Source organism: Mobula hypostoma, chromosome 8 (genome assembly GCF_963921235.1).
Source record: "Mobula hypostoma chromosome 8, sMobHyp1.1, whole genome shotgun sequence".
Lineage (NCBI taxonomy): Eukaryota > Metazoa > Chordata > Chondrichthyes > Myliobatiformes > Myliobatidae > Mobula > Mobula hypostoma.
In genome coordinates, this window is record NC_086104.1 from 99,458,800 (window position 1) to 99,602,978 (window position 144,179).

The 144,179-nt window shown below is 44.4% G+C and overlaps 2 protein-coding genes across 3 annotated transcripts in view; one reads left to right on the plus strand and one right to left on the minus strand.

Moving 5' to 3' along the window:
- Window positions 1-13,700: 13,700 nt before the first annotated feature.
- On the minus strand, window positions 13,701-64,258 carry ccdc28a (coiled-coil domain containing 28A). 2 transcript variants are annotated; one of them, XM_063055161.1, is made up of 6 exons: window positions 64,031-64,258; window positions 45,103-45,273; window positions 28,725-28,888; window positions 23,624-23,778; window positions 15,547-15,569; window positions 13,701-14,158 (listed from the first exon to the last, which is right to left on the minus strand). In XM_063055161.1, exons 2-6 carry the CDS (start codon window positions 45,252-45,254, stop codon window positions 14,104-14,106), a joined length of 549 nt encoding a protein of 182 aa, XP_062911231.1. In that variant the 5' UTR covers window positions 45,255-45,273; window positions 64,031-64,258; the 3' UTR covers window positions 13,701-14,103. The 2 variants fall into 2 exon arrangements, with proteins under 2 accessions (XP_062911231.1, XP_062911232.1); XM_063055162.1 differs by lacking the exons at window positions 13,701-14,158; window positions 15,547-15,569 and adding an exon at window positions 20,899-20,995.
- A 56,612-nt stretch (window positions 64,259-120,870) lies between these two features.
- Window positions 120,871-144,179, plus strand: part of LOC134350780 (NHS-like protein 1) — a 308,666-nt gene continuing 285,357 nt past the window's right edge. The window contains exon 1 of the mRNA XM_063056461.1: window positions 120,871-121,427. Coding sequence (XP_062912531.1) covers window positions 121,010-121,427 — 418 coding nt within the window. The 5' untranslated portion in view covers window positions 120,871-121,009. The remainder of the gene's footprint in view (window positions 121,428-144,179) is intronic.

Genomic DNA, 144,179 nt, shown 5'->3' on the forward strand with positions numbered 1-144,179 from the left:
TCCCACAGACTATGAGTTCCGGTTTCTTCCAAAAGATGTGTGGGTTAGTAGGCTGATTGGCCATTGTAAACTACCCCTGATACGTAGCTGAATCTGGTGGGAGTTGAATGTTAGACACTTTAGAGAAATTACAATGGAGATTTAGTAAAATACTGGAATCTAGAGCATCAATGTGCAGGAGGAACTCAGCAGATTGAGCAACCTTGGGGGTAGAGCGAGGGAAATGGTCAGAGTTTGGGGTTGAGACCCTGAGTTCCTCCAGCAGTGGTTGTTGCTCCAGGTTCCAGCATCTGTCGTCTCTCGTGTCTCCATAGAACGTGGAAGCATACAGGACAGTACAGTACAGGCCCTACAGCCCACAAAGCTGTGCCAGACGTTTAACCTACTCTAAGATCAATCTAACTCTTCCCTCCCACATTGCCCTCCATTTTTCAATCATTCATGTGCCTAAGAGTTTCATAAATGCCCGAATGTATCTGCCTGTACCACCACCCGTGGCAGGGTGTTCCATACACCCACCACTCTCGGTGTAAAGAATTTACCTCTGACGTCCCCCTTATACTTTCCTACAATCACCTTAAAATCTTGCTCCCTGATAATAGCTATTTCTGCCCTGGGGAACAGTCTTTGGCTATCCACTTGATCAATGCCTCTCATCATCTCTATCAAATACCCTCTCATCCTCATTTGCTCCAAAGAGAAAAGCCTTAACTTGCTCACAATATCCTTATAAAACATGCTCTCTAATCCAGGCAGCGTCCTGCTAAATCTCATCTGCACCCTCTCTAAAGCTTCCACATCCTTCCTATAACGAAAGACCAGAACTGAACAGAATATTTGTGTTGGAGAAGATGGTGGCGCGACACAGCGCGCGCGGCCTCTCCGGTGAATGATATCTGTACTTGTCAAGTAGGTGCTGTGCACAATCCTAATTTGATGGAGACAGCCGTGAGAAGCATGGAGGACCATCTGGAGAAACTTCTGAAATGCCCGCTTCGCTGCTGCTGCTACTGTGCGATTGAGAATCTCTGGAGGGGAAGGCCTTGAATCCTCGGCTTTGACTGTTACTTGGTGGCTGGGGCCGGAGTCGAAGCACTTGGCAGAGATGGTGCTCGGTGCTCGGTGCTGGAGGGCTGGTCGGAGGCTCAAAGTTTTCGGACGGACTCAAGAGACGGTTGTGGTCGGGGGCTTCCAGGGTGCTGCATTGGCAAGTTTGCGGCTCTGGAGGTTCATGGCAGGAAGAGTTTTCTTCCTTCTACCGTCTGCGTGAGATGATGGGAGTTCCGAGACTTTGAGACTTTTTTTTACCGTGCCCGTGGTCTGTTCTTTATCAAATTACGGTATTTGCTCTGTTGTAACTATATGTTATAATTATGTGGTTTTGTCAGTTTTTTAGTCTTGGTCTGTCTAGTGTTTCTGTGATATCACTCTGGAGGAACATTGTATCATTTCTTAATGCATGCATTACTAAATGACAATAAACGAGGACTGCGTGTCCTCATAATCTAATCTAATCTAATTTCAAGTGTGGCCTGACTAGGATTTTAGAGAGCTGCAGCATAACCTTGTGGCTCTTGGACTCAATCCCCCAACTAATGAAGGCCAATATGCCACATGCCAGACACAGCCCTTCAGACCAAGGAGTCCATGGCAACCCTCAGCTCCCCCCTTGATGGATCGACGGATATGGACCCTAAGATCCTTCAGTTCCTCCACACTGCTAAAAATCCTGCCAATAACTCTGTATTTGTGGTACATCTTGGTACCAGTGACATAGGTAGAAAGACCGAGAAGGTCCTGAAAACAGAATACAGGGAGTTAGGAAGGAAGCTGAGAAGCAGGACCTCAAGGCTAGTAATCTCAGGATTGCTGCCTGTGCCACATGATGGTGAAGATAAGAATAGAATAAGGTGGTGAATAAATGCATGGCTAAAGAATTGGAGGCGGGGCAGGGATTCAGATTTCTGGATCACTGGGACCTCTTCTGGGCTAGGTGGGATGAGTACAAAAGGGATGGGTTGCACCTGAATCTGAGGGGGACCAATATCGTTGCGGGCAGGTTTGCTAGAACTATTGGGAGTGGTGTAAACTAATATGGCAAGGGGCTTGGAACTGGAATGACAGAGCTGAGGATGACCCAACAGGTTTACAAGTTTCTGATGGATGTAACATGAATGCAAGGAAGGACAAGCCAATGACTGAGTACAAAGGAGGACAGAGCAAAGAGTTAAATTGTACCACAGAGGCAAAATTCAAAAGGGCAAAGAATGCAGAACTGAGGGTGCCATATTTAAAGGCACTTAGTATTCGGATTAAGGTGGATGAACTCGTGACGCAATTAGAGTTTGGTCAATATGACGTTGTGGACATCACTGAGTTGTGGCTGAAAGAAGGTCATGATTGGAGCTTTATATCCAAGGTAATACTTTTGTAACTAAAGGACAGGCAGGAAGGCGTAGGTGATAGTGTGACTCTGTTGGTAAGGGTTGGAACTACATCTTTAGAAAGAGGTGGCATAGGGTCAGAGAATATCAAATCTTTGTGTGTGGAGTTAAGAAATTGCAAAGGTAAAAAAAATCTTTATGGGAATCATATATAGGCCTCCAGATAGTAGCCAAGATGTGGGATTGAGATTGCAACGGGAGTTGGAAAGGTCATGTAATAGGAGTAATGTAAGGGAATCCTGGTTAACCCCTTCCATACTGGATGCAGCGATTCAGACTGACGGGTTTACTATACACTGTCAGGATAGATCGATAGGGTTTCTCAAAAGCAGAGGTGGAGGTGTATGCCTCATGATCAACTCTTCTTGGTGCACAAATATATCAGTGCTGTCCCAATTCTGCTCACCAGAGCTGGAATATCTAAGAGTAAAGTGTCGTCCTTTTTACCAACCACAGGAGTTCTCTGGGGACATTTTGGTAGCAGTTTACATTCCACCTCAGGCCAATGTCAATCAGGCTTTTGATGATCTGAGCAATGGGATCAACATGCACGAAACAGCGCACCCTAACGCCGTCACCATCGTTTTGGGAGCTTTTAACCAGGCCAGTCTGAAAAACTCACTAAGCAATTACCATCAACAGATCACTTGTAATACCAGAGGAAACAACACACTGGACCATTGCTACACCATCATCAAGAATGCCTACCGTGCTATTCCACACCCTCACTCCGGGAAGTCTGATCACCTGGCTGTACTTCTACTCTCTGAGTATAGGCAGAGACTGAAGACTTCAGCACTAGTAGTGAGGACCAAGAAGGTTTGGACAAGGGAAGCACAGGAGCACCTAGAGGACTGCTTTGAATCGGTGGTCTGGACTGTATTCAGGGATTCATTTTTGAATCTGGATGAGTTTGCTGCAGTTGTTACCAACTTCATTAAAACCAGTGTGGATGAGTGTGTGTCTACAAAGACTGAAGGCTGATTTATACGTGTGCGTCAAACGTACACCATAGCGGTGTACCTACGCTGTACTCTATGCCGTAGCCTAACGCGCACCTCTCCCAAAATGTAATTATGCGTCACGGCAACACAGACCGCAACAAGTGTGATTGGTCCGCTTGGTAGCATCGCATTTCCTCCTACGCTGCAACAGCTTCCCATTGGGCGACTGAAGGGCAGGGAAGGAACTCTGGCTGCAATGCTTTCCATAAAGCTTTACAGACCTCCGAAATTATGGAGGACCCTGTGCTTGACGCCAGTTTGTAGCTAGCTGTTCCAGCCTGTTGACTTCCACCTGAAGCCAAATCTCGAATGGTGATTGCCAGTCTCTGAGTATACTGTGCGTATACTGATGCGAAATAAATGGTTGGAGACGATGAACCAAATCGTCAAATCTACCTGCCGACATCCGAAAATATTTGAAATGCATTTCCTCGTCCATGTCTCTCAGTGGCCGGACAAGCACAGAAAATTCATCCTCCTTCAGTTTCAGTTGCCATTGTTTGAAGTTTGAGTTTCTTTGTGTTTCAACAGGAAGAAACTCAACACAGTGGCATAGAAACCCCACCGCCAACTAGCGTTTTGGAGGTGAATTGCAGAGCGACGCAGACACACCAACACACAAGTATAAATCAGCCTTGAATGTACATTCCCAAATCAAAAGCCATGGATGAACCAGGAGGTACGTCGTCTCCTGAGGGCTAGATCTGTGGCATCCAAGTCTGGCAACGCAGGCCTGTACCAGAAAACCAGGTATAATTTGCGGAGGGCTATTTCAAGGCGAAGAGACAATTTCGAACAAGGTTGAAGGCGATATCAGATGCACTACAACTCTGGCAGGGTCTGCAAGACGTTACTTTCTACAAAGTGAAACCCAATGGTATGAATGGCAGCGATACTTCACTACCAGATGAACTCAACGTCTTCTATACCTGCTTTGAAAGGGAGAACACAACTACAGCTGTGAAGATCCCTGCTGCACCTGATGACCCTGTGATCTCCGTCTCAGAGGCCAATGTTAGACTGTCTTTAAAGAGGGTGAACCCTCGCAAGGCAGAAGGTCCTGATGGAGTACCTGGTAAAGCTCTGAAAACCTGTGCCAACCAACCTCTCACTGCTACGGGCCGAAGTTTCCACTTGCTTCAAAAAGGCAACAATTATACCAGTGCCTAAGAAGAATAATGTGAGCTGCCTTAATGACTATCGGCCGGTAGCACACACATCGACAGTGATGAAATGCTTTGAGGGGTTGGTTATGACTAGACTGAACTCCTGCCCCAGCAAGGATCTGGACCCGCTGTAACTTGGCTATCACCACAATAGGTCATCGGCAGACGCAATCTCAATGGCTCTTCACATGGCTTTAGACCACCTGGACAACACAAACACCTACGTCAGAATGCTGTTCATTGACTATAGCTCAGCATTTAATTCCATCATTCCCACAATCCTGATTGAGAAGTTGCAGAAACTGGACCTCTGTACCTCCTTCTGCAATTGGATCCTCAACTTCCTAACCGGAAGACCACAGTCTATGTGGGTTGGTGGTAACATATCCTCCTCGCTGATGATCAACACTGGCGCACCTCAGGGGATGTGTGCTTAGCCCACTGCTCTACTCTCTATATACACATGACTGTGTGGCTAGGCATAGCTCAAATTCCATCTATAAATTTGCTGACGATACAACCATTGTTGGTAGAATCTCAGGTGGTGATGAGAGGGTGTACAGGAGTGAGATATGACAACTAGCGGAGTGGTGTTGCAGCAACAACCTGGCACTCAACGTCAGTAAGGCGAAAGAGCTGATTGTGGGCTTCAGGAAGGGTAAGACGAAGGAACACATACCAATCCTCATAGAGGGATCAGAAGTGGAGAGAGTGAGCAGCTTCAAGTTCCTGGGTGTCGAGATCTCTGAGGATCTAACCTGGTCCCAACATGTCGATGTAGTTATAAAGAAGGCAAGACAGTGGCTATACTTTCTCAGGAGTTTGAAGAGATTTGGCACATCAACAAATATATTCAAAAACTTCTATAAATGTACCGTGGAGAGCATTCTGACAATCTGCATCACTGTCTGATACGGAGGGACTATTGCACAGGACTGAAAGAAGCTGCAGAAGGTTGTAAATCTCGTCAGCTCCATCTTGGGCACTAGCCTACAAAGTACCCAGGGCATCTATAGGGAGCGGTGTCTCAGAAAGGCAGTGTCCATTATTAAGGACCTCCAGCACCCAGGGCATGCCCTTTTCTCACTGTTACCATCAGGTAGGAGATACAGAAGCCTGAAATTACACACTCAGCGATTCAGGAACAGCTTCTTCCCCTCTGCTATCTGATTCCTAAATGGACATTGAAGCTTTGGACACTACCTCACTTTCTCTGTTTTTGCACATTTTAAAAACTCTATTCAATATATGTAATTGATTTACTTGTTTATTTATTATTGTTTTAGTTTATTTATTATTTTCTCTCTCTCTCTGCAAGATTATGTATTGCATTGAATTGCTGCTGCTAAGTTAACAAATTTCACATCACATGCCGGTGATAATAAACCTGATCCTGATTCTGATTTTCAGAATTGTAATGGGGAAAAATCAGGCCGGTGCCTTTTAGAGCAGCTTGTGCTTGGGCCTACTCAGGAAAAGATTGGAGGAGGATACTGGTGGGGATGACAGCAGAACAAAAGTGGCTGAAGTTCCTGGAAATATTTCACAAGGTGCAGGATAGATATCTCCCACAGAAGAAGTTGTTCTTAAATGTCAAGGGTAGGCAACTGTGGCTGACAAGGGAAGATAAGGACTGCATAAAAGCCAAGGAAAGGGCATTTAAGGCAGCAAAAGTGAGTGGGAAGTTGGACAATTGGGAAGCTTTTAAAATTCAACAAAAGACAACTAAAATTGCTATAAGAGAAAATATGAAATATGAGGGCAAACTAGCCAATGATATAAAGGATACTAAAAGTTTTTTTTTCAGTTATATAGAGTAAAAGGGAAGTGAGAGTTGATATTGGACCACTGGAAAATGATGCTGGTAAGGTAGTAATGGGGGGGGGGGGGACAAATAAATGGCAGGTGAACTCAGTAAGTACTTTGCATCAGTCTTCACTGGAGGACACTAGCAGTGTGCCAGAGGTCCACGAGTGTCAGGGAGCAGCAGTGAGTGTCATTGCTATTACAAAGGACAAAAGTGCTAGGCAAACTCAAAGGTCTTAAAGTGGATAAGTCACCTGGACCAGATGGACTACATCCCAGAGTCCTGAGAGAGGTTGCTGAAGAGATAATGGATGCATTGGGTATGATCTTCCAAGAATCACTTAATTCTGGTATGGTCCTGGAGGACTGGAAAATTGCAAATGTCTGTCCACTCTTTTAAGAAGGGAGGAAGGCAAAAGAAAAGAAATTATAGGTCAGTTGGCCTAACCTTTGTGTTTGGGAAAGTGTTGGAGTCTATTATTAAGTAAGAGGTTTCGGGGTACTTAAAGTCTAATGAGAAAATAAGTCAAAGTCAGCATGTTTTCTGTAAAAGGAAATCTTGCCTGAAAAAATCTGTTAGAGATCTTTGAGGAAATAACAGGCAGGGTGGACAAAGATGAGGCAATGGGTGTCATTTACTTCAAAAGGCAATTGATAAGGTGCCACACATGAGGCTGTTTAACAAGATAAAATCTCATGGCAGCTAGTAGGAATAAAGGGGGGCTTTTCTGGTTGGCTGCCTGTGACTAGTGGTGTTCCTCAGAGGACAGTATTGGGACCGCTATTTTTCACATTGTTTGTCAATAACTTAGATAATGGAAAAGATGGTTCTGTGGCAAAGATAGGAGGAGGGGTAGGTAGCGCTGATGAAGCAATGTGATTGCAGCAGGACTTAAGACAAATTGGAAGAATGGGCAAAAAAGTGGCAGATGGAATACAGTATTGGGAAATATATAACGCATTTTGGTAAAAGGAATAATAGTGCAGACTATTATTTAAATGGGGAGAAGGTTCAAACATCAGAGGTGTAGAGGCCCTGATGAATCCTCGTGCAAGACTCCCAGAAGGTTAATTTACAGTTTGAGTCTGTCGTAAAGAAGGCAAATGCAATGTTGGCATTTATTTCAAGAAGAATAGAATATAACAGCAAGGAGATTATGCTGAGCCTTTATAGACACTAGCCAGGCAGTACTTGGAGTATTGTCAACAGTTTTGGGCCCCATATATCAGAAAGGGTATGTTGTCATTGGAGAGATTCTGGAGGAGGTTCACGAGGATGATTCTGGGAATGAAGGGGTTAACATACAAGGTGCATTTGGCAGCTTTGGGCCTGTATTCACTCGCATTTAGAAGAATGCAGGGGGATCTCATTGAAACCCACTGAATGCTGAAAGGACCAGATAAGTTGGATGTGGAGAGGATGTTTCCTATGGTGGGTGTATCCAGAACTAGAGGGCACAGCCTCAAAATTGAGGGGCAACCCTTTAGAACAGAGGTAAGAAGGAATTTTTTTAGCCAGAGAATTGTGAATCTGTGGAATGGACTGCCACAGACAGCTGTGGGGGCCAAGTCTGTGGGTATATTTAAAGTGAAAATTGATAGTTTCCTGATTGGTCAGGACATCAAAGGTTACGGCAAGAAGACAGGTGTATGGGGTTGAGTGGAATCCGGGATCAGCCATAATGGAATGGTGGAGCAGACTCGATGGGCTGAATGGCCTGATTCTGCTCCTGTGTCTTATAATCTTATTCTGCTTCAAGTTTGAACTTCCAAAGTGATTCACTTCTCACTTTTCTGGGTTGAACTCCATCTGCCACCTCTCAGCCCATCTCGGGGGAGTTTTCTCTTCCCCTCTCAGAGTGCCTCTCCTGTACAAAAGCTTCCAAAAGTATTTCAGCTCCCTTAACAACAAATTGAAGCAGAAAACTGAAGTTCTTAAATGGGGATTTCTCTTGAACCTCTGCTCCAGCACTGTGTGTGCATGCACAACTGTAACCATGGTAACAAGGTAAACATGAAACCCAGTTTGGCTGGTGTCCCTACTGGTGAAATTCCTCAGCAGACTCTTGCACTAAAGTTCCTCTTCATTCCAAGCACTACCAACCTTGCAAACAAATTCAAATATAAAGAAATAAACACTGCAAGTAATTTTCACTCTTTTTGTTTGTGATCCGGATTGCTTTACTCAAGAGAATTCATTCCTGACACTTGAGCACAAAGTTCTACGTTTTGACAGAGAGCTAGGGCTTTTCTATTTGGAGTGGAGGAGGATGAGAGGTGACTTGATGGAGGTATACTAGATAATAAGAGGCAGAGATGGAGAGGACAGCCAGAGACTTTTACCCAGGGCAGAAATGGTGAATACGAAGGGACATAATTTTAAGGTGATCGGATGAAAGTGCAGGGGGGGTGGTGTTAGAGGTAGGTATTTTTGTTTTATATACAGAGTGCGATGGGTGCATGGAACACACTCCCAAGGGTGGCAGCGAAGACAGATACACTAGGGATATTTAAGAAACTCTTAGATAGGCACATGATGACAGGAAATTGGAGGGCTGTGCAGGAGGAAAGGATTAGATTGATCTTGGAGTAGGTGAAAAGGTTGGCACAAACGTTGCGGGCTGAAAGGAATGTGTAGTGCTACACTGTTTTACGTTCGACGCATTGAGATCCAATCAAAAGTTTTTGCTGTGTGTGCCATCCATGGAGATATTTTGCACTACTTGTTTATTTCTTTATATTTCTTATTCAAAGTTTCAAGGTACATATAATATCAGAGTATGTATACGGTACACAACCTGACATTTGTCCTCTTCACAGAAGTCCATGAAACAAAGAACCCCAGAGAATAGAAACATCAAAGCCCCTCTCCCCCTCCCTGTGCACAAGCATCGACTCTTCCCTCCAGCCCCGCCCATGCCAGCAGAAGCACCGACTCCCTCCCCCACCACGCAAGCAGCAGCAGAAACACAGAAGAGCCGATTGATCCAGAGTCCATCAAACTACAGTTCACAAAGCAGCACTTCAGTATCTCATACAGGCTCTCTCTCTCTCTCTCTCCAGCAAACGAGAGAGGTAGACCAGCAACTTGCTACTCTGATGTTGCAATCTTCTGTGTGCACTTCTCTAAGGCCCCGTCTCAAAGACCGACAGGTACTTTCTCTCTCTCAAGAATTGCTTGAGTACAAAGGCCTTCCTCCAATAGCAACCGGCCATTAGCAAACACATTGCCTGCTGTCCTGGTGTCCCAGTCTCCCATGATGCATCAGTCAACAAAATCTGCAAGGAACCGGGTCCACTCCTTGACTTTCGATCTCCTAGTCCCAAGGGTGCATGCCTTCCAGGCCATTCCTCGATAGTGAAGCACTAGAAAGCACAGTTGATCTGAAAACCCACCGCTTGCAAAGAACCGTAGTTTAGATTAGATTATTAGGACACTCAGTCCACGTTTAGTCATTTAGAAATGCATGCATTAAAAAATGATACATCGTTCCTCCAGAATGATATCACAAGAAAAACACAGGACAAACCAAGACTAAAACTTACAAAACCACATAATTATAACGTATAGTTACAACAGTGCAAAGCGATACCATAATTTGATAAAGCAGACCATGGGCACCGTAAAAAAAAAGTCTCAAAGTCCCGATAGCCTCATCAACTCACGCAGGCCGTAGAACGGAGGAACTCTCCCTGCCATGAACCTCCAAACGCCACAAACTTGCCGATGCAGCACCATTGGAAGCACCCGACTGCAGCCAACTCCGAGTCCGTCCGAAAACTTCCAGCCTCCAACCAGCCCCTCCGAACACCATCCTCTGCTGAGTGCTTCGACCCCGCCCCGGCCACCGAGCAACAAGCAAAGCTGAGGACTCGGGGCCTTCTCCTCTGGAGATTCTGGACCACACAGTAGCAGCAGCAGTGAAACAGGCATTTCAGAAGTTTCACCAGATGTTCCTCTGTGCTCTCATGTCCGTCTCCATCAAATCAGGATTGTGCATGGCACCCTACTTGACAAATAAGAGACATCACCGCCGGAGTGGTCGCTGCGAGCTGTGTCACGCCACCATCTTCTCCTCCCAGTTTGACCTGTAAATCAGGGATTCCGACAGAATCACAACCACCTTGTAAAGAAAGACATATGAGAAGAGAAATAAGCTGTTACATGGACGAAATAGAAGAGTTGCTAGGTGTGTAGAACCTGCTCGCACCACGTTTCCTCACTCCTCCCACATCTATTGAAACTTACTAATTAAAAAAAATATATTGTACTTTACTACTGCCACAAAACTACAAATTTCACAACCCACAGTATGTCAGTGATAATAAGGCAGATTCTGAAATGCAGATAAATGGGTTTGCTTAGGCTTTAATGGTCTGCTTAGGCCGAAGGGTCCATTTCTGTGTTGTGTGAATCCATGGCTTGAAAACTCTGAGCTGCAGTCAGTGCAGTACACCGTACACAGTACACAGTTTCTTCCACAACCCCAGCAGGATTAGAGAACACCATTAGCAATACACTGACCACATTGGTTAGAGTACGATCAGGAAAACCTGTTCAAATCTGTACTTTGTGGGAAACCACAGTCTGTTCTGCTGTAAGTGACTCCATAACGTCAGATTCTTAGGCAGCATGGTGGCATAGATTAGTGATCACTTTACAGCGTCAGTGATCACCAATTGGGGTTCGATTCCCGTTGCTGTCTGGAAGGAGCTTGTATGTTTTCCCTGTGACCGTGTGGGTTTCCTCCTACATTCCAAAGATGTACAGTTGGTAAGCTAGTATGTTGGCACCAGAGGATGGTGCCACTTGCTAGCTGCTCCCAGCACCCTCAGACTGTGTTGGTCGATGACATTAAATGTTTTTTTCACTGTATGTTTGTGTGTTTGGGATATAAGTCAGTGGTAGAGCATTTGAATACAGGTCAAGTGGTCTCCAGTTCAAACCTGGGTGCCCCCTTGCTGACCATTATCAGATTCAATGGGCCAAGTGGCCAAATCAGCTCCTGTATCTTTAGGTAAATTAATTACTGTCTGCGGTTGGTTTACGGACTCGAGGTGCTACATGAACACAAGCTGTTGTTTAAGGTCCAACTGGGGTGAAAGAGAATTGGGAAGCCTATCATTGTGCGGAAGGTAAAAGTCAAGAAGAAAAATTTCAGACAAGACAGATTACATTTAATGATTTTATTTTATAATATCATTGGATGAGCACAGGGATAGAGAGTGCGTACCATACATAGTGTGGGTACTGGTACACACACCGTACACAGCGTGGGTACTGGTACACACACCATACATAGCATGGCTACTCTTGTACACACCACACCGTACACAGTATGGGTACTGGCACACGCACCGGACATAGTGTGGGTATTCCTGCACACACACTGTACAGAGTGTGGGTACTGGCACATACACCGTAGAGAGTATGGGTATTCCTGTACACACACCGTGCAGTGTATGGGTACTCCTGTACACACACCGTACACAGCGTGGGTACTGGTAAATACGCCGTACATAGCGTGGGTACTGGTAAATACGTCATACATAGTGTGGGTACTGGTACACATACCATACATAGCTGCATACTTTTATCCAGTAATCACTACCAGCTCTTCCACCCTGGGAGATTAACTGTACAATAGTGATGTAATTTTTAAAAATCAGTCCTCTGGCTTTTGGCTTGAAGGGACAGAACCTCTCACTGGTCTGTCGGAACAAAGGATAAAAAAGCCAAGATACCAGACGACCACTGTCTTCTATTTCATCTGAGCTGGTCTTAATCAGACCACATTCTCCATGCTAAAAACAATTAAAACTGGTACATAATACCAAATGGCCATATCAGTGTAGACATACGCTCTCATTCTGCGTATGTAATGGGTAGACTGGGAGTAATCTGCATTGCACTAATATTGAGTGTAAACACAAGGACATTACCAACCATGTACAATAAAGCTTGGATTATACTATAACAGCCACAGGAAGTCTGCAGCTGGGCCCCCTTCTACCAAACCCCCTCACTACTAAAGTGCTGTGAATAACAGGGCATACTCAGTGGGTTGGGTAAAAAAGATTCAACAACAGTTGGTTCAACAAGCAGCCAACTCGCTCAGAGCACCAGACACCTGTATCACCATTGCCTGGGTGGATCACACAGTCACTGACCCAGGTAGGTGTAGAGTGGAGACAAAACTGAAAGCCTGAGACACGGCTCCGCGCCCCCACCACCCCACCCCGACTTCGGATACTGATCCAGAGGGTTTACCATTATAGGTCCTGATGAAGAATCTCAGGCCAAAACATTATCTGCCAGCTTGTAATCCTCCCCCTCCTCCCACATTCTTACTTTGGTTTCTGCCCCCTTCCTTTCCAGTCCTGATGACAGGTCTTGGCCCACAACATTGACTGTTTATCCCCCTCCACCTATGCTACCTGATCTGCTGAGTTCCTCCAGTATTTTCTGCATCTTGCTTAAGTACCCACTGTTGTCTGGGTTGGTCTCACTTCAAGTAGAGGACAGCAGAATTTGTCACCCCATCTCTCCCAGTGGAATAGCAGCCATTCATGTCATCTACAGTGAACTGAAACTGACTGACAATGTGGTTTAGGGGGCTGATATATCAGCCAAAATCGAATGGTGAAGCAGAATTTAATTGTGCTCCTGTATCTTATTTGGTTAGATAACTGGCCGGCTGATTGTGGTGAAGGTCAGAGAACCATTCTCACCACTGGTAACAGGACCAGAGTGTGTTTCCCTCCCCACCTGCACTCATCCTGCCCTGCCTCTTTCTCGACTCCCTGATTCAGACCACAGCATCTCTCTCAGGGCAAGCACTCTGGGACTATAGGCAACAAAGCACAGAGTAAGCAGGTTATCGAGCACTGAGCCCAGTCTCTGTTCCCATCCTCCTCCAGTCCAAACTGTCAGAAACAGAGCAGTGACCCTGAGGTTGTCACTCTTCACCTGCCAGTAGCTGGGTGCTCAGGCTTGATGGATTGAGGTGGTTCTACTGAAGGGACTGGGGGTAAGGAGATGGGAGGGAGGTAGATGGACAGCATCTGACAGAAACAGGAGCCTGCAGCTTCTCAACCTCACCCCCAGTGAAAGTCCAGAGTCAGGTTTTTCACTGAACACAAAATACCATGGGGTGATTGCACTTTTATTTTCCTTTGTGATTGAGATTGCGTTCTCACAGGGAGTGAGGTTGAGAAGCTGCAGGCTCCTGTTTCTGTCAGATGCTGTCCATCTACCTCCTTCCCATCACCTTTCCCCCAGTCCCTTCCATAAAACAACCTTGGTCCATCAGTTTCCGTCGAGCTCTGACACCCAGTCAAGAGTCAAGCTAGAGGAAGGGAAGCTGTTAGAACCATTTGCTCAGCACCCCGGCAGCAGTGGCCCCTTTCAACAGAAACATGGACAAATAACATTGCCAGGGACACCAGTCAGCCAGGTCACATTCCCCCAAGACCAGCCACTGTGGAGAGCAAAGTGCTGAAGTCCAGCACAGCACCGGTGGTGGTAAATGGTGGGTGCAGCGGACTCTTTTGGGAACTTCCAACAAGAGGCAGCTCAGAGGACAGAGGATATAATAATAGCACACCATGCCACTACTTTATCAAGTACAACTGTCCATTGGTATTTGCGTGGCGCTGATTTTGTGGGCCCCGCTTCCTTCTTCAGGAGGTGGACGCTCTTGGGACGTCTTGATTATCAGCCAGGTTCAATTTCTGACTGGTATATATGGTGGATTAAGGGTGAATAACAAACAGCGTACATGTTTCATACTCCTTCCCTCCCTGCCTTTTTAAAGCTTGTCCTGACCTTGTGGTACCACCCGTTATGTGGACAACAAGGGAATTGGAATGTCCTTCAGCATCTATGTGGTGGGGAGAAGAAACTGATAATGTTTTTGGTAGAAACCCTGATCAGTACTGTGTAGAGCACCCCAGCAATCCCTGGCAAACTCAATTAACCCTAACCTAATCACGGGACAATTTACAATGACCAATTAACCAGCCTGTTTCCATGCTGTATAAGTCTATGACCTTAACTGACCTTTAATTATAGACTTCAAGTTTTAAAGTGCTTAGACACATCTTAAATTCAACAAAGACAGTACAGAAATACACTTCCTTTGTGTTCTTATCCCTGAACACAATCTTGAGCCATTCAGCACATCTACACGGAGTGCTGTTGCAGGAAAGCAGCATCCATCATCAGGGACTCCCACCACCCAGGCCATGCTCTCTTCTTCCTGCTGCCATCAGGAAGAAGATACAGGAGCCTCAAGGCTCACATCACCAGGTTCAGGAACAGTTATTACTGCTCTGCCATCAGGGTCTTAAACCAGAATGGATAACTTCACTTGCCCCATCAATGAACTGTTCCCACAACCTACGGACTCACTTTCAAGGGCTCTTGCTCTCAATAATAATAATGGCTCCGTCTGTCTAGCAGACAACGGATGTGCCCGGTTCTCCAGGGCACAAAACTGGGCGATGAATATAGAGATCCTGGGCTGCCCAGACATCAAGATCCCCCTCTCGGCCTCGCGGATGTGGTCCAAAGGAATGCCAAGCAGTACATTTGGCATCAGCTTGGCTGCAGGAGCTGCCGGGAGGTGATGTGATACGTCATCCAACTGCCTGAGGGGCTCCACTCCGGATTTGTTTAGGGTTTACTCCTTAGCCTTCTCTTCTCCCGAAGATACCCATAAGGCAGTGGGATCTGTAACCCTGGATAGGGGCCCATACCGGGTACTGTCAGCTGGAGCCAGCTGAGCCCAGGACTCATGTAAGGCAGGGTTGTCACGCCCTGTAGTAGTAACACATGGAGCCACTACCCTTGCTCTCATGTTTTTAATATTAATTGTTTATTTATTTATTGTTATGAGTTTATTCTCATTTTGTATTTGCACATTGGTTGCCCGTCCTGTTGGGTGCAGTCTTTCAATGATTCCGATATGTTTCTTGGATTTACTGAGTATGCCCACAAGAAAATGAGTCTCAGGATTGTACAGTATATGGTGGCATATATGTACTTCAATAATAAATCCACTCTGAAATGTGTTTACTACTGTCACCAGAGAGTTCCAAGAATTTTAACCAGATGAAGGATACATCGAAGAGCTCAACTCCTCCAACTGCAAAAGAGAACAAATGCCTGATTACAGAAGATGAATTAAAGAGCTCTTTTGCACAATTCATGATACAATCAATATCTCACTAACAGCTGTAAATCATTTAGTGGCTGGTAAGGGACTCAAATGGCATTTGATGGCTCTGGGCCTATACTCAATGGGAGTTTAGAATCTCATTGAAACCTACTGAATATGGAAAGGGCTAGATAGAGTGGGTGTGGAGACAAATGTTTTCTATATTGGGGATCATAGGACCAGGGGGCACAGCCTCAGAGTGCAAGGATCTTCTCTTAGAACAGAGAAGAGGAAGAATTTCCTTAGCCAGAGGGTGGTGAATCTGTGGAATTCCTTGCCACAGATGGTTATGGAGGGTAAATCATTGGGAATTTTTAAAGAAGAGGTTGATCGGTTCGAGATTAGTAGGAGCATCCAGGTTGCTGTGAGAATTAGAACATTCTGCATGATACAGAATGGTAGCATAGTGGTTAGCATCATGATCGGGGTTCAATTCCCGCCACTGTCTGTAAAGAGTTTGTACATTCTCCCCACGACTGTTTGGGTTTCCTCTGTATGCTGCAGCTCCCTCCCACATCCCAAAGGCACTAGGGTTAAGGTTGGTGAGTTGTGGGCATGCTATGCACGGCCACACTTGTGGGCTGCCCCCAGCACAATCCTCGCTGATTTTATTAGATACAAATGGCGCATTTTGTTGTATGTTTCAATGTACAGGAAACAAATAAAGCTATTTTGTAAATGCAAACACAAGGAAATCTGCAAATGCTGGAAATTCAAGCACACAAAATGCTGGTGGAACGCAGCAGGCCAGACAGCATCCATAGGAAGAAGCACAATCCACGTTTCGGGCCGAGACCCTTCGCCAGGACTGTGCTTCTTCCTATGGATGCTGCAAAGCTATTTTGTAAGTTCTTAACTTCAACTTCAGCTCCTGACTGACCAGTTCAAGGAACTGAGCTGGATGTTCTTAGGACCAGCCAGCAAGCGGAAAATTTCATAGTTAAGTATTTTATTGAGGTGGTCACATTCAGAGTACAGGCTTCAGGTAGTAGATGGTTGACTATCAGGAGAAGCAAGGGGAGTAACCAGTCAGTGCCGGGCTTCCCTGTGGCCCTGGTACTGCTCGGGGAGGCGGGGGCGCAGAATAACCCATCAGGGCACAGCAGCAAGAACCAAGCCTGTGGCACAGAGGCCGGCACTGAGGCTCAGCAGGTGGGGTAAATTCAGGCAGAGCAATAGTGATAGGAGACCTGATAGTTAGGGGCACAGACATCGGAGTTTTTGGCTGTGAAAGAGAAGCCAAGGTGGTGTGTTGCCTCCCAGGTGCTCGGGTTCAGGATATTCCAGAGCGACAGCAGAAGTTTCTCAAGAGGGAGGCTGAGAAGCCAGAGGTTGCAGTGCACATTGGCACCATTGACGTAGGTAGAAAGGGGTAAGAGGTCCTGTGCACTGAGTATAGGGATTTAGGGAAGAGACTGAAGAGCAGGACCTCCAAGGCAGTAATTCCTGGATTACTCCCAGTACAACAAGCTAGGCAGTGATCATAATACTATAGAATTCCTTTTCCAGTTTGAGAAGAAGATAAAGTCAGTATTACAGTGGAGTAAAGGGAAATACAGAGGCAAGAGAGAGATGGCCAAAATTAATTGGTAGGGGAAACAAGCAGGGATGATGGCAGACCAGCAATGGCTGGAGTTTCTGGGGGCAATTTGGAAGGCGCAGGATAGATCCATCCCAAAGATGAAAGAGTATTCTGAAGGGAGGACGAGGCAACTGTGGCTGACAGGGGAAGTCAAAGACAGCACAAAAGCGAAATAAAGGGTATATAATATAGCAAAAAACAACAGGAAGTTGGAGAACTGTGAAGCTTTTGAAAAGCAACATCAGGCAACTAAAAAGCCATAAGGAAAGAAAAGATGAAATAATGCTAAGCTAGCTAATAATATAAAAGAGGATACCAAAAATTTTTTGATATATAAAGTGTAAATGAGAGGTGAGAGTGGTGGAAAGTTATACTGGAGAGATAGTAATGGGAGACAAAGAAATGAAGGATGAACTTAATAAGTATTTTGTGTCAGTTTTCACTATGGAAGAGATTAGCAGTATGCCAGAAATTCAAGAGTGCCAGGGGGCAGAAGAGGGTTTAGTTGCCACTTACTAAGGAGATGATGCTTGGGAAGCTGAATGGTCAGAAGGTGGGTAACTCACCTAGACCAGATGGCCCATGCCCCAGGATTCTGAAAGAGGTAGCTGAAGAGATTGTGGAGCCATTAGTAATTACCTTTCAAGAATCACTGGATTCTGGAGTTGTTCCAGAGAACTGGAAATTACAAGTATTATTCTACTCTTTAAGAATGGAGGGAGGTGGAATAGCAGAGTAAGCCAGTTAGTATACCTTAGTGGTTGAGAGTCCATTATTAAGGATGAGGTTTTGGGGTACTTGGAGGCACATAGTAAAGTTCGCCAAAGTTAACATGGTTTTCTAAAAAGGAAATCTTACTTGACTAATTTGTTGGAATTATTTGAGGAAATAACAAGTAGGATAGACAAAGGAGAGTCAATAGATGTTGTTTACTTGTATATTCAGAAGGTCTCTGACAAGATGTCGCACATAAGGCTGTTTAACAAGAACCCGTGGTATTACAGGAAAGATACTAGCATGGATAGAGCATTGCCTGATTATCAGGAGACAAAGAATGGGGTTGGCTGCTAGTGATAAATGGTGTTCTGCAAGGGTCTGTGTTGGGACTGCTTCTTTTCACGTTAAGGTGAACAATTTGGATGACAGAATTGATGGCTTTGTGGCTTGTAGACAGTACAAAGATAGTTGGAAGGATAGGTAGTATTGAGGAAGCAGAGAGTCTGCAGGACAAATGGAGAAAATGGGCAAAGAAGTGGCAATTGGAATATAGTGTAGTGAAGTGTATGCCATGCACTTTGGCAGAAGAAATGAAGGTGTGGATTGTTTTCTAAACAAGGAGAAAATTCAAAAATCAGAAGTGCAAAGGAACTTGGGAGTCCTTGTGCAGGATGTGATGCTGAGGCTTTATAAGGTATTGGTCAGACTTCTCTTGAAGAATTGAGAACAGTTTTAGGTCCCTTTTCTAAAAAAAGATGTACTCACATTGGAAAGGGTTCAGAGGATGTTCATGAGACTGCTGGGAATTAAAGGGTTAACATACAAGGAGCATTTGATGGCTCTGGGGCTGTACTTGCTGGAGTTTAGAAGAATGGGGGGAGGGATCTCAATGAAACCTATTGAGTATTGAAAGACGTAGACAGAGTGGATGTGGAGAGGATGTTTCCTATAGTAGGGGGGGTCTAGGACCATTGCATATAGGCTCAGAACAGAGAGAACAGAGTTGAAAAGGAACTTCTTTAGGCAGAGGGCAATGAATCTGTGGAATTCATTGCAAGGATCTGCTATGAAGACCCAGTCATTTAATATGTTTAAAACCAAGGTTGATTGGTTTTTGGTAAGTCAAGGCATCAAAGGTTATGGGGAGAAGGCAGGAGAATGGGGTTGAAATGGATAATAAATCAGCCATGATGGATGGGCAGAGCAGATTTGATGGGTCAAAAGGCTTATTTGTGTCTTATGGTCTTAGTATGAGCAAAAATACGAGTCCATTCACTATGCAAGAGTGCCTAGGGTTGACAGAAATAACTAAAATCCCCAACAGGAATGAGACGTATCAGGGCAATAGTCAACACATTACACAGAACTGTGATTAGTCACTATAATCAGTTTAAATGTGAGCAGTGATGCACAGCTGTGATTTATTACCCAGTCTTTGTGCCCTGACCTCAATAAATCATAGTGGGGGTTAAGGCAAACATTAGTGTGCATGACTCTAACTGTTTTCTACAAGTGATGAAGCTTGTTCATTTGGATTTTCAGCACCTGCACAATCTCTTGTGTGTACCACCCAACTCCTTTTCCACTCGGGGTCTGAGGGACAAGGAACCAGTGCATGGCTGATGCAAGGCGCTGCCTACCGGACCTGGACACTAATTTCAAAAAGTTTCAACTAGCCACATGGAAGTAACCGTTGCCATGGACAGTGAATTTTTCAATTCATTGCAGTGGGGTGTATCAAATCAGTGGCTTCTAGCTCATAGTAAACCCAGCATGGAATCACCTGAAGGCAAAGACCAAACAAGGATGTGAAAGTGGCATCACAGGTATCCATGGTAGTGAGGAAGGCCTTCAGTATGCTCAACCTGCAAAATCTCTCGTGTTTTAGTATGCTGGCCATCAGAGGCATAGAACGCTACAGCACAGAAACAGGCCCTTTGGCCCATCTAGTCCATGCCAAATTATTATTCTGCCTAGTCCCATCATTATGCACCCGGACCACAGCCCTCCAAACCACTCCTATCCATGTACCTATCCAAAGTTCTCTTAAATGTTGAAATCAAACCCACATCTACCATTTCCATTGACAGCTCGTTTGACATTCTTACCCCACCCTCAGTGTGAAGAAGCTGCCCCCTCAGGTTTCCTTAAACATTTCACCTTTCACCCTTAACTGATGACTTCTATTTCTAGTCTCACCCAACCTCAGTAGAAAAAGTCTGCTTACATTTACCTTATCCTATCTATATTTTTCATAATTTTGTATATTCTATCAAGTCTCTCCTCATTCTCCTAAACTCTAGGGAATAATGTCCAAAGCTATTTAACCTTTGCCTATAACTCAGGTTCTCAAGTCACAGCAACATCCTTGTAAATTTTCCTCCGTCAGGACACTCAGCATAGAAGTTGGAATACTATTTAACAGCTGTGCAATAACTTGAAGTTTCACCCAGGGAATCTTGTTCAGTATTAGCTACCCTGTTATAAGAACAAATTCTATGAAGTTGCAAACTGCAAGTAAGATTTATGAGAATTGAGGGCCTGAGCTATAGGGTGAAGTCAGCAAGGGCTGTATTTATTGTAGAGACTGAAGGGGAACAATGGTTGGTTGTCCATCGTATCAAACAGTGATAGGAGACCTTCACAGGAGAGTTTTTGAAGTTGAAAAGCCGTTGCATTGGGGCAGTTCCGCTCTCTCGATCTCAGAAGTCCAAGTCCAGTGGTACAGATAGTTGTCGCATCTGGAATCATCCTTGGTTACAGTGAATAACCATGACTTCTTCTGTGCCTTGCCATGCCCCTTGCCCTCCACAAATGTCTTTTTGGCCATTGGATCTCACTGTTGATCTCATCCGCTAAGTCCACCAGACCTGACTCCACATGCAAGAACAGGCATGTTCCTGCCTCCTCAGAGTAAGAGGTCTGCCAGCTCCTTACCTGGTTCAGCCATCCTGTCGAAGCGGACTACCGGGGTGTGGCCGCTGTTGCATGCAAACAGCTACTTGGAGCCACAGGTGAGAGCCGAGTGTCCAGTGGGAACCAAAGATGAGCTGTCCTAGAATGGACATGATAAGCACCTTCACTAGACATGCTACCCCTCCCTGGACACCCCATACACCATAGAGGAACATTAAGGTACAAAGGAATATAGAAAGAATGAATGCACATAGTCTTTTTCACAGGGAAAGGGAATCAAAAACTAGAGACATTGGTTTAAAGTGGAGGGGGTGAGGTTTAACAGGTACCCGATGAGCAATTTCTTCATGCGGAAAGCGATGTCAATGTGGAATCAGATGCCAGAGCAATTGCTTGAATAGGTACAACAACAGTATTAAGACCATGAGCAGAATTAGGCCATTTGGTCCATCGACTCTGCTCCCCTATTCCATCATGGCCAATTTATTATCCCTCTCAACCCCATTCTCCTGCCTTCTCCCCATAACATTTGACACCCTGACTAGTCAAGAACCTATCAACCTTGGCTTTAAGTATATCTAATGACTTGGCATGCACAGCTGTCTGAGGCAATGAATTCCACAGATTCATTACCCTCTGGCTAATGAAATTCCTCCTCATCTCTGTTCTAAATGGATGTCTTTCCATTCTGAGGATGTGCCCTCTGGTACTAGATCTCCCACTATTGGAAACATCCCCTCCACATCCACAGTGTCAGCCTTTAGATATTCAATAGGTTTCAATGAGATCTCTTTCCCCTAATCTTTTGGGCTACAATATGTATAGGCCCAGATCCATGAAATGTTCCTCATATGTTAATTTTTCCATTCCCGGGATCATTTTTGTGAATCTCCTCTGGACTCTCTCTAATGCCAGCACATCTTTTCTTAGATATGGGGCCCAAAAGCACTTTGGACATGTATACATATTAAGAAAAATTTAGAGGGATGTGGTCAAATATGGGAAATTAGGACTAGCTTGGACGAGCTGGGCTGAAAGACCTGCTTCCATGTTGTGTAACTCTGTGAGAGATTGCTGCTTCTCAGAAAGTCATCAGGGTTTTATAACAGCAGAGTTCATTTTCTTTATTTATTTAGAAATATAGCACGGTAACAGGCCCTTCCAGCCCAAAGAACCTGTGCCACCCAATTACACCAATGGGACCCATTACACTACTAACATGGACGCTTTTGAGATGTGGGAGCAAACTGAAGCACCTGGTCGAAAGCCAGGTGGCCACAGAGAGAACATACAAACCCCTTATTGACAGTGGTGGGATTGAACCTGGGTCATTGGTGCTGTAATAGCGTTACGCTAACTGCTACGCACCACTCCCCCCAATGGGCAGCATAGCGAATCAAGTATCTCACAGTTCTGGTCATGGTCTCTGGCAACGGGACCTGGAGAGATCGTTTCTTTTATACCTGCTCCAAGGGAACTGAGGTCAATTGTCCCAATTCCACTGCTATATTGACTGCACTATGAGCACATAGTCCCTGTCCTTCTGGACATTTTACATCGAGTGCTTTAGACCATACGACCATAAGACATAGGAGCAGAATTAGGCCATTCAGCCCACTGAGTCCACTCTGATATTTCATCATGGCTGATCCCAGATCCCATTCAACCCCATACAACTGCCCTCTCCATATCCTTATTACAGGAAGGATGTGGAAGCTTTAGGGAGGGTGCAGAGGAGTTTTACCGGATGCTGCCTGGATTGGAGAACACTAGCTTATGAGGATAGGTTGAGTAAGCCACAGCTTTTCTCTTTGGAGAGAAGGAAGATGAGAAGTGAGTTGATAGAGGTGTGTAAGATGATAGAGTGGACAGCCAGAGACTTTTCCCATGGCAGAAATGGCAAAAGTAAGGAGGCATAACTTTAAGGCAATCGGAGGATAGTATAGAGATATCAGAGGGAGCTTTTTTTACACAGTGAGTGGAACACACTGCCGGGGTTGATGGTAGAGGCAGATACATTAGGGGCATTTAAGAAACTCTTAGATAGGCACATGGATGATAGAAAAATGGAGGGCTGTATAGGAGGGAATCGTTAGATTAAAATCAGTTAAAATCAGTATAAAATCATGGGCTGAAGAGCCTGTACTGAGCTGTAAAGTTCTGGTAATTTTTTGGCACATTAACCTTCAAAAATCAAAATATTGAGTTCCATAGTTGGCATGTTATATTGAAGTTGCATAAGATGTTGCTGAGGTCAAATCTGGAGTATTGTGTGCAGTTCTGATCACCTACCCATGGACTTCAGTCCCTGGAGCGTAGCAGAAGGAGTGGAGATTTGATAGTGGTACACAAAATTATGAGAGGTATAGATAGAGTACATGCAAGCAGGCTTTTTCCATTGAGGTTAGGTGAGAGTAGAACTAGAGGTCATGGGTTAAGGGTGAAATATTTAAGGGGAACATGAGGGGAAACACCTTCACTCAGAGGATGGTGAGAGTGTGGAACCAGCTGCCAGCGGAGGTGATGGATGAAGGTTCGATTTCAACATTGAAGCAGAATTTGGATAGGTACATGGATAGGACGGATATGGAGGGCTACAGTCCTGGTGCAGAACAATGGGACTAGGTAGTTTAATGGCTCAGCATGAATGGATGGGCCAAAGTGCTCTATGATTCTATAATGCTCTACGTACAATACTTCTTAGTCCTTTCCTCCCATCCCTTGGCTACCAAACTCACTGGTGCTGGCCGCTCGCACCGGGACTTACGTTGGTCAGTAGTTTGTCCAGGTTCACATCCACAGCTATGTTCCCATGTTCGTCCCCTGGTTCTTCGAGGTCACTGTAGAGGTCAAAGTGCAGGCGTGCCAACTTCTCTTGCATCTCACGCACGTGTTCCATCTGCTCGATGGAACACTCATTGCCTGTAGTGACAGAGGAAATAAATCTGCATCTCTAAAAAGCAAAGAGGATGATGTAGAAGCTCAGGTGCATTGGCAATGTGTGGGACACTGGGAGACAGGAGGAGTCATTCATTCCTTAAGGAATGAGAATAAGTTGAGCTCAAGAGCCACAAGATAATGTTGCAGCTCTGTAAAACTCTGGTTAAACCACAGTTGAATACTGTGTTCAGTTCTGACTGGCTCATTATTAGGAAGATGTAGAAACTTTGGAGAGGGGTGCAGGGGAAACTTACCAGGATGAGCGCCTGGATTACAGAGCATGTCTTATGAGGATTGGTTGAATGAGCTGGGGCTTTCTCATTGGAGACGTGACTTGATGGAGGTGTACAAGATGATAAGAGGCATAGATCAAGTGAACAGCCAGTGACTTTACCCCAGGCAGAAACAGCTAATACCAGGGGGGCAAGATTTTAAGGTAACTGAAGGAAAGTATAAGGGGGGTGTCAGGGGTAAGTTCTTTACACCAAGAGTGGTGGGTGTGTGGAGCACTCTGCCGGGGTGGTGGTAGGGGTGTCTATGAAACTCTTAGGCACATGGATGATACAAATATGTTGGAGGGGAGGATTAGACTCATCTTGGAGTAGGTTAAAAGGTTAGCAAAAAATTGTGCGTCAAAGGGCCTGTACTGTGTCATAACACACTGTTCTGTAGGACACTGAAGAAATGAATCACGATCCACTTTCACTACCACTCTCCATTTCACAATCCATTCTGCAAGCTGCACAGTAACCACAGATGCTGTAACTATTGCAATCAATAGTCCAGTATCTTTTGCCAAGTTCCACATTGAATTTATCAACTTACAAGAATGTTGCCAGGACTCAAGGGCTGAGTAACTGGAAAAGGTTGGACAGGCTGGGGCTTTATTCATTGGAGCACAATGCTAGCCTGCTCAACTGGGCGGCTGGACAGGCCGGGACTTTGACACTGAGAGGCTGGACAGGCCGGGACACTGAGAGGCTGGACAGGCTGGGACTTTAACACTGAGAGGCTGGACAGGCTGGGACCTTTGACACTGAGAGGCTGGACAGGCTGGGACCTTTGACACTGAGAGACTGGACAGGCTGGGACTTGACACTGAGAGGCTGGACAGGCTGGGACTTGACACTGAGAGGCTGGACAGGCCGGGACTTTGACACTGAGAGGCTGGACAGGCCGGGACTTTGACACTGAGAGGCTGGACAGGCTGGGACTTGAGACTGAGAGGCTGGACAGGCCGGGACCTTTGACCTGAGAGACTGGACAGGCTGGGGCTGGACAGGCTGGGACTTGAGACTGAGAGGCTGGACAGGCTGGGACTATGAAACTGAGAGGCTGGACAGGCTGGGACTTGACACTGAGAGGCTGGACAGGCTGGGACTTGACACTGAGAGGCTGGACAGGCTGGGACTTTGACACTGAGAGGCTGGACAGGCTGGGACTTGACACTGAGAGGCTGGACAGGCCGGGACTTTGACACTGAGAGACTGGACAGGCCGGGACTTTGACACTGAGAGGCTGGACAGGCCGGGACCTTTGACACTGAGAGGCTGGACAGGCCGGGACTTTGACACTGAGAGGCTGGACAGGCTGGGACTTTGACACTGAGAGGCTGGACAGGCCGGGACCTTTGACACTGAGAGGCTGGACAGGCCGGGACTGACACTGAGAGGCTGGACAGGCTGGGACTTGACACTGAGAGGCTGGACAGGCTGGGACCTTTGACACTGAGAGACTGGACAGGTTGGGACTTGAGACTGAGAGGCTGGACAGGCTGGGACTTTGACACTGAGAGGCTGGACAGGCCGGGACTTTGACACTGAGAGGCTGGACAGGCCGGGACTTTGAAACTGAGAGGCTGGACAGGCTGGGACTTGAGACTGAGAGGCTGGACAGGCCGGGACCTTTGACCTGAGAGACTGGACAGGCTGGGGCTGGACAGGCTGGGACTTGAGACTGAGAGGCTGGACAGGCTGGGACCTTTGACACTGAGAGGCTGGACAGGCCGGGACTTTGACACTGAGAGGCTGGACAGGCTGGGACTTGACACTGAGAGGCTGGACAGGCCGGGACCTTTGACCTGAGAGACTGGACAGGCTGGGGCTGGACAGGCTGGGACTTGACACTGAGAGACTGGACAGGCTGGGACCTTTGACACTGAGAGACTGGACAGGTTGGGACTTGAGACTGAGAGGCTGGACAGGCTGGGACTTGACACTGAGAGACTGGACAGGCCGGGACTTTGACACTGAGAGGCTGGACAGGCTGGGACTTTGACACTGAGAGGCTGGACAGGCCGGGACTTTGACACTGAGAGGCTGGACAGGCTGGGACTTGAGACTGAGAGGCTGGACAGGCCGGGACCTTTGACCTGAGAGACTGGACAGGCTGGGGCTGGACAGGCTGGGACTTGAGACTGAGAGGCTGGACAGGCTGGGACTATGAAACTGAGAGGCTGGACAGGCTGGGACTTGACACTGAGAGGCTGGACAGGCTGGGACTTTGACACTGAGAGGCTGGACAGGCTGGGACTTTGACACTGAGAGGCTGGACAGGCTGGGGCTTTGACACTGAGAGACTGGACAGGCTGGGACTTTGACACTGAGAGGCTGGACAGGGCGGGGCTTTGACACTGAGAGACTGGACAGGCCGGGACTTTGACACTGAGAGGCTGGACAGGCTGGGACCTTTGACACTGAGAGACTGGACAGGCCGGGACTTTGACACTGAGAGGCTGGACAGGCTGGGACCTTTGACACTGAGAGACTGGACAGGCCGGGACATTGACACTGAGAGACTGGACAGGCCGGGACTTTGACACTGAGAGGCTGGACAGGCTGGGACCTTTGACACTGAGAGGCTGGACAGGCCGGGACTTTGACACTGAGAGGCTGGACAGGCTGGGACTTGAGACTGAGAGGCTGGACAGGCTGGGACTTCGACACTGAGAGGCTGGACAGGCTGGGACTAGACACTGAGAGGCCGGACAGGCCGGGACCTTTGACACTGAGAGGCTGGACAGGCTGGGACTTGACACTGAGAAACTAGACAGGCTGGGACTTGACACTGAGAGGCTGGACAGGCCGGGACTTTGACACTGAGAGGCTGGACAGGCCGGGACCTTTGACACTGAGAGGCTGGACAGGCCGGGACTTTGACACTGAGAGGCTGGACAGGCTGGGACTTTGACACTGAGAGGCTGGACAGGCTGGGACTTGACACTGAGAGGCTGGACAGGCCGGGACCTTTGACACTGAGAGGCTGGACAGGCCGGGACTGACACTGAGAGGCTGGACAGGCTGGGACTTGACACTGAGAGGCTGGACAGGCTGGGACTGACACTGAGAGGCTGGACAGGCTGGGACTTGACACTGAGAGGCTGGACAGGCCGGGACTTTGACACTGAGAGACTGGACAGGTTGGGACTTGAGACTGAGAGGCTGGACAGGCTGGGACTTGACACTGAGAGACTGGACAGGCCGGGACTTTGACACTGAGAGGCTGGACAGGCCGGGACTTTGACACTGAGAGGCTGGACAGGCTGGGACCTTTGACACTGAGAGGCTGGACAGGCCGGGACCTTTGACACCGAGAGGGTAGACAGACTGGGACTTTGAGTCTGAGAGATGATGTTACAGAGGTCTATAAACTAATGAGGGGCTTAAGTAGGATGAATGCATAATTCTTTTCCTTATGAAGAGGGAATCAATACCTAGAGGGCACAGGTTTAAGGTGAGAGCAGAAAGAGTTAAAAGGGACCTGAGGAGCAACTTCGTCACGCAGAGAGTGCTGTGTATATGGAATGAGCTGCTAGAGAAAGTGATTGAGATGGGTACAATAACAACATTCAAACAATATTTGGTTAAATACATAGACAGGAAAGGCTGGGCCAAATGCAGTGAAATGGGACTAGCTTGGTTAGCACGAACTGGTTGGAATGTAAGGCCTGTTTCCATGCTGTATGACGCTATGACTTTATCTTAGGTGAGCACCTCAGTCAGCATGGACAAGTTGAACTAAAGGGCCTGTTTCCCAGCTGTTTAAGTCTACAATTACCAGTCACAGCATGGTGGAGTTATCATAGTGCCTTAGACTGAGCCAAAGAGTAATGGGAAACCCATGAATGGGAGCTCTGTAAAGGCGGGCATTGTACACACATTATCTTGTAACTTAATTCTATCTTGCGTAGATGAAAACTGGACATTTGCATGGCACCAGAAGCCCAGGGGCCACATAGACTCATTGAGTGTTACAGCACAGATACAGGCCTTCTGACCCACCTAGTCTGTGATGAACTATTAATCTGCATAGTCTCATCCATCTGCACCTGGACTATAGCCCTTCCTATCCCTCACATCCAGGTACATATCAAAATGAAATTGAACCTGCATCCAGCACTCCCGCTAGCAGTTTGTTCCACGCTCTCACCACCCTCCGAGTGAAGAAGTTTCCCCTTAGATGTTTCACTCTTCATCCTTAACCCATGACCTCCAGTTCTAGCCTCAATGGAAAAAGCCTGCTTGCATTTACCTGATCTGTAGCCCTCCTAATTTTGTATACCTCTATCAAATCTCCGCTCATTCTCCTACACGTCAGGGAATAAAGTTCTAACCTATTCAGGTCCTCTAGTCCTGGCAACATATTTGTACATTTTCCCCGTACTCTTTCAATCTTATTTATATCTTTCCTAAGTCAACATTACCATGAAGAGAAGAGTGAGGTGAGGTGTACTACAACACATGACAAACGGGGATGGTGATGTGTGTTGGGTTCAGCTGCACTGAGAAATGCAGATGTTAATTGAAGGAAAGAACAGCAAAGTAACTCAACTCCGTGTGCTTTGTGCCATCAGCTTCAGAGCTGAGGCAATGAGACCCAGGCTGTACTTTGGACAAGAACCTTCTAACCAGACAGAAGAGGCCTTTTACCAAACGCTTGAAGCTTTCCAGAGTGGAAGTCGTTCAGGAGGCTGAGCAGTCCTCTCTCCATCTCTTTCACATCAGACACATCGGTGAGGAAGGAATGCTGGATGGGGGCCGACTGGGTGCTCTTTCCAGCTGAAGTCTGTGGTTTAGGCTTCTCTATAACAACCCTGAGTTACAGAAGAAACAGAAGTCAGAGTCAGGGTGATTTAAAGCAGACAACTAGGGTCTACACAATGTGTTCTTCAGGACACCTGCTCCACACTGTGGGGTCCTGCTGTGTGACCTGACCTTCTCCCTTTGAGACTTGAAAGTGCAATAATTCTGTGTTCAATCTAAAGCTATCAGATACTACACATCGTGAATGCCAAGGAAAATTAATAACCTCTTCAGAAACCAAAACAAATCTTGATTGATTTCTTCATTACTTTATAACATTTTACCCTAGAAAAGAGGCTAATAAATGACAGATGGAAGTTAATGCAGACAAGTGTGAGGTGTTGCACTTTGGGAGGACAAACACACTGAGTAGTAGGGCACTGAAAAGTGTGGTAGAACAAAGGGATATGGGAATACGGATCCATAATTCATTGGAAGTGGCATCACTTTTCTATTCATTTATTGTTATTGCAATTATAAGTTTATTAGTTCTTTGAAAGTGACCTCGAAGGTGGATAAGATCGTAAAGAAAGCTTTTGGCACATTGGCCTTGATCATCAAAATATTGAGTGCAGGAGTTGGGATATTATGTTGAAGTTGTATAAGATGTTGGTGAGGCCAAATTTGGAGTATTACATACAGTTCTACTCACCAACCTACAGGAAAGATATCAGTAAGATTGATAGAGTATGGAGAAGATTTGCATGGATGGTGCCAGGACCTGACGATCTGAGTTATAGAGAAAGGTTGAACAGATTAGGTCTTTATTCCCTGGAGTGCAGTCAAATGAAGGGAGATTTGATCAAGCTATACAAAATTATGGCAACTATAGATAGGAAAAATGCAGTCTTTTTCCACTGAAGTTAGGTGAGACTAGACTAGAGGTCATGGGTTAAGGGTTAAAGGTGAAATATTTAAGTGGAACATGAGGGGAAACTTCTTCACTCAGAGGGTGGTGCGAGTGTGGGAGAGCTGGAAGTGGAAGTGGTGGATGTATGTTTGATTACAACACTTAAGTTTGGATAGATACATGGATGGGAGGGGATGAAACTAGGCAGAATAACTGGCATGGACTAGATGGGCTGAAGGGCCTGTTTCTGTGCTGGTAGTGTGGAGGAGCAGAGGGATCTCGGGGTACATGTCCACAGATCCCTGAAAGTTGCCTCACAGGTGGATAGGGTAGTTAAGAAAGCTTATGGGGTGTTAGCTTTCATAGGTCGAGGGATAGAGTTTAAGAGTCACGATGTAATGATGCAGCTCTATAAAACTCTGGTTAGGCCACACTTGGAGTACTGTGTCCAGTTCTGGTCACCTCACTATAGGAAGGATGTGGAAGCATTGGAAAGGGTACAGAGGAGATTTACCAGGATGCTGCCTGGTTTAGAGAGTATGCATTATGATCAGAGATTAAGGGAGCTAGGGAGGAATAGATAGAGTGGATAGCCAGCGCCTCTTCCCCAGGGCACCACTGCTCAATACAAGAGGACATGGCTTTAAGGTAAGGGGTGGGAAGTTCAAGGGGGATATTAGAGGAAGGTATTTTACTCAGAGAGTGGTTGGTGCGTGGAATGCACTGCCTGAGTCAGTGGTGGAGGCAGATACACTAGTGAAATTTAAGAGACTACTAGACAGGTATATGGAGGAATCTAAGGTGGGGGCTTATATGGGAGGCAGGGTTTGAGGGTCGGCACAACATTGTGGGCCGAAGGGCCTGTACTGTGCTGTACTATTCTATGTTCTATGAATCTATAGACATTTGTAAATGTGACAAAGAGAATACAGAAAAAATAAACACACAAGTATCATTAACTGAAGGAGGAATAAGTGATGAAAAAAATCAATCTAAAATATCAAATAGTCTAACATGTCACTCTCTACTGATGGTGTTGTCTCTCGAAGACTTGACAAAAATCATTTTAAGCCTTATAGCAAATCACAGCAGTGAAGTAAGAATCAAAATTTGCAACAAATATACATGCATATAACTATTTTTGAAATACAAATTCTCGTTTACTGAAGGTGCAGGGGTAATTCTGACAGAACCTGCACACAATAAACTATTGAGGCTACCGATGTCCCCACTTGGTTTCTCTCCACACTGGGATAGTGAGGTAAAGTTAACCGTAGCCCCGTTCTTTACAAAGTTGGACTTGGAACCCGTCTGATCTGTACCGTCTCAATACCACATCAGATTTATTTACTCAGTATGCCACAGTAATGTGATCCTTTGTTTAATGCAATCAAAAGTTCCATAAAACTTGGTAAACATTAATGAATCCTTAATGATATATCTTTTCTTATCAGTTGCAATGTTTAAGTCATGTTGACTAAGACCGAGTAGAAGCTCACCAAGTCATTTCTGCTGGCTTTCGTTCAGCCACTTGGCTGAGTAACAGACAGAGGTATGGAAATAGTTGCTCACCCCTTATTAATTCAAGATTGTTTAATATCACTTCCAGTACACAAATGTAAAGGGGAACAAAATTAATTGTTACTCTGGATCCGACGCAACACAAAAAAATACATAATAAGATAAAGGACACAATAATAAAAAACACAATAAATATAAATATATGATAACTTATATGCATAGATTGATTGTATGTCCATGAAGTGACGCTAGGCACAGCAGTGTCTGTACATAAGGAAAAAGCAGTGTCTGTACATAAGGAAATGATAAAGTAGTGGTGGTGGGGTGGTGAGAGAGTAGAGGTGTTGATCAGCCTTCTGCTTGAGGAAAGTAATTGGTTTTAAGTCTGGTAGTCCCGGTATGGATGCTATGTAGCCTCTTCCCTCATGGAAGTGAGACAAATAGTCCATGAGCAGGTGGGTGGGATCCTTCATGATGGTACTGGCACCTTTCTGTGTATGTGTTCTTGATGGTGGGTAGGCTGGTGCCAGTGATTCGTTGGAGAGCCTTCCTGTCTGCCCCCGTGCAGTTTCCATACCACGCAGTGATGCAGCTGGTTAGGACGCTCTCTACTTCACATCTGTAGAATGATGTGCGTAGTCCAACTCTCCTCCTCAGATTCAGGTTAGTTTATTGTCACATACATAAGGGCAAAATGAAATTCCCTGTTCACACAATAAATGGTATAATGGTAATAATACAACAATAAGTACAACTACAGCTACAAAACAACAGAATGATGCACAGAACATAGAACACTGCAGCACAGCAAGGCCCTTCGAAAATCATTAACCTACTGAGATCAATCTAACTCTTCCTTCCCACATAACCCTCCATTTTACTATCATCCATGTGCCCATCTCAGAGTTTCTTAAACATCCCTAACATATCTGCCTCTACTATATCCCTGGCAGTGTGTTCCATGCAGTCAGTACTCTGTAAAAAAAGCTACCTCTAACATCACCTGCTACACTTTCCTGCAATTACCTTAAAATATTGTCTCTTCGTATTAGCCATATCCACCCTGGGAAAAGGTCTCTGGCTGTCCACTGAATCTATGCCATTTATCATCTTGTTCACCTCTATCAAGTCACCTCTCATCCTCCTTCATGCCAGAGTGAAAAGTCCAAGCTCGCTCGGTTTAGTTTCATAAGACATGCTCCATAATCCAGGCAGCATCCTGGTAAATCTCCTCTGCATCGTGCACACTCGATACGGTAGTGTAATCTGAGGTACTGCAAAAAGAACTGACCATAAACGGGTAGAATTAAGGATTCGAAAATGTGACAGGAAGGTTAAGTGAAAGGGGGATTGGCTCATATCTTACTATTGCTGTCAAAAACAGAAGAAGACTGCAATAGTAGTGATCTCTAAAGTAGAGAATTAATTCACAGATTGATACAGACCAAGGGTGCCAGCGCAGTAAATTGATGCACTAAACACCATGCCACTGTGCCACCCTGCAGTGCCTCCACTCTATAGTGATCCCTCTTGCATGACAAAGCTCCAAGCAAAACCCAATAGTTGAGTTCAAAACTACACAGCAATTTCATTAAAATACTGGCTTATGGTTACACACTGATAACTTGACATCTGACCATACCATTCTAAGCAACAGAAAAGTCTTCCCTCCTGTTTAACTTCAGGTAGCCATTGAGGAATTCTCAACCTTCTGAATTCAGCACTGAATTTAATAACCACTGCTCACATTCAGGCAAAAAGTGCTGGCAAACCTTCTCCCACAGATTTCCCCACGAGGTAAAGGACAGTTGAAGAAGTTTGGTATGGGCCCCTAAATCCTAAGAACTTTCTATAGGGGCACAATTGAGAACATCTTGACTGGCTGCATCACTACCTGGTACGGGAGCTGTATTTCCCTCAATCGCAGGACTTTGTAGAGTGGTGTGGACAGCCCAGCGCGCATCTGTAGATGTGAACTTCCCACTATTCAGGACATTTATTGAATTGAATTCAATTGACTTTATTTCTTACATCCCTCACATACATGAGAAGTAAAAATCTTTATGTTACATCTCCATCTAAATGTGCAATGTGCAATCATAGTAATTTATAATAAATAGAACAGTCAATGTTATATAGAGTACACTCAAATCAGCGTGAGTTCAGCAGTCTGATGGCCTGGTGGAAGAAGCTGTCACGGAGCCGGTTGGTCCTGGCTTTTATGCTGCAATACTGCTTCCCGGGTGGTAGCAGCTGGAAAAGATTGTGGTTGGGATGACTTGAGTCCCCATTGATCCTACAGGCCCTTCTTATACACCTGTCTTTGTAAATGTCCTGAATCATGGGAAGTTCACAACTACAGATGCACTGGGCTGTCCGCACCACTCTCTGCAGAGTCCTGCGATTAAGGGAGGTACAGTTCCCATACCAGGCAGTGACACAGCCAGTCAGGATGCTCTCAATTTTGCCCCTGTAGAAAGTTCTTAGGATTTGGGGGCCCATACCAAACCTCCTCAAGAGTCTGAGGTGAAAGAGACGCTTTTGTGTCTTTTCCACCACACTGCTGGTGTGCACAGATCACGTGAAGTCCTTGGTGATATGGATGCCAAGGAACATGAAACTGTTTACCCTCTCAATCCCAGATCCATTAATGTCAATAGGGGTTAGCCCATCTCCCAAGATAGGTGTGTAAAAAGGGTTCGAAGGAATATTGGGGACCCGAGTCACCCCAACCACAATCTATTCCAGCTGCTACCATCCGGGAAACGATACCGCAGCATAAAAGCCAGGACCAACAGGCTCCAGGATAGCTTCTTCCACCAGGCTATCAGACTAATTAATTCATGCTGACTCAACTGTATTTCTATGTTATACTGACTGTCCTGTTGTACACACTATTTATTATAAATTCCTAAAAATTGCACATTGCAAATTTAGATGGAGACGTAACAAAGATTTTTACTCCTCATGTATATGAAGGATGTAAGTAATAAAGTCAATTCAATTCAAAATCAATTCAAGAAGTGAGGATTTAGAAAGCAAAAATAGCTTAGGGATTTGGAGTGAAAAACAAACTGCTAGAAGAACTCAGTCTATACAGGGAAACAACTGCTATTTCAGTTTGTGACCCATGATCAAGCCTATTTCCTTTCACATATAAATTCCACATACTGTAGTGCAAGTGGTTTCACTAGAAAGCCAAATTATCTCGAAGATCTAATTAATATGAAAAGCTACAAACAAGAGAAAATCTGCAGATGCTGGAAATACAAGCAACACACACAAAATGCTGGAGGAACTCAGCAGGCCAGGCAAGCAGCATCTAGGAAAAGAGTACGATTGTTATTTTGGATCGCAACCCTTCCGCAGGACTAGAGAAAAAAAGCTGAGGAGTAGACTTAAAGGTGGAGAGAGGGAAGCGAGAAACATAAGGTGATAAGGGGGAAAAAGATGAAGTAGAGAGCTGAGAAGTAAATTGGTGAAAGACACAGAAGTCTGGAAGAAAGAAGAGGGGAGAGGAGCACCAGTTGTATAGACATGTCTATCCATGGCCTCCTCCACAGTTATGATGAGGCTACACTTTAAGTTGGAGGAAGGACACCTTATATTCTGTTTGGGTAGCCTCCAACCTGATGGTATGAACAACAATTTCTTAAACTTCCGGTAATGTCCCCCACCTCCTCTCTTCTTCAGCATTTCCCATCCCCTTTTCCCTCTCTCACCTTATCTCCTTGTCTGCTCATCACCTCCCTCTGGTGCTCTTCCCTCATTTTCTTTAATGCGGTCTCCCTGATGACTACACCTGCAGGAAGTGCAGCCAACTCCAGCTCCTGAAAGACCGCATTAAGGAGGTGGAACTGGAGATGTAGGAACTGAGGATCATCTGGGTGGCAGAGCAATTGATAGATACGACTTTTGAGTAGGTGGTTACACCCAGAGTGCAGAATTCGGGAAGTAGATGGGTGAATAAAGAGATAAGGGAGAAAGAAGTCAGTGTAGTGTCCACCTGTGGTCATTCCTCTCAGCAACAAGTATATCCCTTTGGATACTCTGAGGTGGATGACCTACCTGGGCAAGGCAGCAGCAGCCAGACCAATAGCACTGTGGTCGGCTGTGAAGCTCAGAAGGGTAGGGTTGAAGCCAGGCGGAGCTATAGTCATAGGGGATTCGATAGTTAGGAGGACAGATAGGAGATTCTGCAGCAGCAAAAGAGACGCCAGGATAGTGTGTTGCCTCTTGGGTACTAGGGTCCAAGATGTCTTTCAGCGGTTCCAGAATATTCTTGAAGAGGAGGGTGAGTAGCTGGAGGCCATGGTACATGTTGGTACCAATGACATTGGCAGGAGAGGGGTAGAGGTCCTGCACAGTAAGTTTAAGGAGTTAGGAAGGAGGCTGAACAGCAGGACCTCCAAGGTGGTAATCTCTGGATTACTCCTGATGCCACAAGCTAGGGAAGGTCAGAACAGGAAGATAACACAGATGAATGAGTGGCTGAGGAGATGGTGCAGGGGGCAGGGTTTCAAGCTCTTGGATCATTGGCTTTTCTGGGGAAGGGGTGACCTGTAAAAGTGGGACGGGTTGCACCTGAACTGGAGGGGAGGGAGGTTGGCGCACAAGTAGAGACAGCTTGTAGAAAGCTTGTGAAGAAGGATAAGCAGATGATAGAGCAAAGAAGCACTCAGCTTGATGGTTTGTGATGTGTCTATTTTAATACAAGGAGTATCATAAACAAGGTGGATGAACTTAAGAGCATGGATCAATACGTGGAACTTTGACATTGTGGCCATTACAGAGACTTGGACGTCTTAGGAGAAGGAACGGCTACTAAGTGTGTCAGGCTTTAGATGTTTCAAAAAAGGACAGGGAGGGAGGCAAAAAAGGTGGGGGAGTGGCATTGTTAATTAGGGATAGTATCACAGCTGCAGAAAAGGAGGAAGTCATGGAGGGATTGTCCACTGAGTCAGTGTGGGTGGAAGTCAGAAACAGGAAGCGGACAATATCTCTACTGAGTGTTTTTGCTAGACCCTCCCAATAGTAACAGAGACACTGAGGAGCAGATACAGAGGCAGATTCTGGAACGGTGCAATAATAATAGGGTTGTTATGATGGGTGATTTTAACTTTCCTAATATTGACCAGCATCTCCTTACAGCAAGGGTTTAGATGGGGTGGAGTTTGTTATGTGTGTTCAGGAAGGTTTCCTGACACAATATGTAGATAAGCCAACTAGAGGAGAGGCTATACTTGATCTGGTACTGGGAAATGAGCCTGGTCAGGTGTCAGATCTCTCTGTGGGGAAGCATTTTAGAGGTAGTGATCACAACTTTACCTCCTTTATCATAGTGCGGAAGAGGGATAGGAACAGACAATTTGGGAAAACATTTAATTGGGGTAGGGGGAAATATGATGCTGTTAGGCAGGAATTTGGGAACATAAATTGGGAGCAGATGTTCTCAGGGAAACGCACAGCAGAAATGTGGCAAATGTTCAGGGAACATTTGCATGGCGTTCTGCATAGGTATGTTCCATTGAGGCATGGAAAGGATGGTAGGGTAAAAGAACCATGGCATACAAAGGATGTAGAAAATCTAGTTAAGAAGAAAAGCTTACGAAAGGTTTAAGAAACTAGGTACTGTTAGAGCTCTAGAAAATTACAAGGGTGCTAGGAAGCAGCTCAAAAATGAAATTAGGAGAGCTAGAAGGGGCAATGAGAAGGTCTTGGTGAGCAGGTTTAAGGAAAACCTCAAGACTTTTTACAAGTATGTGAAGAGCAAGAAGATGAGCCATGTGAGAATAGGACTAATCAAGAGCAATAGTGGAAACATGTGCATGGAGCAGGAGGAAGTAGCAGAGGTGCTTAATGAGTACTTTCCTTCAGTGTTCACCAATGAAAAGGACCTTGGCAATTGTAGGGATGGTTTACAGCAGACTGAAACACTTGAGCATATAGACATTAAGAAAGAGGATGTGCTGGAGCTTTTGAAAGGTATTAAGTTAGATAAATCGCAGGACCAGACGAGATATACCCTAGGCTACTTCGGGAAGTGAGTGAGGAGATTGCTGAGCCTCTGGGGATGATCTTTGCATCATCAATAGGGATGGGAGAAGTATCAGAGGATCAGAAGGTTACAAAATGTTGTTCCCTTGTTCAAGAAAGGGAATAGAGATAACCCAGGAAATTATAGACCAGTGAGTCTTACTTCAGTGGTGGGCAAGTTGTTGAAGATCCTGAGAGGCAGGATTTATGAGCATTTGGAGAGGCATAATATGATTAGGAATAGTCAGCATGGCTTTGTCAAGGGTAGGTCATGCCTTATGAGCCTTACTGAATTCTTTGAGGATGTAACTAAACACATTGATGAAGGTAAAGCAGTGGATGTAGTGTATATGGATTTCAGTAAGGCATTTGATAAGGTTCCCCATGCAAGGCTCATTCAGAAAGTAAGCAAGCATGGGATCCAAGGAGACCTTGCTTTGTGGATCCAGAATGGGCTTGCCCACAGAAGACAAAGAGTGGTTGTAGATAGTTCATACTCTGCATGGAGGACGGTGCCCAGTGGTGTTCTGCACGGATCTGTTCTGGGACCCCCTCCTCTCTGTGATTTTTATAAATGACCTGGATGAGGAAGTAGGAGTTGTTTGTAAGTTTGCTGATGACACAAAGGTTGGGGGTGTTGTGCACAGTCTGGAGGGTTGTTCGAGGTTACAGTGTGACATCGATAGGATGCAGAACTGGGCTAAGAAGTAGCAGATTGAGTTCAACCCAAATAAGTGTTAAGTGGTTCATTTTGGTAGGTCAAATTTGAAGACAGAATCTAATATTAATAGTAAGACCCTTGGCAGTGTAGAGGATCAGTGAGATCTTGGGATCCGTGTCCACAGGACACTCAAAGCTGCTGCTAAGTGTTGTTAAGAAGGCATATGGTGTGTCAGCCTTCACCAACTGTGGGATTGAGTTCAAGAGCCGTGAGGTAATGCTAAAGCTATACAAGATCTTAGTTAGACCCCACTTGGAGTACTGTGTTCAGTTCTGGTCACTTCACTACAGGAAGGATGTGGATACTATAGAGAGAGTGCAGAGGAGATTTACAAGGATGTTCCCTGGATTGGAGAGCATGCCTTATGAGAACAGGTTGAGTGAACTTGGCCTTTTCTCCTTGGAGTGATGGAGGATGACCTGATAGAGGTGTATAAGACGATGAGTAGCATTGATCATGTGGATAGCCGGTAGCTTTTTCCCAGGGGTTAAATGGCTAACACAAGGGGGCATAGTTTTAAGGTGCTTGGAAGTAGGTACAGGGCGGTTGTCAGAGATAAGTTTTTCACACAGAGAGTGTTGGGTGCGTGGAATGTATTGACGGCGACGGTGGTAGAGGCTGATGCAATAGGGTCTTTTAAAGGACTCTTCAATAGGTAAATGGAGCTTAGAAAAATAAGAGGGCTATGCAGTAGGGAAATTCTAGGCAGTTTCTAGAGTAGGTTTCATGGTCGGTGCAGCATTGTCGGCCAAAGGGCCTGGAATGTGCTGTAGATTGTTCCAAAAAAAGGTTGGCACAACATTGTGGACTGAAGGACCTTTACTGTGCTATACAGTTCTATGTTCACAAGCCCGAGAAATAATTAACACTTCACTTAAGTAAAATGAGTTTCTCATATGTAATCAATGCTTAAAAGGACCTGCTCATCTGATTGCAATAACAAAATGGGAGTGTGCTTTTTTTCATGAAACTAATAATTATTAAATATATTGTGACCTTTTAAGTTTGCCCAAAGCAAAAGGATTAACAGTTCAAACAAATCAAAAACAACGCCTATTCTCTCTGAACCAACACCTTTAGTAAACAGGTTTAATGACATCACCACTGGGCTGATTGGAGCCATTGATTTCAGCTCACTGGCGTTCGGAATAAATCCCTCCCTTCCATATTTAAGTGATCCAATCAGTGTTGGTGCTCACAATTTGACTGCAATAATTGCAATACATCTTTTAAACCGAACTGCGTCTGTCCTCTACCGACAGGCACACACAGATTCCCAACACAAAATACATTTTAAAACTTTACTCTTTATATTTTACACTTTAATACAAGTTTTAAAATCTATTAGAGTTGAAAGATTGAATACATTTAGAATGTAGCTTATATAAATACATTCACTGAATGAGAATGAGAATCAGAATCTGGTTTATTATCCCTGACATGTTGTGAAATTTGTTGTTTGTGGCAGCAGTACCATGCAAAAGAGAGCAGAATCGTGAGGTAGTGTTCACAGGTTCATGAAATCTGATGATTAAGTGTCCTTAATAATGGAGTCACTTTCTTCAGGCATTGCCTTTTGAAGATGTCCTTGATGCTGAGGACGCTACTGCCCATGATGGAGCTGGCTGAGATTATAACCCTCCGCAGCATTTTCAGATCCTGTGCATTCACACTTTCATACCAGACAAAGTAGAAAAGTACAAAGTCAATTTATTATCAAAGTACATATACAAACCTGAGATTCATTTACTTGTGGGCATTCACAGTAAGTATCAGAAACACAACAGAATCATTAAAAAAAAAACTGCCCTCAACAGGACTAACAACCAACATGAAAAAAAACAACAAACTATGCATAAACTATGAATAAAAGAAGATATAATAATGGGGAGGGAGAGGGGAAGGGGGAAGGGGGAAGGGGAGGGAGGGGGAAGGAGGAGGGAGGGGGAAGGAGGAGGGAGGGGGAAGGAGGAGGGAGGGGGAAGAGGAGGAGTTGATGACAAATATCAAGAACATGAGATGACGAGTCCTTAAAAGTGAGTTCATAGGTGTGGGAATAGTTACGTAAGTGATGGGACAAGAGAATTTGAGTGAAGTTATCCCCTTTGGTTCAAGAGCCTGATGGTCAAGGGGTAATAACTGTTCCTGAACTTAGTGATGTTGGTCCTGAGGCTCCTGTACCTTTTTCTTGATGGCAGCAGCAAGAAGGAAACATGGCTTGAATGGTAGGGGTCCCTGATAATGGACGCTGCTTTTCTGTGACAACTCTCTAACCTTTAGGAAATCCTGCAAGAAGATTCCCAAGTCCCTTTGCACTTCAAGTTTTTGTATTTTTTCTCCATTTAGAAAATAGTCTACCTCTTCAATGCAAATGCATGACCATACACTGTATTCCAACTGCCACTTCTTTGCCCATTCTCCTAATCTATCTAAATCCTTCCAGAGCCTATTTCCTCAAAACCATCTGCCCGTTCACCTATCTTCATATCTTCTGCAAACTTTGCAACAAAGCCATCAATTCCATCATCCAAATCATTGACATACAAGGTAAAAAGAATCAGTCCCAACACAGAACCCTGAGGAACACCACTGGTCACTGGCAGCCAGCCAGAAGAGGCTCCCTTTAGTCCCAATCTTTGCTTCCTGCCTTTCAGCCACTGCTTTATCCATCGTGGAATCTTTCCTGTCATGGATTCGTAGCTAATGTCAAACAGACTCTAGATGGACTGAACGATATAAATCAACAGGCATGAAACAGCACATCCTGATTCCTTCCCATCACTTTGCCCAATTTTAACCAGGCCAGCTTGATAAAGTCACTAAATAATTATTAGCAACAAATCACCTGTAGTACCAGAGGAAATAACTGGACCACTGTTACACCAAGTTCAAGAGCGCTTACCGTGCTACCCCAAGCCCACTGGTAAGTCTGATCACCTGGCTGTACTTCTACTCCCTGAATATAGGAAGAGACTGAAGACTGCAGCACCAGTAGCGAGGACCAAGAAGGTATGGAACAGGAAGGCACAGGAGCTCTTAAAGGACTGCTTAGAATCACTGGACTGGACTGTGTTCGGGGAGTCATCTTCGAGTCTGGATGAGTATGCCACAGTTGTTACCGACTTCATTAAAACCTGTGTGGATGAGGGTGTGCCTACGGAAACTTACTGTACATTCCCACACTAAAAGCCGTGGATGAACCAGGAGTTTCATCATCTGCTGAGGGCTAGATCTGTGGCATTAAAGTCTGGCAATCCAGTTTGCATAAGAAAACCAGCTATGCCTTGCAGAGGCTTATTTAAAAAGCCAAGAAACAACTCTAGGAGAACTTGCAGGCCATATCAGATGCACATCAACTCCGGCAGGGTTTGTAGGCTATTACAGTACTTCCTACAAAGCGACACCCAGATGAATGAATGGCAGCAATGCTTCACTACCAGATGAGCTCAATGCCTTTTATGCTTACTTTGTATGGAGAATATAAGTACAGCTGTAGTTGATAAACAGTATCTTGACATAGGTATTTACGTTGTCCAGGTGATCCAAGGCTGCATGGAGCCATTGAGATCGTGGTACAGCTATGAGGATCCCTGCAGCATCCGATGACCCTGTGATCTCTGTCTCAGAGGCTGACAGCAGGCTTTCTTTCAAGAGGGTGAATCCTCTCAAGGCAGCAGGGCCCGATGGAGTACCTGGTACATCTCTGAAAACCTGTGCCAACCAACTGGTGGGAGTATCCAAAGACATTTTCAATCATTCACTGCTACATTCGGAAGTTCCCACCTGCTTCAAAAGGACAACAATTATATCAGTGTCCAAGAAGAGCAGTGTGAGCTGTCTCAGCGACTACCATCCAGTAGCACTCATATCTACGGTGATGTAGTGCTTTGAGAGGTCGGTCATGGCTAGAATCTACACCCATCTCAGGAAGGATCTGGACCCACTACATTTTGCCTATTGCCACATTAGGTCTACGGCAGCCACGATCTCAATGGCTCCATGCAGCCTTGGATCACCTGGACAACGTAAATACCTATGTCAAGATACTGTTTATCAACTACAGCTCAGCATTTAACACCATCATTCCAACAATAGTGATCAAAAAACTACAGAACCTGGGTCTCTGTACCTCCCCCTGCAACTGGATCCTCAACTACCTAACCGGAAGACGACAATCTGTGTGGATTTGAAATAACATCTCCACCTCACTGACAATTAACAATGGCACTGCGTAGGGATGTGTGCTTAAACCACTGCTCAACTCTTTCTCATAACTGTGTGGCTAGGCATAGCTCAAACAGCATCTACAAGTTTGCTGATGATACAACCAGTGTTGGCAGAATTTCAGGTGGCGTCGAAAGGGCATACAGAAGCAAGATATACCAATTAGTTGATCAGCGTCGCAGCAATAGCCTTGCCCTCAACATCAGCAAGACCAAAGAGCTGATTGTGAACTTCAAGAAGCATAGACGAAGGATCACAAACCAATACACATAGAAGGATCAGAAGTGGGGAGAGTGAGAAATTTTAGGTTCCTGGGTGTCAGTATCTCTGACGACCTAACCTGGACACAACATATTGATGCAGCTATAAAAAAGGAAAGACAGCTGCTATATTTCATTAGGAGTTTGAGGAGATTTAGCTTGTCAACTAAAACACTTGAAAACTTTTACAAGTACACCGTGGAGAGCATTCTGACTGGCTGCACCAGCATCTGTTATTGGGGGGGTGGTTACAGCTCGAGATCGAAATAAGTTGCAGAAAATTGTAAAATTAGTCAGCTCTGTCATGGATACAAGCCTCCACAGTATCCAAAACATCTTCAAGTGGTAGTGCCTCAGTGGTGTCCATCATTAAGGATCCCCACCACCCAGGACATGCCCTCTTCACAGTGTTACTGTTGGGGAGGAGGTACAAAAGCCTGAAGGCACACAGTCAATGATTCAGGAACAGCTTGTTCCCCTCAGCGATTTGACATTGAACCCATGACCATATCTCACTACTTCTCATTTCTGATATTTTTGCATGACTTATTTTAACTTCACTTTAATAGACATACATACACAATACAACTCAGATCTTTTTTTCTGTATTTATCAAGTATTAAAGTTAACAAATTTCATGACATTTGCCAGTGATATTCAATCTGATTCTAATCCTGAAGTGATAACCATCTCCTTTGTCTTGTTGACATTAAGGAAGAGGTTATTTGCCTGGCACCAGGCCTTGAGCTCTAGCAGCCTATGCCAGAAATTAGAGAGGATCGGGGACAGGAGAATGAGTTTGCGAAGCTGAAAATCTAAAGGTAGATAAGTCACCTGGGCCAGATGGGTTACGGAAGAGGAAGCTGAAGAGATCATGGAGGCATTAGTAATGATCTTTCAAGAATCAATAGATTCTGGCATGGTTTCGGAGGACTGGAAATTGCAAATGTCACTCCACTCTAAGAAGGGAGGAGTTAGAAGAAAGGAAATTATCAGCCAGTTGGCCTAACTTCAGTGATTGAATAGATGTTGGAATCCATTAAGGGGTACTTTGAGACACATGATAAAGTAGGCCAGAGTCAGCATTGTTTCCTTAAGGAGAAATCTTGCCTGACAAATCTGTTGGAATTATTTGAGGAAATAACAGGCAGCATAGATAAAGGAGAATAAGTGGATTTTCATAAGGCTTTTGACAAGGTGAGGCACATGAGACTGATTAACAAGGTAAGAGGCCATGGTATTACAGGAAAGATACTAGCATGAATAGAAGATTGTCTGGTAGACGCAAAGAGTCGTCAGAATATTCTGGTTGGCTGCAGGTAACTAGTGGTGTTCCGCACAGGTGGTACTAGGACCACTTCTTTTCACATCATATATCAATGATCTGGATGACGGAATTGATGGCTTTACGCCAAGTTTGCAGAAAATACGTAGATAGATGGAGGGGCAGGCAGTGTTGAGGAAGCTGAAATACTGCAGGAGGACTTAGACAGATTGGGAGAAGAGGCAAAGAAGTGGCAGATGAAATATAGAGTAGTGCACTTTGGTAGGAGGAATAAAGATTATAGACTATATTCTAAATGGGGAGAAAATTCAAAAATCAGAGCTGTTTAGAGTCCTTGTGCAGGATTTCCTAAAAGTTAATTCGCTGGATAAGTAGATGACAGATGCAATGTTGGCATTCATTTTGAGTGGACTAGAATATAATACTGAGGCTGTATAAGACATTGGTCAGATCGCAGTGGAGTATTGTGAGGAGCTTTGGGCTTCTTATCTAAGAAAAGATGTGTTGGCATTGAAGAGGGTTCAGAGGAGGTTCATGAGAATGGGGGGGGGGGAATCTCATTGAAACCTATTGAATATTGAATGGCCTGGATAGAGTGGATGTGGAGAGGATGTTTCCCATTGTGGATGAATCTAGGACCAGAGGGCAAGCTTTAGAATAGAAGGATGTCCTTTGAGAACAGAAATGAAGAGGGATTTCTGCAGCCAGAGGGCAGTGCATCAATGGAATTTATTGTCACAGAGGGCTGAGAAAGCAAAGTCATTGAGTACATTTAAAACAGAGGTTGATGGGTTCTTGATTATTCAGGGTGTCAATAATTACATGGAGAATGCAGGAGAATAGGGTTGAGGATAATAAATCCTTCTGAAATGGCAGAGCAGACTAGGTGGGTCAAATGATCTAATTCTTCTTATGAATTTATGTGCCGGGAGAAGTCTGCATGTGTCAACATGCATCCAGTGCATGTCCCCAACACACTAACCCTAACTCATACATCCTTTTTTAGAACGTGGGAGGAAATCGCAACTCCCAGAGAAAACCCACGTGGTCACGGGAAGGAGGTACAAAACATTATATAGACAGCAGTGCAAATTGAACTCCGATCATACAGTTGGTGCTGTAAAGAGTTATGCTAACCTCTAGGCTATTGTGCTGTCCCGAACTCCTCCAGGGAGGGCAGCCTGCTGTCCTTACATGCCTGTTGTGTGCAGAACTCAATCCACATCACAGTGACTGACTCAACTGCCTCAGAAGTGACTCAGAAAGCCCAAGGGATGTGGGCTCAGATGTCCGCATCACAACAAGGAGTACCAAAAGAGGTATTATACCTTTTCAGCTTCTGTCTTGGAGCAGTCGCCTGTCCGCCTGCGTTTAAAGCCAGAGTTTTACTGGGTACCAAGTTTTTCTTGCTGCCCGCTGAAGGAGCTTGCTGGTTTGTGGAGGTCTTGGGACTTCGGCGTTTCAGTTTCTTTTCCTCCATTCTGTTGACTTTTCAGCATCTGCCAATAGGAATACAATTGAAACGAATGTTAGAAGACTTAAAAATATCCAGAGAAGCATCAGCTGATACCCATATGGTATCTTCAATTCATAAATATTCCAGAAAAAAAATGGGGTTGAAATCCTTTAAATTTCTTTCCTTGGAAGCAAGGTGATCCTGAACTATACACAAAATTGAGGTCAACCTTCGTAAAGTCATCAGGAATGCCAAGAGACAATAGCAAAGTTCAAACTAAATTTAATATCAAAGTACACATACATCACCAGATACTACCCTCAGATTCATTTTCTTCAGGCATTCACAGTAAAACAATAGAATCAATGAAAAACTACACACAAAGACCCACAAACCAATGTGCAAAAGAAGACAAACTACAAATACAAAAAATAAATAAGTAAATAAATAATATTGAGAACATGAGTTTGCATTCCTTGAAATTGAATCCATAGATTGTGGAATTTCAGTTCAGTGTTGGGGTGAGTGAAGTTATCCCTTCTGGTTCAAGAGCCTGATGGTTGAAGGGTAATACCTGTTCCTGAACCTGGAGGTGTGGGACCCAAGGCTGCTGTACCTTCTTCTCGATGGCAGCAGTGAGAAGAGAGACTGTCCTGGATGACAGGTACTACTTTCATCTGGCAGCGCTCCATATAGAAGTGCTCAATGGTTGGGAGAGTTTTACCTGTCATGAACTGGGCTGTATCCACTACCACTTTAGGCTTTTCCATTCTGGGACATTGGTATTTCTGTACCAGGCCATGACGCAACCAGTCAGCATTCTCTGTACTATGTACCTGTCAAAGTTTGTCAAAGTTTTAAATGACATACAGAATCTGCACAAACTTCTAAGAAACTACAGGTGCTGCTCCTTGAACTGCAGTGTGAATTTTTTTTCCCAGCTAGAGTGGACATGGTCTTCACTGCACAACAATGCCAAGAGAAATGCAGGGTGCAGAACCTTCCACTATACGTGGACTTTCTCAACCTCACTACAGCCTCTGACACCAAAGGCTGAGAGGAATGATTGAGCACCTTCCTCAAATTCAACAACCTGGTCAAATTCATCCATATATTACCATTGCTTCATGATGGCATGCAAACCACTATCCTAACTAATAGATCCACAACAGAACCAATCTCAATAAAGCCTGTGGCACATAAACCAAAATATTACCATAAATAAGTTAATAAAATACAATGCAAAATGTATATCGTGCACTGCACAGGCAAACAGTAAACATTTCGGTGTCCTAGTGACAAGACTTCGGTGGTGACAGGGTGTTCATTAGTCTCACAGCCTGAGGGAAGAAGCTGTTACCCAGTCTGACAGTCCTAGTCCTTAAGCTCCTTTACCACCTTCCTGACGGTAGTGGGTTAAAGACATGGTGGGATGGGCGGTATGGATCCTCAACAATGCTTGTACATAAGAGCATAAGATATAGAAGCAGAATTAGGCCATTAGGTCCTTCATTTACAATGCTCCCAGTAAATGTCACAAATAGTGGGGAAAGGGACCCCATTGGTCCTCTTGGTAGCTTTTTACTGTCTTCTGTTTTGTGTTGTGGTCCGAGGCCATGCAGCTTCCGTACCACACGATGCAGCCAAACAGGACACTCTCAATGATGCTCCTGTAGAAAGCTGTTGGAATGGGGGTGGGGAGCCTGGCACGGCTTAATTTCCTCAGAAAGTGTAGATACTGCTGTGCCTTTTTGACTAACGAGGAGGTGTTGTAGGTCTAGGTTAGATCATCCATTATGTACACACCAAGGCTCTTCACTTTCTCCACAGCAGAGCCATTGATGTGCAAAGTACAGAATCATCTGTTTTGTTTTGTCCATGTTGAGACTCAGGTTGTTGTTCTCACACCATCTGACAAGCCTCTCTTTATGCTGACTCATCATTGTTGCTGATGAGGCCAACCACTGTTGTATCATCAGTGAACTTAAAGATGCAGTTTGAGCTGAATCTGGCAATGCAGTTGTGAGTCAGTAGCGTGAACAGCAGCGGGCTGAGCTCAGCCCCGAGGACACCAGTGCTCAGTGTGATGGAGCTGCAAACTCAGACTGACTGGGGTCCTTCTGTCAAGAAGTTCAAGATTCAGTTTCAGACAGGGGTGTTAATTCCAACGAGGACAGTTTACCCACCAGCCTCTGAGGGATGATCATGTTAAATGCCAAGCTGAAGTAGATGACCAACATCCTGGCATAAGGCATTGTTTACTACATGGGACAGGACAGAGTGGATGGCCAAGGCTATCGCATTGTCAGTGGACAGCTTTAAGCAGTTGGCAAACTGGAAAAGGTCCAATGTAGCTGGAACGTAAGATTTTATACAATCAAATGGCTTCATGACTGTTGAAATCGGTGCCACTGGGTGGTAATCATTTAGACCAGTTACCGTCGTTCTCTTGGGCATCAGAGTGACGGAGGCTGCCTTAAAGCCTGCAGATGTCCTCAGAAGGCAATGTCCATCATGAAGGACACCCACTAGCCAGAAAATGCCCTCTCCTCATTGCTACCATCAGAGAGAAGATACAGCAGCCTAAAGACACATGCTTATCGTTTTAGGAGCAGCTTCTACCCTTCCGCCATCACATTTCTGAACAGATAACAAACCCATGAACACTACCTCACTATTTCTTTCATTATGTAGAAAATACTACATATTTCGCATTATAATTTATAGCACTTTTATGTTTTGCATAGTACTGTTGCCACTGGCTCTATAACACCACCTTCTGAAAATAAAGGCTATTGATCACCTGATATACACAAGGGAACGAAAAATCAAAAAATGTTCTTGCTACAGTCAGTGGCAAGCATCAGATATACTGGTAGATTTAACATGAGGATGAAAGCTAGTAATCGTTCTAGTAGCTATGTGAATATTAGCTACCACATTCACCAATGTTACGACTGTGGTTCTGGCACAAATTAATAATTCAAATTAACTTCACTGCAATAGTATCAGCTTTGCATGTCTAAGCCTATGAAACAAAAACAGACATCTGACTGCAATGCCCTACGAAGGATTGTGAGGACTACTGAGAGGATCATCGGCATCTCTCTTCCACCCATTGGAGGTATTTATCAGGAATGCTGCACACGCAGGGGCAGTGGCATTGTCAGTGATCCCTCCCATCCACCCAACCATCAACCAGAAGATACCACAGTATTAGGACAGGAACTACCAGGATGAGAAACAGCTTCCTCCTCCAGGCTGTAAGACTACGGAACTCCCTGCCCCCACCCAGATCTCATCACATATGATGCACCAGTAGCATTATACTGTTTACTTTTTAAACTTGTGTCATATATGTACTTTATTATTTATTAATTTATTTGTGCTAATATTACTTTATATGTTATGTGTGTGAGTTATATCTAATGTGTTATGCATCTTGGTCTGGAGGAATGTTGCTTCGCTTGGTGGCGTACATGTGTATGCTCAAATGACAATAAACTTGAACTTGAAAGATTAAATTAATTATATAAATTCACTGTGTGTTAATTGGTCAATGGGTGTAATTGTGCTGCACCATGCTGTATTTCTAAATCAAATAAATGAACAATTTGGAGTCAGTCTGTGAGATTACAAGATTGTTCTGTGATGTTCTAATAAACTTTGGTTTCTTGAAGCAACTAATCAAGTGAACAATCTGTGTTCCAAACCGCCAGACATTCTTTGTTAATGTGATAGCAAGTTCAGAATCAGATGTCAGGAACCACACTAAAAATTCCACCCCAGGATGACTCAGGATCCTGCACTGATTGACGCAAGAACAAGTATTCACTTGCTTTTAATTGTCTACAGTGAAGTTCCAGAGCAATTACATGTAAAGACGCACCAATGGTTTGATGAAACTAAACAACACTTCAACAATTTTACTGCTTCATAAGTTATAGGAGTAGAATTAGACCACTCACCCATCGAGTATACTTCACTAGTAATATAGCAAACGTTTAAAACACTGTATACGCAATCAGCAACTGGAAACATTCATAAATAATACAAAGAGATGCAGACTCCATTGACACTTTTACACAACAGCTCAAAACCTATTTATTTAAATTTGCTTTTAACTAACATTAATTTGTCCTTTATTTTGATGTGTGCACTTTATCCCATTGCAAAGCACTTTGAACTACAGTTTTTGTATGAAAAGTGCTCTGCAAATAATAGTAATTATCACTATAATCAAAGGAAGTTAAATAGGCAACCGAGAAAGATTGGGAGATGTGGGTTGTGTGAGGTGAAGTAAATGGGGGAAGAAGATATTATGGAGCATAAACGCTGACAAAGTTCAAATTGATCAAATGGCTTGTTTCTATGTAAAAGGGTTAATCAGCACTCATTTAATGACCAATTAAATCATAAGTGTTATGGGAGAATATAACTTGGCAGTCACTGCCTTTCTCTTGACTTGCAATCTTCTCACAGCCAACTTTGGCAAAGGATCAAAAGTTATTTTCTTCATCTTATGCCAAAGTTACTCTGTGATTAGACAGTAGGAAAAGCTATTCCTGATAAACCTTCACTAATACTCAACATCTATATAACAGAGCACTTCTACCTTGTGGGTGAAAGGCCTGTACTGTGCTGTTCTATGTTCTATCAAATGGAGGGAATGGTTAGAGTAGATTAAAAGGTCGGCACAACATTGTGGGCCAAAGGGCCTGTACAGTGCTGTAATGTTCTGTGCTCTACTTGCCGTACACTGTCGGTCACCACTGTAGTGTAGTGGTTAGCTTGAAGCACTGTCCACAAGGAATTTGTACATTTTCCCCGTGACTGCATCGTTTTCTCTGGGTGCTCCGGTTCCCTCCCACAGTCCAAAGACATACCAGTTAGTAGGTTAATTGGTTGTTGTAAATTGTCCTGTGGTCAGGCTACGATTACTGGGCAGTGCACCTATCCCACACTGTATCTCTAAATAAATAATTAACTACCCTCTGACAATAAACCTGAAACTTAGCCATAACTTCATATTAATCATTTCTTCTCAGTGTTTCATGAAGAGAGGAAACTGGTAAAGTGATGTGCCTACAACACTGTAAATCTGAGAAAATTAGAGAACATGTACTTTTATGTCAGATTACAGATTTTGTACTTAACATATTGAACAGTCCCCTAGTACAGTAATCATACTGGCTCTTGGTCTTGCCGCATTCTTGTTCCTCTGCCCTGGAACATCTAATAATTAAGTGCCAACCATTCAGCTTACCAAGAGAGTTCCCCTACATGACCCTGACTGCAGCTTACATGCTGCCAAAAGCCGATGTTATACAGGTGCTTGAGATACAAAATGAAACCAAGTGACATAGTTAACAAGGCTTTGCTCCCAGATGAGCTCAATGCCTTTTATGCTCACTTTGATCATCAAAGTATTTAGGCACCTTCACAAACTCCCATAGCCCCCGATGACCCTGTGATTTCAGTCTCTGAGGCCGATGTAAGAGCATCCTTCGGGAGGATGAACCTATGGAAAGCATCCGGCCCAGAAAGGGTATCTGGCCAAATACTAAAGACCTGTGCTGATCAACTGGCTAGGTATTCACTTCTCACTTCAGCAGTCTGAGGTACTCATCTGCTTCAAGCTGCCTTCAACTATACTGGTGCCGAAGAAGACATGTGGTAACCTGCCTCAGTGAATATCATCCAGTAGCACTTACATCAACTGTGATGAAGTGCTTTGAGAGGCTGGTGATGAAACATATCAATTCCTGTCTGAGAACCGGCTTGATCTGCTCTAATTTGCCTACCATCACAACAGGATGACAGCAGATGCCATCTCATTGGCTCTTCATTCAAACCTGGAACATCTGAACAGCGAAGATGCATATGTACATTAAGATCATCTTTATTCATTACAGCTCGGCATTCAATACTATCATCCCGTCAAATCTAATCAGTCAGCTTCAAGACTTTGAACATAGAACACTACAGCACAATATAGGCCCTTCAGCCCACAATATTGTGCCAACCCTTAAACCCTGCCTCCCATATAACCCCCCCAACCTTAAATTCCTCCATATACCTGTCTAGTAGTCTCTTAAATGTCTCAATGTCTGATTGTGTAAGTGGATTCCTCAATTTCCTTACTTGCAGACGCATCAGTTCGGATTGGCAACAACATCTCCTCAACAATCTCCATCAGCACAGGTGCACCACAAGGTTGTGTGCTTAACCCCCTGCTCTACTCACTTTATACTTATGATTGAGAGGCTAAGCAAAGCTCCAATACTGTATTTAAGTTAGCTGACAACACCATTGACTGTTGAATCAAAGGGAGTGATGAATCAGCAAAGAGGAGGAAGATCAAAAATCTGGCTAAGTGGTGCCACAATAACAACAATCTCTCATTGAATGTCAGCAAGACCAAGGAGATGATTATTGAATTCAGGAGAAGAAAACCAGAGGTCCATGATCCAGTCCAGGAAATCAGAGTTGAAGAGGTCAACATCTTTAAATTCCTCAGTGTTGTCATTTCTGAAGATCTGTCCTGCATCCAGCATGCAAGTGTCATTATGAAGAAAGCACAGCAGCACCTCTACTTCCTTAGGAGTTTGCAAACATTCCGCTTGACATAGAATTTCCAGAGAAAACAACCCAAGTTTATCCAACCTCTCATGGCCTCTAATCCAGGCAGCATCCTGGTAAGCCTCTTCTGCACCTTCTCCAAAGCCTTAACATTCTTCCTCTAGTGCTGCGACCAGAACTATATGCAACTCCAGATGTAGCCTAACCAGAGTTCTATAAAGTTGCATATAACCTCTTGACTTTTGAACTCAATGCCTCGATAAATAGAACAAACATTCCATAAGCCTTCTTAACCACCCTCTCGACCTATGTAGTCAATTTCAAGGAGCTATGAACTTGCACCCCAAGATCTCTCTGCTCAGCAGCACTGTTAATGTCCATCATTAAGGACCCCCATCATCCAGAACATGCCCTCTTCTCATTGCTACCATCAGAAAAGAGGTACTGAAGGCACACACTCAACAATGCAGGAACAACTTCTTCCCTACTGCCATCCAAATTGTGAATGGACATTGAACCGATGAACACTACATCACTACTTTTTTTAAAAATTTCCTTTTTTGCACTACTTATTTAATTTAACATATAAAAAACTGTAATTCACAGTTTTCTTTTTCTCTCTATTATTATGTATTGCTTTGCCTTGCTGCCACAAAGTTAATAAATTTCGCGACATATGCTGGTGACATTAAACCCAATTCTGATTCTGTTAACTATAAAAAAAACAAAGACTGACAAACAACAGACAAATTGCGCAAATCAAAATAATATTATAAGAACAAGTTGTCGAGTCTACATATACATATATATTCCAACAAGCAATAAATATCAATTAAGAGGCCAAAGCTGGTTTTTGCTCTACAGGAGATATAATCTAGATCTGTCATTGTTATTGCCTGACAAGGAAAGATCAAATCTTTTAAACACAAATCTGGCTCTTCCCTACCCCATGGAAAATCAGTCACCGGGTAACAGAATAGCATAGCAGGCAATGACACTGTCTTACAGCGACAATTACTGGGTTCAACCCTGACTTAGGTACTGTCTGTTGTAGTTTATATGTTCTTGTGGATGAGAGTTCTTTAATGACTGATGCCACCTTAAAAAATGTGGCATCCTTAATAGGACTCCCATCACCCAGAATATGCCCTCTTCTCATTGCTACCGTCGAGGTGGAGATCCAGGAGTCTGAAGACACACACTCAACATTTTAGGAACAGTTTCTTCCCCTCTGTCATCAGATTTCTGAATAGGCAATGAACCCATGTACACTACCTCACTATTTTTTTTTGCTTTCTTTTTCACTATTTTTTTCCACATATATTTCTTATCGTAATTTATAGATTTTTAATTATGTATTGCAAGGTACTACTGGTGCAAAACAACGTATTTCATGACATATACTAGTGATATTAAACCTGATTCTAATGGGTTTCCTGCAGGGAATGCAGGGCCTTCCCACATCACAAACACATCTGGCTGTTATCTACATACTACTAAAACCCTCATGCTCTGTCTGTCTACTTGTACCTCCAATTAGCGCAAACAGTGCATTACAGCAGCACTTTTTTTTGGCTAATTCAAATTAAAATGCGCTAACTTACAGAATGCAGGCAAAGTTCAGGGTTATATATTGGTATAAAATTGCTCATTCACCAATAACCAACAGGCTGGCTTTCACCCGAGACCCAATCGGCCATCATGGAAATCGGGACGCGACAGCCCGACGCATGCACACGGCCAGCCTCAGCAGCGACACCTACCGGAGTAAAAGGGCAGGGCAGCTCTATTTCATGGGGTCACATTCTGCTAATTATCACCATCAGCATGTGCAGGATTGGGAAAGATCTAACTGCCACCCATCGATAAGAGATCATTAAATCTTATTGTAATGACGTACTCCGAGACACCCATAAAACCCTTTGCTGCAGTCAAAGGACAGTGGTGACAATATCACATCCATTTAGGAGAGTGCCAACCACATCATCAAGAATAATCAGCATCCTTTGGTGTTAGTGCTTCGTATCTTCTATCCACCATTAGGGTAAAAAAAATAGTCAGCATAATTATGCCGCGTGGAAAGGGAACAGGGACATTATGGTCAAGAGATGACACCAAATGTCATCGGGAAGCGGCAAGGAGAGGGAGAGAACAAGAATCGGATGAGGCCAGGGCCACACGACTCCAGGATCAAAGAATCAGGACAAAAAAAGATGAGAGAAGAAGAGACAGAGGAGGAGAGGCATGCGTGTTTCCAGGATCAGAGACAAACAATAAACAGCGGAAGAGATGAAGAGACGGGGAATGAATGGGTTGCACGTCTCCAGAATGACAACGAGAGGCACAAGAGCAACACTTACAACACGCTGGAGGAACTCAGCAGGTTGGGCAGCATCCATGGAAATGATCAGTCAACGTTTCGGGTCGGAACCCTTCATCAGGACTGAAGAGGAAGGAGGCAGAAGCCCTATAAAGGAGGTGGGGGGAGGGTGGGAAGGAGAAGGCTGGTAGGTTCCAGGTGAAAAACCAGTAAGGGGAAAGATAAAGGGGTGGGGGAGGGGAAGCAAAGGGAGGGGAAAGGCAGGAAAGGTGAAGAAGGAATAGGGGAAAGCACAATGGGTAGTAGAAGGAGGCGGAACCATGAGGGAGGTGATAGGCAGCTGGGGGAGGGGGCAGAGTGAAACAGAGATGGGGGGAAGGGAGTGGGAGGGAATTACCAGAAGTTGAAGAAATCAATGTTCATGCCCAAGGGCTAGAGACTACCCAGACGGTATATGAGGTGTTGCTCCTCCAACCTGAGTTTAGCCTCATCATGGCAGTAGAGGAGGCCACGTACGGACACATCTGAATGGGAATGTGAAGCGGAGTTGAAATGGGTGGCAACCAGGAGCTCCTGTCTGTTGTGGTGGATGGAACAGAGGTGCTCAACAAAGCGGCCCCCCAATCTGTGTCGGGTTTCACTGATGTAGAGGAGTCCGCACCAGGAGCACTGGATGCAATAGGTGACCCCAACAGACTCACAAGTGAAGTGTTGCCTCACCTGGAAGGACTGTTTGAGGCCCTGAATGGTGGCAAGAGAGGAGCTGTAGGGACAGGTGTAGCACTTACGCTTACAGGGATAAGTGCCGGGTGGGAGACCCGTGGGGAGGGACTTGTGGATCATGGAGTCACGGAGGGACTGATCCCTGCGGAAAGCAGAGGGGGTGGAGAGGGCAAGATGTGCTTAGTGGTGGGGTCCTGTTGAAGGTGGCGGAAGTTGCGGAGGATAATGTGCTGGATCTGGAGGCTGGTGCGGTGGTAGGTGAGGACAAGGGGAACTCTGTCCCTGTTGTGGGTGACGGGAGGATGGCATGAGGGCCAAAGTGTGGGAAATGGGGGAGATGTAGGTGAGGGCATCATTGATGACGGCAGAAGGGAAACCATGATCCTTAAAGAAAGAGGACATTTGAGATGTCCTGGATGGTAGATAAGCCAGAAATGATGCCATCAAAAGTGTCCTTCGTTAAACAAGGAGGAGCTATATTTGCTTTGCTATGTGTCGTTCTTCTTTAATAAACTGAGGTTTACTACTTTAGTTTCCAAAGCAAAGCGATACCAATAGCATTCAGAAAAATTTAATGTTCATTCTGGTCACATCAGACTGCACTACCCTTCTCTCAAAGGGTGTCCCAAGGGTCTAGTACTAATTAGCTACTATAAATAACCCCTAGGTTGGGTGACTGGTGAGATACTCTGAAGAAACTTATTGGGCATGTGAGAGAAACAACAAATTTCACATCATATGAGGCAGTGATAATAAATCTGATTTTGAATGCGTTACAGGATATGCATGGGGATGGGGAGATAAAGATTTTTAAAGATTAGATTAACTTTATTTGTCCCATATACAGTACATCAAAATATCCTGTGAAATACGTCACTTGCATCAAATCAAATCAGCAGGGATTGTATGGGAGTCAGGCCGCATTGCAACAGTGGTGTGCCTGAACACACAACACGTCCAATCTTCAAGTGGATGGTGTCGTCATGCTTCTAAAGCCAACAGGGTATGCCCAAAGCCCACTAACTCTAACCATACGTCTTTGGAATGTGGGTAGGATTGACCTGACGGGCAGTAAACAGACTCCTTCAAGACTCTTTTTTAAAGTTCTTCATTGACAGAGATGACACTCATTGAAAAAACTTGGTTAGAACAGAGTAGCAGGAATAAAAGTGGGGATTCAAGGCTGCAAAAGGAAAATTTGAAACACATCAAGTACACTCAGTGGCCAGTTTATGCAGTACCTCTAGTAACCCAATAAAGAGGCCACTGAGTTAATGTTCATGGTCTATTGCTGCTGTAGCCCATCCACTTCGAGATACGACGGAGTTGTGTGCTCAGAGAATCTCTTCTGCACACCATTGTTATAATATGTGGTTATTTAAGTTACTGTCGCCTTCTACCTGATGACACCAGTGAGAAAAGAGCATGGCCTGGGCGGTGAGGATCATTGATGATGGATGCTGCTTTTCTACGGCATCGTTTCATATAGATGTACTCAATGATTGGGAGGGTTTTACCTGTGATATATTGGGCTGAATCCACTACCTTTTGTAGGATTTTCCGCTCAAAGGCATTAATGTTCCCATATCAGGCCGTAATGCAGCCAGTCAGCAAACTTTTCACCATACATCTCTAGACCTTTGCCAAGGCTTTCAATGACATGCCGAATCTCCACAAACTCCTCGAGTAGAGGCTCTGTCGTGCTCTCTTTGCAATAATATTTACAGTATATGATGGGTCCAGGACAGGCCCTCTGAGATAGTTACACCCAGGAATTTAAAGTTACTGACACTCTCCACCTCTGATCCTCAGATGATTACTGGCTCATGGACCTCTGGCTTCCCTCTCCTGAAGTCTACAATCAGTTCCCTGGTCTTATTGACATTGACTGGGAGGATGCTGTTATAACACCATTCAGCCAAGTTTTCAATCTCCCTCCTGTGTGCTGAGTCATCACCCCCTTTGATACAGCTCACAATGGTTGTGTCGTCAGCAAACTTGTATATGGTGTTGGAGCTCTACTTAGCCACATGGTCATAGGTGTAAAGCGAGTAGAGCAGGGGGCTAAGCACACAGCCCTGTGGTGCTCCTGTGCTGATGGAGATTGTAGAGATGTTTTTGCCAATCTGAACTGACTGGGGTCTACAACTGAGGAAATCCAGGATTCAATTGCACAAGGGGGCCCCAGGTCTTGAGTTAACTGATTAGTTTTGAGGGAATGATGGTGTTAAATGCCGACCTGTAATTGATAGAGCATCCTGATGTATGCATCTTTGCTGTCCGGAAGTTCCAGGGTTGTGTGAAGAGCCAATGAGATAGCATCTGCTGTGGACCTGTTGCTTCAGTAAGTGATTGCAGCAGATCTGTCGCCATTCACACAGCAGCAAACAATACATTAACCACTAAGCTACTGTGCCTCTCTTATAAATTGCCACCATTTGATTGAACATTTTCCTACTGTAGTTAAGATTTTAGGATGTGTTTAGTTCAGGTCTCTTACACTCTAAAACAGATTTTTGCACCAGAAAAAAAAATACTAATTAATCTATACAATGGCAATTATTTAAACCTTCTACAATGTCAGTACTCCATCCAAGCAGCTTGAGATATTTATTGATTACTTATTCTTACTATTTTCCCTTTTGTGTTTGCTCAGTTTCTTGTCTTTTGCATACTGGTTGTTTGTCCACCCTATTGGGTGCAGTCTTTCATTGATTCTATTATTGTTCTTGGATTAACGGAGTACACCTGCAAGAAAACAAATGTCAGGCTTGTACATAAGATAAGATATAGGAGCAGAATTAGGCCATTTGGCCCATCGAGTCTGCTCTGCCATTTCATCATGGCTGATCCAATTTTCCCCTCAGCCCCGATCTCCTGTCTTTGCCCATATTCTTTCATGCCCTGACCAAACTAGAATCTATCAACCTCTGCCTTAAATATACATAAAAACTTGGCCTCTATAGCTGCCTATGGTAAAGAATTCCACGGATTCAGCACTCTCTGGCTAAAGAAATTCCTCATCTCTATTATAAAAGGACACACCCATTCTATCAAGGCCTTTCACTATTTGGCAGGTTTCAATGAGGTCACCCCTCATTCTTCTGAATCCCTGTGAATACAGGCCCAGAACCATCAAACGCTCTTCATATGAGAAGCCATTCAATTCTGGCATTATGTTCATGAACCTCCTTTGAACCCTCTCTAGTTTCAGCACATCCTTTCTAAGAGGCCCAAAACTGCTCAGAATACTCTGTGAGGACTCACCAGTGCTTTATAAAGTTTCAACATCATATCCTTACTTTTATTCTAGTCCTCTTGAAATGGATGCTAACATTGCATTTGCCCTCCTCACTGCAGGTTCAACCTGCAAATTAACCTTTAGGGACCTTTAGGGAATCCTGCACAAGGACTTCCAAGTCCCTTTGCACCACAGTTTTTTTGTATTTTCTCTCCATTGAGAAAATAATCAACCTTTTCATTCCTTCTACCAAAGTGCATGACCATATGCTTCCCGACACTATTCCATCTGCCACTTCTTTGACCATCTCCTAATCTAAGTCCTTCTGTAGCCTCTCTACTTCAAAACTATCTGCCCCTCCACCTATCTTCATATTGTCTGCAAACTTTGTAACAAGGCCATCAATCCCATCATCCAAAACATTGACAAATAACATTAAAAGAATTGGTCCCAACACAGACCCCTGTGGAACACCAGTCAGCACTGGCACCAGCCAGAAAAGGCTCCCTTTATTCCCACTCTGCATCCTGCCAATCAACCAATGCTAGATCTGTGCTAGCATCTTTCCTGTAATAGCACGGGATCATAGCCTGTTAAGCAGCCTCATGTGTGGCACCTTGCCAAAGGCCTTTTGAAAATCCAGTACACAAAATCCAGATTCTCCTTTGTCTATGCTGCTTGTTATTCCTTCAAAGAATTCCAACAGATTTGTCAGGCAAGATTTTCCCCTGAGGAAACCATGCCGACTACAGCCTATTTTATCATGTGCCTCCAAATACTCTGGTACTGACTGGTACTCTGGTAATCGACTCCAAGATTTTCCCAATCACTGAGGCCAGACTAACTGGCCTGTAGTTTCCTTTCTTCTGTCTCTCTCCCTCCTTGAAGGGTAGACTGACATTTGCAATTTTCCAGTCTTGTGGAACCATTTCAGGATCTGGTGATTCTTGAAAGATTATATATGTCCTTTGATAATAAAATTACTTTGGACTTTGAAAACCGCTTTTAAGAGCACTGATATTACGTACTGCTATTCTATTGGCAGTTAAGTCAAGTAGGTGGAGAAGAAGCAGTCTATATTCACACTCTCGATGGCACTAGTGAGAGAGTTGGAGGAAGCCAGGAACTGGAAGATGGAAAGAGTGGACTCACCATCCAGGACATGCCCTTTTCTCATTCAGGGAGGAGATACAAGAGCCTAAAGACACACTCTCATCCTTTTAGGAAGAGATTCTTCCCCTCTTCCATCAAATTTCTGAACAGTTAATGAACACAAGAGCACTACCTCACTGTTCCTCTTTTGCATTCTGTATTTTAATGTATAGTGACTTTTTATGGCTTGCTGGCACAAACCAACAAATTTCATGACATGGCAATAATAATAAAACTGATTCTAGACACAAGATATTCCACAGGTGCTGGAAATCTTGAATCTCACACACACACACACACACACACAAAGTGCTGGAGGAATTCAACAAGTCAGGCAACATTCATAGAGAGGATTAAACAAAAGATATTTCACATCGAGATCCCTCATCAGGACTGGAAAGGAAGGGGGAAACAGACAGCATATGGGAGTGGGGAGGGGAAGGAGTACAAACTGACAGGTGAGAGGTGAGACCAGGTGAGGGGGAGGGGAGGTGGAAGGATCGGGGAGAAGTGGATGAAGTAAGAAGCTGAGAGGTGACAGCTGGAACAGGTGAAGAGCTGAAGAAGGAATCTGATAGGAGAGGAGAGTGGACCAGGGAAGAAAGGGAAGGAGGAGGCAGAGGTGATGGGCAGGTGACCCACCTGCTCTATTTTTTTAAAGTTCTTTAGTAATGTAAAATACTTGGATATCTTGAGATAGTGAGAATTTTTTTTTTGAGTGCAGGTTTCTTCTGCAAAGGCAGAGGACTGAAAAGCAGCGGCCACATTCTTCATCCATCTAACTAAACAGATTTCCTGGACTATGGAGCAAAGCAACAAATTCACTGGTCTGGTCATTCTTAATTACTGTGGGACTACAATAGTGCAAGTCAGACTTGTATTGAAACAGTCTTTCCTAAAGGTTATGAAGTCAAAGTACATATAATATAGTTACAGTTGGATTCAGGCTTTATAAACATGGGGGGTAGGGGGAAGAGATCAATAGTGTTACAAATTCAGCAAGCTCTCAAGACAATATGAAGAAACAATCTGCGGGTGCTGGAAATTTAAAAAAATCAAAGCAGAGCGAGCTTTTAAGATCAACAACCAATGCAAAGAAAAAGGCCGGATTCTCAATAGGAGCACCATTATAAACCATATCAAAAGTCTCTCCAGCATTTATTTTGACTATAATTCCTCCCACTCTATTTGCCAGGGTTCCAAAGGTTTTTTATGCCAATGAGCCTTGTCATTAACTGAGGGGCCTGTGAAGCCCAGATTGGGAACCTCTGCTCGCCTCCAATTCTGTTCTCCCTAGAAATATTGTATCAGTTCTGAGGAGGTTTTCCTTTATCCTTAACTGTGACTTCCCCCGGCAAATGCAGTTAGCAGGGCTCTTAACCACATCTTTTTGATTTCCTGCATTTCTGCTCTCAACCCTTCTCCTCCCACCCACAGTAAGGACAGGGTTTCCCTTCCTGTCACCTTCCAGCCCACCACTCTCTACATTCAATATAATTTCCACTACCTTCAACATGACGCCATCGTCAGGGATCTACTCCTAGCCCTTTCATCAGAAAGGGTGAAGTTTTGGTTCATCTCTGTCATCAAGCACCTTCTTAATGTGTTCATTATTGAGCAGAAAAACATTTCAGGTCAATTATCTTTTACCAGAGGAGGTGGTGGAATCAGGTACACCATAGAGGCATTTAGATGGGCTTTTACACAGAAACATAGAAAACCTACAGCACAATACAGACCCTTTGGCCACAGAGTTGTGCCGAACATGTCCCTACCTTAGAAATTACCAGGCTTACCCATAGCCCTCTATTTTACTAAGCTCCATGTACCTATCTAAAAGTCTCTTAAAAGACCCTATCGTATCCACCTCCACCACCGTTGCCGGCAGCCCATTCCACGCACTCACCACTCTGAGTTAAAACCTTACCCCTGACATCTCCTCTGTACCTGCTCCCCAGCACCTTAAACCTGTGTCCTCTTGTGGCAACCATTTCAGCCCTGGGAAAAAGTTTCTGACTATCCACATGATCAATGCCTCTCATCATCTTATACACCTCTATCAAGTCACCTCTCATCCTCCATCACTCCAAGGAGAAAAGGCCAAGTTCACTCAATCTATTCTCATAAGACATGCTCCTCAATCCAGGCAATGTTCTTGTAAATATCCTCTGCACCCTTTCTATGGCTTCCACATCCTTCCCGTAGTCAGGCAACCAGAACTGAGCACAGTACTCCAAGTGGGGTCTGACCAGGGTCCTATATAGCTGCAACATTACTTCTCGGCTCCTAAATTCAATTCCACGATTGATGAAGGCCAATACACCATACGCCTTCTTAACCACAGAGTCAACCTGCGCAGCTGCTTTGAGCATCCTATGGACTTGGACCCCAAGATCCCTCTGATCCTCCACACTGCCAAAGAGTCTTACCATTAATACTATATTCTGCCATCATATTTGGCCTACCAAAATGAACCATTTCATACTTATCTGGGTTGAACGCCATCTGCCACTTCTCAGCCCAGTTTTGCATCCTATCAATGTCCCACTGTAACCTCTGACAGCCCTCCACACTATCCACGACACCTCCAACCTTTGTGTCATCAACAAATTTACTAACCCATCCCTCCACTTCCTCATCCAGGTCATTTAAAACAATCATGAAGAGAAGGGGTCCCAGAACAGATCCCTGAGGCACTCCACTGGTGACCGACCTCCATGCAAAATATGACAAGTCTACAACCACTCTTTGCCTTCTGTGGGCAAGCCAGTTCTGGATCCACAAAGCAGTGTCCCCTTGGATCCCATGCCTCCATACTTTCTCAATAAACCTTGCATGGGGTACCTTATCAAATGCCTTGCTGAAATCCATATACACTACAACTACTGCTCTTCCTTCATCAATGCGTTCAGTCACATCCTCAAAAAATTCAGTCAGGCTTGTACGGCATGACCTGCCCTTGACAAAGCCATGCTGACTGCTCCTAATCATATTATACCTCACCAAACATTCATAAATCCTGCCTCTCAGGATCTTCTCCATCAATTTACCAAACACTGAGGTACAACTCACTGGTCTATAATTTCCTGGGCTATCTCTACTCCCTTTGTTGAATAAAGGAACAACATCCACAACCCTCCAATCCTCCAGAACCTCTCCCATCCCCATTGATGATGCAAGGATCATCACCATAGGCTCAGCAATCTCCTCCCTCGTCTCCCACAGTAGCCTGGGGTACATCTCATCCGGTCCCGGCGACTTATCCAACTTGGTGCTTTCCAAAAGCTACAGCACATCCTCTTTCTTAATATCTACATGCTCAAGCTTTTCAGTCTGCTGCAAGTCATCACTACAATCACTAAGATCCTTTTCCATAGTGAATACTGAAGTATTCATTAAGTACCTCTGCTAGTTCCTCCGGTTCCATACACACTTTCCCACTATCACACTTGATTAGTCCTATTCTTTCACCTCTTATCCTCCTGCTCTTCACATACTTGTAGAATGCCTTGGTGTTTTCTTTAATCTTGCCCGCCAAGGCCTTCTCATGACCCCTTCTGGCTCTCCTAATTTCCTTCTTAAGCTCCTTCCTATTAGCCTTATAATCTTCTAGATCTCTAACATTACCTAGCTCTCTGAACCTTTTGTATGTTTTTCTTTTCTTCTTGACTAGATTTATTACAGCCTTTGTACACCACGGTTCCTGTACCCTACCATAACTTCCCTGTCTCATTGGAATGTACCTATGCGGAACTCCACACAAATATCCCCTGAATATATGCCACATTTCTTCCGTACTTTTCCCTGAGAACATCTGTTTCCAATTTAAGCCTCCAATTTCCTGCCTGATAGCCTCATAATTCCCCTTACTCCAATTAAACTAACTTGTCTGTTCCTATCTCTCTCCAATGCTATTGTAAGGGAGACAGAATTATGATCACTATCTCCAAAATGCTCTCCCACTGACAGACCTGACACCTGACCAGGTTCATTTCCCAATACCAATAAGACTTTTAAATAGCAAAGGCAATAAACAGAAATATATACAGCCAGAAATATGTGGAACATCATCCTTATTATTGCCATAACCCTTTCACCAAAGACATTAAGTACAAGAACTTATGCACACCCTCAATCCAAGCAGTGGAACCCAGTATATTGGAGTTGTTGCTCTGACACATAGAAAATGTCAACTGGCCATGACAGTTTTCATCACCAGCCTTTGGTAAGCTGCCTTCTGCATTACTTCTGACTGGTTGTATCAGCATCTGGTCTGGTGGCTCCAATGCACAGGATCACAAGAGGCCGCAAACTCACCCAGCTCCATCATGGCACAACCCTCCCCACATTTGAGGACTTCTTCAGGAAATGGTGCCTCAAGGAGGATCACCATCTGATCAAGGCAGCATCCTTCACCATCTGGGTCATGCCCTCTTCTAGTTAATGCCATCGAGGAGGAGGAACAGGAGCCCCAAAACACACATTCAATGTTTCAGGAACAGTTTCTTCCCTTCGGCAATCAGATTTCTAAATGGTCCATGAACACTCTTTCTATTTGCACTATTTATTCTTTGTAACTTATTGTAATTTTATGGTTTACACCGTACTGTTGCCGTAACACAACAAATTTCACGTTATATGTCAGCAATAATAAACCTGATTCTGAACCTAAGTAAAAGTGTTTTGACGGTCAATAGGATGCAGAGGAACGGTGATTTGTTTAGTTTCTTTTCTTCCTCGCTCCCCCAATTAAATGCCATGCAAGCAGAGCTCCGTCCTTACCAGGGGACACGTCCTGTCTATATCAGCAGAGGAGGCAGAGCCATGGGACAGCAGACGCCGGAGGTCGTCGCGTCCGGTAAACTAAACGACGGGAAGGGGCGAAGTGAAGGAGCCTGAGCTTGGATATCACGGGTCAGCCAGAGGACGCGCGTTAGCAATAATCGGACGAGCCGAACTCGAACACCCCGGCGCCCGATCCCTGGATCACTCGACCAGGCCGCCCGTTGCCATGGCGCTGACGGTCCACGTCTACCGGAAGTGTGTCCTCTTGCCGGCATGCTGGGAGTTGCAGTTCCAGGTCTCCTCAGCGTCGATGCCGATCAGCCTTAGAAGAACTATAACTCCCAGAGAGCACCCTGAACACTTATGGAACGTACGGTAATAGCGCGTTTGAATGATATTTTGGAAAAGAGAGGTCATATAGCGTTTTATCTGAGTGGATTTCGGAAGGGTAGAATGACATTGAATTCAGTTTTATGTCTGGAAGCAAATATTAGGAAAGCACAGCAACATTCAAGGTGTGTGCGCGCGCACACATCTTTTGCATCGAGCGCGTAAAGAAATTTAAACTGCGCCCGAAATGTCACCCTGTACCTGGTTGGCATGTTGAATATATCTCACAATCGTACACAATCACATTTCGTTTTCCGGCCTCTGATGCAGACAGTGTAGACAACGTGCGATGATTTGTCTGCAGATCTTAGAACTGGCTTCTTTATGCTGTTTTTATTGAATAAGTTCCAAAGAAACAACGGGCGTGAAGCGCAAAAGAACTGTTAGTTCATTTAAAGCTCATTGAAACAGTAGAAACTGCTACACTGAAAGCTCATGAGGTCAGGAGTGTGCAGCTACGAGACATATTTATGTACGATAGAGAAACTGGTGTTACCTGCATGTATTGTCGCAATGCAAATGTTGCTGGAGGATTTGCAAGTGGGAAGAAGTGGAGTGATATTTGAAAACTTGACTTTGTAAAGCCTCATTTAGCAAGGAAATCACATATTGGACATGCAGAAGCTTGGCGAGAAAATCCTTCACTACCCACTATAGGCCTATTACGTACATTTTGTGAGAGTGCGGATGAACTTGAAGAGATCAAAGTTATTATTGACAGTATTTTGCTAGCTGTTAAAATGAATACCTCTATACATCCAGTTCAATAAACATATGGAAAAGTATGTTCAAACCCTGGACAGCTGGAGAAGCAAAAATTATGCATTTGAATTTCTTGTTGCTATCAACAGTATTGTTCAAGAAGACGTGTGTGAGGAAATAGCATCAGCAGATTTTCACACTTTAACAGTGGATGAGTCCAGATGTATATCTGTCAACAAATGTCTTGTGTACTTCAAATTCAGACCTAAAACCTGTATTGGGTATAAAATCTTTCAGTGGAGTAGTTCTACTGAAGGCATGTGATGCTTCTTCCATCAATATTAGCAGTCAAGGAGTTTAATGAAAAGAACAAACTGGATTTCCATAAAATGGTCAACTTCACATCTGACGTTGGGCAAAGTCAATGGTGTCACAGTGCGACTGAGGCAGGATATCCACACGTAGTTCAACAACACTGTAGCAGACCGTGAAGATTTAGGAAATTACAAGGCATGGGAAAATATGCGACATCGAAACTTTGATGAGAACAATCAATACCATGTTTTCCCAATCTTCACCCAAAAGATGCACGTTTAAAGAAATTGCAGAAGTCTCAGGAAATGAAGCTGTTGCTTTCAGACCACTGAGTGAAGTGAGTTCGCCACCTAGACAACTTTGCACTGCAAGCAATCATAAACACTTATAAGGCATTGATTGCATATTTTAAGGAGGATAAGTTTAATGACCCTATGGCATAATATTGCCACAAGAAGTTGATAAACCGTGGATTTAAGATCATTTTAGAGGTGTTGAATGATGTCTTTGCAGAACTGGCTGCATTATGCAAGACTCTGCAAGGGAGTGGCTTAACACCAATCCACTTCATTTTGCATGAGACAAAATTAACAAGATAAGAAAGCAGTATCTAGGGACAGTGTGTCTTGGAGTGAGAAAATTAAAGTTTTGCTCAGCGAAAGTCGTGACAAAAAACGTGACAGTAGATACAAATTCTATGTTGACTCTCTGCGTTCATTAAGAAGAGAGGTTTCCTGAGGATTATATACAAGAATGGGTAGCTTTTGATTTTTCCCTGCTTGTAGATTGTGACTTCAATTTTGGCAAAGACCAAATGTGGAAAATATTCTGATTTTCTTGCTGAAAATTTTGTCATAGTTAAGCAGTACAATGACTTCAAATTTGCTGTACAAGAAAAAATTAAATACAAACTGATTACCAACTTCTCTGAAATGGTGACATTTACACTTCAAAATGAAAAGTTTTGTAATCTTGCAAAGTTGATGGACATTGGCAGTACCTTTCTTAAATCTTGCGCTGCCTGTGAAAGAGGTTTTAGCCTATTGAGTCAAATCAAAAACAAGCTGAGAAATGGTTTAAGTGAGTATCATTTGGATCTGCTGCTGAGAATTTAAAGCTAATCTGTTGGAAGTGTTAAGGCTGATTTATAATAGTGCATACGGGCTACGCCATAGGCCTGATTTATACTTTTGAGTAGCCCTATGCCGCAGCAAGCATGCGTAGTTGTGTCTGCGTCGCTCTGCAGTTCACCGCCAAAACGCTGGTTGGCGGTGGGGCATCGATGCCACTGTTGAGTTTCTTCGTGAGAGACATGGATGAGGAAATGCATTTCAAATATTTTCGGATGTCGGCAGGTAGATTTGACGATTTGGTTCATCGTCTCCAACCATTTATTTCGCATCAGTGTACAGACATGGTAGAGAAAAGCAACCGGAAATGCGATGCTACCAAGCGGACCAATCACAGTTGTTGCGGTCTGCGTCGCCGCGACGCATGAGTTACATTTTTGGGGAGGTGCATGTCACCCTACGGTGTAGGGTATGCTGTATGTACGTCGTACATTTGATGCAGAAGTATAAATTGGGCTTTAATGCCCGAAGAACAAAGGCATATTCTTTTTTTGTTAAAACTACTGTACTTCCAATGTCTCTGTTTAATGCACGAGGGCCACCACCTTTTCATCCCACAATTCCCCCTTTTTCCTCCAGTGCTCACACACATAACAGAAAGTGCGAATGCGTACTAAACATTTACATAGTCCAAATGAACAGAACTCAACAATCTCCCATCCTTTTTTTTGTATATCAAAAAAAATTAAAAATTGTAAAGACAATTTAAATGTGAGTTAGGATATGAGAAGTAGTCCTAACCCTTGATGTTAATACAATTCTTAATGCACCAAAAGCCTTCGCAGGTTTCCTTTACCAGCACAAGAGCTGGTGCTCCCTTCTTTGTGGGATGGTCAGCTAGTTGTTCCTTTGTAGTTGACCCACAGCACACGTTGAATTTTCTGTGCTTGGACAAGTTCCTTGATGCTGCTCATCTCTAGGTGAAGCCTTTTCTGTGTAATGTCTGTAAAGAAGCCTCTTCTTGGTGGATTTGATGGCATCAACCAAAGAGTAGTTGTCTGACACAAGTTATATGCAGACTGTTCTTCTTTGGATGGTAAATAGAATGTGGCTGGTAAAACAGCATTGTCAATACTTTCAGACCTTTGAAGGGTTTCTCCTGCCAGCGTACTATGTACAACTCTCCAGATCTTTTTTGATTGCTAACAGGGAGGTGAAAATCTTCCCTCTTCTCCCATCAGTACAATAAAATGTCCCTCTTGATTACCTCCTTTGGGGAGATTTCCAAGTGAGGCATCCCTGAAGACAATGAGTCTCAGTGATCTATCTTTTCCAAGCTGTTGAAACTGCAAGTTTACTTTTTTTGGATTGAATTCTGCACACTATCTTGTTTGCCTTATGCAAAGTTTGCAATGTGGCATTTTCTGTGCTGGATGCGAAGTTGCAGACATCCAACATGATGTCAGGTCTGCCCGGCCTTGCCACCCATAGAATCTGACCTATCTTTGACTGAAGTTACTCAGCTTCAGCTTCACTGAGGGGTTCATCCCATTGAGGATTCCTTATGGATTGTCTGAAGATTCCTGATGTAGCTTTCCTGGTGTAGTTGCATTGTTCCGTTAACGGCAAGGATGTCTATCCCCACATAACAGAATCTGTCATCCTCCTTGCGCCCAACTTGAAAGGCTGACCTTAGCTGAGGGATGACTGTTGTGGCAAGTTTTGTGAGCCTCCCCATATGAAGTCATCTACATGAGAGGCAAGTATGCCAATCACATGATATCCTGAATATTGCCCGTAAAAAACAGGCAATCATTTGTGACATTTTCCACCTGGCCTTGTCCTTTTTATACTGGTATAGTGCTACATCTGCTATACCATACACACATCTTTTGAGTTTCCACAGTGTTCCTTCCCTTCTGGCTTCAGGCGGGGGTTTAATGTAAATCTCACGTGAGAGCTCCATTCCCTGTAAGAGTGCGGATTTTATGCCCATGCAATGGGGTTGCCAATGTTTTTGACACACCACTGAGAGAAGTAGTGGGAGAGAATCTGATGCACATGTTGGTGAGTCTTTTCGGAATCCTTTTATGTTCAGTTCCTCAAAACCTCTAACCACAGGTGTGCTTTTGGTGTAATTCCTGTCTGGGTTTCTTTCAGGGTGCACACATATTTTGTGGACACTATCTTTTGCCCAATGCCTCTAGCTTCCTCAAATACTCCATTATTTCTCCAACTTCTGATTTCATCCTGTTTTGCAGACTCAAATGACACCTCTTTGACACCTCTGGGACATCTTCATCTTGACATTTCTCAGGTGGTCCCCCTTGATCCATATTTGATACAATATGAAGTCTGTCTACGCGTGACATGCCAACGACCGTGACTGGACCATACATTCAAGTTGTACCAATTTTTGTTTCTCCCTGCCCACTTGTCCTAAGACTACAGCTTTGTATGGGAAACTGGTGACTTTGTCTACAAATCTCACAGCTTATCCTGTTTTAAGACTGAAACTTCCATGTTGTCTTTGCACTTGTGATAATTTCTGTTCAAACATGTCTGTTGTCGCCGGCTGCACTCCCTTCCGCACTGTCTGTGCCACTATCGAGCAGGTCTGTTGTCCCCAGCTGCACTCCCTTCCGCACTGTTCCATTATGGAGCAGGTCTGTTGTCCCCAGCTGCACTCCCTTCCGCACTGTCTGTGCCACTATCGAGCAGGTCTGTTGTCCCCAGCTGCACTCCCTTCCGCACTGTCTGTGCCACTATGGAGCAGGTCTGTTGTCCCCGGCTGCACTCCCTTCTGCACTGCCTGTGTCACTATCGAGCAGCTCTGTTGTCCCCAGCTGCACTCCCTTCCGCACTGCCTGTGCCACTATCGAGCAGGTCTGTTGTCCCCAGCTGCACTCCCTTCCGCACTGTCTGTGCCACTATCGAGCAGGTCTGTTGTCCCCAGCTGCACTCCCTTCCGCACTGTCTGTGCCACTATCGAGCAGGTCTGTTGTCCCCAGCTGCACTCCCTTCCGCACTGCCTGTGCCACTATCGAGCAGGTCTGTTGCCCCCAGCTGCACTCCCTTCCACACTGCCTGTGTCACTATCGAGCAGGTCTGTTGTCCCCAGCTGCACTCCCTTCCGCACTGTCTGTGCCACTATCGAGCAGGTCTGTTGTCCCCAGCTGCACTCCCTTCCGCACTGCCTGTGTCACTATCGAGCAGGTCTGTTGTCCCCAGCTGCACTCCCTTCCGCACTGCCTGTGTCACTATCGAGCAGGTCTGTTGCCCCCAGCTGCACTCCCTTCCGCACTGTCTGTGCCACTATCGAGCAGGTCTGTTGTCCCCAGCTGCACTCCCTTCCGCACTGTCTGTGCTATGGTGACACCATCAGGTAAGTGCTTTTCAGTTTTTGTGTCATTCTCCACGGAGTTCTGCTGGTCTTCAGCTTGTGCTTTACGTAGTCTGGAATGATGCGCTCTCACATATGTACCTCCACATCTCACAAATACCACAACTCCATCCTGACCAATGACAACTCCAGGACCTTTCCGTTCTGTACAGTCTGCTCTTTTGTAATACACTTTCTCCCTTCTCTCATGTTTCTCATCTGTAGGATGGAGCTGTTCCTTAAGTGCTCTTCAAATTCTCTCTGAACACTGCTTCAGTGAAAGCCTCCCTTAATGCATGCAGTGCTGAAATATGTTTCCCAACCCATTCACTCCATGTAATTTCCTCTAGAGCAGGTGTGCTGTTAACAGTACAGAGGAAAGGTTAGGATTCTGGCTGAACACCAATTGATACGGGCTATACTTTATACTTTATTGTCGCCAAACAATTGATACTAGAGCATACAATCATCACAGCGATATTTGATTCTGCTCTTCGTGCTCCCTGGAGTACAAATCGATAGTAAATATTAAAAATTTAAATTATGAATCATAAATAGAAAATAGAAAAGGGAAAGTAAGGTAGTGCAAAAAAACCGAGAGGCAGGTCCGGTTATTTGGAGGGTACGGCCCAGATCCGGGTCAGGATCTGTTCAGCAGTCTTGTCACAGTTGGAAAGAAGCTGTTCCCAAATCTGGCCGTATGAGTCCTCAAGCTCCTGAGCCTTCTCCCGGAGGGAAGAGGGACGAAAAGTGTGTTGGCTGGGTAGGTCGTGTCCTTGATTATCCTGGCAGAACTGCTCCATCAGCGTGCGGCGTAAAGTGAGTCCAAGAACGGAAGATTGGTTTGTGTGATGTGCTGGGCTGTGTTCACGATCTTCTGCAGCTTCTTCCGGTCTTGGACAGGACAACTTCCATACCAGGTTGTGATGCACCCCAGATATGTATAGCCATGTACATTGTGTGTGGTGTTCTTTGCCATAAGGGCCCAGTCCAGGGCTGTGTTCCAATCACAGCCCTTGTCTTTCTTTACCTTCAGCATTACTTCAGTAACTGTTTGAAGCTCCAGAAGTCCATTACTCCAAGGATTGTATGTCACTGGCATCTTCGTTTCAATCTTAAAGCTCTCCGCCATATCTCTGAATTCATTGTTATTAAATTCACCACCATTATAAGACCATAAGACAAAGGAGCAGAAGTCAGCCATTCAGCCCATCGAGTCTGCTCTGCCATTTTATCATGAGCTGACCCATTCTCCCATTTAGTCCCACTCCCCCCGCCTTCTCACCATAACCTTTGATGCCCTAGCTACTCAGATACCTATCAATCTGTGCCTTAAATACACCCAATGACTTGGCCTCCACTGCCACCCGTGGCAACAAATTCCATAGATTCACCACTAATTATCACTGAATATTTTTCAAGGTGGGCCGTGCACTCTAATCCAGGAATGGATGAAGTTTTTCACTCTCTCTCTGAGGGTCTGTGTCTACAATGCTACCAGCACTGAAACGTGTGAACTCATCAATGATGTGGAGATACCACACTCCTTGCTCCAGTTCATGTAGGTCGATGGCTACTGTTTCATTGTATTCACTTGCTAGTGGCAGACCAACCATAGGCTTGGGTTTGGGCTTTCCAATCTTTTGGCACAACTCAAACTCAGTTATCTACTTTAGAATGGGAAAAAATGATCTGCATCTTTGTTTCCTGATCTGAGCAGTTTCTGAAGTCTTATCAATTGAAGCGTGTCCAAACTGCTTGTGAAGTTTGAGCAACACTTTGCAATTCTCATCTATGGTCATGTTTTGTGTGACAGTATTTCATTCTCATATTGGTTCTCAGTAACGTCTTTATCTAGAATATACACACAGTAATCTCCAGTGCTGGTGAGCTCAAGAGATACTGGCTGTTGACAATTAGTTGCTTCATTATTCTCGATATCCACGACTGCTCCTGCTTTTTTTTAGGGAAGTTTTACTCAAGAGTAATGGGATGTTCACTGGTGCCACCACCATTTCAATGTAACACTTTGTCTACAGTATTTTTGAGGGAATTTTCACTTTTTTGGTGGAATGTACAATCTTTCCATCTTTTCAAAGGTTTCAAAGGTACATTTAATGTCAGAGAAATGTATATAATGTACATCCTGAAATGCTTTTACTTTGCAACCATCCACAAAAAACAGAGGAGCGCCCCAAAGAATGAATGACAGTTAAATGTTAGTATCCCAAAGTACCCCTCCAGCTCCCCTCCCTCCCGCATGTAAGCGGCAGCAAGCAATGGACCCCCTCCCCCCACCAGCAAAAAAAAGCATCGGCACCCACCACTGAGCACTCAAGCGTGAGCAAAGCAACAGCAAAAACAGAGACTTGCAGTACTCCAAAGACTGCTCATTCACTCAGTATTCAACATACCAGAGGCGCGTGCGCGTGTGCTCGCTCGCTCCCTCTCTCTCTCAATAAGGGAGAAAGAGATGTCTCCGTTTCACAGCAAGGGGGGAGACATAACAAACAATTCACTGGTTTATGATGTTGAAAGTCTGTTGCGTTGCTTTTTCCGAGCTCTGTGCCCAAAGATCTCGGGTCTCTGGGCACACAGCCTTAGATCTTCCATCTCCCATGACACACCGATCTCCTGCCCGGACACTGACCTTCGATTTGCCCGTATCCAGAATCACGAGATCTCAGCCCTCTGAAGGCGAGCTGAGGTCTTAGGCCGTGCCCTTGGCGTGCCAAATAACAGCCAGTCATGAAACCCTGAGAGCGGGTCCCATTCCCCCAAAGAACTGACGTTGGCATGTAACTCCAGGTCAGGGTCTTCAAAAGAACCCTGAAAGGGAAAATAGAGATATTAAAGTTGGAAATAGAGCTGTTTCCAAAGATGCAAGCAGAGGAGTCGCCGTTAGGCACCATTGATTCTCCTGAGCTCCTCCAGTTGAATGCTTTATAACTAGGTATGTCTTGTGTTCACCAGTTTCTGCACTATATTCTAGTTTAGCTCACTTACATAGCTTTCAAGCCATTTTTCTTCACACACTGTGTGTGTGCATGTTGTTTCAATAACAGCAGATCCTAGAGATTCTATCATCAAAATCTCAGCCTCGGATGTCTTTGCATTAGTAAGTGATTCATTCGCAATCAATTGATATGGCAGTCTCTACATCTTCAGATTTGTTATCTTCTTCAGTTAGTCTAACTTGTTCAGTTCTGTGTGGACAGTTTCTTGCCCAGTGGGAGGATGCTGATGCTTTTTCACTGGTGGGGGAGGGGGGTTGTTGCTTTGCTGCTGTTTCTGAGTGGGAGGGGGGAGCTGGGGGGGTGCTTTGGAGTTCTAACGTTTAACTGTCTTTCATTCTTTGGGGCACTTTGTTTTTGTGGATGTTCGCGAAGCAAAAGGAATTTCAGGATGTATATTGTATACATTTCTCTGACATTAAATGCACCTATTGAAACCTATTGATATCGCACATTTCGGTCTCCTACTGTACTTGTTTATTGGATTAGTGCCAGGTAATGGTACCATTGTCTGGTCACTCTGGGATCCATGCTTGCTATACTCTTGTCCCCGCTCAGTGAAATATGCTGTTTCCTGACTCAAACTAATTCCGACTGTTGGCTTGGCAGCCTTTTCTCCAAAAACCCTCTTCAGTATTGATTTTGTAGGTGCAAATGTAAGTCTGTACATGCAGTTAAAGCTAGCTGTCTGTCTTTTATGTCTAGACACGCAGTATCCAACAATTTACAAGCTAATACAGTGTCATGAAGTTCCATTTTGTATTTATGCGTGTGACTACTTTTGTTCAAAATCAGTAATATAATCAGTCATATTTTTAGAATTGTGTCTGTACATTTTGTCCAAGTCTGAATAAGCCTCATAAATCCAATCCTTTTTTTCTTTCAAAAAAACAAAAAAAAAGTGTGTTTATTAGTGTATTCATACCGTCATCTTTGTTCAAGATTTTTGCACATACTGGTCTTTACAAATTAGAGGGAACATTGAAGCATAGATAAATAAAGAAGTTGTAATAGCAATATTTTTGATATTGAAAAGACATATGTTATGGAAGAAAGGACCTTTGATTAAATTATGGAAATTAGCAGTGAGGGGAATTGTGTAATTTTTGTTCTGAGTTTTTTTTATTTGGACAGCCTATGCCAGTAAGGGTGGACAAGGTATATTTGGATTTTTATGGGACGAGAATAGGACCCCACAAGGCAGTATTTGTAGCCCTTTATTATTTAATATTATGATTAATGATATTTTCTCTGTGATAGGTACTGGGGTGGGTAAATCACTTTTTTGCAGATGATGGAGCTTTATGGATCAGAGGTAGAAATTTCAATTTTACTGTATCTAGGATGCATTTAGCGATTAACAAGATCAAACAGTGGGCAAATAGATGGGATTTTAAGCTTTCAGTAGCTGAAACTCATGTTATGTGTTTTACAAAGTGGATCAATAGACCTGCACTTGATTTGAAATTATATGGTCAAACTCTTGAAGAAGTGTCAGTGGTAAGATTTCTATTCATGTGGATGAATAATAAGCTGACATGGAAGCATTGTATCAGTAAAATAAATGACAAATGTAAAGGAGCATCAAATATTCTCAGGTGCCAATGTGGGTATTCTTGGAGTGCTACACAAAAATCTTTGTGACCATTTATGTTTGTTTAATTAGATCTGTTCTTGATTATGGCTGTGTGGCTTATGGATCAGCTTCATCTTCAAATTTAAAATGTCAGGTTGTGATAGAAGCACTGGCTTCAAAACTGCATTGAGGTGCAGTAAGGTCATCTCCTGTTTCGGCTTTACTGATTAAAATGGGATAATTACCCTTACAGTTGCGGAGGTTGAAGTTGATGTTAAGGTACTGGATTAATTTGAAGGGGCAAGGAAATGATCATCTTGTTAAAGGTGTGTTGGAGATCTGTTGGGGACATCACAAGAAGAGTGTTTTTGCTTTTGGGTGGCTGGGTTCTTATCATGCCAGGGATATGGGTTTGTTAGATTGTGCAATATGTCCCACTGTAGCTTTCTCGGTAACTCCACCTTGGTTTTTTTTCCACTGACAGTAGTTGATTTTAGGTTACAGGATTTAATAGTCTAAAGGTTTTGTTATGGTTGAGAATCTCTTGGTTCATCAATATATTAAGGAAAATTATTATGATATGTTAACCATTTCCTCAGATGGATCAGAAGATAATTTATTAACTGGGAATATTGGTGTGGCTGTTTTTCTGCCTGAATTATAGGTGACAATAAAGAAATGTCTTACTAACCATTTATTAGTGCATACAGCAGAATTGACTGCCATCATTTTAGGCTGACAGTGGGTGGAGGAAATTTGTCCATGTAAATTTGTAATTTGTTCAGATTCCTTTTCAGTTTTGATGAGTCTTAAGACAGGTCATTCTATCAGGGGGGGTTCAGATTTACTTTTGGAAGCTCCATCAAACACTATTTCATATACAAGGTATTGGTTTACAGTACATGTCTGCTTCTAGTGGGTTGATTCTTTAGCTGAAAATGCTGTTAAAGTTCAACGGTGGATATAGACCTCCCAGTTAGCAAATCAGAAGCTAAGAGGTTGGTAGGGTTAAGAGTTAGGGTGTTATGGCAAGACTTGTGGGATAATGGACATGAGGGGAGACCCCTTTACAGAATGCATAAAACTGTTGGATTGATAGGAGAAGGGGTAAAACAGGAAGGGAAGGAATTATTTTGACACAACTTAAAATTGGGCTGACTATGCTTAATTATTCCTTATATCTTGTTGGAAAACATCACTCTGAGCTGTGTAGGTTTTGTCGTCATTATGAAACATTTGAACATATTATTACAGAGTGAAGCATATAAGGCGAATAAACTTTTGAGCTTCAAGCTGGATACGGGTATCGATTATAACACTTTGATGACAAACTCTGCCAGCTTCTTCAGGGATGATGCCTGGGCATGTCTAGTCCGGTGGTATTTATACCCCTGTATTCCTTCGCTCCTAATTGGTTAGTCCTCATCCAATCAGGTATCCGCTCTCCCACCTTGTTTACAATTGAATTCCAGTTCTTACTGGGAGTGAGATCTTTGTCTTTGTTAAAACTCTTTTCCTCTAGTTTTATCTCAGTAGCTTCCTTCACCAGCTGGTCCCAAATGCCACTGGGGCAGCACAATTGTTTTGTGCCATCAAAGTCAATCCTATGACCACTGCAAATGCAATGTTCTGCTACCGCGATTTCTCTGGGTAACCCAAGTGGATACTCTCACTGTGCTCCTTGATCCGCGTTTTCACTGTGTGTCCCGTCTGGCCAATATACACTTTTCTGCATTTACAGGGAATCTGGTAAGCATCAGCTGACCTAAGACCCAGGTCATCTTTGACCTGCATAAGCTTGAGCTTCCTTACAGGTTTGTGGATGGTATTAATCCAGTATTTCTACAGGATCCCGGTGATCCCTCCAGAAACCGTGGAAATTTAGGGGAGACAGGCAGTAGTGCAGGGTTCCTCCTAATTGTTAGGTTTCCTGGTTTTTCTGTCAGCTCTTTTAAGGGCCCAGTTGATTTCCTTCACCTTGTAGGCATTCTGTAGGAACATTGTGCGTAATCAAGCAACATACATCAAAGTTGCTGGTGAACGCAGCAGGCCAAGCAGCATCTATAGGAAGAGGCGCAGTCGACGTTTCAGGCCGAGACCCTTCGTCAGGATCTTGAAGGGTCTCGGCCTGAAACGTCGACTGCACCTCTTCCTATAGATGCTGCTTGGCCTGCTGCGTTCACCAGCAACTTTGATGTATGTTGCTTGAATTTCCAGCATCTGCAGAATTCCTGTTTTTTGTGCGTAATCATCTTATTTCCTCGGGGAGACTCTCCAGGTCTGAAATAGTTTTTGCACAGTTAATCAAAGTAGAAAGAACTACTTTACATTGGGAGGCATAATGGTGGCTGTTATTCTTGAGCTATAAGTCCATGTTAGTGAGTTTCAGATAAGTGCCATGCCAGAGGCTACCATCCAGCTTCCGTTGTATTAGCATGTCCAGGAATAGGAGGCAAAATTCTTCTCCATCTACATCATAAATTGAATGTTAGGATGTATACTGTTCAGATGGTCATGGAATTGTTGGAGTGCCTAGAGTCCATGAAGCCACACTATGAAGGTGACATTGACGTATCTGAAGTAGCATTTGGGGCGTAAGGGCAACAAACTCAGAGCCTTCTCTTCAAAGTCCTCCATGTAGCAATTAGCAAAGCCGGCGACAAAGGCGATCCCATGGCCACTCCATCCATTTGTTCATAGTAGTTCCCCTGACAGAGAAAGTACATCGGTATAAGAATGTGTTCAAAAAGATCAATGGTACCCTTATTAAACCCTGACCACAGATGGACCAAGCTGTCCTTAATAGGAACTCTTGTGAATGGGGACACCGTGTCAAAATGGACCATTATGTCCTTCAGGGTGGTTATCGTTTATATGAATTTGTGATATGATGCTCTCAGCCCCCAACAAAGGGAGACAGCATGGTCATTAAATGCTTAGTGAGGTACTAAGTTGGAGGATCTATACAACTGATGATAGGTTTCGGTGGGGGGCAGGGGGAACCTTCCTTGTGTATCTTAGGGAGCCCGTAAAGTCTTGGTGGTACTGGTGCCAGAGGCAGAAGTGTCTTGCACATGTCTGCTGGAAGTCTGGATTTCTTCAGTAAAGTGGAGATCATCCTGATAATCAAATCCATGGGATCCCACTGTAGAACTCTGTAGGCAGGATCAACCAGACTCTGTTGGACTTTCCTGTGGTATTCCTCGGAGGACATCAGGACCATTGCATTTCCTTTGTCTGCTGGTAAAATCATGATGGCTGCGTTTCGCCGTAGAGTCTGGAGGGCCAGTCGCTCTCCTTTTTTAATGTTTGGTTTTGGCAAAACAGCTCTTCTTAGGGCCACACAGACCTTTATCCTCTATCTTGCCTCCTCCGCAGAATCTGGTGGTAGCTTTCAGATTGCTTGCTCTACTCTGCCACTGTAGTCCCGATAAGGTATAGCTCTGGGGACTGGCGTGAAGTTTAGCCCCTTGTCAAGGACCAATCTAGTCGCCTTGTCGATGATTTGCCCAGTTTGATTGATGACAGTCCTTTCTGGTCCACTGGTGGGATGGCTACTCTTTGTTTAGATAGTTTGTTGTATTTCCTGGCCTGCCTTGTCATGTTCTTTCGTGAAACTAGTTCACCTTGGGCAGCGGTGGACCTGTCAATGTACTCTCAATCTTTAGGAATCAAGAGGCCTGACAATTCCAGGTGAAGAGACAGTAGCATATAAGGTTGAAAGAAATCAAATGCAGGCTTCATTACAATCTTTGGGGTTGATAGTTTTCACTTAAAAACTTTATAAGTTAAGGGAGTGACTTTAATTCACAGTATTGTCTTTCATTACTTAAAATCTATAGGGCCTTTTGGGGTAATTTAGTTTTCATTTGAAAGGGTAGTAGTTCATTTGAAAGAGTAGTAGGGTTTATTTCACAACTCTCTACACTACACTCCAGTCCAGTTGGTGGTGGTAATGCACCTCTAAATTGGACTGCCAGTCACCATTAAACTTCAAGAGGAAAAAGAGCAGTCCAAGAACTTAGTCATCAAAGCAAACAGATAGGCAACTCCCTGCAGCAACTAATTTACTTCCAACAGATGCGACCTTCCATCATTTTATGTTATTATTATAGACTAACTGAGAGATAAATGGGCCGATGAAATTCATTGTCATTTCTCTTCAGGAATGCCCACCTCAAAGAAACTCTTCACCTTCATCAAGATGCCAACTCTAAATACATCTCCTCCCCTCTTCATCATTCTGAAAGGTCAGTTCCCTCTTTAGCTCTATGTTCCATCCTTTGGTTGTAGAGTCATAGAGTTTTAGAGCACTACAGCACAGAAACAGACCCTTCAGCCCATCTAGTCTTGCTGAATTGTTATATTCCCTACTCTCATCAACCTGTGCTGGATCGTAGACTTCCATGCCCCTCCCATCCATGAACCTGTCCAAACTTCTCAAATGTTGAAATCAAACCTGCATTCACCACTTCCAATGTACTTTGTTCCATGTTCACACTACTGAAATAGTTGCTCCTCATGTTCCCCTTAAGTATTTCACCCCTAACACATGACCTCTAATTCTAGTCTCACCAAACCTCAGTGAAAAAACTTGCTCGCATTTACCTTATCAATCCCCCTTATAATTTTATATACAGTACCTCTATCAATTCTCTGCTCATCTCCTACGTTCCAGGGAATAAAGTTCTAACCTTTTCAAACTTATAACTCAGATGCTCAACATCCTTGTAAATGTTCCCTGCATTCTTTTAACCTTACTGATATATTTTCTGCAGGTAGGTGATGAGAACTGGACACAATATTCTAGATTACACCTCACCAACACCTTACACAACTTCAGCGTAATATCCCATCTGCTGTACTTAATACTACCTTACCAGCGCAAACATAAGGAAATCTGCAGATGCTGGAAATTCAAGCAACACACACAAAATGTTGGTGGAACGCAACAGGCCAGGCAGCATCTATAGGAAGAGGTACAGTCGACGTTTCAGGCTGAGAACGTTGACTGTACCTCTTCCTATAGATGCTGCCTGGCCTGCTGCATTCCACCAACATTTTGTGTGTGTTTCCTGTATTCAATACTTTGATTTATGAAGGCCAATGTACTGAACGCTTCCTTTACAACCCTTATCTACCTGTGATGCCACTTTCATGGAATTATGGAGCTATATCCCCAGATCCCTCACTTCCATTCCCCCCCCCCCACCTCAGTGCCCTACCATTCATTGAGTATGACTATGACTATTGTGCAGGTCCTACCAACAACCACCAACAATGGTAGCATAACAGCTAACATGAAGCTATTAAGTGTCAGTGAACCAGCTTCAGTTCTGCCACTGTCTGTAAAGCATTTGTACGTTTTCCCTGTGACTGCGTGGGTTTCCTTCAGGTTCTCCAGTTTCCTCCCACATTCCAAAGTCATACCGGTTAGTAGATTGATTGGTCACATGGGTGTAGTTGGGCAGCGCGGCTCAATAGGCCAGAAGGGCCTGTTACTGTGCTGTACCTCTAAATAAAATATAAAACAATCTCCCTCCTCTCAGAGCACTCTCCCTTTTTACCACCTCCTTCCCCAGTCCCTCCAGGTGAAGCCCCAATACACTTGAAATGCTTCCAATGTGGTGTATTTCATTTACTGCTTACACCGGTCCACTCTACGCTAGAGAAACCAAATGCAGTTGGTGGCGTAGCAGTTAGCTTTACATTGCCTTTCCACCACCGTCTGTAAGGTGTCTTTACGTTCTCCATCTGACCGCGTGTTTCCTCCCATCTTCCAAAGATGTCAGCAAAACCAAAGTGCTGATTATTGGACTGCAGGAGGAGGAAGCTAGAGGCCCACGAGCCAGTCCTCATGAGAGAAATGAAGGTGGAAAGGGTCAGTAACTTTAAATTCCTGGTCATTCCTCTCCTGTTGGTAGTACCTTCCTGTGCACCAACTTCATGATGGTGGTGTAGGGTAATGTAATTGGTGGAAATGCACATAATTCACAATCACTGACATTGAGTTGATTTCACTTTATGAGGCTGGTCTGACGTGATGATGTAGTTACGTAAGGTACTGTCATCACACTTTGTGTTCAGTGTTTGTACAATAAAGGAGTTTTTACAGTTTTTCTTAAACGTAAAATGCCTCATGTCCTTTTATTTCTGAAAACTTACATTGATGACCCTGATGCTCTAGGACGATTCTAGAGTTATTGAACACATCAGCCAATTCAGTTGTTTTGAAACTCCCAGAGTTTGGGGGGCAAAATGCCATTGTTTGGTTTGTATAAGCTAAGACCCAATTTGTGCTGTGAGAAATCTCTGCTGACACGATGACATGAAATTCTACTATCATGGTAATGTCACTCAGCAACTCCATGGCTGTGAGAGTGGTGAGTCTACTCGAACACTCGCCTGAACACGATAAATACTGATAACTGAAAACTCACATTTCACAGATTCTTAGACTATCGGAGTCTGAGCGCGCCAAACAGTTGCTGTTCTTGCCTGGCCTCAGTGATGCTAAGCTATCGGAGCGAATGGATCACATGCCATCTCTCCTGGGAAATCATTCATCCTTGTTTTATTTTTAAAGAACTCTTCATGCAGCAAATGCCTGATCAAGTTCACATAGCCCTCACTAATACACCTATGAAGGACCATAGGAACTTGCTAAAGTGGCTGTTAGTCTACACTCAGCCAGGCAGCGGTGCATCATTCCTCCTCCTTTCCCTGCCTCAGTAAGCCTGGTCAGCAAGGCTCCCAACATAAGGATGTCTGCAAAACAGACAAATCCAGGTCTGTGCTTTTACCTTGTTCGCTTTGGTACAAATGCTAGGAAGTGCCAGCTGCCTTCCAGCTTCAACAGTGCCAGCACATCGGGACATCAGAGGTCTGTGAACACCGTGGGTTCCAGCTGCCAAGGTCACCTACTGTTCATTACGGACACCATTTCAGAGTGACGCTTCCTGTGTGACACGGGCGCTCAAGTGAGTGTGCTGCCACCATCGCCTATTGATGAGAAGGCAAAGAGTGACGAAACCTCACTGGAAGCTGCCAATGGCAATAGGATCCAGACTTATGGGACGCAACAGGTGATGCTCTGCTTTAGTGGGTGATATTGTACATGGGACTTTGACCTGGCTAAAGTGACTAGACCTCTGCTGGGTGCAGATTTCTGGCGTGCCCAAGGACTATTCATTGATCTGAGGAAGCGCTGGCTCGTGGATGTCAAGGACTCTGGGTCATTACCCTGCTCCCCCAGTAAGTTCCCTACAACAACTCTACCAAGTGTATGCATCTCTGCATGTGGGTTTACTTGACTGCTGGGCAAATTCCCAGACCTCACCAAGCCCACATTCTCCATTACAGTCATAAAACATGGGTCAAGCACTACACTTCCACAATTGGCCCACCAGTTTATGCCTGAACAGGTGGACTAGACCCAGAAAGGCTGTCAACCACGAGGGCTGAGTTTCCCAACATGGAAAGACTTGGCATTATACACTAGTTGAATAGCCCTTGGGCTTCACCCCTCCATATGGCCCCTTAGTCCAATGTTGGTTGCTGACCATGTGACAATTACTGACACCTTAAAGAGGTCACCAACCCCAATTGTAATCTGGTCCCACACATCGAAGACTTCAGAATCAGAATCAGAATCTGGTTTATTATCACCAGCATGTGATGTGAAATTTGTTACCTTAGCAGCAGCAGTTCAATACAATACATAATCTAGCAGAGAGAGAGAAAAAAAATAAAACATGATAATAAATAAACAAGTAAATCCATTACATATATTGAATAGATTCTGAAAAATGTGCAAAAACAAAAATACTGTACATTAAAAAGAGTCAGGTAGTGCCCAAAGCTTCAATGTCCATTTAGGAATCAGATGACAGAGGAGAAGAAGCTGTTCCTGAATTGCTCAGTGTGTGCCTTCAGGTTTCTGTATCTCCTACCTGATGGTAACAGTGAGAAAAGGGCATGTCCTGGGTGGTGGAGATCTTTAATAATGAATGCTGCCTTTCTGAGACATTGCCCCCTAAAAATGTCCTGGGTACTTTGTAGGCTAGTGCCCAAGATGGAGCTGACTAGATTTACTTTCGTGCCTGTGCAGTAGCACCCCCTGCCCCCACACATACCAGACAGTGATGCAGCCTGTCAGAATGCTCCCCACAGTACAACTATAGAAGTTTTTGAGTATATTTGTTGACATGCCGAATCACTTCAAACTCCTAATAAAGTATAGCTGCTGTCTTGCCTTCTTTATGACTACATCAATATGTTGGGACCAAGTTAGATCCTCAGAGATCTTGACACCGAGGAACTTGAAGCTGCTCACTCTCTCCACTTCTGATCCCTCTATGAGGATTGGTATGTGTTCCTTCGTCTTACCCTTCCTGAAATCCACAATCAGCTCTTTCGTTTTACTGACGTTGAGTGCCAGGTTGTTGCTGCAGCACCATTCCACTAGTTGGCATATCTCACTCCTGTAAGTCCTCTCGTCACCACCTGAGATTCTACCAACAATGGTTGTATCGTCAGCAAATTTGTAGATGGTATTTGAGCTATGCCTAGCCACATAGTCATGTGTATACAGAGAGTAGAGCAGTGGGCTAAGTGCACACCCCTGAGGTGCGCCAGTGTTGATTGTCAGCAAGGAGGATGTGTTATCACCAATCCGCACAGACTGTGAACTTCTGGTTAGGAAGTCAAGGATCCAATTGCAGAGCGAGGTACGGAGGCCCAGTTTCTGCAATTTCGCAATCAGAATTGTGGGAATGATGGTATTAAATGCTGAGCTATAGTCGATGTACAGCATCCTGATGTTGGTGTCATGTTTAGCTGGAAAGTTAACTTTTTCCAAAGTTGATCTAGTTAGGTGCTACCATCAGGTGCCTGTGTGCTTGGAGGGCATTCCCTAGATGTGGTAACCCCATTTAGCCTCTTTGAGTTTCTGCGCATGCCATTTGGACTGAAAAATGCAGCACGAGCTTTCCAACGGCTGATGGACTCTGTACTAAGTGACATAGATTTTCCTTTTGTTTACCTGGATGACATACTTGTCACCAGTGCATCCAAATCCAAACACCTATCTCATCTCTGCACACTTTTTGAGCGCTTAAGCCAACACGGATCAATTAACCCTGCTAAATACCAGTTTGAGTTGTCAACCATTGAGTTTCTCAGCCATTGCATCGCTGCAGAAAGTGTGAAACCCCTCCCATCAAAAGTAGCCGCTATTATGGATTTCCCACTGCCCTGCGCTACAAAAAAAAACTACAAGAGTTTTTAGGTATGGTCAATTTCTATCACCGTTTCATTCCGCGAGCTGCTGAACTTATGCTTCCTCTGTGTAATGCACTTAAAGACAACACCCCTAATCACGTGCTTGACTGGTCAGTTGACGTGACCACAGCATTTCATGATACCAAATGAGCCCTTCTGGCTCACCACTCCCCAATGTACCCATAGCCAATACTACTGATGCTTCAGACTGTTCTTCGTAGAGGTTGTTAAGAACACCAAATTTCTTGGTGTTCACGTGGCGGAGAATCTCACCTGGTCCCTCAACACCAGCTCCATAGCAAAGAAAGCCCAGCAGCGTCTCTACTTTCTGCAAAGGCTGAGAATAGTCCATCTCCCACCCCCATCCTCACCACATTCTACAGAGGTTGTATTGAGAGCATCCTGAGTAGCTGCATCACTGCCTGGTTCGGAAATTGCACCATCTTGGATCGCAATACCCTGCAGCGGATAGTGAGGTCAGCTGAGAAGATCATTGGGGTCTCTCTTCCCGCCATCACAGACATTTACACCACACGCCGCATCCGCAAAGCAAACAGCATTATGAAGGACCCCATGCACACCTCATACAAACTCTTCTCCCTCCCACTGTCTGGCAAAAGGCACCAAAGCATTCGGGCTCTCACGACCAGACTATGTAACAGTTTCTTCCCCCAAGCCGTCAAGCTCCTCAATACCCAGAGCCTGGACTGACACCAACCTACTGCCCTCTACTGTGCCTATTGTCTTGTTTATTATTTATTGTAATGCCTGCACTGTTTTGTGCACTTTATGCTGTCCTGGGTAGGTCTGCAGTCTAGTGTAGTTTTTGTGTTGTTTTACGTAGTTCAGTGTAGTTTTTGTGTTGTTTCATGTAGCACCATGGTCCTGAAAAATGTCTCGTTTTTACTGTGTACTGTACCTGCAGTTATGGTCGAAATGACAATAAAAAGTGACGACTTGATTTACTCTAATTCACCTTTTTTTTATTATTATGTATTGCACTGTACTGCTGCCACAAAGACAACAAATTTCATGACTTATGCTAGTGATATTAAACCTGACTCTGATAGCAGTGCCTCCTCGACAGTGGGGAGGCTCCTGCCCGTGGTGGAGCAGGCTGAATCTGAACCCCCTGTGGTGTTTTTTGACCCTCTGCATTGGAATCTCCATAGCAGGCAATGATGTAAGCAATTAGAATGTTCTCCAGGGTACATCTGTAAAGTCTTTATTCTGTTGGTACACCTCTACAACTCTACATTCTGTTATTGTTTTACTTTCTTCTATCTCCGTGCACTGTGTAATGATCCAATTCGTATGAACAATATACGAGAAAAGCTGTATCTCAGTATGTTTGACAATAGTAAAGCAATACCAGTAAACCAAAATGCTGGAATAGAGAGTCGTCATTTCGGGCCGAGACTGTTCTTCAGGACACCATCAAGGGTCTCAGCCCGAAACATCGACTGTTCATTCCTCTCCATAGATGCTGCCTGACCTGTTGAGTTCTTCCAGCATTTTGTGTGCGTTACTCTGGATTTCCAGCATCTGTAGAATGTCTTGTGTTTACCAATAAACCAATGCCTGTATCTGATTTTGAGTCACTGACCTAAAATGTTAATTCTGCTTTCCTCGTCCTCACGAGAGGAGAGAGACTAACTTGCTGAGTGTTTCTGGCAATTTCTATTTTCATTAAAGAGGATTTTTAAAATCAATTTGTTGGTTAACTGGGAGCTAACACAGACGATGCATTAATGGAGTTTAATTTCTGTAAGTTACTAATTCCCTGAATGGTGCGGCATTGAGCTGATTATAAAATATCAGGTTTAATCCTTATTTTGACAAGCGATTTCCCAGTCGATTTGGGAAATCACTTGTCATCTCTGTGTTTGTAATGAGAAGTGGGTGATCCAGCTTGCTGTGGAAAGAGAGCATGTCAGATGAGAGTGTGAATGGGGCAACGGAAAGTTTCCACGTGGTCAGATGTGCATCACCTCTGCTCAGTACAGTGGACAGTAGTCAACAGAAGGAGCCTGGCAAATGGGCTAAAGGAGCTCAATATGGATTCAGCAGTGAACTCATTAGAAGTTTTGAGGAAAGTGTTAATAGTGGAACTAGGTCAAGCTCAAATTCGCCGAAATAGGCAAAAGTCCATGTACTTTCTTACAGCAGTGTCACAGGAACATGGCATCATCTGAGCAGCATTTACAAGAAAAACATCATTTTTACACCCTCTTCTTATTGCTACCATCAGGGAGGAGGTACAGAAGCCTGAAAGCACGTGCTCAATTATTCAGCAACAGCTTCCACCCCTCTGCCATGAACACTATCTCACTACTTTTTTTTGCACTACTTACTGAATTTAACTATTATACATATAATGCTGGATCCAGGACAACTCCTCCGTAATAATAACATAAGGAAATTAAAGTAGCTAACCCTCTTCACCTCTGATCCTCCGATGAGGACTGGCTTAGTGCTTCCTCCTCCTGAAGTCAATTATCAGCTCCTTGATCTTGCTGACATTGAGTGAGAGGTTGTTATTGTGGCACCACCCACCCAGATTTTCAATCTCCCTCCTATATGCTGAATCTGTAGTTGATAAAGAGCATTTTGATGTATGCATCTCTTCCCTTCAGACGTTCCAGGGTTCAGTGACGAACCAATGAGATGGAAACAGCTGCGAGCCTGTTGCTTCAGTAGACAGATTGGAGCTGATCTAAGTCACTTCTCTGGCAGGAGTTAATACGTTTCATCACCAATCTCTCAAAACACTTCATCACTGTGGATGTAAGTGTTAGTGAATTACCACTTTCTTCTTAGGCACTGGTTTAATTGAAGTCTGTTTGAAGCAGGTCGTTAAAGATCTCAGTGAACACTCCAGCCACTCGATCAGCACAGGTCTTTAGCACTTGGCCAGGTTCCCGTCTGATGCTTTTTGTGGGTTCTCCATCCTGAAGCCTGCTCGCACGTCAGCTTCAGAGACTGGAATCACGCTACCATCAGGGGGTTATGATAGTCCATGATTGTTCCTCTGTGTTTTGAAGTTCAAAGTGAGCAAAGAAGGCATTGTGCTCATCTGGAAGCAAGGCCCTGCTGTCACCTATGTCACTTGATTTGGCTTTATAAGAGGTGGTAGTATTCAAACCCTGCCACAACTGTGGAGCATCTTTCATTGATTCAAGTTTAGTCTGGAATTGCCATAAGATGGCTTTCCAGAGATCATACCTGGACCTGTTGTAACTTTCTTGGTCACCAGAGTTGAATGCCTCTGACTGACTTCTGGTTGGGGAAGATTCTGAATAATTTTGTGTGGACACACTAGTCTAGAGCTGTTTTTATAATGAATAACCATGGTCTATTCATTCAGATTCACAGATGAGTCCTTGAAAACAGCCCAGTCCAACAAAAGTAGAAACAATTAAGAACAATTTTTTCTCATGAAAAGTAATTAATTTTAGGAATTAAATGTTAATTTGGTGAAGGCAAGGAACATAACCAGTCTAATTTGGGATAGAGAAATAGGAAAGTAAGCTTATTTCTAGTTTGAAAGGAAACCAAGTGTTCTGAATGTCTATCTTATCCATATTGATCACCATATTGCCCTGATGACTTTTCCTCTGTCCCTGTCCACAAGTGACCAATTTATGTCCAGGAATTAACTGCTGTTTGTACAATAGCAGGTTAATTTTCAATGTTAATATATTCACTCCCAGTGTAGTGGGGAAGAAGGGTTTGTTCCCATAAATTATTTCAGAGTAAAGTCATTGCCAGACATCCTGCTTTTTATATTTTAATATGTTTCCTAGTTCCCTTTAGATTCTGTTATGGCACTTGTGGCAACAGTCTCAGTGTTGTGCCTAGGCCGGGAAGCCCTACACTTCTCAGGGCATTCTTCATAGGTCTTCAGGGAGCAGTGTCTCTGAAAGGCAGTTTCCAGTATTCAAGACCCCCAACACCCAGGGCATTCCCTTTTCTCACTGTTACCATCAGGAAGGAGGTACTGAGCCTGAAGGCTTCAAGAACAGCTTCTTCCCTTCTGCCATCCGATTCCTAAATGGACATTGATCCTGTGAACACTACATCACTATTTTAATGTATATTATTTCTGTTTTTGCTCGATTTTTAATCTATTCGTTGTACATATACTATAATTGATTTACTTATTCATTAATTTTTTTTATATATTATATATTGCATTCAACTGCTGCTGCTAAGTTAACAAATTTCATGGCACATGCCGGTGATAATAAACTTGATTTTGATTCTGATCATAGATCAGCTGCCCTGGCCTATTAATACGACTTGTCCAGATAGATCTGCAGACAGCATTGTTTCTCTTCCTAACAACCTAAAGTCATTGGATTCAAATCAGAGCCAGTCAGGTTTAATATTTTGTTTGGAGACACAGCACGTTAACAGGCCCTCCTCCCAATGACCCCGCACGGCCCAGTTACACCCAGGTGACAAATTAGCCTACTGATCTGACTATCCTGGTGGCGTAAGTATGGAAAGAGCTGCCGGTGGAAGTGGTGGGTTCAGGTTCGATTTCAACATTTAAGAGAAACTTGGATACGTACATGGATTGGAGGGGTATGGTCCGGGTGCAGGTCAACGGGACTAGGCAAAATAATAGCTCAGCACGGATGAGATAGGCCAAAGGGACGATCTTATGCTATAGTGTTCGATGATTCCCTGACTCTGTAAAGTCAAAGAAACACTCTATCTGATGAGTCTCTGGAGCACTTTGAACACAGAAAGCTGGTGCTATAATGTGTTGCACTGACTGTTATGCTACCATGGAGGAGCAACACCTCATATACCATCTGGGTAGTCTCCAGCCCCTTGGTATGAACATTGAATTCTCCAACTTCCAGTAATTCCTTTCCCCTCCCTTCCCCCAACCCAGTTTCACTCCGCCACCTCCCCCAGCTGCCTATCACCTCCCTCATGGTTCCGCCTCCTTCTACTACCCATTGTGTTTTCCCCTATTCTTTCACCTTTCCTGCCTATCCCCTCCCTTCCTCCCTTCCCCCACCCCTTAATCTTTCCCCTTACTGGTTTTTCACCTGGAACCTACCAGCCTTCTCCTTCCCACCCTCCCCCGACCTTCTTTATAGGGCCTCTGCCCCTTCTCCCTACAGTCCTGACAAAGGGTTCCGGCCCGAAACATTGACTGATTGTTTCCACTGATGCTGCCCAACCTGCTGAGTTCCTCCAGCGTGTTGTGCGTGATGATACCATGCTACCTCCTAATTACTGCCGAAACAAGGGATTGAACCAGAGACTTCCAGGTTTTCAAACTAACTCTCTACCAACTGAGCTATTGCTGTCTCAATAGCATTTTGCTGACCACTACACTCCCATGATGTGTACTTAGAACGCGAAATATAGAACAAAGAAGATTTCAGCACGGTATAGGCCCTTTGGCCCACGATGTTGGGCTGACCTCCAAGATCAATCTAACCCTTCTCTTCCACAAAGCCCTCCAAAGGTTCTGAACTTAAAGAGGGGTAACTTTGAAGGTATGAGACGTGAATTAGCTAAGATAGACTGGCAAATGACACTTAAGGGATTGACGGTGGATATGCAATGGCTAGCATTTAAAGGTTGCATGGATGAACTACAACAATTGTTCATCCCAGTTTGGCAAAAGAATAAATCAAGGAAGATAGTGCACCCGTGGCTGACAAGAGAAATTAGGGATAGTATCAATTCCAAAGAAGTAGCATACAAATTAGCCAGAGAAAGTGGCTCACCTGAGGACTGGGAGAAATTCAGAGTTCAGCAGAGGAGGACAAAGGGCTTAATTAGGAAGGGGAAAAAAGATTATGAGAGAAAACTGGCAGAGAACATAAAAACGGACTGTAAAAGCTTTTATAGATATGTAAAAAGGAAAAGACTGATAAAGACAAATGTAGGTCCCCTGCAGACAGAAACAGGTGAATTGATTATGGGGAGCAAGGACATGGCAGACCAATTGAATAATTACTTTGGTTCTGTCTTCACTAAGGAGGACATAAATAATCTTCCAGAAATAGTAAGGGACAGAGGGTCCAGTGAGATGGAGGAACTGAGTGAAATACATGTTAGTAGGGAAGTGGTGTTAGGTAAATTGAAGGGATTGAAGGCAGATAAATCCCCAGGGCCAGATGGTCTGCATCCCAGAGTGCTTAAGGAAGTAGCCCAAGAAATAGTGGATGCATTAGTGATAATTTTTCAAAACTCGTTAGATTCTGGACTAGTTCCTGAGGATTGGAGGGTGGCTAATGTAACCCCACTTTTTAAAAAAGGAGGGAGAGAGAAACCGGGGAATTATAGGCCGGTTAGCCTAACGTCGGTGGTGGGGAAACTGCTGGAGTCAGTTATCAAGGATGTGATAACAGCACATTTGGAAAACGGTGAAATGATCGGACAAAGTCAGCATGGATTTGTGAAAGGAAAATCATGTCTGACGAATCTCATAGAATTTTTTGAGGATGTAACTAGTAGAATGGATAGGGGAGAGCCAGTGGATGTGGTATATTTGGATTTTCAAAAGGCTTTTGACAAGGTCCCACACAGGAGATTAGTGTGCAAACTTAAAGCACATGGTATTGGGGGTAAGGTATTGGTGTGGGTGGAGAATTGGTTAGCAGACAGGAAGCAAAGAGTGGGAATAAACGGGACCTTTTCAGAATGGCAGGCGGTGACTAGTGGGGTACCGCAAGGCTCAGTGCTGGGACCCCAGTTGTTTACAATATATATTAATGACTTGGATGAGGGAATTAAATGCAGCATCTCCAAGTTTGCGGATGACACGAAGCTGGGTGGCAGTGTTAGCAGTGAGGAGGATGCTAAGAGGATGCAGGGTGACTTGGATAGGTTGGGTGAGTGGGCAAACTCATGGCAGATGCAATTTAATGTGGATAAATGTGAAGTTATCCACTTTGGTGGCAAAAATAGGAAAACAGATTATTATCTGAATGGTGGCCGATTTGGAAAAGGGGAGGTGCAACGGGACCTGGGTGTCATTATACACCAGTCATTGAAAGTGGGCATGCAGGTACAGCAGGCGGTGAAAAAGGCGAATGGTATGCTGGCATTTATAGCGAGAGGATTCGAGTACAGGAGCAGGGAGATACTACTGCAGTTGTACAAGGCCTTGGTGAGACCACACCTGGAGTATTGTGTGCAGTTTTGGTCCCCTAATCTGAGGAAAGACATCTTTGCCATAGAGGGAGTACAAAGAAGGTTCACCAGATTGATTCCTGGGATGGCAGGTCTTTCATATGAAGAAAGACTGGATGAACTGGGCTTGTACTCGTTGGAATTTAGAAGATTGAGGGGGGATCTGATTGAAACGTATAAGATCCTAAAGGGATTGGACAGGCTAGATGCGGGAAGATTGTTCCCGATGTTGGGGAGGTCTAGAACGAGGGGTCACAGTTTGAGGATAGAGGGGAAGCCTTTTAGGACCGAGGTTAGGAAAAACTTCTTCACACAGAGAGTGGTGAATCTGTGGAATTCTCTGCCACAGCAAACTGTTGAGGCCAGTTCATTAGCTATGTTTAAAAGGAAGTTAGATATGGCCCTTGTGGCTACAGGGGTCAGGGGGTATGGAGGGAAGGCTGGGTTCTGAGTTGGATGATCAGCCATGATCATAATAAATGGCGGTGCAGGCTCGAAGGGCCGAATGGCCTACTCCTGCACCTATTTTCTATGTTTCTATGTTTCTATTTTCCTTGGACAATATTTTGAAAGTTATTGTTTCGCAGCAGAGTACAGTTAAAGAAACAAAATTTTAAGTCAAGTCCAGTCACTTTTTAATTGTCATTTCGACTATAACTGCTGGTACAGTACACAGTAAAAATAACTATAAATTAGAAAATAAATAAACTATGTAAGAAAAAGGAATAGTAAGGTAGTATTCATGGATTCATGGACCATTCAGAAATCTGATGGTGGAGCAGAAAAAGCTGCTCCTGAACCATTGAGTGTGAATCTTCAGGTTCCTATATCTCTCCCCAACGGTAGTAAACAGAAAAACTGGTTAACTAGCTAGTTCCAACAGCTGCTTTTCAAAAAGTCATATTAATTTGGTAATTTATTGTTAGCCAATGAACAGAGTACTCAGCAGAGTGGGAAATTTTCAGCACTACACAGTGATTCAGAAACCTTTTGTGTGTTACATAGAAACATAGAAACATAGAAAATAGGTGCAGGAGTAGGCCATTCGGACCTTCGAGCCTGCACGGCCATTTATTATGATCATGGCTGATCATCCAACTCAGAACCCCGGCCCAGCCTTCCCTCCATACCCCCTGACCCCCGTAGCCACAAGGGCCATATCTAACTCCCTCTTAAATATAGCCAATGAACTGGCCTCAACAGTTTCCTGTGGCAGAGAATTCCACAGATTCACCACTCTCTGTGTGAAGAAGTTTTTCCTAATCTCGGTCCTAAAAGGCTTCCCCTCTATCCTCAAACTGTGACCCCTCGTTCTGGACTTCCCCAACATCGGGAACAATCTTCCTGTATCTAGCCTGTCCAATCCCTTTTGGATCTTATACGTTTCAATCAGATCCCCCCTCAATCTTCTAAATTCCAACGAGTACAAGCCCAATTCATCCAGTCTTTCTTCATATGAAAGTCCCGCCATCCCAGGAATCAATCTGGTGAACCTTCTTTGTACTCCCTCTATGGCAAAGATATCTTTCCTCAGATTAGGGGACCAAAACTGCACACAATACTCCAGGTGTGGTCTCACCAAGGCCTTGTACAACTGCAGTAGTACGTCCCTGCTCCTGTACTCGAATCCTCTCGCTATAAATGCCAGCATACCATTCGCCTTTTTCACCGCCTGCTGTACCTGCACGCCCACTTTCAATGACTGGTGTATAATGACACCCAGGTCTCGTTGCACCTCCCCTTTTCCTAATCGGCCACCATTCAGATAATAATCTGTTTTCCTATTTTTGCCACCAAAGTGGATAATTTCACATTTATCCACATTAAATTGCATCTGCCATGAATTTGCCCACTCACCCAACCTATCCAAGTCACCCTGCATCCTCTTAGCATCCTCCTCACTGCTAACACTGCCACTCAGCTTCGTGTCATCCGCAAACTTGGAGATGCTGCATTTAATTCCCTCATCCAAGTCATTAATATTATATTGTAAACAACTGGGGTCCCAGCACTGAGCCTTGCGGTACCCCACTAGTCACCGCCTGCCATTCTGAAAAGGTCCCGTTTATTCCCACTCTTTGCTTCCTGTCTGCTAACCAATTCTCCACCCACACCAATACCTTACCCCCAATACCGTGTGCTTTAAGTTTGCACACTAATCTCCCGTGTGGGACCTTGTCAAAAGCCTTTTGAAAATTCAAATATACCACATCCACTGGTTCTCCCCTATCCACTTTACTAGTTACATCCTCAAAAAATTCTATGAGATTCGTCAGACATGATTTTCCTTTCACAAATCCATGCTGACTTTGTCCGATCATTTCACCGCTTTCCAAATGTGCTGTTATTACATCCTTGATAATTGACTCCAGCAGTTTCCCCACCACCGACGTTAGGCTAACCGGTCTATAATTCCCCGGTTTCTCTCTCCCTCCTTTTTTAAAAAGTGGGGTTACATTAGCCACCCGCCAATCCTCAGGAACTAGTCCAGAATCTAACGAGTTTTGAAAAATTATCACTAATGCATCCACTATTTCTTGGGCTACTTCTTTAAGCACTCTAGGATGCAGACCATCTGGCCCTGGGGATTTATCTGCCTTCAATCCCTTCAATTTACCTAACACCACTTCCCTACTAACATGTATTTCGCTCAGTTCCTCCATCCCACTGGACCCTCTGTCCCTTACTATTTCTGGAAGATTATTTATGTCCTCCTTAGTGAAGACAGAACCAAAGTAACTATTCAATTGGTCTGCCATGTCCTTGCTCCCCATAATCAACTCACCTGTTTCTGTCTGCAGGGGACCTACATTTGTCTTTACCAGTCTTTTCCTTTTTACATATCTATAAAAGCTTTTACAGTCCGTTTTTATGTTCCCTGCCAGTTTTCTCTCATAATCTTTTTTCCCCTTCCTAATTAAGCCCTTTGTCCTCCTCTGCTGAACTCTGAATTTCTCCCAGTCCTCAGGTGAGCCACTTTCTCTGGCTAATTTGTATGCTTCTTCTTTGGAATTGATACTATCCCTAATTTCCCTTGTCAGCCACGGGTGCACTACCTTCCTTGATTTATTCTTTTGCCAAACTGGGATGAACAATTGTTGTAGTTCATCCATGCAACCTTTAAATGCTTGCCATTGCATATCCACTGTCAATCCTTTAAGTGTCATTTGCCAGTCTATCTTAGCTAATTCACGTCTCATACCTTCAAAGTTACCCCTCTTTAAGTTCAGAACCTTTGTTTCTGAATTAACTATGTCACTCTCCATCTTAATGAAGAATTCCACCATATTATGGTCACTCTTACCCAAGGGGCCTCTCATGACAAGATCGCTAATTAACCCTTCCTCATTGCTCAAAACCCAGTCCAGAATAGCCTGCTCTCTAGTTGGTTCCTCGACATGTTGGTTCAAAAAACCATCCCACATACATTCCAAGAAATCCTCTTCCTCAGCACCTTTACCAATTTGGTTCACCCAGTCTACATGTAGGTTGAAGTCACCCATTATAACTGCTGTTCCTTTATTGCACACATTTCTAATTTCCTGTTTAATACCATCTCCAACCTCACTACTACTGTTAGGTGGCCTGTACACAACTCCCACCAGCGTCTTCTGCCCCTTGGTGTTACGCAGCTCTACCCATATTGATTCCACATCTTCCCGGCTTATGTCCTTCGTTTCTATTGCGTTAATCTCTTCTTTAACCAGCAACGCCACCCCACCTCCCCTTCCTTCATGTCTATCCCTCCTGAATATTGAATATCCCTGAACGTTGAGCTCCCATCCCTGGTCACCCTAGAGCCATGTCTCTGTGATCCCAACTATATCATAATCATTAATAACAATCTGCACTTTCAATTCATCCACCTTATTACGAATGCTCCTTGCATTGACACATAAAGCCTTCAGGCGCTCTTTTACAACTCTCTTAGCCCTTATACAATTATGTTGAAAAGTGGCCCTTTTTAATGCTTGCCCTGGATTTGTCGGCCTGCCACTTTTACTTTTCTCCTTTGTGTTGGCCTTCATTAGTCAGGAGATTGAGTTCAAGAGCCATGAGGTAATGTTGCAGCTCTATAAAACTCTGGTTAGACCGCACTGGAGTATCATGTTCATTTCTGGTCACCTCATAACAGGAAAGCTGTGGAAGCTTTAGAGAGGGTGCAGAGGAGATTTACCAGGATGCTGCCTGGATAAGAGAGCATGTCCTATGAGGAGCAGTTTCCAGCATTCCCTAATCATGGGGGGACAGGTCAGAGGTAAATACTTACACAGGGAGTAGTGAGTGCATGGAGGGGTGGTGGTGGAGACAGACACATTCGGGACATTTGAAAAAACTCTTACATAGGCACATGGATGATAGAAAAATGGAGGACTATGTGGGAGGGAAGAGTTAGATTGATCTTAGAATAGGTTAAAATGTCAGAACAACATCATGGACCAAAGGCTGTGATGTTCTATGTTGATCTGGATGGCTTTGTGGCCAAGTTTGTGGACAATACAAACATAGGTGGTAGTGTAGTGTTGAGACAGCAGGGTGTCTGCAGAAGGATTTACACAGATGGGAGAATGGGCAAAGAAGTGACAGATGGAATACAGTGTAGGAATGTGTATGGTCATAGGTGCAAAGGGACTTGGGAGTCCTCGTGCAGGATTCCCTGAAGGTTAACTTGCAGGTTGAGTCAGTGGTAAGGAAGGCAAATGCAATGTTAGCATTAATTTTGAGAGGACTAGAATACAAAAGCAAGAGTGTAATGCTGAGGCTTTATAAGGCACTGGTCAGACCGCAATTGGAGTATTGGGAACAGTTCTGGACCCCCTATTTAAGAAAAGATGAACTGGCATTGGAGAGGGGTTCATTCGAGGTTTACGAGAATTATTCTGGGAATGAAAGGGTTAACATGCGAAGAGCATTTGATGACTCTGGGCCTGCACTTACCAGAGTTTAGAAGAACGGGTTGGCCGGGGGGAAATCTTATTGAAATCTATCGAATATTGAAAGCCCTGGATGTGGAGAGGATGTTTGCTCTAGTGGGTGAGTCTTGGACCACCAGAGGGCACAGCCTCAGAACAGAGGGACTTCTATTTAGAACAGAGATGAAGAAAAAATTCTTTCGTCAGAGGGTGGTGAATCTGTGGAATTCATTACCACATTCAGCTGTGGAGGCAAAGTCATTGGGTATATTTAAAGCAGAGGTTGATAGGTTCTTGATAAGTCAGGGTGTCAAAGGTTACAGGAGAAGGCAGAAGAATGGGGTTGAGAGGGATAATAAATCAGCCATGATGGAATGGCAGAGCAGACTCTAATGGCCTATTCCTGCTGCTATGTCTTATGGTCTATGTAAGTGATTTTAAACATTCCCATGTTTTGCTCTCCAGCGTTTGCAGATGAACCTGCCCTTCTGTGCTTCTGTAATAACAGATTAGCCTTTGTAAAACCCTTGCATGACTCACGGCTTCCTGAAACAAGTATATCCTTGTCTGCAAGCTCCAGGAGCAGTTGTTCACCTACAACCATCGGGCTACTGTCTTCACCTGCCTCAACACTGAACTGACTACACAGCCTATAGACTCACTTTCAGGATCTCTGCCTTTATTATACGGTATTTGGTTTCTTCATGAATTCTGTTGTATTTGTTTTCCTGTGGTTGCCTCAAGAAAATGAATCTCATGATTGCTTATATTATAGACACATTGATAATAAATTTACTTTCAGCTTTGTCAGTTCCATGAGAATTCTGGACACATGAATACCAGATAAACAAAAGTATATAAAATCGTGGCTACTCGAAAATTTACAAGGATGTCGCTAGGATTTGAGGACCTGATGAATGGAGAAAGGTTGAATAGGTTAGAGCTTTATTCCCTGGAGTGTAGAAGATTGAGGGGGGATTTGACAGAGGCATACAAAATTATGAGGAGTATGGACAGGGTAAATGCAAGCAGGCTTTTTCCACTGAGGTTGGATGAGACTACAGCTATATAGTGCCTATAAAAAGTATTCACACCCCTTGGAAGTTTTTATGTTGCATTGTTTTACAACGTAGAATCACAAGATCAACAGAAAAAGACTCTTTTGTGTCAAAGTGAAAACAGATTAATTAATTACAAATATATAACACAAATAATTGGTTACATAAGTATTCACACCCCTTTAATATGACAATATGACACACCAAATCATCACTAGTGCAGCCAGTTGGTTTTAGAAGTCACATAATTAGTTAAATGGAGATCTGTTTGTTGGAGACCTGTGTGCAGTCAAGGTGTTTCAATTGTCTGAAGTACAAATACGCCTATAAAAATATCTGGAAGGTCCAAATGCTGGTGAGTCAGTATCCCAGCAAAATCTACACCATGAAAACAAAAGAACACTCCAAGCAACTCGGTGAAAAGGTTATTGAAAAGCACAAGTCAGGAGATGGATAAAAGAAAATTTCCAAGTCACTGAATATCCCTTGGAGTACAGTTAAGTCAATCATCAGGAAATGGAAAGATTACGGCACAGCTGTAAATCTGCCTAGAGCAGGCCGTCCTCAAAAACTGAGTGACCACGCAAGAAGGGGACTAGTGAGGGAGGCCACCAAGAGACCTCTGACAACTCTGGAGAAGTTAGAAGCTTCAGTGGCTGAGATGGGAAAAACTGTGCATACAACAACTGTTGCACACCAGATGCTTCACCAGTTGCAGCTTTATGGGAGAGTGGCAAAGAGAAAGCCACTGTTGAAAAAAACACACATGAAATCTCAGCTAGAGTTTGCCAGAAGGCATGTGGGAGACTCTGAAGTCAACTGGAAGAAGATTCTATAGTCTGATGAAACCAAAATTGAGCTTCTTGGGTATCAGACTAAACGCTATGCGCATCATAAAAAACACACCATCCCTACCGTGAAACCAGCATCATGCTGTGGGGATGTTTCACTGCAGCAAGCCCTGGAAGGCTTGTGAAGGTAGAGGGTAAAATTAATGCAGCAAAATACAGGAAAATCCTGGAGGAAAACCTGATGCAGTCTGCAGGAGGACTGTGACTTGGGAGAAGATTTGTTTTCCAGCAAGACAATGACCCCAAGAATAAAGCCAAAACTACACAGGAATGGCTTAAAAACAACAAAGTTAATGTCTTGGAGTGGCCAAGTCAGAGTCCAGTCCTCAATCCAATTGAGAATTTGTGGCTGGACTTGAAAAGGGCTGTTCACTCAGGATCCCCATGCAATCTGACAGAGGTTGAGCAGTTTTGTAAAGAAGAATGGGGAAAAATTGCAGTGTCCAGAAATGCAAAGCTGATAGAGACCTATCCACACAGACTCAAGGCTGTAATTGCTGCCAAAGGTGCATCTACTAAATACTGACTTGAAGGGGGTGAATACTTACACAATTAAATAGTTTGTGTTTTATACTTGTAATTAATGTAGATCACTTTGTAGAGATCTGTTTTCACTTTGACATGAAAGAGTCTTTTTCTGTTGATCAGTGTCAAAAAAGCCAAATTAAATCCACTGTGATTCAAAGTTGTAAAACAATAAAACATGAAAACTTCTGGGGGGGGAGGGTGAACACTTTTTATAGGCACTGTAGAGACACTCGCGTGCGCGTGCACACACACGCACACACAATTTAAATTAAATAAATTATATATAATTTATACATAATTAAATAAGTAGTGAAACAAAAAATGGAAAATACTGAGTTAGAGTTCATGGGTTCATTGTCCATTCAGAAATCTGATGGCAGAGGGGAAGAAGCTGTTCCTGCAACAATGAGTGTGTGTCTTCTGGCTCTTGTACCTCCTTCCTGATGGTAACAATGAGATGAGGGATAGTTTGGATGATGGACGTCCATAATGACGACTGATGCCTTTTGAAGATGTCCTGGATGCTGGGGATGTTAGTGCCCTATGACAGAGCTGGCTGAGTTTACAACTTTCTGCAGCCTTTTCCGATCCTGTGCAGTGGGCTCTCCATACCAGACGGTGATGCATTCCATTAGAATGGTCTCCACGGTACATCAGTAAAATCCGTGAGCATGTTGAATTAAATTGACTTTATTTCTTACATCTTTCACATACACGAGGAGTAAAAATCTTTACGTTGTGCCTCCGTCTAAATGGGCAATGTGCAAATTATAGTAATTTGTACTGAATAGTATGTACAACAAGACAGTCAATATAGCATAGATATACAATTGTATCAGCGTGAATTAATTAGTCTGATGGCCTGGTGGAAGAAGCTGTTCCGGAACCTGTTGTTCCTGGCTTTTATGCTGCGGTACTGTTTTCTGGATGGGAGCAGCTGGAACAGTTTGTGGTTGGGGTGACTTGGGTCCCCAATGATCCTTTGGGCCCTGTTTACACACCTTTCTCTGTAAATGTCCTGAATAGTGGGAAGTTCACATCTACAGATGTGCTGGGCTGTCCGCACCACTCTCTGCAGAGTCCTGTGATTGAGGGAGGTACAGTTCCCATACCAAGCAGTGATGCAGCCAGTCAGGATGCTCTCAATTGTGCCCCTGTAGAGCGTTCTTAGGATTTGGGGACTCATACTAAACTTCTTCAACCATCTGAGGTGAAAGAGGCGCTGTTGTGCTTTTTCACCACACAACCAGTATGTACAGACCACGTGAGATCCTTGGTGATGTTTATGCTGAAGAACTTAAAACTGTTCACCCTCTCAACCCCAGATCCATTGATGTCAATAGGGGTTAGCTTGTCTCCATACCTCCTGTAGTCCACAACCAGCACCTTTGTTTTTGCGACATTGAGGGAGAGGTTGTTTTCTTGACACCACTGCGTCAGGGTGATGACTTCTTCCCTGTAGTCTGCCTCGTTATTACTTGAGATAAGGACAATCAATGTAGTATCATCAGCAAATGTAATCAGCAGATTGGAGCTGTGGGTGGCGACACAGTCATGGGTATACAGAGAGTAAAGGAGGGGGCTTACGACACAGCCCTGAGGGGCACCTGTGTTGAGGATCAGAGGGGTGGAGGTGAGGGAGCCCATTCTTACCACCTGCCAGCGATCTGACAGGAAGTCCAGGATCCAGCTGCACAAGGCAGGGTGAAGGCCGAGGTCTCTGAGCTTCTTGTCAAGCCTGGAAGTTATGGTGCTGAATGCTGAACTGTAGTCCAAGAACAGCATACTCACATAAGCATCCTTTTTCTCCAGGTGTGTAAGGACAGTGTGAAGAGCTGTAGCTATTGTGTCGTCTGTCGATCGGTTGTGTCGATAGGCAAATTGTAGGGGGTCCAGTTTGGGTGGCAACATGCTGCAGATGTAATCCTTGACCAGCCTCTCAAAGCATTTGCTTATTATTGAGGTGAGTGTGACAGGATGCCAGTCGTTCAGACATGTTACCTTAGTCTTTTTAGATACAGGGACAATGGTGGATGTTTTCAGGCAGGAGGGCAGTCTACACTAGGAAAGGGAGAGATTACAAATATCTGTAAACACATCTGCCAGTTGTGCTGCACACATCCTGAGTACGCATTCTGGGATGCCATCCGGTCCTGCAGCCTTGCGACTGTGGACTTGTTGGAAACGCCAGCGTACTTCAGCCTCAGAGATGACCAAGGTGCAGGTCACTTTGGCGGCTCTCCTCAGGGGCTCAGTGTTGGCGACATTGAACTGAGCGTAAGAAAGATTTAGCTCATCTGAGAGAGAGGCGCGATGTTGGCAGCACCACTGCACTTAGCTTTGAAGTCTGTGATGGTATGCTGACCTTGCCATAAGCTGCATGTGTTGTTGGTGGAGAGTTCTGTCTGGATCTTGTCCCTGTAGTGATGAAATATTAATTCTCCTCAAGCTCCTAATGAAATATAGCTGCTGTTGTGCCTTCTTTGAAAATGCATCAATATGTTGGGCCCAAGTTAGACCTTCAGAGACGTTGACACCCAGGAACTTGAAACTGCTCACTCTTTCCACTGCCGATCCTTTGATGAGGACTGGTGTGTGTTCCCTTGACTTTCCCTTCCTGAAGTCCACAATCAGTTCCTTGGTCTTAATGATGTTGAGTGCAAGGTTGTTGTTGCAACGCCACTGAACCAACTGAGCTGTCTCACTCCTGTACACCCCCTCACCACCAGCTGAAATTCTGCCAACAGTAGTTGTGTCATCGGAAAACTTACAGATGCCATTTGACCTGTGCCTAGCTACACAATCATGGGTGTAGACAGAGTATAGCAATGGGCAAATCACCTACCCTTGAGGTGGTAGTCAGTGAGGAGGTTAAGGGTGAAAGGTCAAATGTTTAAGGGAACCTGAAGGGGAACTTCTTCACTCAGAGAGTGGTGAGAGTGTGGTATGAGAAGCTTGGAGATACTTGGATGGGAGGGGTATGGTCCAGGTACAGGTTGATTGGACTAGGCAGAATAATAGTTTGGCCAAAGAGAATAGATGGGCCGAAGTGTGTGATGTATAGTAATGCTTTTGATCAGTAATTCCCACGCATCTAGCTCAAAGTTCAAAGTAAATTTATTATCAAAGTATGCATACCCTATACAACCTTCAGATTCATTTTCTTGAGACACCTGCAGGAAAACAAAGAAATATATTAGAATCCATGAAAGACATCAACCGTCCATTTCCCTCCATAGATGTCGCTTGACCCGTTGGATTCCTCCAGTATTTTGTGTGCAATGCTTCAGATTTTGAGCATCTATAGAAGCTCTTGTCTTCATTCCAGTATCCCAGACATATATTTCTGAGAAGCCATAGGTTATCTTTCACAGAATTGCTTGAGTTCTGGGAACTTGCTGGGTGGAAGCTGGATGAGGTATATCCTATATTATAACAGTAACTGAAGAAAGGTCAGCGAGCCCCTGCTGGGCAAAGGAAACACTTCAGACGTAACATCAAAATCAGCCTGAAGAAATTCAACATCACATCTAAAAACTGGGGAGACTTTGCACTCAATAGATGCACTGGGAGGAAATCTGTTCAAGAGGGAGCTGCGCTACACGAGAGCGACCTCCCCTGTGCCACAGAGAACAAGTGAAAGGAGAGTCTGAACAACCAACAGACCCAATCACTGAGCACAGTCACCACTTTAGTCACGCCCACACTGCACCGGAATAGGTGGATCCCAGACTGGCCTCTGCAGCCACTTGAGGACCCACCAATAGACAACCCCTTAGGACAACATCATACTCGACTCGAGTGATCTTACTATATAAAAGTAAATGACTCCTTTGACTGTACACATATCTGCCATCTCACCTTGAAACTGTAAATAGAGTGAATCATGAGGTGCTGTAGTATCATATTGATGTGACACTGTCATTACAGGATAAACCAGCTTTGGAGAAAAAAAACTAAATACCCCGATCCTTTGATTCCCCGAATGTCTGAAGTTCATCTTGTCTTTGAACTCTCCTCGATTACATCAATTCATTGACGATGGTAATGAACCTCAATCACAGAAGTGGAAAAAACTGTGATAAAGTAGATGAAGTGTATCATCTTCATGGTGGCACCCGTACAAAATCAATTCAATTAAAAATTAAGCCTGACTTAATAAAATGTAATGAAGCAGATGCAGGCACAGATTTTTTTGTTTAGCTGACCCAATTAAACTGCAGCTCTCCCAGGGTAGCACAGTTAATCATGACACTCATTTCTTTTCACTGCCTTATTATTAGTACAAGAATTTATTAGTCACCACTAATGCTAAAGTTTCTGCATTCGTTACGTTATTTACTGTGCTTTAACTTGCAGGACCTGTTTTTCATCAGAAGAGTCATGTTTTTTCTGTTGGCTAATCCACTGTCAGACAATGCATCAGCTGTGTTTTTGGAAGCCTGAGTGCATTCATGAAATGTTTCTATTTGTGATGCTCCACTTTGTCATAAGTGAGTGAGTCCCTGCATTTAAACTCTTAATTGCTTCTTTTGTCAACTTCATGTTTTGTTTTACCACGGTATCTCCTAAGGTGCACCAAACGTTATCCCATCGCAAACTCTTCTGACAACGTCCGGAATCAGAATCACATTTATTATAAACACAGAGATTCTGCAGATGCTGGAAATCCAGAGGAACACACACAAAATGCCTTCCTCCTACAGTCCAAAGGTAGGTTAATTGGTCATTGTAAATTGTCCCGTGATTAGGCTAGGGTTAGATAGGTGGGTACTGGGCGGCTCGGCTCGTTGGGCTGGAAGGGCCTGTTACCTACAGTATCTCTAACTAAGTAAATAAATAAAATGCTGGAGGATCTCAGCAGGTCAGGCGGCATCTAAGGAGAGGAATAAATAGTCGACATTTCAGGCCGAGACCCTTCGTCGGGTCAGGGAAAGAAAGGGGGAAGGAGCCAGCATAAGAAGGTAGGGTGGGGGGGGGCGCGGGGAAGTGTACAAGCTGGCAGTTGAGGGGGGAAAGTGGGATGAAGTAAAGAGCTGGGAGATGACAGGTGGAAAAGGTAAAGGGGTGAAGAAGAAGAAGAAGAGGGGACAACGGACCATGGAATAAAGGGAAGAAGGAGGGAACCGGAGAGAGGTGATGCCTGGTGAGGAGAAGAGAAGGGGTGAGAGGATAACCAGAATGGGGAATGTAAAAGGCGAATGAGGGAGGGAGGAAAGATTGCTGTAAGTTGGACTCTTGTCAGTCTTCATTTGTGTTTTGTTTTTCATAAATTCTATTACATTTCTTCATTTTCCTGTAGCTGCCAGCGAGAAAATAAATCTCAGGTTAGTATATGGTAACATGTACATACTTTGATAATAAAGTTACTTTAACTTTGACTTGGAAATCTGTTTTTACGCTTTTCTGTAGTGAAGTGGCAAGCTCGGCTATTTCAGTCTCTTATTTCTGGTTACTGTCTTGTCCATTCATTAACTCGAATCACACCACTGACTCATTTTATCGCACAGTTTTCTCATCTAATCCCCCCTGGATGTCTTGCTGCACTCTGAGAGTTCTTAGACCCTGTGTTTTCCACTGCAGACTTGTGTTCCTTCCTGTTTCTCCATATCTCACTGTTTGCCCTGAATCCTGGAATTTTCTTCTAAATTCTATCTTACTCCAACTGCCAGCCCACCTATCGGCCTGTGGCTCATCCTTCCCCTTCACCTCTTTGTACCGGCTCTCTCCCCTTTTCACTTCCATACCCGAAGCAGGGTCTCAATCCGAAACATCAACCATTTAACCAGGTATTTTCTCACTCCTCTCCCCCTCTTCCTTCCTCTCTTACCCCTTCTCTTCTCCTCCCTCTGGCATCACTCCTTCTTTGATTTATCCCATGGTCCACTCTGCTTTCCTGTCAGATTCCTTCTTCTTCAGACCTTTTTTCTTACCTATTACCTCCCAGCTTCTCACTTCATACCCTCTCCCAATCACCCCCCTTCCCCCTCACCTGGTCTCACCTATCAACTGCCAGCTTGTACTCCTTCCCCTCCCCGTACTTTCTTATTCTGGCTTCTTCCCCCTTCCTTTCCAGTCCTGATGAAGGGTTTCAGCCTGAGACGTTGACTGTTTATTCCTCTTCCTAGATGCTGCCTGACCTGCTGAGTTCCTTCAGCACTGTGTGTGTGTGTGTGTGTGTGTGTGTGTGTGTGTTGCTCTGGATTTCCAGCACCTGCAGAATCTCTCCATGTTCATAAAAGTTCAAAGTAAATTCAAAGAACATATATGTCACCATATGCTTCTCTGAGATTCATTTTCTTGTGAGCATTCACAGTAGAACAAAGAAGCACAATAGAATCAATGAAAAACTTCACACAAAGACTGACAAACAACCAATGAGCAGAAGCAGAGAAACTGTGCAAATACAAACAAAACAAATAATAATGATAAATAAAGAGTTTGTACATTCTTCCTATGGCCACATGTGTTTCCTCCCACAGTCCAAAGACATACTGGTTGGTAGGTTAATTGGTCATTGTACATTGTCCTGCAATTAGGCTAAGATTAAATTGGGGAATTGCTAGGCAGTGCAGCTAAAAAGGGCTGGAAGTGCTCTATGTCAATCAATCAATCAATCAATCAATGAAACAATAAAAAATAGATAGTTAGAGAGATAGATAGATAAATAAATCTGAGAACATGAGTTGTAGCATTCACAGGTTGTGGGATCAGTTCAGTGTTGAGGTGTGCTGGTTCAGGAGCCGGATGGTCGTACAGTACCAACTGTTCCTGAACTTGGTGGTGTGGGACCGATGGTAGCAACAAGAAGCTGAGCCTGGATGGTGGGGTCCTTGATGATGGATGCTGCTTTCTTTTGACAGTGCTCCTTACAGATGTGCTCAATGATGTGGAGGGCTTTTCCTGCGATAGACTGGGCTGTGTACTCAACTTTTTGTAGGGTTTTCCGTTCTTGGGCATTGGTGTTTCCATAGCAGAGAACACAAGAGCCCAGTGTGTCCAAGATGCAAGAGTAATGCATCTTATTCTGATCCCAGCCCAGAGTGCTTGGAGTTAAGCTGGTGATTCATATTAGCAGATCACAGAGAAGCTAAAAAAGGTATCATTTAGCTGTAGAATCCAAACTGTTGCAATAGTGTCATATTTTCACTTTTAGTATGAAGGCACATGGTTGGGGTAGAGGATTGGAACCTCAGTGTCATGCCCACTGCTCGGTTGCCAACACTCTGACCCAAGTTCCGGTCCAGAAATCTGAGCCCAGAATATAGACCATCATTTCATTCCAGTACTGTCTTTGGGATGAGTCTTTAGTCAGAGAAACCCACCGTCTCTTTCAGGTGGACTTCAGTGATCCCATGGAAGCATTTTCAATAAAAATAGAAATTCTTTCTGGGGTCCTACAACATTTAACACTAAACACTATAGACAGCATCCCGTTTGAGTGCTTTACAGACTGGTATGGCAACTGCTCTGCCCAAGATTGCAAGAAATTGCAGAGATTTGTGAACTCGGGCCAATCCATTACAGAACACCAACCTCCCCTCATGGGCTCCAACCATCAGGGAAGCAGAGAGACAATACCAGTCCAAATCAAGTCTCAGACCAGCCATCAGCTGTGACAGGACACATGTGGTATAGAGAGTTACAAAACAAAGGCAGGCAGCATCAGCGACCACAGAGCATTCCCTTGCCTCGACCTGAACACATTCTATGGATGTTTTGAACAGAAGGGAACAGGTATGTTCCCACCCACCAGGAGAGTGTCCCGTGCACTTGAATACACATTCACAATTGCAGATATAAAATCAGTCTTCTGGACAGTAAAGCCATGGAAAGCATTTGGCCTGGATGGTGTTCCTGGTCATGGGCAGATCAGCTGGCTGGAATATTTGCCGACCTTTAGCCTCTCCACACTTCAATCTGAGGTTCCCACCTGCTTTAAGAAGACCACTTTCGTCCCAGTACCAAAGAAAAACAAGGTAATTTGCCTTATTGATTACCACCCAGTGTCTCTGACATCCATTGTCATGAAGTGCTTCAAGAGGCTGGTCATGGCATGCATCAGCTCCAGCCTCCCAGAAAATCTAGACACACTGCAGTCTGTTTTCCTCCAAAACAAGTCCACAGCAGATGCTGTCTCCCTGGCTCTACCTTCATCACTGGAGCTTTTGAGAGTAAAGGCCCACGTTAGACTATTGTTTGTTGACTGCAGGTCCATCTTCAATACTATACTTTCAAACTTGACAAGGTTCCACATGGTAGGCTTATTCAGAAAGTCAGAAGGCATGGGATCCAGGGAAGTTTGGCCAGGTGGATTCAGAATTGGCTTGTCTGCAGAAAGCAAAGGGTCGTGGTGGAGGGAGTACATTCAGATTGGAGGGTTGTGACTAGTGGTGTCCCACAAGGATCGGTTCTGGGACCTCTACTTTTCATGATTTTTATTAACAACCTGAATGTGGGGGTAGAAGGGTGGGTTGGCAAGTTTGCAGATGACACAAAGGTTGCTGGTGTTGTGGATAGTGTAGAGGATTGTTGAAGATTGCAGAGAGACATTGATAGGATGCAGAAGTGGGCTGAGAAGTGGCAGATGGAGTTCAACCCGGAGAAGTGTGAAGTGGTACACTTTGGAAGGACAAACTCCAAGGCAGAGTACAAAGTAAATACTTTATACTTTATACTTTATTGTCACTAAACAATTGTTACTAGAACGTACAATCATCATAGCGATATTTGATCCTGCGCTTCCCACTCCCTGGATTACAACTCGATAATAAATATTAAAAATTTAAATTATAAATCATAAATAGAAAATAGGAAAATGGAAAGTAAGGTAGTGCAAAAAAACCGAGATGCAGGTCTGGATATTTGGAGGATACAGCCCAGATCCAGTTCAGGATCCATTCAGCAGTCTTACCACAGTTGGAAAGAAGCTGCTCCTAAATCTGGCCATACGAGTCTTCAAGCTCCTGAGCCTTCTCCTGGAGGGAAGAGGGATGAAAATTGTTTTGGCTGGGTGGATCGTGTCCTTGATTATCCTGACAGCACTGCTCCGACAGTGTGCGGTGTAAAGTGAGTCCAAGGACGGAAGATTGGTTCATGTGATGTACTTCGCCGTGTTCACGATCTTCTATAGGAAGGATGTGGAAGCATTGGAAAGGGTACAGAGGAGATTTACCAGGATGCTGCCTGGTTTAGAGAGTATAGATTATGATCAGAAATTAAGGGAGCTAGGGCATTACTCTTTGGAGAGAAGGAGGATGAGAGGAGACATGATAGAGGTATACAGGATAATAAGAGGAATAGATAGAGTGGATAGCTAGCACCTCTTCCCCAGGGCACCACTGCTCAATACAAGAGGACATGGCTTTAAGGTAAGGGTTGGGAATTTCAAGGGGGATATTAGAGGAAGGCTTTTTACTCAGAGAGTGGTTGGTGCGTGGAATGCACTGCCTGAGTCAGTGGTGGAGGCAGATAGACTAGTGAAATTTAAGAGACTACTAGATAGGTATATGGAGGAATTTAAGGTGGGGGGGTTATGTGGGAGGTGGGGATTAAGGGTCAGCACAACGTTGTGGGCCAAAGGGCCTGTACTGTGCTGTACTATTCTATGTTCTATGTTCAAACAAACTCATCTTCAAACTCCTGAAATGAGAAAATTTGCAGATGCTGCAAGTCCAAGCAACACACACAAAATGCTGGAGGAACTCAGCAGGCCAGGCAGCATCTATGCAAAACCACACTGCCCTCACCCACATCTCCTCCATTTGACACACATCTGCCCTCACCCCATCCTCCTGCTATCCCACCAGGGACAGGGTTTCTCTTGTCCTCACCTACCTCCCCTGTGGACTCTGCATCCTGTACATAATTCTCTGTAACTTCCGCCACCTCCGATGGGACCCAACCACCAAGCACAACTTCCCCTCCCCCGCCCACTTTCCATTTTCTGCAGGAATCACTCCCTACGTGATTCTTTTGTCCATTCATCCCTCTCCACTGATCTCACTCCTGGCACATATCCTTGCAAGCGGAACAAGTACCACACCTCCTCCCTCACTACCATTCAGAGCCCCAAACAGGTGAGGCAACATTTCACCTGTGAGTCTGTTGGGGTCATATATTGTGTCCGGTGCTTCCGGTGTGGCCTCCTGTCTCCTAAACGTAGATTGGGAGACTGCTTCGCCAAGCACCTAAGCTCCATCGGCCAGAAAAAGTGGGATCTCCTCGTGGCCACTCATTTCAATTCTACTTCCCATTCCAACAGGTCAGTCCATGGCCTCCTGTTCTGTCACAATGAGGACACACTCAGGTTGGAGGAGCAATACCTTATATTCTGTCTGGGTAGCCTCCAGCCTGATGTCATGAACATCGATTTCTCAAACTTCCAGTAATTGCCCCCCTCCCCCTTCACCATTCTCCATTCCTATTTCCCTCTCTCACCTTACCTCCATACCTGACCATCACCTCCTTCCAGTGCTCCTCCCCCTTCCCTTCCTTCTATGGTCTTTTTGCCCACTCCTGTCCGATTCCTTCTTCTCCAATGCTTTATCTCTTTCACCAATCAGCTTCCAAGCTCTTTACTTCACCCATCCCCCTCTCCCGGTGTCACCTTTCACCTACCACCTTTTGTACTGCTTTCCTTCCTCCTCCTACCTTCTTGCCCTAACCTCTCATCTTTTTTTCATCGAGAAGATGGGTCTCAGTCCAAAATATGGACTGTTTACTCTCTTCCATAGATGCTACATTGCCTGCTGAGTCCCTCCAGCATTTGCTGTCTGTTGCTCCTAATCTGCTAAACCTGATACTCAACACTTCTCTTTGCAACTGAATCCTTGAATTCCTGACCAACAGACCACAGACAGTAAGAATAGGCAGCAACACCCCGCCACAATTATTCTGAACATTCTTCAAGTTCCTTAGAGTGAACATCACCAATAACCTCTCCTGGCCCAATCAGATAGATGACCCAGCCAAGAAATCTTACTAGAGCTTTGACTTCCACGGGAAGCTAAAGAAATTAGGCACTTTAACCCTCACCTGTTCATATCAATACACTATACGAAACTTCCTATTTGGATACATGATGGTGTGGTATGACAACTGCTCTGCCTGTGACCGCAAGAAAATTCAGAGAGTTGTGGACACAAGCTCAGCACATCATGGAAACCAAACTCTTCTCTATGGACTCTGTCTACACTTCTCACTGCCCACCAAAGCAGCCAGCATAATCAAAGACCTTACTCATCCCAGACATCCTCTCTTCTCCCTACCTGCTTCAGATTAGGCAGAAGTTATAAAAGATTGAAAACATGTAGCATCAGAGTCAAGGACAGCTTCTACCTTGTTGTTAGAAGAATATGGAACAGTTCGCTAGAATGATGTTAAGATAGATGTTTGACTTCATAATCTTCCTTGTTAAGCCTTGCACCTTACGGTTTGCTTGGACTGCACTTTCTCTGTAACTGTAACACTTTATTCTACATGATTCCCCTTGTACTATCTCGATGCACTGATGTAAAGATTTGTCTGTATGAACAGCATGCGCTGGACCTCAGACAGTAATAACAAACTACTTTCCTCTGCCTCGGGAAAGCAAAGACTCCTCCCACCCTCACCATCCTCCTTTCTCCCTCCTCCATTGGGAAGATACAGAAGCTTGAGAAAAAGCACCGCCACGCTCAGGAACAACTTCTATCCCACTGCAATCATTTCAAGGCAAGTATCCAAGTGTCTACATGTCACCGTATACTAACTCGAGGTTCATTTTCTTGCAGGTATTTAACAGAAAAATAAAGAACTACCATTGAACTTATGAAAAACTATACAAAAGTAAGGACTGACAAACAACCAGTGTGTAAAAGAAGACAAATTGTGCAAAAAAAAACTAATACTGCAAACATGAGTTGAAGAGTCCTTGAAATTGAGTCTGCTGGTTGTGGAATGAGTTCAGAGTTGAGGTGAGTGAATTTATCCAAGCTGGTTCAAGAGCTTGATGGCTGTAGGGTAATAACTGTTCCTGAGCCTGGTGGTGTGGGATCTAAGACTCCTGTACATCCTGCCCGACAGAAGTAGTGGGAAGAGAGCATGGACTGGATAAGAGTCTTGAACAGACCTCTTGTGCAATAAAGATAAATTCCTGATCTCTCAATCTATCTCATCATGGCTCTTGCACCTTATTGCCTTTCTGTGCTGCACTTTCTCTGGAACTGTAACACTGCATTCCACTCTTATTATTTACGTTTGTTTGGATGGCGTGCAAAACAAAGTTTGTGTCAATAACAAACCAATCACCAATATTTAAGTAACTCTGATCATATGCACTTAATTGACTATAAAGTGATTTAAATAGTGAAAAGTGCCATATAAATGCAGATTCTTTCTTTGTTTAATCCGCTTTACTTGACTGAATATTTTAAGAGCAGCATCTTCCCCTCTGCCATCAGATTTCTCAATGGTCCACCTACATTTTTCCTGTCTTTTTGCGCTATATATTTAATCTTCAAATATATTTCATATTGTAACTCAGCGTTTCAGGAACAGCTTCTTCCCCTCCTCCATCAGATTTCTGAACAGTGAACCCATGAACACCACCTCACTTTCTGTGCTATTTATTTTGTTCAGTATTCCTTATAGTAACTTAGCTTAATTTTTTATGTATTCTTCTGTGCCACTGCCATAAAACAACAAACTTCATGATATATGTCAGCGATAGTAAACCTGATTCTGACCTGACAGAAAGGAAACTATGCTGTTAAACCGAACCAAAATCTCTGAGGAGACATTAGGCAGAAGCTAATTCTGCTGATAAATGTGGACATTTGAGAATCCCATTAATCAGAGGAGTATTCAGTTCTTTGAGCAGACGTGCCAACAATTTGAGACGTTAACTGGTTGTTAGTCTTATTGTTTGTGAGGCCAGGGTTTGAAGAAGGCAGCTGTATTTGCCCGTGGTTAACAAGTGACTGGACTTAAGGGAACAATATTATATGTTTGAGATGCAATGAGGTTTTCTGTAAATGCTGGTCTTTTTACAAAAAAAAACATCTTTGCATTGCCAGACCAAAATGAGTGTGCTTGCCAGAATCTGACCAACTGTGGAATAGAACTGTGTTGAGGTAATTGCTCAAAATCAAAATGAACATTTTGTTTTCAAATTTCTGCTACTTAGAGAAAGGTAGACCAACTTACTGTCAGACTCCCATTGACATCTTCTGCAAATTGGTTGGTATATCGTGTAGAGTGCCAGGGAAGTATTCTTGCACAGTGAGCACCCACATTTTGCCTGCCAATCCACTGTTTGGATCCACAGTCAGTGGCCCCTTTATTAGGTACGCCTGTACATCTGCTCGTTAATACAAATATCTCATCAGCCAATCAAGTAGCTGCAACTCGACGCATAAAAGCATGCAGACACGGTGACGAAGTTCAGATCAAACATCAGAATGGGGAGGAAATGTGATCTAAACAACTCTGACTGTGGAATGATTGTTGGTGCCAGACGGGGTGGTTTGAGTATCTCAGAAACTGCTGATCTCCTGGCATTTTCACGCACAACAAAATTTACAAAGAATGGTGTGAAAAGCAAAAAAACGTTCAGTGAGCAGCTGTTCTGTGGGGGGAAAAATGCCTTGTCAATGAGAGAGGTCAAAGGAGAATGGCCAGAGTGGTTCACGCTGACAGGAAGGTGCCAGTAACTCAAATAACCATGTTACAACACTGGAGTGCAGAAGAGCACCTCTGAACGCACAACATGTTAAACCTTGAAGTGGATGGGCTACAGCAGCAGAAAACCACAATGTGTTCCACTCCTGTACCTAAAAAGTGGCCACTGAGTGCAGATTTTGTTGTAAGAATTGGATGAAGGCAAAATTGTTGACCCATTTACTTAAACACAAGAGATTCGATAGATGATGGAAATCCAGAATAACACACATAAAATGCTGGAGGAACTCTACAGTCAGGCAACATCTACGGAAAGGAATAGAGTCAGCGTTCCAAGCCGAGACCCTTCATTAGGACCCACTTACTTGTCCCATACAGAGATCAATAAATCATTCTGTCATGGAAATGACAAGTTCAAGGTAAATTTAACTTCAAAGTACATTTATGTCACTGTATACTACCTTGAGATTCAATTTCTGGTGGGCATTTACAGGAAAATAAAGAAATACAGAAGAATTTATGAAAAGCTAGAAATAGCAAAGACTGACAAACATCCAATGTGCAAAGAAGATAATAATATTTAAAGTAAATGAATAATACTGAGTTGTCCAGATTGAGTGTATAGGCTGAGGAGTCAGTTCAACGTTGAGGAGAAGACCTAGAAAGGAGCTGGGACAGACAGGATACACCCAACAATCGTGGAGGAAGTGTGTGAGGAAATAGGCGAAGGTTCGATAGGAACATTAAGTGACATCTGCACAAAGTAGAATGTAACTCTGATACCTGAAACAAAGCAATGTTGAGGGATGAACTTGGACTTTATGAAGTTCCGCCTCTGGATTTCCTGCATCTGCAGGATCATTTGCTTCTCCACTGCGAAGCCTCTTCGAGGGAAGCCTACCCAGAAGAAGTTTAAACCTTCTCTTTGATGGGAGTTCAGTGAGACCATCTCTCACTGTGGTCCTTGCTGCCCTCTGACTCTTTGACTGTGTACTCTCCCAGTCTTGCCACAGATCACCATCTTATTCTGGCTTCATCCCCTTTCCTTTCTAGACCTGAAGAAGGGTCTAGGCATGAAATGTCGACTGTCTATTCATTTCCATTGATACTGCCTGGGCTGCTGAGTTCCTTCAGCATCTTGTGTAACACCCTTTGGAAATTATGAACCTCGTCACCTTGCACCTAGAATGGAGAATCCTCCTTTTTGTGTAAAGTAGGCAATCAATATGGCTTCAGAAAAACAGCTTTGAGTTGCTAATTTATAAAACTCTGAAGGCAGAATCTGAAGTATTGCATTCAATTCTGGTCGCCCCATTATAGGAAGGATGTGAGGAATTTGGAGAGGGTGCAGAAGAGTTTTACCAGGATGCCGCTTGGATTAGAGTGTATATGTTATAAATATTGGACAGACTTGGGTTGTTTTCTCTGGAGCAGTGGAGACTGAGGAGAGACCTTATTTGTTGTGTTCTGCGTTGTTCTGCTAGGAATGGTGGGCATGATATGGTGGCACCGGAATGTGTGGCGACACTTGTAGGCTGCCCCAGCACACCCATCTGTTTCGATGTACACGCAACAAATAAACTTGAATCTTGAATCTTTGAGTTTATAAAATTATGTGAGGCATAGATAGAGAACTGGCATCTTTTTGCCCAGGGTCGAAATGTCTAATTGCTGAGACAATGCATTTAAGGGTAGGAGGGGAGGTTCAAAGGAGATGTGCAGGGTAGGTTATTTTACCACGTTTGCACCTGGACTGCACTGAGCTACTTCCTTGCTTGCAAATTCAGAATCTGGTTTATTATCACTGACATGTTGTTAAATTTGTTGTCTTGTGGCAGCAGTACAGTGCAATACACAATAAAAAATCACTAAGTTACAATTCCCAGTCAGTTCGGATTGGCAGCACCATCTCCAGCAGTGCAGGTTCGCCACAAGGCTGTGTGCTTAGTCCTCTATTCTACTCACTTTACACTTCCGACTGTGAGGCTAAGTACAGCTCCAATGTCATATTTAAGTTGCTGACAACACCACTGTTGCTGGCTGAATCAAAGTGGTGATGAATCAGGCATACAGGAGGGAGATTGAAAAAATGGCTGAGTGATGTCATAACAACAACCTCTTACTCAATGTCAGCAAGACCAAGGAGCTGATGATTGACTTCAGGAGGAGGAAACCAGAGGTCCATGAGCCAATCCTCATCAGAGGATCAAAGATGGAGAAGGTCAGCAACTTTAAATTCCTCAGAGTTATAATTTCAGAGCATCACGTAAGTGCAATTACGAAGAAATCACGGCGACTCAGCATGTCATCTAAAACTTTGATAAGCTTCTCTAGAGGTGTGGTGGAGAGTATATTGACTTCGTATCACAGCCTAGTATGGAAACACCAATGTTCTTGAACAGAAAATCTTATAAACCCTATACAACCCAGTCCATCACAGGTAAAGCCCTCCCCACCACACAGCTACATGAAACATTGTCACAGGAGAGCAGCATCCATCATCAGGGACCCCCACCACCCAGGTCATGCCTCTTCTCGCTGCTGCCATCAGGAAGAAGGTACCGGAGCCTCAGGACTCACACCACCAGGTTCAGGAACAGTTATTACCCCTCAACCTTCAGGCTCTTGGACTAAAGGGGATAACTTCACTCACCTTCACTCGTTCCATCATCGAAATGTTCCCAAAACCAATGAACTCACTTTCAAGGACTCTTCATTTCACGTTCTTGATATTTACCTACCTCCCTTCCTCCTTCCTTTTGCAAACTGGTTGAACGCCTAAGCTGGTGCGGTCTTTCATTAATTCTATTATGCTTATTATTCGTCTGTGGATTTATTGAGTATGCCTGCAAGAAAATGAATCTCAGGGTTGTTTATGACAACATATATGTACTTTGATAATAAATTTACCTTGAACTTTGGTAGAACCAGATATGATAGAGCTGTTCAGAGACTTACCTAAGATTCTGTTAGATAAGCATGTGGATGTGAAGAGAATGGAGGCATGTCAATCGAGTTTCCAAGCCCGGAAAGGGGCTCTTTGCTCAACCAGTCCATACCAGCCAATATTCCCTATCTTTTCAGTCCTGATGAAGGGTCCTGGCCCAAAATGTTGACGGAGTTCCTACAGCATTTTGTGTGCATTTCCCATTTATCCACTTTTGATCCATGTCACTCTAAACCTTTCATATCCATGCATCGTCCAAGTATTTAAAAAATGTTATCAAAGTTCCTGCCGCAACTATATCCTCTGGCAACTCATTCAACGTCAAAATCAAAGTAAATTTATCATCAAAGTCCTCCTCATCTTTGTTCTAAAGGTAGGAATTTCTTTAGCCAGAGGGCGGTGAATCTGTGGAATTCATTGCCACAGACAGCTGTGGGTTGAAGGGTTCTTGATGATGGATGCTGCTTTCTGAGGGCAACACTCCCATGTCATTGTGCTCAGTGGTGGGGAGGCTTTGCTTGTGATGCACTAAATTGCATCCATCACTTTCAATGGTTCAGATGAATATCAGAGAATGTATACAGTATACAACCTGAGGCTACGTCCACACTATGCCGGATAATTTTGAAAACAAAGCTTTTTCTCTTCGTTTAACCTTCCGTCCACACTGAAACGGCGTTTTCAGTCCCCAAAAACGGAGATTTTCAGGAACGGTCTCCAGAGTGAATAAATCTGAAAACGCCTAATATCCGTTGCAGTGTGTACGGGGTAACCGGAGCTTTTTAAAACCGCTGTCATGACGTGCCGGAACAGATGGCAGCAGTGCAGCATTTCATTGTTTTCTTCTTATTATTCCTCTTCTTCTTCTTCTTATTATTATTATTACTATTACTTTATTGTCACCAAACAATTGACACTAGAGCGTACAATCATCACAGCGATACCTGATTCTACACTTCGCAGAACCTAACAATTTCAGAATAGATGGCAACAAGACTGAAGCCAGAAGAGTTTGAAATGTACTCACCAAATACTTTGACCCATAGCTTACTGAATAAATAAGTATAGTCACTTTGCCCTGTTTTCTGTCCTTGCTTGTATGAAGGTGGTTTACCTATTTATGCAAGTACTTCTCTGACAATAGATGTGTAACAGCCTCATGTAACATTGTAACAAGATAACACTGATGCAGACAAGTTTTATACATTTAACAAGGTGCTTTATTAATACAACAGAGTTAGTCAGTTTTTCAATGTTCGTCGTCAGCCGGGTCATACTGTCCATGAACTCCCTGTTGGTTGCCTCCATACGCTCCAGTATTTGCTTTTTTTAGTTTTAAGTCCTCCTGCGCGAGAGCCAACAGCAATTCCTTTTAAGTTTTTCTACTCTGTAAATGGACAAACGTGCACTAAATATACCGTTTCCTCTTCACTTGTTTTCTGTGTGTCCTGTGCGTGCCCAGTAGAGGAGATTCACCCAAATATCTGTGTTAGTATGGACAGACATATTTTGAAAAACGCTTAGTGTGTACGCCTGCTGTTTTTACTTGAAACCGGTGTTTTCAAAATTATCTGGCGTAGTGTGGACGTAGCCTGAAATTCTTACTCTTTGCAGACATCCACAAAACAGAGAGAAAAAAAACCTGAAGAGTGAGTAATAGTAAAACATTAGAACCCCAGAGAGCCCCTTCCCTTACACACACACAAGCAGCAGAGCATCATCCTTCCCCCAGCATCTCCAGCAGAAGCATCAGTCCCCACCACCCACCCATGCAACCAATAGGTCAGCACCCAGAAAACCAACTGTCCATCCCAACACTTCAACATTTCAGACAGCTCCTCTTTCTCACTGATGAGGGAGAGAGAGCTATCGCTTCTGCCACAGCCCACTGTTAGCATTGCCTGTTCGAGTTCCCCAACTCAACGACCAACTCACCAGTGAATGAGAGTGATGGCTTGAGTGCAGGAGCCTCTGACAGCTGCGCCTGCTGCCTCGATGTTTCGATCATCCTGTGGTCTATTCAGTTCCTGGGCAATGGGGTTTCAGAGATTGTTCTCTGGATGAAAAAGTTGCCGCTTAAGTTCCTGCTAAATCTCTGCTCTCTCATTCCAACCCTGAAGAGAGGGACCATGTGCAAGCAGAAGGAATTTGTTTAATTAGACATCATTCCCTTTATCTTTTCAGCACAAAATTGAGGCCAACGGGCCTGTTCCTGGGCTGCACCTTTCTAGTTCCAACAATATGTTGTAATTATTTACTAATGCTCCATCTTTCTTTATAAAGGCAACTAAACTGATCTTTGCAATGGAGATGCTTACATGTAACTTTAGGAGGTATTTTGCTGAAGTTTCCCATGTGAGTCCTTTACAAATGATCACGTGTCGGTAATTTAATTGGCTGACCTCAAAATACAAAGCAGCTAGAATTAACTTCTCGTCAGTCAGGGAATTTCATCTGGGGCACCTTGTCAGGAGATTAAATAGATCATACACTATCCAAGGTGTGAATTTGAAGGACTCAAAGTTTTTTTCTCACTCACTCCATCCTTTTGTTGAAACAGATATGGAAATGGAACTAATACAAGGGATTGGAGGGGCTAACGCAGATGACACCAATGTGTCCATGAATGTTTGTGAAATAGGCTTGTTCTAAACATACGGTACATGGTGGTTAGCACAATGTTATTGCAGCTGAGGGCATTGGATTTCAGAGTTCAATTCTGGCGCTGTCTGTAAGGAGTTTTTACATCCTCTCCGTGACTGCGTGGGTTTCCTCCGGGTGCTCTGGTTTCCTCCCACAGTCCAAAGACATACCGGTTATTAGGTTAATCGGTCACTGTAAATTGTCCCGTGCTTAGGCTGGGGTTAAATTGGGGATGGCTCGTTGGGCAGGAAGGGTCTGTTCCATGCTGTATCTCCAAATAAAATAAATAAATAATACTTTATGTTAATCATTTCTGTTGAACACCGGCTTAGTAAACACATGAGATTCTTCAGATGCTAGAGCTCAAACAACTCCGCTATGGATGGTCCCAAGACCGGCTGTGAAAGGAAGAGGGTTGGGCATGGGTTTAGAAACCCCATCCTGTAAAAACCCAGAACTACAAAAACACCAACAGAAGTTCTAAAGACCTCATCGCTGGGAGAGGAAGGATACACCACGAAGATGGGCTACAGCTGGAGACAACATGAAAGACTGGCCTAGGACAGAGGACTCAGGGAACAGTCAGGGAACCACAGGCCAGTCAGCCTGACATCAGTAGTGAGGAATCTCGGGGAACAGTCAGGGAACTACAGGCCAGTCAGCCTGACCATCAGTAGTGAGGAATGGTACTGGAGGGATTTCTGAGGTACAGGATCTTCCATAATTTGGATAGGCAGAGTCTGATTAGGAGCAATCATCATGGCTTTGTGTGCAGCAAGTCATGCTTGACAAATGCTTTTTCAGAAGGTGGATAAGGGTAGGGCAGTGAATGTTGTCTATTTGAATTCTATTTACAAATGAATCTCAGGGCTGTACATGTACTGTCTGTACATTGATGGTAAATTTACTTTGAGCTTTGACCTTTGAAATTGGACCTCGGATAGGCTTTCCATAAAGTCCTGGAGAGTTGGCCTGGAAGCATTTGATCCTATGGAATCCGGGGAGAGTTGGTAAAGTGGATTCAAAATTGGCTCAGAGGTAGAAACCAAAGGGTGAGGTTTGAAGGTAATTTCTCGGAATGGAAGTTAGTAACTAGTGGTGTGCCACAGTGGTCAATATTTGAGACCCTTGTTATTCCTTATTTATATGAATGATTCAGAAAATCGCCCTAATGCAAATACACAAGGCTTTCTCACTGCCCCAGTAAAGCAGCCGGCATAATCAAAGACCCTGCCCATCCTGGACTGCACTCTCTCTGTAACTGCAACACTTCATTCTTCATGCTGTTATTATTTTCCCTGCTGACATCTCAATTTACTGACACAAGGAAATTTTCTGTGTGGATAGCAAACAATACAGTGTTTCACTGTATCTTGGAGTTCAATTCAATAATGACACATGTGCCAAGGTGCAGTGAGAAGCTTTTGTTTGCATGCCATCCCAGATAGACCCATGCCATCCAGACAGACTCATGCCATCCCAGACAGACCCATGCCATCCAGACAGACTCATGCCATCCCAGATAGACTCATGCCATCCCAGACAGACCCATGCCATCCCAGACAGATTCATGCCATCCCCGACAGACCCATGCCATCCCAGACAGACTCATGCCATCCAGACAGACTCATGCCATCCAGACAGACTCATGCCATCCCAGATAGACTCATGCCATCCCAGACAGACCCATGCCATCCCAGACAGATTCATGCCATCCCCGACAGACCCATGCCATCCCAGACAGACTCATGCCATCCAGACAGACTCATGCCATCCAGACAGACCCATGCCATCCCAGACAGACCCATGCCATCCCAGACAGATTCATGCTATCCCCGACAGACCCATGCCATCCCAGACAGACTCATGCCAACACAGACAGATCATGCCGTCACAGACAGGCCATGCCTTCCCAGACAGACCCATGCCATCCCTGACAGATCATGCCATCTTAGACATATCCATGCTATGGAGAATGTAGTGTCGAATTGCTGTGACAGAGAAAGTGCAGTGCAGGTAGGCAAGTAAAGGGCAAGGGTCATGCTGATATGCAAGACAAGTTTTTCACCGTATCTCAGAACGGGTGACAATAACAAACCAATTTACTAATTTACAAATTCCAAATCATGATATATATTTTTCTCCCCTGCTATAGGAAAGATGTCATTAAGATGGTGCAGCAAAGATTCAGAAGGATATTAATGTGATTGGAGGAATTGAGTTATCAGGAAATTCCCAGTCTGAATTTTTCTCCTGCAGTGATGGAGACTGGGGGGTGTGGGTCTGGTGGATGGTACAGTGCAGGGCAGTCTGAAGCTGGAGGACAGGAGCTTAAGGTGAGGGGAAAGCTTTCAGAATGCTGAGTGGGTATATGGAATTGACTGCCAGAGGAAGCTGTAGACATAGAACATTACAGGCCCTTCATCCCACAATGTCATGCTGACCTTTTAACCCACTCAAAGATCAATCTAACCCTTCTCCTCACAAAGCCCTCCATTTTTCTGTCATCGATATGCCCATCCAGAAGCCTCTCAAATGTATCTGCCTTTACCACCACCCCAGCAACACGTCCTATTCACTTACCAAAAAACTACCCCTGACAGCCCCCTCCCCATACTTTCCTCCAAAGACCTCAAAATTATGCCCTCCGGTACTAGCTATTACCGCCCTTGGAAAAGTCTCTGGGCTGTCCACTCAATCTGTGGGTACGATCACAACATTTGAAGAACATTTAGACAAGTACCTGGATAGAAGATGGACGAGTGAGGATGGAGGCCTTGTCTGCATGCTCTATCATTCTGACATAGAGATGGTTTGGATAGATATCGGACAAACACTGGACCATCTCAGGTGGACCCCTGTGGACAAGTTGGGCAGAAGGGACTTTTTACATTCTATATAACTCCATGACATTTAGACAGGAACACCTTTTGGATGGATTTGGGCAACCCTAGACTAACAGGACTAGCTCGGATAGGCACTTCGTCTAGTGTAGATGAGCCATGCCAAAAGGTCTTTTCCATAAGACCATAAGATTATAAGACATAGGAGCAGAATCAGGTCAATTGGCCCATCGAGTCTGTATAAGTCTGTGATTCTGTAATGTTATAAAAGTTGCCTATTCCGGATCTGGCTCCCGGTTTTATCAACGACAGTCCATTCCTTGCTTCCAGGTTGCAGTCACTCCTGCTTTTATGGGTAACTCTCTACTCTACATTTGAATTCATGTTCCTGGTTCAGTGAAACTCCCTCTCCCTCCCTTTCTGTGTTGCTGGTAGGGGTTGTGTGCAGTTTACTCTCGGTCCTCGTGTGTCTGTGTGGCTTTCATTTCTGCTCAGCAGTGAATATGTCGGAGAAGACTGTGGATTGTATCCAAATGGAAAGTTGGAATGGCCTGATTTATTTTTAAAAAGATACAAATTTTCTTTTTGTTAACTCACTGCAGCAAGTGAGAGGGGAGATAAGTTTTCAAGAGGATGCCTTTTTACAAGAGAGTGGTGGAGCCCCGGTTGGTGTCCAGGCTGAGGACCAAAGACTCTGGCAGAGTTTGTGAACCTGGCGGAGGGGAGGAAGAGGGGGACGAGCAGGACGGAGGTGGGCTGCAGAAGAGGATAAAGAGGCGGAGTAGCCGGAGGAAGCTCCCGGGTTCCCTGCAGCCCAGCCGCAACAGCAGGAGGCGACCCTTCCTCTTCCAGACCTTGCAGGACGTGTCCGGCTACACTCTGGTCTCCCTGCTCCGGCAGCTGGCCGATCTCAGCCGCCTGGCGAGCGGCATCTTCCAGGAGCTGGAGTCGGAGGCGAGTTCGCTGTGCGCCCGCTGCAGCCTCCTCTACACCCGGTCGCAGAGCCTGCAACAACGCTCCCTCCGCCTCGACGCCAAGAAGGTCGCCGTCCGTAAGTAATCGTACAAAAATGCATTTAAACACGAGGGTTATGGTGCTGCTGTTGAACAGTTGAGATGTCAAAAAAGTTCCTACATTCCTGGCCAACGTCTTATGAAAGTTTGCGGCTTAATATAGTTCATGTTTTAAGTTAAATCAGCTATCTGTTACTTTATTGCATATTTATGTAATTTCGTGGATCTACTGAGTTTGATTTATTTAAACCCAAACACGCAATCTACGAAACATTTGTAGGATAATTTTCGCGATATTTATTTGGAAATTTGCTTGGGATCAATTCCCCTTGGGAGTACGATTTGAGCTGCGCGTTTGTCTTTTAAATCGAACCTGGGAGAGTGCAGGGTGTCATCAGACAGTTTGTGCCGGAGACTTGGACGAGATAGACGTTGCAATTTTAATGTGGCTTGTTGGAGGCGGTACGGGTACAACCTGTGTCTTCAACGGTGCGAAACTTGTTTTTAACTAATAGGAGGGTGCACTTTATAAAGGATTTCTTGTTAAAGGAGAGAATTGTAATTTAATGTTTGTTTTTTCCTTTCTGGTCTACATTTATTGTAGTAGGTCTATATTTATGCTACTAAATAATATATAATTTTAGATGTTTTGTACCCACGTTCAAGAGGGAATTTGCATTGTCTTTCCCTTACGTGTTTTGTTTTGTAAATGTTTAACCCTTTTTGTCATTGTGCTTGGTATGATGAAAATGTGCTGGAATAGCATCAATCTAACTATAGGTCTTGTCTTATTATTGTCACATGCAGTGAGAAACAGTGAAAAGCTTTTGTTCTGCGGGCCATCCAGATAACTCACTGTGTACACATTTACACGGAGGTATTAAACAGAATGCATTGTTGGACGGATGAATGCAGAATGTATTGTGATCAGTTCTGGTCACCTCGTTATAGGAAGGATGTGGAAGCTTTAGGGAGGGTGCAGAGGAGATTTGCCAGGATGCAGCCTGGATTAGAGAGCATGTCTTATGAGGACAGGTTGAGTGAGCGAGGGCTTTTCCCTTCAGAGCAAAGGGGGATGAGAAGTGACTTGATAGATGATGATTTAGTTTGTTTATTTCCTTGTTTATAGAGAGATACAATGCGGCATAGGCCTTTCGAGCCATGCTGATCAGCAATCACTGATTTAACCCTAGCCTAATCACAGGACAATTTACAATGAGCTACTAACCTGTGGGTCTGTGGACTGTGGGACGAAACCAGAGCACCTGCAGGAAACCCAACAGGCATTGATTGGAGCAACACACATAAAAGTTGCTGGTGAACGCAGCAGGCCAGGCAGCATCTCTAGGAAGAGGTGCAGTCGACGTTTCAGGCTGAGACCCTTCGTCAGTTAACGGCCTGAAACGTCGACTGCACCTCTTCCTAGAGATGCTGCCTGGCCTGCAACTTTTATGTGTGTTGCTTGAATTTCCAGCATCTGCAGATTTCCTGTTGTAGGCATTGATTGGGTAGCCAGCGGCTTTTTCCCAGGATGGAAATGGGGAATACAGTACTAGGGGACATGATTTTAAGGTGATTGAAGAAATGTTTGGGGGGGTGGGGGAATGTCAGATTTTTTTACGTGGAGGGTGGGGCATCAGTAATGCACTGCACATCAGGGATATTTCACAGGCCCTTAGAAAGACAAATGGATGATAGAAAATGGATTACTATGTAGGGGGAAGGGTTCAATTGATCTTGGATTAGGTTGAAAGGCTAGCACAACCTTGTGGGCCAAAGGGTCTGTACTGTACTGCACCATTTACCTAGAGTATCTGCCTGTGATGAAACAAATAAATGCAAATTCTAGATATCTGAGATTTAGCTCTGCTTGTGCAGTTCAGATGACTGCCTTCATTAGTCAGGGCACTGAGTAGGAAATAGTATTACTGCAACGGTTAGGCTGCACTTTGAGGACTGTATGCATTTCTGCTCTCTCCATTGCAGGAAGGATGTGGAGGCTTTGGAAAGGGTTCATGAGAGGTTCATCAGGATGCTGCCTAGATTAGAGGCTATGAGTGGATAGGCAAACCTGGGTTGTGTTGGAGACTGAGGGGAGACCTGCAGGCTTTATAAAATTAGAGATACCGCCATAGGATAGATATTCGAATCTTTTTCCAGAGATTTCACCTATTAGGGAACACTTAAGGAGAGAGAGGGAAAGCTTGAAGAAATGTGCTGGGTAAATTTTATTGGTTGCCTTGAATGGGCTGCTGGGGTGATGGTGAAGCAGAGATGGGAGTGACGTCAGACAGAGATGTGAATACGGAGGAGACGCAGGGACGGGAGTGACGTCAGACGGACAAGAATACGGAGGAGACGCAGGGACGGGAGTGACGTCAGACAGAGACGTGAATACAGAGGCGACGCAGGGACGGGAGTGATGTCAGACGGACATGAATACAGAGGAGATGCAGGGATGGGAGTGACATCAGACGGATGTGAATGCAGAGGAGACGCAGGGACGGGATTGACGTCAGACAGACGTGAATACAGAGGAGACACAGGGACGGGAGTGACGTCAGACAGACACGTGAATACGGAGGAGACGCAGGGACGGGAGTGACGTCAGACGGACACGAATACGGAGGAGACGCAGGGCTGGGAGTGACGTCAGACAGACACGTGAATACGGAGGAGACGCAGGGGCGGGAGTGACGTCAGACAGACGTGAATACAGAGGAGATGCAGGGACGGGAGTGACGTCAGACAGACACGTGAGTACGGAGGCGACGCAGGGATGGGAGTGACATCAGACAGATACGTGAGTACAGAGACGAAGCAGGGACGGGAGTGACGTCAGACAGACACGTGAATACGGAGGAGACGCAGGGACAGGAGTGACGTCAGACAGACACGTGAATACAGAGGAGACGCAGGGACAGGAGTGACGTCAGACAGACACGTGAATACGGAGGAGATGCAGGGACCGGAGTGACATCAGACAGACACGTGAATACAGAGGAGACGCAGGGACAGGAGTGACGTCAGACAGACACGTGAATACGGAGGAGACGCAGGGACAGGAGTGACATCAGACAGACACGTGAATACGGAGGAGACGCAAGGATGGGAGTGACATCAGACGGACACGAATACGGAGGAGACGCACGGATGGGAGTGACATCAGACGGACACGAATACGGAGGAGACACAGGGACAGGAGTGATGTCAGACAGACACATGGATACAGAGGAATGTGGATCATGGGCAGGCAGAAAAGTTTTAGTTTAATTTGGCATCGTGTTCCTGACATTGTGGGCTGAGGGCCTGCTCCCATACTGTACTATTTTGTAGAAATGAGAGACAAAAGTCTTGGGGCTTTGAAGGCAACTGTGCATTGCCTAAAGGTGATATGACACTTGGTTAGTTTAAATTGTTGGGGTGTACATCTGATGAATAAATGTACAGTGAGGTGAAACCAGCAGAGTTCGTGCTGGGGACAGTCTGTAAGTGTTGCCACACATTCCACCGGCAACGTAGCATGCCCACAATGATCAGCAGAGCAATACACAGCCAACATACAGCAAACTCCTTCCTACCCCACCCCCGTCAAAACCCACTGACGCTCGTCTTTGGTACCCCTAGTGACTGCGTACCTTTGTCCTCTGTGGCTGCTGACTGACTTCCATGTTCAGGAATCGCTGCCCTTCGACTGCACGGCACTCCCACCTCACACCTCAGCTGACCTCTAACCCTGCCCCATCTCCGTCCCTAAACACTAACCTCTCCCCTCCTCCAAAACCATCCCGACAAGCTGGAAAAACAGATCTCGGTCACAGTGACGATGGAAACGGCAGCTCAGCGCTCTCGACAGCAAAACTCTGTGTGAGGATACAGTACTGATGTTTACACTTCTGTCCCGAGGGGTGGTATGGTTGTGATGTGAGGTGTCAAGGAATATTTCCCAAACAATATAAGACCTTAAGGGCACGAGGGGAGGGGGGAGACATATCTCATCTTAGGGCAATGTTTGAATGCTATGGAGAGAGTGGGTGTTGTGAATAGAGGTGAAGAGAAGAATTGTTTTGGTATATGTGTTTACGGAAGATTTGGAAAATTCCAAGAGCACCTGTCACCACAATCCCCCACTTGGGAATGTTGTGTTGTGCAGAGAGGATTTGAGCCCTGAATTCTAAACCTTGGTTGATCAGGACTGCAGTATCTGATCATAAACTCAAGGGATCCTGCAGATGCTGGAAATCCAGAGTAACACACACAAAATCAAAGTTTGAAATATATTTATTATCAAAGTATGCATACTATACTGCTTTAAGATTCGTCTCCTTCAAGGCAGCCACAAAACAAAGAAACCCATAGAACCCAGTGAAAAGGAAGACCGCGAAAGACACCCAATGTGCAGAAAAAAACAAATCTTGCAAACAATAAAAGTAAGCAAAATAACACAATAGCACTAAGAACTGAAGTTCATGAAAGTGAGTCCACAACCACGAAGCCAGTCACAGCTGATCCAGGAGCCCGTTAGTTGCAGGCCGCAGCCTCACTTCAGAGCAGAGACGAGTAAACCTCGTGGAGCTGCGCGCTGAACTGCCTGTCCTCACCTCTGGCCCTAACACTCTGATCTTTTCAATCTGGCCTGGCACTTCAATTGTCCAAACCTCGTGTCTTTCCTCATCATCGTGGCCCCACCACCTCAATTTGGCCTGTACCTGGCCTTTCCAATTCAGCTTGGCCCTTAAATTGATCAGTCCTTGGCTCTTTCCTCACTCTTGGGGCCCAGGTCCAGGCCCTGCCACCTTGGCTCTGCCTTGCCTCAGGTCTGCCACTTGGATCCAGTTCAATCTACTCCCACAGTGGCCAAACATTGGCTCGTTCCTCACTCTGGGACTTGGGTCCAGGTACCACTGCCTTGTTTCGGCCTGTACACACCATTTCACAATCGTCCTGCAAATTCGGGACGTCATTCATTTCACACCGTAAGAATGCCAGGTCATACAGGCGGTTCAACAGTTCAACTCTGAAAGGGAAGTTACAGGCTATTGATTACAGTGGTCGTTTACCAGAAAATGTGTGATTAATTCAGTAAATTTTTTGTTTTGTTTACTACCAGCAAGTTGATGTTATGCTTCACCAATGCCATCTTAACCTGAAAGCACAATCTTAACCCAAAATGCTGGAGGATGATGAACGGACAGGACTGATGGAGATTTTCGGCCTAAAACGTAGACTCCTTATTCCTTTCCATAGATGCTACCTGACCTGCTGACTTCCTCCACCATTTTTGTTGTTTTTCCTTTCTGCGGCTTGTGGCAAATTGGACGGGAACCTTGTCGTTTCTTCAGCATTTTTGTCTGTTTTTTACAAGGCCGAGGGCCTGTGTCTGTGCTGTATTGCTGTGTGATTATGGTAAGTATCAAAGAGCTAGGCAAGAGTTGGCTCACGGGGGTGTAATGGTTAGCGCCAGGGTTCGATTCCCACCACTATCTGTAAGGAGTTTGTACATTCTCACTGTTAATGTGTGTGTTTAGTCCAGGGTGCTCTGCTTTCCTTATATTCCAAAGTTGTACGGTTAGCGTTTGTGAGCTGTGCCATTGTTGTGTTGGCACTGGAAGCTGATCTGTCCAGCACAATCCTCGCTGATTTGCTTTGACGTAAACTACGCATTTCACTATCTTTTGGTGTGCAAGTAAAGCAAACCTTTTTCATTGTGAAATTTGTTTTTAATCAACGTGGAGGAAGTACCTCAATAGTAAATGGAAAAACAATTGCAGAACTCCCTGGGTGCAGTAAGAATTTTACCAGCTATAGGGAGGGAGGTGTTTAACACCGAGGGATGTCTGCCCTACCCAAATACTAATGTTTTAGGCCAGGAATGTTATTTCCTGATGTTTGCCGCGCTGTAGGATGCTGGATTCTAGAATTTCCTTTTACAATTGTTCTGTGAAATGAGAGCCAATGTGAAATGGTTTCCTGGGAATAGAAACAACAAAAAATGTGTGTTAGAATCCGGCTGCATAGAAAGAAACCATCTTTCCCATGTGCCTGACTCTGCTCTTTTAAAGAGCTATCTGATTACTCCCTCCCCACCTTCACTAGCATCTACAAGAGCTGCTGCCTCATCCATCCTCAAAGATTATTTATTCATTTATTAATTGAGATGCAATATGGCCCTTCGAGCCACTCCGCCCAGTGATCCCCTGATTTAGTCCTAGCATATTCAACCACAGAACAATTTACAGTGACCAATTAGCCTACCAACTGAAATCCCCACCGCCTGGGCCGTGCCAGTATCTGCAGCTCCCGTAGGGCAGGAGGTACAGAAGCTCGAAGTCCCACATCACCAGCTTCAGGAACAACCACTTCCCTTAAAGCCTTTCTTCAACCGGCCAGCACACATCACCACCACGACCACTTTGCACTAAAGTAGACATTTTTCTTATTCTAAGTACCTTATTTCTGATTAATAAGTAAGACATTAATTTTCCTGTGAATGCTGCCTACCTGGTGCTCTGTGCCTATGATACTGCTACAAGAAGGCTTTTCACTGTACCTGTGCTCGTGTACTTGTGCATCTGACAATAAACTTGGCCAAAACTTAATTGATTCAATTAGTTTTGAGCATTCCTTGCTTGTAAGAGGTGAAGACAAATACTACTTGAAAACCTCTGTTTTAACTATAGTAACATGAGGGGTGTGGGCAGGGGGAGAGTTACTGATTGATTCAGGTTAAATTAATTTCTCATGTATGTACACCAGTGAAAGGTGTCTTTTGAGTTAACACTAACACAATTTAAAGATGTGCATGGGAACAGCCGTACAAGTGTTGCCACACATTCTGGCGCCTACATAGCACGTCCACAGAACGCCACAGCAATAACAAGACAAATCGCTTCCCCTCCCTCCCACCCACTCACACACACAGCCAGGTCTCCAGCCCCAGGACCACCCATTGGCCTTCATTCCACAGAATCACTGGCTTATTTAGGGTCTCGGCCCGAAACGTCGATTGTACCTCTTACTAGAGATGCTGCCTGGCCTGCTGCGTTCACCAGCAACTTTGATGTGTGTTGCTTGAAATTCCAGCATCTGCAGATTTCCTCGTGTTTGGCTTATGTAAGCCTCAGATTCAGCAAGCACACGTTCGTCTAGGGGAAGACGGCCTCTGACCCAGCCGAACTGAGAAATCTCGTTTGTGTGGGTGCTGCGTGATGTGTTGCCCGGTTACAAATCTGCACCGCAAAATATCAGACAGTACACCGTATGCAATTAAACAAGTGAACTTTATAAATCTTAATCTGACTATAGAGTTAGTAAAGAAAGTAAAAAGAAAAAGGGCCCATTTTAATGAAACAGCCGAATGTGCACGTTGGAGCTCACGGTTCTGTCCATTCGTTCCCCATCGACCTCCTGTGGTCCTCTGGGTGACCTCCTCTGGTCCTCCGAGCGTCGCTGACCGTCAGGCTCTCGCTCCAAGTCCACTCTGTCCGGCGGTCTACCAACTCTCTCCACTTGCGTCTCCTCTCTTCATCTCTCACCAACAAAAGACCGCGAAATCCCTTCTCTCAGACCCAAAAGAACAACATCCCTCTCATTGGATGGCCCACATGCCAAAGTCCCGTTATCTCTAGTTATAACCCAAACATTGCTGCTACAGAGAAACCATTACATTAGGTGTGAAACATTACAGCACGTTACACATATGTTGTGCAATGTGTTGTTTGCAGCTGCAGTAAAAGCCATACATAATAAAATCTAAGTTACAGTGAGAAATGCTGTGGATTCTGGTTAAATGGGACACATCGAGACCAGTACGTTTCGGGTCAGGACCCTTCGTCGACTGTACCTCTTCCTATAGATGCTGCCTGGCCTGCTGCATTCACCCGCATTTTTTGTGTGTGTTGCTTGAATTTCCAGCATCTGCAGATTTCCTGGTTTATGCTGCGGTACCGTTTCCCAGGTGGTAGCAGCTGGAACAGTTTGTGGTTGGGGTGACTCAGGTCCCCAATGATCCTTCAGGCCCTTTTTACACACCTGTCTTTGTAAGTGTCCTGAATAGTGGGAAGTTCACATCTCCAGATGTGCTGGGCTGTCTGCACCACTCTCTGCAGAGTCTTGTGATTGAGGGAGGTACAGTTCCCATTACCAGGCAGTGATGCAGCCAGTCAGGATGCTCTCAATTGTGCCCCTGTAGAAAAGATATTTTTAAAAAAATGGCAAGCTGTTGGTTAACTGAGTAACAAATTAGAACCCTACCGATGCTGCTGGTGGTTGTCTGTTGTGTCTGATTATGACAGGAAAGCTGTACAGGGAGTGCTTCTAAACTGGAAAAGCCGTTGCACTAGGGAAGTCTCACTCTTTTGACCTCAGAAGACCGGGTCCATTGGGACGAGTAGACGTCACAACCGTGATCTTCCTTGGTTGCAGTGGATGACCATGACTACTTCTGTGCCTTGCCATGTCCTTCGCTCTCCCTGGAGTGTTCCAGAACTGCCTTCCTGGCCACTGGATCTCATCCACCCAGTCCGCCAGAGCTGACTTCACATGCCAGGATAGGCATGTCCCTACTTCACCAGGGGTCTGAGGCCCACCAGCCATCCTCACCTGGTTCAGCCCGCCTGTCGAAGCAGTGTACTGAGGTGTGGCTGCTGTCACATGCAAACAGCTACTTGGAGCCACGGGTGAGACTAGTGGGGACCAAAGGTAACATTCAAGATGATAGTGGATACCATCAGATTCTTTGTAGTTCCCGTCTTGTTGAAGTAGTGAAATTGTTTCATTTTCACTCCAGGCTGTTTCTGGCATCTCCAAACCTGAATGCTTGAACCCGTGGTGAGAAAAACAGTTCTGAATTGTCTTGCTGCTTATTTCTCGCCAACTATCAGTGACAAAAATCGCTGTGTTTTGAACACAAATACATGCAACTGGCACCTCTTTAAAAACTATTTGCCCTAAAAGTGTACAGTGTCTGGGGCCAAGCAACGTGCACACATTGATACTCATTAGAAAATGTTCGGCAACAGTTTTCTGTCCCAGTGAAGTGCATATTGTCGTAAATATATGAAGGGAATCTCACCTATTTTCTCCATTAGTTTTTGTTGTCCTAAATAAATGGCTGCTCTGATTAACAGATAGCCCAATTAACCAGAATCCACTGTATATTAAAAAAATTAAATAGTGCCAAAAAAAATTGCGAGATAGTGTACTTGGGTTCATTATCCATTCAGAAATGTGACGGCGGAGGGGAAGAAGCTGGTTCTGATACATTGAGTGTGTGTCTTCAGGCCCTTGTACCACAGTGACGAGAAGGCCCGGACTCTCAGGTTCGAGTCGGGCTCCATCGCGCTGAAAGGCTCCTTGTGTCCAGATCGTGCAGGGGTGCAGCAGTGATCCAGGGTCGGTGTGCTGCCCTAGAGATGTTGCGAATTCTCCTGTTTCCTCACGGCCGTTGCAAGAATACCTTTGTGTAGGTGGGTGGTCGGAGAGTAGGGGAGAGTTGCTGGGCACGTGTGAGAGAACGACAGCTTGGCACTACAGCACCAGCACTCAGAAGGCCAAGTTCGACTCCCGCTGCTGTCTGTAAGGAGTTTGTATGCTGTCCCTGTGACTGTGTGGGTTTCCTCCCACACTCCAAAGATGTACAGGTTAAGGTTAATGTCATGAGTGTGCTATATTGGTGCCAGAAGCATGGGGACACTTGCAGGCTCCCCCACCACATCCTCCTTCTGTTGGTTGATGAAACAAACAACGCAGTTCACTGGATGTTTTGATGTGCATGTGGCAGATAAAGCTCACCTTTTAAAAAAACTTTCTTTGAATAGAGAAGTGAGAAAAATGACTTATTTTATTCATTCAAGGATGTGGGCGTCACAGGCTGAGGCAGCGTTTAATTGCCGGTCTCCTAGTTGCCCTTGAGAAGGTGGTGATGGGCTGTCCCTGAGGTGTGGATGTATCCACAGTGCTGTTAGGGAAACAACAGGAATTCTGCAGATGCTGGAAATTCAAGCAACACACATCAAAGTTGCTGGTGAACGCAGCAGGCCAGGCAGCATCTCTAGGAAGAGGTGCAGTCGACGTTTCAGGCTGAGACCCTTCGTCAGGACTGAGCCACACTCAGGTTGGAGGAACAACACCTTATATTCCGTCTGGGTAGCCTCCAACCTGATGGCATGAACATCGACTTCTCTAACTTCCGCTAAGGCCTCACCTCCCCCTCGTACCCCATCTGTTACTTATTTTTATGCACACATTCTTTCTCTCACTCTCCTTTTTCTCCCTCTGTCCCTCTGAATATACCCCTTGCCCATCCTCTGGGTCCCCTCCCCACCCCTTGCCTTTCTTCCCGGACCTCCTGTCCCATGATCCTCTCGTATCCCCTTTTGCCTATCACCTGTCCAGCTCTTGGCTCCATCCCTCCCCCTCCTGTCTTCTCCTATCATTTTGGATCTCCCCCCGCCCCCCGCCATTTCAAATCCCTTACTCACTCTTCCTTCAGTTAGTCCTGACGAAGGGTCTCGGCCTGAAACGTCGACTGCACCTCTTCCTACAGATGCTGCCTGGCCTGCTGCGTTCACCAGCAACTTTGATGTGTGGTGCTGTTAGGGAGGAACCGAGCAAGAGTGAAGAAGTGGCTAATACGAGGGGGATCACTTGAAGGTGATTGGAGGAAAGAATAGGTGGGGAGGGAATGTCAGGGGTAAGTTTTTTTTACACACAGATTGGTGGGTGCTGGAAGAATCAGATACATTAAGGGTATTTAACAGACTCTCAGATAGGCACACGGAGTGTAGGAAAATAGAGGACTATGTGGCCGGGAGGGGTTAGATTGATCTTGCAGTAGGTTAAAAGGTCAGCACAACATCATAGGCCAAAGAGCCTGCACTGTGGTGTAGTGTTCTGTGTTCTAGATGATCAGAACCAGCTCTAATATCACTGGTGTGTGTCATGAAGCCTGTTGTTTTGTGGCAGCAGTATATTGCAATACAAAATAGGAAAAAAGAACTATAAATTACAGTAAGACTGCTATCGTAACAGGAATAGCTCTGATTCCAATCAGAGCTGCACAGTAAGAGTCGCCACTTATCAGCACCAGAATTTATTATCAAAGCGCGCGCGCGTGTGTCTAAATATATAGCAACATAGCATGTCCACAGTGTTCAGCAGAAGAACAGCAACAACATAAACACAAACCCCTTTCCAACACACTCTCTCACACACACTCAGACTGTCTTCGGGCCACCGTAACATCAACACAAACCCCTTCCCTCCCTCCCTCCCTCTCACCCACTCACTCACACATACGGACCAGTTCTCCAACCCCAGGACAGGCCACATCCAGGATTTCAGCCACGTGAGATTGGGAGGGGAAACAAACTTCAAAGAAAAAATGACACGCAGTTTTTTGTCCACACATTCAGGTGGTACAGAAGGCAGGCATTGAGAAGGAATTAGACCCGGAGTCTGCATTTGGCAAGACTTACCCTGTAATTTTCCCTGCAACAGAAACTGCACATCAAAAGCAGCCAGTGTATCGCTTTTCACCTGTTCAGGAAGTCACTAAGCTTTTTTTACAGTTGAAAGAATTGCTGGCAAGGGATTGCTTGCCTTGTGTCTGGGACAACATTGGTAGGTGGAATCTGAAGATCATAAACCACTATGGGGCCTTTGTCAAAGAGTAGCTTATCTCAAAGTTATCGTTTGTGTTTGTATCAAGATCAGAAGGAGATTGGAAGGCCTACTGTTTGGTCTAGGTGACTGGAATGATCAGCAGGAGAAAGAACTGTTTGATTTCCCACGTGCGTTTGAAGTGCCTCCTTGTCTGCGCTGATGATGACTGTGATGCAGGCAGCCTCTTCAGAGGGTCTTCAATGTGCTCCTCGTCTGTGCCGATCACAGCTGAGACCCAGGCAGCCTCTTCAGAGGGTCTTCAATCAGACAGAAGATGAAAGCTCTCTCGCAGTGCATACCATGAGTGACGACAGCAAACTGGTGACCAAATAGTTTTTCTTTTGTTTGAATCCCTGCTGTACGTAGTCATAGTGTGCCACATTACAGAAATAGGCCAATTAGCTGATCGCATTCAGGCTATCCTGAGCTTTTCGGTAATTCCATCTACCTGAACCTGTACCATAGTCATTTGTACCAGCACATGCTTGGCTTGTGTTGGTTGTTACTGCAAACAAATTATTTGAGTATGTTTAGATGTTGTTGTCGTTATGTGCCGTGTCACTCCGATGCCCGTGTTTAGATGCATGCGAGGAGTAGCATTATGGATAGTTAAGAATTTTGTCGTAGATTGCAATGCTATATTTCCAGAATACACAGCTGTTTTGAGGAGTGGCAGGTGGAGTTCAGTCTGGAAAAGTGTGAAGCGATTCACTTTGGAAAGTCGAATTTAAAGGCCAAACACAGGAAACTTAGCTGTGTGGATTGACTGAGGATCTTGGGCTTTAAGTCCATAGTTGTTAAGTAATTGTATGGTGTGTTGGCCTTCAGTAGTTGAGTGATGGAGTTTGAGAGCCATAAGGTAATGTTACAGCTCTATAATAGTCATAGTCATACTTTATTGATCCCAGGGGGAAATTGGTTTTCGTTACAGTTGCACCATAAATAATAAATATTAATAGAACCATAAATAGTTAAATAGTAATATGTAAATTATGCCAGTAAATTATGAACTAAGTCCAGGACCAGCCTATCATAGAAACATAGAAAATAGGTGCAGGAGTAGGCCATTCGGCCCTTTGAGCCTGCACCGCCATTTATTATGATCATGGCTGATCATCCAACTCAGAACCCCGCCCTAGCCTTCCCTCCATACCCCCTGACCCCCGTAGCCACAAGGGCCATATCTAACTCCCTCTTAAATATAGCCAATGAACTGGCCTCAACTGTTTCCTGTGGCAGAGAATTCCACAGATTCACCACTCTCTGTGTGAAGAAGTTTTTCCTAATCTCGGTCCTAAAAGGCTTCCCCTCTATCCTCAAACTGTGACCCCTCGTTCTGGACTTCCCCAACATCGGGAACAATCTTCCTGCATCTAGCCTGTCCAATCCCTTTCGGATCTTATACGTTTCAATCAGATCCCCCCTCAATCTTCTAAATTCCAACGAGTACAAGCCCAATTCATCCAGTCTTTCTTCATATGAAAGTCCCGCCATCCCAGGAATCAATCTGGTGAACCTTCTTTGTACTCCCTCTATGGCAAAGATGTCTTTCCTCAGATTAGGGGACCAAAACTGCACACAATACTCCAGGTGTGGTCTCACCAAGGCCTTGTACAACTGCAGTAGTACGTCCCTGCTCCTGTACTCGAATCCTCTTGCTATGAATGCCAGCATACCATTCGCCTTTTTCACCGCCTGCTGTACCTGCATGCCCACTTTCAATGACTGGTGTATAATGACACCCAGGTCTCGTTGCACCTCCCCTTTTCCTAATCGGCCACCATTCAGATAATAATCTGTTTTCCTATTTTTGCCACCAAAGTGGATAACTTCACATTTATCCACATTAAATTGCATCTGCCATGAATTTGCCCACTCACCCAACCTATCCAAGTCACCCTGCATCCTCTTAGCATCCTCCTCACAGCTAACACTGCCACCCAGCTTCGTGTCATCCGCAAACTTGGAGATGCTGCATTTAATTCCCTCATCCAAGTCATTAATATATATTGTAAACAACTGGGGTCCCAGCACTGAGCCTTGCGGTACCCCACTAGTCACCGCCTGCCATTCTGAAAAGGTCCCGTTTATTCCCACTCTTTGCTTCCTGTCTGCTAACCAATTCTCCACCCACACCAATACCTTACCCCCAATACCGTGTGCTTTAAGTTTGCACACTAATCTCCTGTGTGGGACCTTGTCAAAAGCCTTTTGAAAATCCAAATATACCACATCCACTGGTTCTCCCCTATCCACTCTACTAGTTACATCCTCAAAAAATTCTATGAGATTCGTCAGACATGATTTTCCTTTCACAAATCCATGCTGACTTTGTCCGATCATTTCACCGTTTTCCAAATGTGCTGTTATCACATCCTTGATAACTGACTCCAGCAGTTTCCCCACCACCGACGTTAGGCTAACCGGTCTATAATTCCCTGGTTTCTCTCTCCCTCCCTTTTTAAAAAGTGGGGTTACATTAGCCACCCTCCAATCCTCAGGAACTAGTCCAGAATCTAACGAGTTTTGAAAAATTATCACTAATGCATCCACTATTTCTTGGGCTACTTCTTTACGCACTCTAGGATGCAGACCATCTGGCCCTGGGGATTTATCTGCCTTCAATCCCTTCAATTTACCTAACACCACTTCCCTACTAACATGTATTTCGCTCAGTTCCTCCATCCCACTGGACCCTCTGTCCCTTACTATTTCTGGAAGATTATTTATGTCCTCCTTAGTGAAGACAGAACCAAAGTAACTATTCAATTGGTCTGCCATGTCCTTGCTCCCCATAATCAATTCACCTGTTTCTGTCTGCAGGGGACCTACATTTGTCTTTACCAGTCTTTTCCTTTTTACATATCTATAAAAGCTTTTACAGTCCGTTTTTATGTTCCCTGCCACTTTTCTCTCATAATCTTTTTTTCCCCTTCCTAATTAAGCCCTTTGTCCTCCTCTGCTGAACTCTGAATTTCTCCCAGTCCTCAGGTGAGCCACTTTCTCTGGCTAATTTGTATGCTTCTTCTTTGGAATTGATACTATCCCTAATTTCCGTTGTCAGCCACGGGTGCACTACCTTCCTTGATTTATTCTTTTGCCAAACTGGGATGAACAATTGTTGTAGTTCATCCATGCAACCTTTAAATGCTTGCCATTGCATATCCACTGTCAATCCTTTAAGTGTCATTTGCCAGTCTATCTTAGCTAATTCACGTCTCATACCTTCAAAGTTACCCCTCTTTAAGTTCAGAACCTTTGTTTCTGAATTAACTATGTCACTCTCCATCTTAATGAAGAATTCCACCATATTATGGTCACTCTTACCCAAGGGGCCTCTCACGACAAGATCGCTAATTAACCCTTCCTCATTGCTCAAAACCCAGTCCAGCTATCAGCTCAGGGTGTCTGACCCTCCAAAGGAGGAGTTGTAAAGTTTGATGGCCACAGGCAGGAATGACTTCCTATGACACTCTGTGCTGCATCTTGGAGGAATGAGTCTCTAGCTGAATAATACTGTAGTTAGACCACATATCGAGTATTGTGTTCAGTTCTGGTTGCCTCATTGTAGGAAGGATATGGAAGCTTTAGAGAGGGTGAAGAGGAAATTTACCAGAATGCAGCCTGGATTAAAGACAATGTCTTATGAGGAAAGGTCGAGTGAGCTGGGGGTCTTCTCTGTGGAGCGAAGGAGGATGAGAGGTGACTTGATGGAGGTGTACAAGGTGATAAGAGGCAGAGATCGAGTGGATGCACAGAGGCTTTTTCCCAGGGTGAAAGTGGCTAGTATGAGGGGGCATAATTTTAAAGAGTTTGGAAGGAAGTACAGTTGGCCCTCTTTATCTGTGAGTTCCCCATGCTCGAATTCAACCGATCGCGAATCGAGAAAACCCGGAAGTGCTCTTCCAGCACTTGTTGTTTGAACTTGTACAGACTTGTTTTTCTTGTCATTATTCCCTAAACAATGCAGTATAACAACTATTTTACACAACATTTACATTGTATTAGGTATTATAATTAATCTAGAGATGATTTCAAGTATACGGGAGGATGTGCGTAGGTTATCGTGAATTGGGATTGAGAAAAAACCGGAAGTTATCTTACTAAGTAAGTCGGAACAGGTACATCCTGTATTATTTAGTGTCAGTTAGTCAAACGTTTGTCTTAGTATATATTTTACCTTTCTATGCATATAAAACACTTAAGAAACGTATGTTTCAGCGCCAGGCTCGGGAACAGAAATTCTCGAGATGGATCCAGTGACAGACCGCTTCCGAGCACTCTCCATCCCGGCCGGGTTGTTGTGAGGGATCAAAAACCAAAAACTCCAAAACCTAATAATTAAACCACTGCGTTGCTTAAAAAATAATTGTAACTTTCATCGGGGCAGGGCCTTTCTCACTTTATCCTTTTAAGTTGTTCCGATCGTTGACCGACTATAGCCTAACACTTCTCCAATAACCTATGGCGTTTCACTTCTTTCTGATTGCTTTATTATTTCCACTTTATTTTCAATCATGATCGTGATTATTTTCGTGAACAGAAACACTGCGGATTCAGAGCTCCGCTGCCGAGTCCTAATGTCCACCACACTGAGACAGGTTAAATAAGGTCCGGGGTTCCGCTGGGTCCTAAGGTCCACAGGTTGACAGGTTGAATAAGGGACTTGAGCATCCGCGTTTTTTGGTATCCGCGAGGGGTCCTGGAACCAATCCCTCGCGGATAAGGAGGGCCGACTGTATAGAGGATATGTCAGAGGTACTGTTTTACATACACACTGGTGAGTGTGTGGAATACCCTCTCAGGGATGGAGGTAGAGGCAAATACATTAGGGACATTTAAGATAGATAGGCCCATGGACGATAGGAAAAGAGAGGACTATATGGGAGAGAAGGGTTAGTTAGACTGATCTTGGAGTAGTTTATCAGGTGGACACAACATCGTGGACTGTAGGACCTGTATGTGCCGTGCTGTTCTCGCTCTATGTGAGGGATGATAGAGCTGATTCTGATTCCAGTAGAGTTTAGCAGGGAATACTATAAAGATTTGAAGGGAAGCATTTGCCGGGACCTGAAGCAGTAGCAGTCGAGTGCTAGCCCTTGTGCCCCATTGCGCACTGTAATCCTGATTGACAGTTGCATTTGAACACTGTGATTAAACTGCAGTCTGTCTGCATACAGCACGGTAAGAAGCCCTTCCAGCCCAACGACCCTGTGCCATTCCACTGCACCCATGTGACCAGTTAACCTGCTGACCAGTACGTGTTTGGACTGTGGGAGGAAACTGGAGCACCAGGGGAAACCCACGTGGTCACAGGGAGAATGTACAGACAGTGGCAGAATTGAACCCCGGTCACTGGCGTTGTAATAGTGCTCACCGCTACCATGCTGCCCACAGTGGCTTTGCCTGGAGAATAACATTTTCATCAAGCTCTAGCGTGGATGGTCTTAGCCGTCACCCTTTGTCCCATTTGGTGTGCAGAGTTGTAAGTGTTTTCCAGTGTGGTGTAGGAATCACTTTCAAAGCGACCCGGTAGGGGGTGGGGGAGATCAGATTCGTCGCTTTGATGCGTGGACGTGTGTCGAAGGCCATTTGAGTGTAATCAGCTGATGTCATTGACCAAGTACGAGAGTCCAGTGTTAAAAGCTGCTCAGTTATCAGCTTTTCGTTATGACTTGTCTGCTGGGCATTTCAGACAGCATTGAGCTGCTGTTATTAATTCATTAGCTCAGCCCTTCTTTTCTGTCCGGTCAATCCTGTTGTTTTTCTCCTGGTAACTGACAAAGGTCCATCAATACTTCTTCGTTACGAGTGTCAGATTAATGTAGTGGTTAGCACAGTCACACAGTGAGTTTACGGCGCCAGCGATTGCTGATCAGTGTTCAATTCCGGCTGTTGTCTGTAAGGAGTTTGCATGTTTCCCCAATAACCTTGTGGGTTTCCTCTGGGTGCTCTGGTTTCTGAAGGCGTACAGGTTAGAGTTGGTGAGTTGTGGGCATGCTGTATTGACGCTGGAGGCATGGCAACACTTGCAGGCTGCCCCCCATCACAATTCTCGCTGGTTTGATTTGACGCAATAATCGCGTTTTGTTAACTGCTACACAGCCACCCCACAAATTCACCATGACAAGCTGGCAAGGGCTGGCGGGAGACCAGAGGTTTCTGAGAAAGTTTTAGGATCCAGTAGTGAAAGACTAAAAAGCTCTTAGGAAAGGAGAAAACTGATTTTGATAGAAAACTTGCGTGTAATATCAAAGTAAATAGAAATTCTTTAGATGAGCATGTAGGAAGAAGGTAGGGCCACTAACAAACGAGGCTTGTGAATTTATAACAGGGATCACAGAAATGTCGATATGTTACATCAATATTTTTGCAGTGGTACTCACTGCAGGTTACAGGTGGTCTAGTTTCATGTAATAGGAAGGAAGTGAAAAATTCCCAATAGCAAGGTATAAAAAATTAAAGTAGCACATTAGGGGCGAGCAGATCACCGGGACCCGCTGGCCTCCACCTGAGGGTTTAAAGAAAGTGGCTGCAGACTTGGTGGAGTTATTGGTTGAAGACTTTGAAAACTCTAAATTTCATAGAACAGGAACAGGCCCTTCAGCCCACAATGATGTATTAAACCAATTAAATTAGTTAATCAAATGGAAAACTAAACCAATTCCTTCTGCTGACACAATGTTCACATCCTTCCATTTTCCTCACATTCATGTGCCTGTCGACTTGCTCCTCTCATCTCCGTTGAAATCACCCCCTCTCACCTTAAATGTGTGCCCTCTGATATTAGACATTTCAACTCTGGTGGAAAAAGATGCTGTCTGTCTACTCATTGCAGCACATGCCCTCTAATCCAGACAAGATCCTGGTCAGCCTCTTCTGCGCCCTCTCCAAAGCCTCCACATCCTTCCTATAATGAGGCGACCAGATCTGTGAGCAATATTCCAGATGCGGCCCAGCTAGTGTTTTATAAATCTACAACATAACTCCCTGGCTGTTGAACAAATAACGTTTCAGAAGATTAGTAAAGTAGCCAGTGTGATTCCCACATTCAAAAAGAGAAGACAGAATACAGGGTCAATTAGTCTAACACTGTTGCAAGGACATGGCTGGGAACGAACCAAAGAGCAGGACACAGGCACGGTGACAGGGTCGTGAGGCGTTAGTGCAACCGCGAATGTGGAACAGGTATTCAGGAGAATCTTTACATGGAGACAAGGTTTACGTAGATTATCCAGGGACTAGTCCAAAGGAATCAGGAAACGAGGTTTACACATACTAGAATAGACCAATGAACTGGCAAAGCATGACAGTGTGCCAGGGTTCTTATCCTCAGTTTGCTGATGGAAAGCAGGTGTGCTGTAATTAATGAAAACTGGGAACAATTGGAAATCAGACAAGAGGATTAAGACCTAATCAAGGAGATAATAGCAAGATGGGGTATTGCTGGACGGGACCATGACAAACAGTTATTGTTGGCAAGAGCTGGAATCAAAGGTCAGGTTCAAACAAAATGGCAGGAAACTTATCAGCGTGGAGGAACAGAGGGATCTTGGGGTCCATGTCCAGAGATGCCTCAAAGTTGAGCTCAAATTGGGCTGCAAGACATAGAAGCAGAATTAGGCCATTTGGCCCATTGAATCTGCTCTGCTGTTCAATTGCAGCAGAAGTTTTTTTCTCTACCCTGTTCTCTTTCCTTCCTGTAACCTTTAACCCTCTAACAATCAGGAAGCTATCAATCTCCACTTTAAATATACTCAATGACTTGGCATCCACAGCCATCAATGGCAATGAATTCCTCAGATTCACACCCTCTGGCTGCAGAAATCCCTCATCTCTGTTCTAAAGGGTATCCCTTTATTCTGAAGCTGTGCCTTCCTATCCTGGACTCTCCTACTAATGGAAGCATTCACAATAACCAGGATTTTCAATATATGGTATGTTTCAGTGAGATTGGCCCTCACCATCCTTCAAGCACAGGCCCAGAACCATCAAGTCCTCCTGCATAAAGCATAGAAACATAGAAAATAGGTGCAGGAGTAGGCCATTAGGCCCTTGGACCCTGCACCGCCATTCAGTATGATCATGGCTGATCATCCAACTCAGAACCCTGTACCAGCCTTCCCTCCATACCCCCTGATCCCTTTAGCCACAAGGCCATATCTAACTCCCTCTTAAATATAGCCAATGAACTGGCCTCAACTGTTTCCTGTGGCAGAGAATTCCACAGATTCACCACTCTCTGTGTGAAGAAGTTTTTCCTAATCTTGGTCCTAAAAGGCTTCCCCTTTATCCTCAAACTGTGACCCCTCGTTCTGGACTTCCCCAACATTGGGAACAATGTTCCTGCATCTAGCCTGTCCAATCCCTTTAGGATTTTATAGGTTTCAATAAGGTCCCCCCTCAATCTTCTAAATTCCAACGTGTATAAGCCTAGTCGATCCAGTCTTTCATCATATGAAAGTCCTGCCATCCCAGGAATCAATCTGGTGAACCTTCGTTGTACTCCCTCTATGGCAAGAATATCTTTCCTCAGATTAGGGGACCAAAACTGCACACAATACTCCAGGTGTGGTCTCACCAAGGCCTTGTACAACCCCAGTAGAACCTCCCTGCTCCTGTACTCGAATCCTCTTGCTATGAATGCCAGCATACCATTCGCCTTTTTCACCACGTGCTGTACCTGCATGCCCACTTTCAATGACTGGTGTATAATGACACCCAGGTCTCGTTGCACCTCCCCTTTTCCTAATCGGCCACCATTCAGATAATAATCTGTTTTCCTGTTTTTGCCACCAAAGTGGATAACCTCACATTTATCCACATTAAATTGCATCTGCCATGAATTTGCCCACTCACCTAACCTATCTAAGTCACCCTGCATCCTCTTAGCATCCTCCTCACAGCTAACACTGCCGCCCAGCTTCGTATCATCCTCACAAGCCTTTCATTTCTGGGTTCATTATCCTGAACCACCTCTGGACACTCAAGGGCCAGCGCACCCTTCCTTAGATATGGGTCCCAGATTGTTCACACCATATTCCAGATGTGGTCTGATCTCATTTGACTTTGTGTTTATGTTCTTGCGTCCCAAAGAATGATGGTGTTGCATTTGCCGTATTACCAGCTCTACAATCATATACCCTCAGAATTGTGTAAGAATCCGAATCAGCTTTATTGTCACTGACATGTTGTGAAATTTGTTGTTTTGCAGAGCAGGTAAAACAGATCTCTCTCAAATACAATAATAATAACTAAACAAAGTAGTGTAAAAGAGGGACAGTGAGGTAGTGACCATGGACCATTCAGAAATCTGATAGTGGAGGGGAAGCAGCTGTTTCTAAAACATCGAGTGTGTCTCTTCAGGCTTCTGTAGCTGCCCGCTGGTGGTAGCAATGAGAACAGGGCATTTCCTGAAATATCCTCCCCACATCCACTGTATCTGGGCCTTCCAGTATTCAAGAGGTGATTAGTGCTCACCATCATCTTGTGGAAGTGGCGCCCACACAATGCTGGAGGAACTCAGCAGGCCAGACAGTGTCCAGATGAAGGGTCTCTGCCCAAAATGTCGACTGTTTACTCTTTTCCATTGACACTGCCTGGCCTGCTGAGTTCCTCCAACATTTCATGTGTGTTGCTTAGATTTCCATCATTTGCAGATATTCTTGTGTTTGTTATCATCTTGTGGAATACCTTTAGAAGCCAACATGGGGGACTGTTTCACTTCATGTGGATTGGGTATGTGTGCATTTAAATCCCACCTCTTTCTCCTCTCAATGCCTCCAGGACTTCTGTGGCAAAGTACAAATATAAAGTGTGTTGGCACTGGAATATTCTTGGTAAAATAGTAATCAATAATGTTTGGAGATTAGCAATTGCCGACCTGTAATTATTTCAAACCATTAAAATGAAACATTTATGCTTCTCCTCTCTAATTTTATCTAGTAGTTGGCATGCTCTGGGGTTCCACTTACAACCTCGCCTCTTGCAGCAAACAATCTGCTGGAGGAACTCAGCAGGTCAGGCAGCGTCTGTGGAGAGAAATGAGCAGTTGCTGATTTGGGCCGAGAACTTTCATCTGAAAGAGCCTTCAGAAAGAGAAGGGAAAGGTGGGAACAAGAACAGGCAGGGGATAGGTGGATTGGGGTGAGGAAGGACAGAGGAGAAGAGAGAGGGAGTAGTGACAGAGGCTGGGAGGTGATGGGTGGAGGTGGAGGCTGGGTTGGGTGTAGGAGGAACTGGGGAAAGAAGAGAGAGGAGATGGAGAGGAGGGGAAGAGAGCAGATGATCTGAAATTGGAGAATTCAGTGATCATATATTTCCGTTGCAGATTGCCCAGATGAGTTGTGAGATAAATGTGAGAGGATGACTTACAGGAAACAAGCAGGGAGACAGAATTTTCATCTGAGATCCAGTATGAACTCAATGGACCGAATGATCTCTTTTTGTTATTAGCAGCTTGAATGTCAATTAGAGCAACCAGATCAGCTGGGGACCTTTATCCTTGAAAAGTGACATCTCAAAGCAGTTCAGATGAAATGCTTACTGTCCCCCTCTCTACCCACCTCCCTACCACAGATGCTGCCTGACCTGCTGAGTTTCTCCAGCAGAGAGAAATTCCCCTGCATTTCTTTGAATTTGTGGCTGCATGGCCTTTAAGTATAGTTTCCCAGAAGTTATATTGTATTTCTTTATTTTCCTGTAAATACCTTCAAGACAATGAATCTCAGGGGACAATGAATCATATGGGGATATATACATACCTTGATAATAAAGTTACTTTTAATAAATTTACCATGGCACATGAGAATTTATTTTTAGAAGTTTATTGCCAATTTGGCCACATGCTCTCAAAAAAGTTTGCTAGCCCTGCACTACATGGGTATGGCTCTTATTTCCTTGTTCTACTGTGAATTACTTACCGCCCATTACACCGCTGGCATTTAGGGCAGCAATGAAGGTCCTCCATCTCTCTCTGTCCTTGGCCACTCAGACATGGAACGTTGCTTCATTGCTGTTCCCGTAACGGTTTTGTTTAACCAGTCAGGCTTGTTAGCCCGGAGCTGAACCCCTGGACTGGGAGAACTGCTGGACCACTCTTAGTCTGCCCTCTACCCTGTGACCTC

What these genes read in the sequence shown, in the direction of transcription:
- ccdc28a (XM_063055161.1), bottom strand. Translation starts at nt 45,254, where the DNA reads ATGGAGGAAAAGAAACTGAAACGCCGAAGTCCCAAGACCTCCACAAAC. An exon ending in CCAAGACAGAAGCTGAAAAG is followed by an intron (nt 28,889 to 45,102) that starts GTATAATACCTC and finishes TCTGTAACTCAG; the next exon opens with GGTTGTTATAGAGAAGCCTA. An exon ending in GAGGAGTTGAGCTCTTCGAT is followed by an intron (nt 14,159 to 15,546) that starts GTATCCTTCATC and finishes CATATATACCAG; the next exon opens with TCAGAAATTGAACCTGGCTG.